The sequence below is a fragment of the Aythya fuligula genome, chromosome 2 (genome assembly GCF_009819795.1).
Source record: "Aythya fuligula isolate bAytFul2 chromosome 2, bAytFul2.pri, whole genome shotgun sequence".
NCBI classification, from domain to species: domain Eukaryota; kingdom Metazoa; phylum Chordata; class Aves; order Anseriformes; family Anatidae; genus Aythya; species Aythya fuligula.
In genome coordinates, this window is record NC_045560.1 from 110,304,415 (window position 1) to 110,448,593 (window position 144,179).

General features: G+C 42.3%; 1 protein-coding gene across 2 annotated transcripts; it reads left to right on the forward strand.

Annotated features, from left to right (window-relative positions):
* The first annotated feature begins 326 nt into the window (after positions 1–326).
* Positions 327–73,276, forward strand: MIB1 (mindbomb E3 ubiquitin protein ligase 1). 2 transcript variants are annotated; one of them, XM_032183455.1, is made up of 21 exons: positions 327–684; positions 9,191–9,362; positions 12,119–12,248; positions 13,887–13,991; positions 21,168–21,234; positions 25,526–25,730; positions 28,898–29,081; positions 29,396–29,540; positions 30,442–30,575; positions 31,625–31,732; positions 33,961–34,158; positions 36,672–36,823; positions 50,615–50,747; positions 51,124–51,210; positions 54,140–54,301; positions 58,699–58,880; positions 60,655–60,847; positions 62,351–62,429; positions 63,942–64,055; positions 65,174–65,274; positions 70,456–73,276. In XM_032183455.1, exons 1-21 carry the CDS (start codon positions 456–458, stop codon positions 70,594–70,596), a joined length of 3,021 nt encoding a protein of 1,006 aa, XP_032039346.1. In that variant the 5' UTR covers positions 327–455; the 3' UTR covers positions 70,597–73,276. The 2 variants fall into 2 exon arrangements, with proteins under 2 accessions (XP_032039346.1, XP_032039347.1); XM_032183456.1 differs by having other exon boundaries at positions 54,140–54,268.
* Positions 73,277–144,179: the final 70,903 nt, after the last annotated feature.

The following is a 144,179-nucleotide window of genomic DNA, read 5'->3' on the forward strand; positions in this document are numbered from 1 at the left end:
AGCGGCTGGAAGACCGTGTTTTGAGCGCAGGGGATTTGTGTGGGATTACAGACGATGTGTGGAGTTAATGGAAGTGCTGCTGAAAGCGTGTGCGGGGTTAACTCTGATAGCAACCCGAAAGCGCTTGTGGGGTTAACAACACCAGGAGGAGGCGGAGGGACGCTGGGGAACCTCGTTCCCAGCGGGGCCGCCTCCCAAACCACCTCAGCGCCTGGCGGCCGCCATTCCGCGGCCGCCTCCCCTCAGGGCCCCGCAGGCGGCGCCATGGCTGCGGGACGGCGGCAGCGCATGTGCGGGGCGCCGAGGCGGGGCCGGGGGCTGGCGGCCGCCGCCGGGCTCGGCGGGGCCCGGATGCAGCAGCGGGGCCCGTAGTGAAGGGAGAGAGGGAGAGCGGCGGGGCCCCGGAGGTGCCCCCGGAGGAACTGGGGGGGGTCTCTCCCCGCTTCTCCGCCGGGATGAGCAGCTCGCGGAACAACCGCGTGATGGTGGAAGGCGTCGGCGCCCGGGTGGTGCGGGGCCCCGACTGGAAGTGGGGGAAGCAGGACGGCGGCGAGGGCCACGTGGGCACGGTGCGCAGCTTCGAGAGCCCCGAGGAGGTGGTGGTGGTGTGGGACAACGGCACGGCCGCCAACTACCGCTGCTCCGGGGCGTACGACCTCCGCATCCTGGACAGCGCGCCCACCGGTGAGGGTGGGGGGGGTTTGTGCCGTGCTCGGCCTGCTGGAGCCACAGCTGCTGGGGAAGGAAGGGATAAAGCTCGCGTTTGCTTCCTGCATCAACACCCCGGCTGCTGGGTGTTGATGCCGTGAGCGCGGCCGGCTTGGACAATGGGCTGGGAGCCGCACTGGCGTGATGCGGCAGCGGGAGGCTGGCAGGGGAACGGCCCTCCCAGCACCTGCTGCCACAGCGAAAACAGAAAAATAAGGTCGTTTTGGCCTCCCAGAAATAGGTTCAGGTGGTATCGGGCCCAGACAGCTTTCCTCAATAACGAGGTGCTTGGTTGGGTTTGTTGGGGTGCTTGAATGCTCTGCTTTTGCAACATATCTTTCATCTAAAGTATGATGGAGAGGAGAGACCATCTTTGAGCCAGCTGCCTGTTGTCTTACAGGTTAGGAGATCATAGCGACGGATGGGAGCTAACAGACTCCTGAGGAGATGAGGATCGTAGGATTAATTGTAATTAACTACACAAATGTTGCTAATCAAAAAAAAAAAAAAACAACACATGTTGATTTTAACAATGCGCCTTTCCAGATGGATCTAATTTTTCTGTGGCTGGTCCTCGCCCCTGCCTTCCTGGTTGGTTTTGCTGTTGTTTTGGGAGTGTAGACGCTGTTAAAACTTGAGCTGAAAAGCTTTTGGAAACGGCTTTTTGGATGGGAAGCGAAGAGCAGTCCTTCGGGTTGTGGATCCGTGTCTTGCAGGTGTTTATGCTTTGAAACTTTCCCTGCATTTGATGTCCTGTAGAAACCAGTGGGACTGCTTTTGCTTAAATGCATAAATGTTGAATTTATGAGCCTTGCGTGCTCATTATTCCAGCCCAGCTTCACTGCCTTGCAAGCTGATGGTATAGCCAGCTGCATCTGGAAATGGATGCTTAACACTTATTTTGACACCTTGGTTTTTTTGCTTCTTTATTCCTTCCGTGGTTTTTTTTGGTTGTGTTTATACTTTAGCATTAGAATTGTAGCTTCTGCTTCAGGTAGCACAATGTATATTGCTTTGGGGGTAGGTCATAAATGTTGCTGTTTTCAGGCTTCGCAACTGGTATTTCTCCAGGTTTTTGGCCGGAGGGTGGATCATCCTCGCAGAACTACGTGGAGCTACCTGGGGTTGCTTTTTGCTACAGGGAGTTACTGTTCAGGTCACAGTTCCCTTGGGAGCAGAAGAGTACAAATCTATAAAGTACAAGTAACAAAAAGCGGAAAGGAAGCACTGTAGACTAGTGCAAAAAGCACAGGGTTATGATGCTGTCCGTTTGGACTGAAATCTTGGTTTTACCACGGGATTCACTTTGTTTTCTTAGGCAAATCTCTTCCCTTCTTTACTTTTCAGCCTTTTAGTATTTACTTTTCTCCACAATGGTGGCTATCAGTTGTTTAGTTTAAGGGCCCCTGACTTTGGATGATCATTTGATGGCATTGCTAGGGTCGTTTGGGTTGTTTTGATCCAAGAAATAACAGGAAAAGTGGGTGGCAGGAGTTTATAACTGTAGCATTGCTCATGATGCTGTTGAGCAAGGAAATGTTATAAACTATGGCATGTTCTTAGTTTGCATGGTGTTAAATCAAACCTGGCTCTTATAGTTTAACACTGGGAACAAGAAATCGACCCTGCTTTAGCATCATAACATGGGTTCAGGTTTGTACTTGGGGAAAAAAATACATCAGGAGAAAGCAAAATGAGATTGTTTATTGTTGGGAATTCTTATTATTATATATTCAAAACCAGGCTTGATTATAGGCTCCTAAAAGCAGTCCTTGCAGCCAGAGTTGCTGCTTTGGTGAGTTTGAGGCACGTGCGGTCAGGATGATGCATCAGGAACCCAGTGTCTTGCAGAAGCAATGGATGAAGCTCATTTTAATAATAATTGAATAATAATAAAAATTCAAAACCAAACAAAAATCAATTTTCATACACATATATGTATACACATGAACATTTGGTTTGGTGCCAGGATGTTTCCAGACTCAGAAAGCAAGAACAGTAGGAAATCGCTAGTGTTTTTTATTACCAGGCTGTTAGCAGTATTGCAAGACTATGTTAACTTCTTATGATACTCAAGTAGTGTTAGGGCAAACACTTTAGGACTGTTTTCCTTAAAATAAAGTCTCATTGGTGGTTTATGTGAAGTATCTCTTAGCTGTTTGCTCCAGGTGTGTTTGTTTGGGTGGCAAACGATTGCTGGTAGGAGGTTTGGTTTTGGTTTTCAGGGAGCTGTATTAGTACTGGTGATCGTATTTACATTGCCCAGCATTTCTTTAGCGGGGTTGTTATTTAATCCCTCTCAGTTGCTCTAAGAACCTGAAAAGAAAGGAAATTTCAGTTAGATCCTGCGTGGTGGGCTCCGAAATGGAGTAAATGGTGGGATGCAGTACAGTGTGGTTGTCCTGATACTTGTGCAATAAATCCTGGTGGTTTTGGAAGGAAGCCTGTTGCCAGGATCTAAAGAGAGATCCGGGGGAGTCTTGAGAGCCCCCGCTTCCTGAGAGTGTTGTGGAAGAAGAAAAGGATTATTTTTCTGGGTTGTTGAACAGAAGCTATATCTGTCTCAAATTGAAAGGATTAAATATGAGCAAGTTGTGTATTTAGAAGGGAAGGCTGTACAGCAGCAGGTTTGCAAAGAGCACCTCCGACCACATTCACATAATCCTCGTGGTCATTACAGAAACCTTGTGCTTATTTCTGAGGATTTGTTTTCTGCAAAGCTGAGGCAAACGTTTGTCTGGCATCCGTTTCCTCTTACATGTTTGGTTCGAAGTAGCAATGTCACTTCCCTGCGTAAAATATTTACCCACTAGTGCTTGAATAAGGGGAGGTGGTGGAGGAGCTGGGGTCAGGAAATGAAATACTGACGTGAGATTATCGTGTGAGCGAGTGTGCTGCAGCTCGGGGAAACTGTGCTGTACTCTGCCAGGGTTAAAAAGGTAGGTGTTACCTGCTGAAGGTCTCGGGGGCTTTCTGTGCTTGTATTTCTGTGCTTCTGTTCTGCTGTAACCTGAAGAGTTACACAGATCATCATGCAATCACAAATGTCAGAGCATTTTAAAGGGCAGAGCACCTTGGATAATTCATCCCAACTATTTATTTCTGTCTTTTAGCACATCAGGTGTAAATTGGGGCACTTAAATTGGGTCTCGGTCAAGATTTTGCTTGGTGGCTGTTGGTTAATACTCACAGAACCCCTCACAGCTAAAAATCCGATAGTTTGGGCAGGGGAACGTGTGAAGCCTGTTTGATACGAACGTGTCCTTTGTTCTTCCTGCCCTTCCCCCATGTCTCCTGCACAATAACCCTCTCCCTCCTCGCCTATCTTGTGATATGGGACTCACGTTATGGTAAGCCTGGCATCGCCTGCGTGTGAGGATTGGCCAGCTAGCTGCTGCCAACCACGAGAATTAACAGATGAGTTGTGTTGGTGGGGGCACCGATTGGGGTTTTCACACAATTTGGCTGAATTTGGCTGATGTCTAAGAATCCTTTGTTTTCAGTTTGCCCGAAGTCTCGCCACAGTGTCAAAATTATCTGGAGTGGAAGGATGAGAGGAATAAAGCACTCCTACAGCTTTGTAAATTGGGGTGTAAATTAATTTTATAAGGAGTTTATGGCATCTCTTGCCTGCTGGTAGCATTGCCATTATGTGAAAGGATTTGGGCTTGAGTTCTGTAGAGAATGGTGAGTCCATTGGGTTTTGTTGGTTTTGAAAACTAATTTAAATCACCACTGACTTCTGTGCATAGCAGTGAGTGGTATGGAGATGTTAAAATGTTCTTTGGGTGGATAGTTGTGTATTGCCACCTTTGAAAATGTCTTTGGTACAAAGGTGAGATTCCTAAGAAATTCAAGGAGCAAGCCGAACAACAAAGCTTCTGTTACATTTTATAGCTTTAAGAGCAACCCTGGGTTTTAAAAGCACGTGTATGTATGTAAAGGCTGCAAAATTGCTATATTAAGAAGTGCTGGCAGGAATTGTGGCCTAGGTAACCCGAAGAAGATGACTGTGGCAGAGGCACAAAGGCAGGAAACTGATTTGAAATGCAAATAGTGAAAATGTTGTTGCTAAGTTGAGATAAGGAATACTGGGTTTTATGGTGCCCTAACTCTGGAGGGACATTAGGAAACGCCAGGTGTTTAAAAGTAGGTGGGCATGGTGAAAGTGCCCTTCTCGTACTCAGTTCTTTCTTTTTTTGGTGTGCTATGAAGGATGATAGGAAACATTTGAAATATTTTGCTCTTAAACTTGGAAGAATATTTGGAGGTTTGATTTTTGCATTATCTCATTTTACAGAGCTAAAATGCTCTTCTAGCTCGTAGCGGACCAGCTGTAGTGCTGGCGTTTGAAACCTGAAGTCTTCATGGCTTTAACATATTCCAGTAATTTAATTAAAGCATTTTTTTCTGAATGTAAGCTTTGCAAAGCTTGTGTTTCACAGCCTTTCTTGATCAGCCTTCCTTTGAGGAGCAGGAGCAGTCCGTGATGGATCCAGCTTGCATTTAGGCCAGAGTTCCAGCTTGGCTTCAGATCCTATGCATGATCCAGTCTGCTGGTTGTTCCTGCTGAGCTGTGCTTTGTTACACCTCCCAGGGAAGTTGCAGAGCATGCAAACAGGTTTATTTTTTGATGAAATTGGACTGAGAGATGTGATCCTGGTGCTGGTTGAGCATTCAGTCCGTTGGGCTATACCAGAGTGAGTCTGAAGGAGTGCCTCTCTCCTTCCCTCCTCTGAAATATGTGTAGTGCCAGCATCAGCTCCTAAGTTTTGGCAAATAGATTGATTTATGTTTCGTCACATTTGCTGAATTGTGAAGGGAGAGGCGTGAGGAGGAAGGGGCAGCAGAGGGGAGCAGAGGGTGGAGGAGGGAGTGAAGGCATGAGGCTGAGCCTGGCGAAGTGGGGGACGTGGGGACAAGGTGTTCCTGGCCTTGTTTCTCACTGTACTGCTCTGTTTTTCATTGGCAATAAATGAAATTTTCCCCAAGTCGAGACTGTTTTTCCCTTGCTGGTGCTTGGTTGGTGACCTCCCTGCCTGTGCCTCCACCCGTGAGCTTTTTCACCTTGCTTTCTTTCCCTGACCTGCTGGAGAGGGGGAGTGAGAGCGTGGCTGGGTGGGCGTATGGCAGCCAGCCAAGGTCAGCCCACCACGCTCACATACCTCTTTGCTGCCTGGTTCAAGTTAAATCAGTCTTTCAACTTTATTTAAAATGTATTATTGATTTAAGTAGTGCATTTTCTTTGTATTAGAGATACGAGTAAGAGTTTAGCTATCACATTTTATGGCCTAGTAGCAGCACAGTGTTTCAATTTATTTTTTTAGTGGATGAAGTTTAAAACTACAGCTTAGTTCACTGTCACCAGAGGCCTTCAAACCTGCTTCTCTCTCTGGATCACTAAATGCAGTGGTCAGATTTATCAGTATCAGGGAAAGGGGGAAGAAAGGCTGAGCACACCTGTCTGGGTGCTCTTTAGGGGTCTGTGACATTAAATGTGTGACCCTTTCAGTCAGAGACTCCAAATACAGATACACACTGATCTCTTTTAAGTCCCGGGCACTATAGCCAAGTGACTTTTGAATCAAATGTCTTTGTATATTTTTTTTCTTGATCTTTCTTAAGGAATCCAACTTTTGCCTGAGTGGTTTGAAATGTTTACTTTCTATTTAAGTTCGCTGCAGGACAGTCTAGTTCTGTGTTACAGGACTCCTCATCATACTTCTTTGTTGCCTCCCTTCTCGGTGCTTGGACAAATTTAAGAATCATGCAGGCACCCAATTCCTCAGTTCTTTTACATCCAGAATAAATGCGATCCTTGGCAAATTGTCTTCCCTGAAGTTCAGCAACTGTTATTTTTTTTTCCAAATATGCACAATTGCTCTGTATTTGAAATACTGATTGACTCAGCAATCCATTTTTTTTTAAACAAAAGCAGGTGCTACCACTCAACCCCACCACCCCAAGCATCATAGCTAGATAGGCCCCTGAACCAGGGCAACAAAGTAGTAACCTCACTTTCATGCATCTGCTCTTGAAGACTGCCAAAAAATGGTGTGATGGTCCAATAGAAGTCATAACAGTGAGGCAGCCATCCCAAGATCATAGTTAATGCTATTTTTTTGACTGCTGCAGATGTCAGCAGATAGCAGACATCAAAGTCTCAGTGTACTGAACAGGAAAGATAGCTTCCTCCATGTGGGGAGCGAGGTCATCGATGGTGTTAGGGAGGGAGAACGTGCACGGGTGACTTCGAAGATTGTTCTTTTGTAGAAAAATTTACATTTTTAGATGTTGTTATGAGGCAGCAAGTATTCTTTAAATATAAAAGAAGAGCTGAAATGAACAGGTATGGTATACAAAGTGTGTTGTCCGGCAGCTGGAGTCAGCAAGTAACATTACGGGTTATAGAAACTGTGTCAGACTTTCAAAATTTCACCACAGAATTTGTGGTCAAGGAGTGGATGCTGCCTGAGTCATGAGCTGCTCCAGCAATTACAGCTATCGTTTAGCATAACATCAGCAGTTTCAGGGTTTTTTGTTGTCACCGAAGGCTATCTTCAGCTGCCCTGAAATGCTGCTCGGATCTCTGTGGTGCGCTGTGCAGCTTTTGCTCCAAGTGTGTTGGCTTTTCCAGCCCTACTCTTTTATTGCAATGTTCATGCATCAGGAGAGTCTGTAATCATGCGGCCCTTTATAATCGAGGCTGGAAGCAGATGGAGTGAGAAGCTCTTTTGGTTAAGAGAAATGGTGAGCGAGGTACACCAGATGATCGTGCTGTTGTTTAGAGGGGCCTGGCCGGGCTGGAGAAATGGGCTGGCTGGAGTCTCGTGGAATCCAGTGAAGAGAAATTCCCAATCCTGCACCTATGGAGGAATAATCCCTGCACCAGTACTGGCTGGAGAGCAGCTTTGCAGGACCCCCGAGGGTCCTGGTGGACAGCAAAGTGACCAGGAGCTGGCAGCGTGCCATGAAGGCTGAAGGCAACATGGCTGCGTTAGGCCAAGTGCTGCCGGCGGCCTGAGGGAGTTGCTGAGGCCACCCCTGGAGAGCTGGGTCTGGTCCTGAGCTCCCCAGCACCACAGGGATGTGTGGGCACACCGCCTGGGTCATGGGAAGGGCCACAGCAGTGTTTGAGGTGATCTTGGGGCCTCGGAGATGAGGAGAGGCATGGGGACCCGGTGGTGGTTGGACTGGAGAAGAGAGGGCTTAGGGGGTTCTGTCAGCGTGTGTGGGTACCTGACAGAGGTCATGAAGAAGTCGGGGACATTCTCTGTGGTGTAAAGTGACAGGGCAAGAGGCACGGGGCACAAACTGAAATGCAGCAATTTCCACTGAAGCATGAGAAGAAACACATTTGCTATAGGGATGATCACACGCTAGCACAGGTTGTCCTTGGAGATGCTCAAAACCTGAGTCGGCATGGTCCTCGGTCAGTGGGTCTGATTTACCCTGCTTTGAGCAGTGGAGGTTGGATTAGAGGATCTCCAGAGGTTAATTCTAGCCTCAGACATTGCATGAGTCTGTGAAACAGTCAGTTCAGAAGGCATTTCCTCCAGTTTTGCCTCTCCAGCTGTTGATTTTTCTTCAGTGCCGATGCTTCAGCTGTTGGGCACAAATGACTAATAGGTTTGTAGTGAATTTGGCCATCATTTCCTCAAGCATCCCTTCTGGAGGGGATAAAAACCACTTTCTATACTCATTAATTTCAGAGCATTTTTTTTTTTATGGATGAGTAATTGGAATAATGGCATACTACTCCAAACCTTTAGTGCTCAGTTTTGTCTTGTGCTAGGTACTGCGTACCAGTGCTTGTCCCTTCTGTTGCTCAAGTTCTTACAAAGGAGCAGAATTGATTTAAAAAAAATATATATATATATATATATATATATATATATATAAAAATCATGGCTTTTCATTGTATTCAGGATGCATGGACTGAAAGTGTCTGTGGCTGATCGCTTTCAGGGCTGGTGGAGCTTGGCAATTCTGCGAGAGTTACAAACCTGAGAACCTGGCTTTTGTGGGAGGCTGGGAAGGACACACTCCAGTGCCTTACACCTGGTGTGCCTTTGGCAGATTCCTTTTGAAAAAATCAACATATAGAACAGGAAAAACTTCAAAAATGGTAACAGATTTCCATAAATATAATGACATCTATCTAATAGAGCCTGTTTTTTGTCTTATAGGCAGAAGCGTAGAGATGACCGCTTAGTTTTTCCACTGTACGAAGTAAAACCAAGCATAGCTCATAAAATTTGAGAGATGAGGAAAAGAAGATAGAATATTAAATACAAAGTCAGTGATCTTTTTCACTGATTCATATGTGAATGAATCATATGGACTGACATGGTGTTGCTGTCAGGCTTTCTTTATTGGTCACTTTCTAGTCTATGTCTTCAGATTATCATTGTTCGCAACAGAGATCTGTGTAACCAGGTACCAGTGTTTTTTTTTTATTTATTTTTCCTGTTTTTAACAGGTATCAAGCATGATGGGACTATGTGTGATACTTGTCGACAGCAACCTATCATTGGCATCCGATGGAAATGTGCAGAATGCACAAATTATGACTTGTGCACGGTTTGTTATCATGGGGACAAACATCACTTGAGGCATCGTTTTTACAGAATTACCACACCGGGAAGTGAAAGGTAATTTTTTTTCCCCCTAAAACTAAGTAGGGTACATCTCATTGTGGGTAACTTCTGCAGGCTTGGTTATTGAAACTTAGATCGGGTAAGGTATTATCTTGACGTATAGACTCAGTTACTGGTTCTGTCTCTTTGTGAGGTACCTCAGATAGGACAGATCTTTTGAGTTTGGAAAACAAGAAAATTTAGAAAGAATGGAGTAGAGAGAGAAGTTAGGATTTGATTATTCAGTTTCTTTTTAAACTCATTGCATGCTTCTTAATTCTTGTGTTATTATATAGCAGGTTTAAAACAAAGAGACAAGTATCTTTACACAATGTATAATTACAACATTATTTATCAGCAAATTCCTGAACGTGCAAGTTGAATTAGGTTCAAAAATGTCATAGACAAATCAAGAATTTCCTTATTGTGGACTGTGAAGAACATAGGGGTCTGGAGACAAAATCACCAAATTGAACTTGCTGTTCATTACCGAAAGCAGAGGAAAAGATGCTGTGAAGGGTCATTCTACCCTTGATTTTAATGTTTATTTTCTTGAGCATCTGGTACTTTAGTCTCCTAGAGAAGAAACATGGGGAAAAAAATGGCTTTAGTTAGTTCTCACCTAGCCTTCTTATGTTCTCTGACTTTGAATAACTTTAAATTCAGAGCCCCTTCCTATCATGATCTATTGACTGGCTGAGTGAGAACAGTGATGCTTGCCTGTAACTAAATACTTCAAGAGCTGCATGAAAATACTATGTAAGGGCTACGTGGTGTGGTATCACCTGTGTGGTAACTCCCTAAAGTACTCTTATTATATCATTGGAAGCCTCTTTTATATACATGTGATATGCAGTTGAATGTGACACGTGAGACAGAACATTGTTTTTCTTCTCGGTGAAGTAAGGTTTACGATGAAGTTGTAATTTAATAGTGTGCTTTTATCAGCACTTTTACAGTTGAGAGGAGTGGCTGGAGCACAAGGACTGGATTCTCATTTATTTTCTTGTAGGGACTGTTTATTGTCTCAGATGTTTGCTTTTGAGTTTTAACTATGGCAAAAACGCCCATGTCCGTGGTTTAATCAAAAAGTAACTTCTGTTCCTTTGAGATTCGTGCCAGTAGTTACCAAATAGATAGCATAAGCTTAGTATCTGAGTCACAAAGTTCTAATGCAGAACAAGACATAGATGTCTGATCCTCAAGTAGAAAATTCTGGCTTAGGGTGATGAATAAGGACTAGGTAGTAAAATACAGGTCTGTTTTACTGCCTTTTTTTTTTTTTAAATAAAAAAATAAATAAAAATCTCATTGCTTCTGAGAATGCTTTCCAGACTTTTTCATTTCCTTTTTAGCTGAAGTTTCCTCTGTAGTTTTATGTGGTCTCCTATGGTGTGTAAAGAATAATTTTGGAGATAGATTGTATGCGGTGTATGGAATTGCCAGAAATCTTTTGCATGTTGTTGCTTTCTCTCTGTCTTTGTTTACTCCCATTGATATCAGTCTTGCAACTCTTATGTAGAAGGTAGCTTTATCTGCCGAGGAGCTGTTTCTATTGGGTAAAACTTAGATGAGAAGAAAATTGATTAGGTTAACTTAATCAGGGAGGAGAAGAGGGCAAAAAGGGAGGAGAAAAGGGCAAAGCAGTACTAGGGAATTTGAGGGATAGCTCATATGAAGACGCATCTCATCATTTTTCCTACGTACAGATGAAGGAAAGCATGAGGTCCACCTATTTTATTCTTAAATCTGGAATACCACGGACTGCATACTAAAGTAATATATGCTGTTTTTTGTCTCAGTGTTTTTAGATGTTGAGATATTTCTAAAATGCTACTATAAACAACATATCTTTGTGTTTTCTATCACCCTTTTATATTAGATAAAAATTACTAATATTTTCATATGCTCTTTGCATTGGTTTTAACAGTTTAACTTTTTCCTTGTCTGCCATCTGCTGGATCTTTAAAGTTGAGCAGGAGGGTGTTATACTTCCCAGAGAGGTCAGGAAAGGTTCAGAATTTCAGCTGAATACTTTTGTCTGGCAACGTTCTCGTGGCATGAAATAAGAAGTCAGTCCGATTGCATATGGGTGGCTTTTGACATGACCAAAAATGCAAGAAAATGTTTCTATTTCTATTTGTAAGTCCCCACTAGCAGTCCCGCTTGGGCTTATCTACGTCACTTCTGACTTAAGTCTGAAGAAAAGAAGAGTTTTGCTTTAGGCAAATAGCGTGTTATGACAAAAATAAGATCAACAAAATAAATGCTGATGTATTGAATGAAATTTGTCAAGATTTGCAACTGTAGAAAACATACGAGACACAAAGGGGAAAAAGATGTAGTTGCTCTACTTAATAGCATAATTCCAAATAAAAATGGAGTTGCAGAAAAGTAATTTTGGCGTAGGGTGCATCTGAGAGAAACAAGAATATGTTATGAGAGTCTGTATGTTCCTTTACTGATTTTAATAATATTTAAATAATATGAGTACAAATCTATATGTAGATAGTTGCAGGTTGTTGTTGGTAGTAGGAAGTCTGGGGAATAAATTATTAGAATTAAAAGCTAATTCTAAATATATAATAAAAACAGACTTGTGCTCTGCTGTTCAAGTTGAGAATTTAATGGAAGTGATGAAATGTGCATTTATGCAGTTACTCCTATTTCAAGATGGTTACCTTCTTTTCTACCCTGAAGGGTTCTTGGACTTTCTTTATTATCTTGACATTTTTGGGTGGTTGTTTGTTTTTTTTTTTTAATAACTTCAGGGTATTGCTGGAGTCTCGCCGTAAATCAAAGAAAATTACAGCAAGAGGAATCTTTGCAGGTGCCAGGGTGGTGAGAGGAGTTGACTGGCAATGGGAAGATCAAGACGGTGGCAATGGCCGTAGGGGAAAGGTAAAATAAAAAAATAAATAGTTAAAATAAAAAGATGCATTTCTGCATGTTCATGTAATGATCTCAATGACCTTTCTTACTGAGGAGAAGATAGATCACCATAAAAGTCAGTACCTGAGTTCCTTAGTCATTTCTGAATCTTGCTCTGTAATGCTCAAGCACTTAGGAGGGGGTGTACAGTATGCGAAGTTCACTTAAATTTACTTTTTTACAATTTTCTTTAGAAACCTATCTTGGTTGTCCTAGGGCAACCTTATAACATCAAGATCTGGAGTATATTTCAGTGTTACTGGAGAGATGATGTCAAAACAGTTCTTGAGCATAGCCCTTTCTGGTCGCTCCTGCATTCTGTGGTCTGATTGCTTGTGGCTCACCACATTTGTTAATCTCTTGGTTTTGGCTTTTAAGAGCTTGAACCCTGAGTTTTTGTTTTTCATCTAATAGTCTATAGAGAGAGACTTTGCTGATGTAAAAGGAAAGCTTTGCAAGTGTCTGTTGTGGATGTTATATTACTGGCTTATTTAGGACAGCACGAGCTTTTGGTACAGTTGTGTGATAAATAATTTGCTTTATGAAAAATTGGATTGCATGGAAAGACACGGAAAACTGCTAAGATTATGATTAGCAACAACACAGCCCTTCTGTCTGGGTGAACTGATGTTTTTGTTTATGTTTAGTATCCTTAAGCAGCCTTTCAAATAAAGTGAGAAGTTCTGAATAAAATAGTCTATTTCATATCCTAGATGTTTATAGAAGCTTTAGGACCTCTGAGGATATCATTTTCAATTTTATTGAGAGGAAATAATAGAAATCTCTTAAAGCAAAGGGTATTCAGATGTATCTTTCTTCTCATCTTGATTGGTTTACCCCTTGCTATGAATTTTGCAGGATGGTTTGAAATCTCTGAAACCTTGCAAAATGAGTCTTAGCCTGTGTTTATTTAATGTACTAAACTAGAATTAGTGGGATATTTTGCAATCTGAAGGTGTGTATAAATGCATATAAAGTGTCTTCATGATGGATATAAAGTAGGAAAAGCAAAAAGCAGAAACAGCTTTCAAATAAATAAAGGTAAGAATAAAGGCAAATTCTGAAGTTGATTCTTTGAGTAATAGAAGTGGTCTAAGAATTTGCTGCGTAGCCTCATGATTTCAGAAATGTGAGGGAAAGTCCTTTTCACTTCCTTTCTTTTGTCCTGCTGTTAAACAAATTGGCTCAGGAAATAAAACCTTGTCTCTGCTACTGCCACCAGGCTAACGCAGGTTATACAGACAAATTGGAGCAATTAAAACGGTTTTCATCCTGTTTTTCTTAGTGCAACAGTAATTTTAGTAAGAACATGTCAAAGCATCATAAAATAAATGTTTATGGTGCTGATTTTGTTTTGTACTTATGTAGCTAGATTATCTACCAAATATATGGAAGAAAGATCTACAAAGTACATACTTAGGCTTATTAAGACACCTAGGGAATGTTTGTATCAACAGATATGAAGCTTATTAAGATTTTTTTATTAAATTCAGTAAAATTGATGGTATTGTGAACTTGCCTGAAGGGGTGAATAAGATTTTAAGTTCACATCGTGTTTCTGACTGTTATTTTTTTTGTTACATAAACACTTTTCTTATTTGTAAATAGGTAACTGAAATCCAAGATTGGAGTGCGTCAAGTCCACATAGTGCAGCATACGTTCTTTGGGACAATGGTGCTAAAAACCTTTACAGAGTTGGCTTTGAGGGCATGGTAAGTATAAAAGAACATAAAGGGTAAAATGCTCGGAGGGGGAAGGGCGGTAAGAATAACGTGTGCTATTCTGCTGCTTTTGTAATATCCTTTGTCAGTGCGCTGCTATTAGTCAGGTCATTGTGAATACAGCTGTATGGATCATGCATATGCATTAGGAGGAAAGTCTGATCTGGGAATAAAACACAGGAGTGATTTAAAGTTAAGAGCTCCTTTTTGCCTGAGTATCGTAAATATTTACGTTGCATACATAATTATCTTATTGTGCTAATACTGTGCTTAAACTGAAATTCAGAAAAGAAAAAAGTTTAATTGTAAACTTTTTAAAGACCCTGTTTTTTTTCTTCAAGTTCACTTCAAATTTTGGTGTGATTACTGCAAGATTTGCAGTTTTTAAGTTATCAGAAACCCAGTACCCTCTTGCGACCAATGCAGGGGGAAGGTATGCAATTATGTTTCAACCTTAATTCGCTTTAGCACTAAGGTTTTTGCTTCCTAGCTTCTACGGCTATTACAGCTTTAGAGAGAAAATAGGTCAGACTCTAGCCTAAGTGCCTTCTGTTGCTCGGTTTTCTTATCCTAATGTGGGTCAGGGAAAGGTTACTTCGATTATCAACTGCTTATAACATCTTAATTAGCATTTTCTTTGCATGATTTTTTGTTTGATACTGCAGAGGAAAACCATGTTAACTTAACATTGAGGCGTCATCTTGTCAGATGTGTGTTAGCAAAAAGATCTCAAACAATGACTAGTTGACTCTTCAGAAAGCAAAATTATTTACTTGCTAGCCTCACTTGGAGTAAAATACTTCCAGAATAAAAAAGAAAATACATTTACAGCAAAAGTGGTATTCAGTATTATTTTATTATCAGGTTTAGAATGAATAAGTGCAGGCCAGCTTTTCTGGTGTATATTTTGGAAAGTTTGTTATTTCTTCAGCCTGAAACAGGAAGATGCTAAGGGTAAAATACAAGTCACTATTGAATGGCATCCTTCCTGGTCTCTTCAGTTCTAAAGAATATTTCTTAAATGCTGACAAAAGCGGGGGTGGTGGTGGTGGTGTTAAAGTATTTCATAGTATAATATTGTGAGACCAATGGTTCATGCCTTCTCCCTAATATTTGATTGTGACACATGGAAAAGGAGCACAGTTACCGAAGTTTAGACAGAATGAGTTCAACTGGTTTTTGTGTTGCAATTTTAGTTATATTGAAATTTATGGACTGTCTAATAGGAGATAAAATGTTCTGGAATCACTAAATATTACTATTGACTCCACAACTACTACATGAAGATAAGCCATACTCTGTGAAACAGTTATTCCCTTAATAATAAAAATATATTTATTATTTGTAAACAAACTATTCTTTTGCCCAACTATTGCTACATAAGGAAGTGTTAAATATTTCTAAAATACTTCATTAACTACATCAGCTGCAAGCTGATGCTGGAGAAGTAAAGGGCAGCTCTCCCCAGAAGATGTGTACAAATAGAAATATTTGGTCAGTCAATAATTAACAAAAAAGAACTGTTAAACTACTTATGAAATTAGATATGTATAACATGTAATGGATAATATATACATACTATAGGTAGACGCATACATAAAGGATAATTTGAGGCCATATATGTAGTGCGTAACTAATTGTAATCCATTTCTATCAATTTCTGCATTCTTTTTTACCTTTTTCAAACCCTTTTATCAAATGCAGTTTTGACTTTAGACTTTGTGTATCCCTGACAGTCATTTGCATGTAAAGGTAGATTTTATAACTGATCATGTTATATGTGTCAATTAGTATGTTTCGTTATGATTATTTGCTGGTATTTATGTACTGTTACAAGAAGCAGGCTAATAGACTGTCCAAGTCCATATAAAATCGGGACAAACTTGTCTGGGGACTTAAGAATTGATTAAGAATGTCCAGAGAGTGTGGAAACAATACTCAGAGTGTTTGCCCATGTAAATACAGCTGGGAAGAGACCCGTACTTGCAAATGAGTAACACTTGACTCAGACACAAATGGAGCTGATTAAAGAAACACAGCTTATTATCGTAAGTCAGGGTTGCTTATTTGATAGCTGACAGGCTGCATCTGGTCCTCAAAATGAATCTATCCAGCCTGCCAGCTTTTCTGTGGGAGAGACAAGGATTGGCTGGTAGGGCAGCAGGTGCTGGCTGAAAACTTCCATTTTTTTTGTGATCAGATCCTTTGAGTTTTTAATCGAGTTTGCTGTTGTGGTCGAGGGGTGCATCCTGTCTTTCTTTATGAAGTCTAGCATCTAAGTCTGGGTGTTTCTTCTGCTGTGCTGATGCAGGCCACAAATCCCCAAACTGAAATCTGATTTTATGGTACTGTTAGGTTGAATAACGTGTTTGTTACATCCATGGTAGGAATCAAGTACAGTTGGCTAGTATGGTTATCAGCAGTGCTTGCATTTCATACCTATATGTGTATTCAGATTCTAGAGCCAGCCAAGCTGTTAACTGTGTTACCTACTTGTGAATACAGCCTTTTCTTACAGTGTAATCTGTTTATTGAAAATTAGAGAATTGAATGAGAAGATTGAGATTTAGCTTTTTGGACTTAGAGTTTTAATTTCTTCGTATCAAGCACACGAAGATGTAACGTCTATTGGTTTTCAATAAGCATTATAATTCTACTACTTACTGGTAGAATGATTTTGCTATAAAAACTGAAGACAATGGTTCCTCTAGCAGGAATGTCCTAAATCTGTTTCAGTATTTAGGAATTATTTCTGTGCTATTAAATTTCTTTGCGTTATACCACTTGCCTTTTCTGCTGTGATTAACCTCCTCCTCTTGTTTTTCATTATGGAGGATCTTCCTTTCATCTGTGTAGCCTCTGAAAGAAGTAACTGTAGTTATCATCCATCATTGTCACAGTAATCTGTAAGCCATCTGTGTTTGTGTACTTTTTTTTTCCCCACAAAAGTCTGAATAGTTGAGTGCATGAGGGAGGCTAATAAGATTCCTGGCCCTTATATTTTTGATGTTATTTTTAAACTTTTTCTGATCCTGGCTGATACCCAATTTCTATTCATCAGTATTTATTGGGTTATGTTTAAAGGATAGTCCTTTAAATTACTCCAGAGGATTTTAAGAGTGGTTTGTTAGCACACATTTTTAAATTAATAGCAAGGCAAACCTCTTGTCACATGAGGCATTGCAGGTGAGAGTTATAAAATATGTAGAAATACTCTTTCTGCTGCAGTTGCAACACAAAATGCAAGTCAAGTCTCCTATACCTTGTCTCCTATACCTCAAAAATGAGGAGTGTAGGAAGAATCCAAGAAACAAGAATTCAGTTCACAAGCAGCCGTGGAATTGCTCAAAGAGGCAATTTTATCTTAATCCACAAATTTATCTGGAACGTTGCTGGAAGCATAGAGTTGTTGATTCCTGTTATTATTAATACAATGGCTTCATTTTCCATATTGGCAAGCTGTGACTTCAGTATCATTTAGGAAGTAGGGGTAGTTGTTTTTAAATTGAGAGAGGAGTGAGATGTTTATGTATACGTATATACCTTGTATATTTATTTACATTTGTCAGCTGGCTTTGTTTTGCTGTTCTTCACATGGCTTTATTTCTGTTCATTCTCCTGTAGTCCCAACCAAGCAGCTTTTCATCTCTCCATAAGTGAGTTGCTTAGAAACATACCTCCCTTAAACAGAAATGCATTTTACATTTTTTTAATTATCATATAAACCTCTAAGGATGACAGTCGTGAATTTTAAATGATCTTCTCTAGAAACAAAAAGTTACATGTGAAAAGTTTTAATAAGTACTTATAATCAATAGACCCTTACCATTCAGTCCATTCAGTAAACCATTTAGGTAGGATTTGTCTGTGTTCTGATTTTCCTCTGTAAGAAGCTGTTGCTGTTGTTTTTACAGCTCATACCTCTTTAACATTTCAGTTATTTTTCTAATCTAATTTCTCCTTATATTGCTTTCATTCTTCTCAGCTCCTTGAAACTGAAAAAGATTTCAGTTCACTTAGTCTGAAATGCTGCATTTCTTAAAATTTTGAGCTAGAGCTTATGGATTTGTCCAGTCCCTCATTGTTGTAACCCAGTGACAAAGCTGCATGCCCTGGCTTTCCTCATTTGCCCTGTGAGGGCATGTTTCCTTGCCAAAAGCATTTCTCAGTTTTGAGACTTAAAATGACCTTTAGGGGGTGTGTTCCCTCCTACCTCAAACACCTGCAGCTGTGGCATGGTTCTGGCTGGTTTAACTGTCAGATCAGTATTAATTTCTGTCCTGGTATTTACTGCTGATGTAGGTGCTATTTCACAAACATTCTTCTTTTTCTTAGCACACCTGGTCTCCTTATTACGTCTGCAAACTTACCTCCCTGGTTTGGGTGGCTGGCCTTTTGTGCTGATGGGAATAACTCAGCTATCCCAATAGGCAGCTGCTCCTTCGGCACTGTTTTACTCTCCAAGGTCAGAGATGATGGCCCTTTTTACACCATCTGCTGACACTGCTGTAATACGCTTTTTTTATTCCTGAAGTTTTTATGATGATGAAATGGCTGGGTTTTCATTGATATAATTGGATAGTAAGTCAAAGCCAGCTGTTACATCTTCTGTATTTCCCATTTGGCTGAGAAGATCATGATCTTCATGTAATCCAGTCACATACTGCTGAAAAGCAGAGAGTTTTTCAGCAAAGTCAGTAAGTAGATGGTAAAAGAATGAAGATTGATGTAGGCAGAAACTGTCATTACCCACTGAGTTGAGTTTTCATTTTAGTGATTTTCTGCTTAACTGGGGTTCCCGTCTCTTCTCTAAGCATACAAAAATTCCACAAAATCTACAGCTTGCTTTTCTGTTTCTTTTCTCAGAAGAGAGTCATCTTCTGGGTTCATTGAATGATTTCTACATCCAGTTAATGTATGAAAGCTTATATTTTGTTTTCATCTTTGAATTAATTTTTTTCATCTTGAATTAAATGACTTGGGCAGAAGAAAGCATGTTTTCACGTTCTCCATTTTTGATAAAACTGGTATCTGGTTTGCTGCAAGTACAATTCTAGTTGCTCAATCAGCTTTCATGGTTCTGAAGTACAGATAAGAAGTTTCCTGTCATGAAACTCCTGTGTGTTTTTCTTTAGTGTTGGTTATGTTGTGTTTTATTTTTAAGGCCTATATTATGTTGATGTTACTTTTGTTGGTAGTGCTGTCCACAAAGTTGTCAAAGGAACTCTTTGTAAATACAGTATATATGAGTTTTACTGCCTTCATCTCTGTCAGTGCCTCATCTTTCTGTGCATTTTGAGTCCTCTCCAATTTTTTGGTGAAGACACACGTGTTAAAAATGAACACGTTACTTTGCTTTTCTGTGATAGATCACACTCTTTTCCTCCGTAGTAATTTAGCATTGACTCCACCATGTTGCTGGAAGGAAGATGAGTGTGAAGCTGATGCTGGACATCAAGCTACAGCTTAGTTTTGCACCCAAGTATATCATTATACTCCAGAAATAACCTGCGTGGTGCAGGCTGGCTAGTAAGAGAGAGCAGATTTGGAGGGTTTTACGTCACTCTGTAAAAATCAAGGTATCCCAACCTGCTTCCTGAGAATTTCTGCTGCAAGATATTCAGTAAAAGGCTAATTACTATGTTATTTCTGCAGTTAGCTTTTAGCCATCCTTGCGTCGTGCGCGAGCGTCACCTGGCTGCAAGGAGAAGTATGTAGGGCCCTCCTGCACTCTGTGCTCGATGCTGTGAAGAAAGAAAACCAACTCTAGTGCCTGTGATTGTCGCCTGGCCCAGGAGGCTGTGTCCAGGGGATGGGACCGAGTGCTTCCAGGCCCGTTATGGGTCTGTGGGTGTCCCTCAGCTCGCCATCTGGGGCCCTCAGCGCAGCCCTTTTGTCCCCGGCCGACTCGAAGCCAGGGCCTGCCCACCGGGTGGCAGCAGGCTGTTGTACACGGCTGTTCCCTGCCCAGCTGACTCCTCCTTTCTCCTATTTTGCAGAACAGCTATATCTCATTATTTCAATCCGGCAGTTTCTGCTGTTTTTTTCAGAAAGTGATGGCGCCTTCTTTGTAGGTCTCGGTCACCGGGGGAAGCCTGGTGTCATCAGTGCCTCCCTCAGTGGCTTGGAAGTCTCAAAGAGTTTATTTTAATCCTTTTGCAGGAGTACAGTCTGTCAATAAAAAGTAGATATGGAAAAAATATTTATTAAAAAAACATTTGCTTAGTTTGGGTTGATTAGATCCCAGCTGCCTGTCATCTTTATTTCTTCCCCCATTCCCTTAGAATATTCTGCCACATGTACAGACAGCTCCCAATCTCCTTCCCAGCTCATCATGCACACAAAATGCCCTTTGTTTAGTGAGGATTGTTCCCCGTAAGGAGCAATGCCAGATGGTAGCCCTTTGGCTTAAAGGGTTACGCAGAGAAAGAACTAGAGGAAGGGAGAATCACAGGAGCCTCCCCTGGCTTCCTGAATAGGAGCTGGTTATCACACTTGAAACTTCTGTGCCTCACGTAGTATAAAATGATCTTTCTGCAGGCATATGCTTTTGAACTTCTGTCTTTAAATGATCACGTTTAGTTCAGCTTAATTTAAACCTGCATCTTTGTATTCTGTATGTTTTTCGTAGGAAACTGTTCAGTTTTTAGAATTCAGGTGCTAGGTTTTATTCTCTGAATTTTTAATATATGTATATATATGTGAGAAAAATGTTTGGGAAGAGGGGACAGCACTGGTGAGCCTGAAATAATACTGTACAGGAAAGGCTGTGGCCTCAAGCACTGTCTGTAGTTACTTCTTTCTTCTTTGCTTGTATTCATATGCTTTTTTTAAACAACAACTATATAGAACAACGCCAAGGAGATGTGTTATTTTACTACCTTTTTGGGTTAAAAAATTGTTAACTTTTATAGCCTTTTGTATTGGTAAGTGTTAGTCAAATCTTGAGAATGTCAGGGCTGACAGCTTCGAAACTATTTGAGCTTATTTGCATCAGTGACTTTCATGGAAGATATAATTTTCATATAATTATAATTTTCATTTTTGCTTAATTGCATAATTTTCATTTTTGCTTAATTGAGTGTATTTAAATTCTAGTTTCACCGATTTATGTTAACTGGAGATGTGTTCAGCAAGGACTAATGTTGCCTTAATCTCTTTCCCTAGTCTGACCTGAAATGTGTCCAAGATGCAAAAGGAGGCTCTTTCTACAGGGACCATTGTCCTGTGTTAGGTGAGTTGAAGACAGTGTAAATTTGTTTTGATCCATCTTAATTATACATGTGGGTTTCTTTTCAAATGTAATCTAAAATGACTGTCCTTCCTGGTGAACTGTAAATGGTAGCATTTCTGTGCATTAATAACGAACTGTAACTCCTTCCTCAATATTATTTGGTATCAGTGTGCCAGACTGATGGCAAGGGAGCTGTTAAATGTTGAACGAGTAATAAATAGTCACATGTTGTGCGGTGTATTTCTAAGGAGCTAAATATCAATGCATTCTTCTAGGAGTTTTTGGTATTCAGAAATGTTTAACAAGTAGCATATACTCGGCCATAAACAAACCTATTTGAACACATAATTTAGCATATTATTTTGTGCTAATACTAGTATATGCTGTGAAATCTTCGTTGTGGTTTCCCGTATCTGCTATTGCACTGACACATTCCTCTTGTGTCTTAGCTGGGCTACAAATAGGTGCGGAGTAAATAATAAAAATAATTGCCCAATATTCTGTTTTTTTTGAAATACAGTCAAGTTGGAATAAAGCTTATGAATTCCTAGGCACAAATGTCTCTGTTATCTAACACAGAATGTTAGGGATTGGAAGAGACCTTGAAAAGAGACCTTGAAAGATCATCATGTCCAATCCTCCAGCTGGAGCAGGAACACCTAGATCAGGTCACACAGGAATGTGTCCAGGCGGGTTTTGAATGTCTCCAGAGAAGGAGACTCCACATCCCCCCAGTAGCCTGTTGCAGTGCTCTGCCACCCTCACTGTGAAGAAATTTCTTCTCATATTTAAGCAGAACCTCCCATGTTCCAGCTTGCACCCATTGCCCCTTGTTTTAATGTGTATTTCCTTTGTGAAACATCTGGTCATAAAATGGGATACTACAGAAAATTCTGCTTTTTGACAGCAATAGTAAAAAGGTGAAAACAGTAAAGGTTTGACTTTATTTATTTATATTAATAAAAAAAAATGTTGTCCACAAGGCTATGTACTGTTATGTAGAGGAATTGTTTGGAAGTAAAAATGCAAGTTATTCTGATCTTTGTATCTTGCTTGTGTACTTGAAGTGAGTTTTGTCACTTGAGTCTGACATGAGTGCGAATGTAAAAGTGGGAATAGGTTCTTTGTTACACACAAGTAAACCTAGGTCCTCGTGCATACCCTGCATTTATTTCAGTTCATGTTTTAAAAGTACAGGTCTATGCTTTCTACATGTAGCTTGCTTTTGGGTAATACTGTGTTTGAGTGCATCAGTGTTAATCACTGAAGTTAGTAGGAGACTGTTTAAATTCTTTCTCTTCTACGTTATCAAGTTGCTCTTAATGGATGACAACGAACTTAGTTCATCATTCTAACCACGTTATGCTCCATCTTCTCAATCTCACTCTTTGATAGAACATCTGTCCCTTTCATTTGCATTCTAAACATAGTTCACAGATAAGTTCATGCTGTGAATTTAAATCTATGCTTGCACTAAAAGCTAGAAAGTTATATTTGAAGCTTTGTGTTATTTAGAGTAGAGTACTAATAACAGTTCAGCAGGGGCCTAATTAAAAGAGTAGTCAGGACAAAGTACTGAGGCTAATTTTGTTCAGTACCTCCTCAGTGACCTTTATGATGAGGCAAATCCAGTCCCAGAAAATCTGCAGGTGACAGCAAATTGGCTGAACAGTGTAGTGGAAAGTAAAGCTTTATTCAGAAAAATCTTGAGAAAGTGAAGAATTTGGTGAGTGGAGACCTCACGGACTTCAACCAGAAGTGGTTAGAATGGTTAAAATAACACTATGTACCAGGACAGACGTGGAATTGTGCATTCCTAAGTGAGGAGCCTTGCCGAGGAAGACACGGGTGTTGCAGTGAATACCAACTATGACGGCAGTATGCCATTATTTAAAACAAAGCAAACTGGATAGTGGGCTGGCTATATGACAGTCACTCAGATTGGAAAAGATCTTTAAGATCATCTAGGCCAACCTATAACCTATTACTGACACGTCCACCACTAAACCATGCTACTAAGTTCTACATCTACACATTTCTTGAAGACCTCCAGGGATGGTAACTCAACCACTTCCCTGGGCAGCCTATTCCGATGCCTAACAACCCTTTCAATAAAGAATTTTCTCTTAATACCCAACCTAAACCTCCTGGGGCAACTTGAGGCCATTTCTTCTCAATGGTGAAGAGGCTGTGTCCAGTTTGTGTTGACACTTTCACCCTCCACACTTTCAGTTCAAAAAAGTTTTTTTTTAGAAACTCTACAGGTTCTGTCTGATGTTGGTTTGCCAAAGTGGTTAAGGGACTCTGAGGACATGATTTACAAGGAGAAATAGCTGGGCTTGTTCAGTCTGGCAAGGAAGAGGTGAAGATGTAATCTACCATCTACTGCTAATTGAAGGGTGACTGAAAATGCTCATACTATTGTAGAATGGCTTGAGTTGGAAGGGACCTTGAAGATCATGTAGTTACAAGCTCCCGTGCCGTGGAGGGGGAATGCCACCCTCTAGACCATGTTGCCCAGGGCCTTATCTAACCTGACATTGAACAATTCCAGGGATGGGGCATCCACAGCCACTCTGTGCAACCTGTTCCACTGCCTCACCACCTCTGAGAGAAGAATTTCCTCCTAACATCTAAAATGAATCTTCCCTCTTGTAGTTTAAAACCATTCCCCCTTATCCTGCCATTGTCTGCCTGAGCATAAAGTTGTTCTCTGTCTCTTTTAAAAGCCTCCTTTAAGTAGTGAAAAGTTGCAGTAAGGTTTTCCTGAAGCCTTCTCCTCTCCAGGCTGAACATCTCCAGCTCTCTCAGCCTTTCTTCATAGGAGAGGTGCTCCAGCCCTCTGCTCAACTTCACTTTCAGAACTGAGGTAGACAAAGCCGTAGCTGACCTCAGATGGTCATTGCTAGCTCAGCTTTGTGTGGAATATCAGACCAGATAACCTTCAGACACCCCTTTCTCCAGTTAACACTTCTATAAATTTTGCTCTTTCTTCCCTGTCTAATCATAGCTGTCTCTGGAACGTTTGTCTTCAGATGATCAGTTTTCTCTCTAGTGAGTTTTTTATTGGTAGCTTTTCTGTAGAAATATTTTTTGACTTTGTCTGTGCAGGATTGGCTGTTCCCATGTTGTGAGTGTTTTGTTGCAAAGGTAAAGGGTGCGGACTCAAAATAGCGTTCTGTCTATAGGTCCTTTAAACAAAGACCAGGATGGAGAGAAATCACTCTGACAATGTGGGTGGTCATAGAAGTCAACGTCCATTGAACGTGAGCATCCACTCATGGCCGTGTTTCCTCTCTCAGCAGTTTCTTCTAAAGCAGCATTGTAGTCTCTTCTTGACCATTAAGTCCTTTGCAGACATTGCTGCAACATCTGGTGTGGATTTTGGTCTCTGGAATTGGTCTCCCTCCAAAGAATGTCATTGTCTCTCTGCATCAAACTAAGCATTTCTGCTCACTACAATGTGAGGACCCCTCCTCCATTATTGCCTCTTGCTTGGAAGAGGAAAAACACTTTTTTTCCCTTTAAGGCAGCAGTGTTATTAAAGGCTCACCCTCTCCTTTGCCACTGACGTTGCTGTTGAACTCCATCTATGTGAGTTCTGCAGTTGTCACTGCAGTTATCCAGTGGACAGTACCAAATACCATCCTCTTGTTCTGTCAGCGAGCAGATATACAAGTTCATTCTCAGCAGTTAACACAGCTTGATGTACATGGATGTATGCTGCTTTCTCCCAACTTTTGACTTTTCACTATGAAGTGTCTCTTGAAATCAGGCATTGTCTGGAGAAGGTTTTTGCACAAAAATTCGCAGTATTTTTCTTTTTTGCCAATGTTTTCTCCACATTCAGGAACTGACCCAATTAAAAAACAAAACAAAACAAAAAACAAACCATTTTCTGTGGGCATTCTGCTTATCTTTCAGCCTCTGAGGGGGTACACAGCACTTTGTATATGATGCCTCAAAACTATCAGAGATAATTTTGATGTCTAGCACCATAGCTGTTACCATCCCTGTTAGAGGTCATACTGGAGCCTGTCACAAGTATTTATCATTTACTGCTTTCTCTTTTTGCCATGTAAACTCAATGAGAAATAGATAATTCCATACCCAGGGACTCAGGGTTCTTTTTAACCTGTTCACCTCCCTTTCAGCTCTTGGCCACTCCAGTTTCATAGATACGGAGAGGTTTTGTGGGTATCAGTTCTGTGTCGGAAATGAATTTGTGTTGTTTAGATTGCTTGGAAAATTAATGTGGTCATGCGAACATTTTCTTCTCTTTCCATTTCAGGTGAGCAAAACGGTAACAGAAATCCTGGTGGGCTGCAGATTGGTGACCTTGTAAACATTGACCTTGATTTGGAAATTGTACAGTCTTTGCAGCATGGTCATGGAGGATGGACTGATGGCATGTTTGAAACCTTAACAACAACTGGAACAGTTTGTGGCATTGATGAGGATCATGACATTGTAGTACAATATCCAAGTGGCAACAGGTTTGTTATGTAGCCTTCTGTCACTGATCTCACAGACTGCCTTTGCCTTCTGCACTTGTGATCACTTGCTGCCAGAAACATTCTGTTCTCCTTTTCTGTATATTAAGATTTCCCTGAGAATTTTTATATTGCTTTTGCAATGTGTTAACGAAGACTTTGATAGTGCAGCTCTCAGATCTTTAAAGATTTAAAGCTTTAGGGAGAAAAGTTTGCTCCCTCTCATACTTAGTGATAGTTTGAGTCCAAAATAATAAAGCTATGGAGTATCTTATTTCTAAGACAGTGTTTTATACAGTATTTTATTTTTTAAAATTACAACGTATCCCATGGCTTTAAGGGGGAATGGTAATGGTAGTGTGTTGTGGGGTTTCAGGAAAAGGGGTTAAGATGTGAGCTTCTTAAATTGAGGATCTCATCTAATCATAGACTCTTCAAGCTTGGAAAAGACCTCCAAGATCATCTAGTCCAACCATCCCACTACTACCACTATCTACCCCCTAAATCATGTCCATGAGTACCACATCCAAACATACCTTAAACACTGCCAGGGACGGTGACTCCACCACCTCCCTGGGCAACCTGTTCCAATGCCTGACTGCTCTTTCTGAGGAGAAATTTGTCCTAACTTACAACATAAACCTCCCCTGGCACAACTTGAGGTCATTCCCTCTAGTCCTATCACTAGTTATCTGCAAGAAGAGGTTGACCCCCAGCTCCCCACACCTTCCTTTCAGGTGGCTGATAGAGAGCAGTGAGGTCTCCCCTGAGCCTCCTCTTCTCCAGACCAAACACCCCCAGCTCCCTCAACTGCTCCTCACTGGACGTGTTCTCCAGACCCCTCACCAGCTCCGTAGCCCTTCTCTGGACACACTCCAGGGCCTCGATGTCCTTCTTGCAGTGAGGGGCCCAAAACTGAACACAGTACTAGAGGTGCGGCCTCACCAGAGCTGAGTACAGGGGGACGATCACCTCCCTGTCCCTGCTGGCCACACTACTCCTGATAGAAGCCAGGATGCTGTTGGCCATCTCAGCCACCTGGGCACACTGCTGGCTCATGGTCAGGCAAGCATCAACCAACACCCTCAAGCCCTTTTCCTCTTCACAGATTTCCAGCCCCTGTGCCCCAGGCCTGTATTGCTGAATGGGGTTGTTGTGACCAAAGTGCAGGACCCGGCACTCAGACATGTTGAACTTCATCCTATTGGCCTCTACCCACTGACCCATCCTGTCCAGGTCTCTCTGCCCAGCCTTCCTACCTTCTGGCAGATCAACATTTCCCCTCAGCTTGGTGTCGCCTGCAAACTTGCTGAGGGTGCACTCAATTCCCTCATCCAAATCATCAATGGATGGTCCCCAACACCGACCCCTGAGGAATACCACTCATGCCAGCTAGGTTCAACTCCATTCACCACTACTCTCTGGCCCGGCCATCCAGCCAGTTTTTAACCCAGCACAGAGTGTACCTGTCCGAGCCATGGGCTGCCAGCTTCTCCAGGAGAATACTGAGGGAGACCATGTCAAAGGCTTTGCTGAGATCTTGGTAGACTAATCAACAGTCATTCCCTTGTCCACCAGGTGGGTCACCTGGTCATAGAAGGAGATGAGGTTGGCCAGGCATGACTTGCCTTTCACGAACCCATGCTGGGGTGGATCCGATCTGGCCCTATAGGATTGTGACAGTGGAGGTGGAGTGGCAGGTCTCTTACTGTTTCCACCTGACTCTCGGGGGGATGACTCTATTCCCTGTTCCAGACTTCCAGGTCAGGAGGCTGAGTACCTGAGGATAAGTGGTATGACTATTAAAGACTTAAAAAAAAAAAAAAAAAAAAAAAAAATGCATTGAGAATCACAGCCTTTTCCTTATCCATAGTAGTCATGTTCTCTACTGCATCCAGTAAAGGATGGAGGTCCTCCTTGGCCCTTCTCTTACTGTTAATGTATTTGTAAAAAAACCTTTTTGTTCTTTTAGCACAGTGGCCTGGTTGAGCTCATGCCTTTCTGATTTCTTCCCTGCATAAGCTAGCAACTTTCTAGTCCTCTCCCTTCTTCCACTAGACATAAACTCTTTTTTTTTTTCTTCAGAGCAATTTTATGCTTGATGCACCCTAGAGTACGGTTGGCCCTGCTGGCTGCCAGGGCTCACTGCTGGCTCACATTCATCTTGTCATCAACCAAACCTCCCCAGATCCATTTCTGCAGGGCTGCTCTCCAGCCTCTCATCCCCTAGTTTGTACCTAGAGCCAGGGTTGCCCTGTCCCAGGTGCAGAATCCAGCACTTGCTCTGGTTGAACTTTGTGCAGTGCTGATTGCTCAGCAGTTTAATCTGTCAACATCAACATCACCTTATACATTCCAGTGTTCCCTCTGGATATCGTTTGTTTGTTTTGTATTACTTCGTAATGTTAAGCTATTTTCCTAGCTAATGCGAGCTGAAGGGGTGCAGGTACCATTATTTCTGAATGTCTGCAGAGCCAGTCAGGGGAGGTAATCTGTTCTGTGGTTTCTTTCCTAACTTTGTCCTTTATAGAGATCATCTGATGCTTCTCAGTGAGATCAGACAGTTGAGTGCAAGTCAACCCCAGACCAAATGATATAAAGGACACACCACCGTATTAGATACTATAATAAAATGCAGCATAAAAACAGCTGAGTGTCTGTAAACCAATAAAACTTACAGTACAAACAGGGATAGCTTGGTTAAAAATGGAGGTGCATCTAGGCCACGCATTTGATGGAGAACATTTTTAAAACTGACTGTTGCATCTTCTTACTTGGGAAGAGGCAAAGTCATGCATTCTTTCTTTGTTGTTCTCTTACAGTACAATCCTTTGTGAGATGATTTGAATCTTTCCAAACAGACTGACTTGCCTTCTTCTCGCCCTGAAAAAATAAATGAGTTGTATAGCTACTTTCAGGACTATTACGTTGTTGTGAGCTTGCTTCTCGTTTCCCTGGGAGGATATTTCTTCAGAAGCGTACATCTCTGAGGGTTACTTGGCAGTATTAAACTAAAGAGCCATAGATGTGTATAGGCAAAAAAAAATGGTTAGCAGGATATATGATGTGATATCAAATTGTAGAGAGCTTTAGGTATACAAGGAGATTATTTTAAGCATTCTTTCACTTCCTAAGTTTATAGACTCTGCTTTAAATGATTCATTGTCTAGGTGGACGTTTAATCCAGCTGTTCTCACCAAAGCCAATGTTGTCCGAAGTGGAGATGCCGCTCAAGGTGCAGAAGGAGGCACCTCTCAATTTCAAGTGGGTGACCTTGTTCAAGTCTGCTATGACTTGGAGCGAATCAAGCTTCTTCAAAGAGGTCATGGAGAGTGGGCTGAAGCAATGCTTCCTGTAAGTACTTGTATGTTTGGACTATTAGGATCGTACAACTCATACAATTTTTCTGATTGTGATTATTAAAGTACCTGGAGGTTATGGGAGTCAGTTGTGACTTTGTTCTAAGTCGGAGAAAGTACATTTCACTAAGCAGGGTAATACTTGCTCAGCTATTGTAAGCTGCCTAGCCTGATGAAACTTAGTTAAAGGGATTAGTGACTGTACTATTATACAACAGACTTCATAAGATCTGTGTTTCATTATAACTTTCATATTTCTCAACATTTTATTTTTAGTATTATTTACATTTGATGTTTTCTTCAATGCAGACTTTGGGTAAAGTTGGTCGCGTCCAGCAGATCTATTCAGATAGTGACTTAAAGGTGGAGGTCTGTGGGACATCGTGGACGTATAATCCAGCAGCTGTCTCAAAGGTGGCATCAGCAGGATCCGCTATAAGTAACGCATCTGGAGGTAAGTTTGAAGAATAACCTGTAACGTCTGTATGATGAGTAGTGGTGTTAATCACAAAATTGTTAAGTACTGGTATATCATTTGTATATATGAGTTAATATATGTATATATGAGTTAATATTTGTATATCTGAGTTAATAAAACTCAGACTCAGGGTTCAGCTAATCCAATGTTAACTTCCCAGAGAGACACAAGAATAAGCTTGCAGTGGGTATGGAGATGTTACTCGATCTTCTCTTGATAAGATGCAAAAACTCCAAATTTGTGTTTCTGTTTGGCTACAGTACAAGTATAGTGCAAGCTTGGAGGGCTTTAAAACGGCGCAGCTCTAAGGGCTTTAAAATTGAAGTGATTAGAAGGGATGTTAGATTGGAATAGGCTCTGAGGCGTGAAGAGTGTGCCACTGGGTGTAGCAAGCAGTTCCTTGTTTAAAAGGTGTTGGGGGATAACAAGCATAAGGGAGGAATTTGTTGCAAGCAGCTACTCAGGATAATATTCTTTCCTTAAATGTGTTGTCTTAAACTTAATTAGACAATCTTTAACTAATTGCAGTGGAAGATTATTTTTTTTTTAGTCTAACATAAAGTTAAGCTAGAAGACTAAAAAAGCCTGGTGTGTAACATGTATTTTTACACCCCCCCTGCCCTTTTTTATTTCATAGTAGACAAACTATTTGTGGTTAAATCAACTTTGTTATGAAATATGTGATGTGATGGCCTCTACTATGTAAAGGATACTGGGGTGCAGTGTTTCCTCGAAACTGAATAGTAAATTAAAGCTGCCATTTTATGTTGGTTTGTGTATTACTATGTACATGTCGTTAGGAACAAATTTGACACGTTTTTCTGTTCTTGTGTGACTAAAATCGTAATCTTAACTGTGCTTTGTTTAATAATTGCAGAGAGATTGTCCCAGCTATTGAAGAAACTATTTGAAACCCAAGAATCTGGAGATCTCAATGAAGAATTGGTTAAAGCTGCTGCCAACGGAGATGTTGCTAAAGTGGAAGATCTGCTAAAGAGACCAGATGTGGATGTGAGTGTTCAGTTCTGGAGGGGGCTTGTTCTGGGCACCTGTAATACTGAAAGAAGTTGTCCTAGATAACCCTTGCCAGACAGTACTGTGTCTGTTTAGAGGTAATACAACTGGTTCTAGTGTCTCTGCTATTTGTTGTCCTACGAAACGTGCTGGGGAACATATAAAAATGCTTAGTACCTTTTTTCACTGGTCAAGTTTTGTGTTACGTTGTCTGCTGTGAATTAAAATACCTTTAGGCATGTGTTTTCCAGAGTCAGGGCAGAGAGACAAACGCTTGCAATTAGCAAAGGGTCTTGAACTTCTTTTGTTTTGAGATAAAGGGAAGGAGGATTGATTTGGGTGGGTTTTGTGTGTGCTGGTTTTGTTTTATTTTTTTCTTTTTCTAATTCATGAGGTAAACCACCTAATGTGCTTTGTCAGGTACTTTTTACCAAACTGTCTAATCACATAACAGTGAAAAATCTAAAGTAAAATGTTTAAGAATTATAGGACTTCCTTCAGGGAACATGTTTTGAAATCATGAGATGTTTTTCTCACTACAATGAAGATTAAACTCCAGTAATTCTGAGGGGTAATCTGTAGCTCAAGATTGTACAAAGCATGGTATTTTGTTCAGATTGACTGCTGTTCTTGACACAAATTAGAAAATGATAATGAGAGGGAGAGAGAGTTGTCATCATTCTGAGAACAGAGAACTGGCATCGTTCTGAGACCTGTTCTCAAAATCTTGCCTTTACAGTAGCCCAAAGGTGGTTGTTTTTTTTTTTTTAATCCATTTGTCATTAAGGTCTTGATGTTTGAAGTAAATCCCTTTGGTGAGTCTTTCCTTCAATCCAGATAATTCTATAAAAATGATAAGGAGATCTTCTCCTAGGAGATCCTAACGTATGTCAGAAATACAGCTGTCTAAAAATAGTTCTGATAGCTTTATGTGCTGTGATATGCTGTTGCTTTAAGTTTTCTAAGACACTTGCATGTATACTGTGTCTCACAGGTGTGCATGTGTGTATCTTGCAGATGATCTCAAAGTATTAATATGCTTCCAGGTAAATGGACAATGTGCTGGACACACAGCTATGCAAGCAGCTAGTCAGAATGGCCACGTTGACATTTTGAAGTTGCTTCTGAAACAGAATGTGGACGTAGAAGCAGAGGTAAGTTAAATATTATTAAAATATGCTCTTTTTGTCCCTTTAAGTTTTAAACTTTGCTGTGTACAGAAATACAAAGTGTGCCTGGTGACAGGCAAACTGCTTTTCTTGTTGGTAGCTAACTATTGAAAAAATTGCAGTGTAATTGGGCGTGTAGGGAAATAAGGTTTTAAAACGGTATATAGCCAGGGTGCAAGGAAATGAATAGGACTATATTTTATACAAATTGCCTTTCTTGGACAGGGTCTTACAAAGTGTCATGTGTTTAGTACAAGATGTGTAGCTTTGTATTTAAAAGCTGCCATTCAGTGTGTGCATTTCTGTTGTTTTTTTTTGGGGGGGGCGTGAATGGGATGTGGGAGAGATGTGAGATTACTTTTCAGTTTCCTAGTGGCTATGACTTCTACAGCGCACAGGACTCTGACCTTCAGGATATTGATTCTGTGTCTCACTGATACCTTGTGTACACCTGTCCCTTTTGTTCCTCTTTGTTAGCTATTGGGAAATTAATTGCGTTTTTTGCTGCCTATGATCAGTATTTGTAAGGCACCAAAATCTTTTAGGAAAAAATGTTTCCCAGTTACTAGAACTGATTCCTTATTATATCACTATCTGCCTTTTTTAAGTAGGCAAAATGGATCTTAGATTGTTCTAATTTTCACCTGAGGGTTAAATTTTGGCTTCATGGGGAGACAACATCACTTTCATTTAAGTAGTAGTTCACTTAATCTTTTCTTGATAGTTTGCACTATCTGTAATGGCTCTATTAATGCTCTGTTAATTCTTCGGAATTACACAGAACTTATTTTGGCTTTCTTGCATTAGATGAACAGTAAGTTGCAACTGCATTTATTTTAAGAAAATAGCAGCCTATTTGATAGCATTATATCTTCTGATAAATGTTTTTTTTAATAATTTTTATTTTTTTATTTTCTCCATTGGGGAAAAATACGGGAAACATAACTAAGTACATACAGCCTTCTGTAATGTTTTTATCTAGATGTAGTTATTGCGGAGATGGTTTTTAAAACAATTTGATCTTGAATTTGCTCTAAGTAATGGGGAATTGCATACATTATTTCTTTTTTTTTCCTGTTTGGATCCTTTTTCTGCTTCCCTGCCTTGCACTGTTCACTGTGTGGGTCAGATAATTCTTTTAAATGTCACAGTGAGTGGAAACCCTCTTTTCTTACCATAATTACATTCTCAAACTAGCCTTCTGCTGACAGTATTACAAAGGTTGAATACCCAGTTCTTTAACACCTTTAATTATGTGAAATATAACCTGCATATAGAACTGTGTAAAGCTAGTATGGGGTTCTAGTGGATGAAGCACCTTCTTAATTTCCTTTATTTCATTTCAGTAGTAGAGTGCAATAGGCCAGCATGCTGCTTGTGGCATTCAGAGGAGGATACTGTCAGGTGCTGCATCTCCAACGTCAGATACTTACCCTGTTCCTTATATACAGTGTTCACTTAAAAGAAAGTTTGAGGAGAGAGTAATACAACTGCCAACTCTCAGTTTAAAATGGAAGGATTTCTTGTTTATTTTTTATTTTTATTTTTTAGAATGATTGTTCCTGGGAGAATTTTCTACCAGCAGATTGTAATATTTGTATTTTTAATTGATTTTTACCTCTTTTATACTTAGACGTAATACATTGGTGGTGTAGCCTTTGTTCATTTTGTGGAGCACAAGAAGGATCCGTCAAATTTGTCTTTCTCAGAATATAAATTAAAGTTTAATAGAGTGCTCAGAAACTAACAGTGGGCCCAGTCATTGTTTGGGTAACAGAAAAACACCTTTCTATGCTTGGGCTCTTAGCATTATATTAACATATATTTTAGGCCTTAGAAGATGCTGCAGAGCCGCTCCATTAAGCACAGAGCAAAACTTTGGGCTGTTTACTTCACTGTCTGTGGCATGGAAGCAATGGATAAAAATCCTTGCTTTGCCTTCTTTGCAAAGCGTATTTATTCATGGTGACATTTTCTGGGGATGTCCTGATACTGCTAGATAGAATGTGTATATTGTTATACAGAGATTCTTTGTTCTCTATTGTTTGCATTTTGATCATTTTTGTAATTATTTCAGCATTTGAAAAGCATTGAGGTTATTTAATTTTCTTTCTTTGAAGAAATTGCGAATGTGTAATGGTTCAGTGTAAATTCATCATCTTGTTGAAAGGAAATGTGGAGCACAGTGGATCAAAATAATGTTTCTGCTTTAGGACAAAGACGGAGACAGGGCTGTCCATCACGCAGCCTTTGGTGACGAGGGTGCTGTGATCGAGGTTTTGCATCGAGGCAGTGCGGATTTGAACGCTCGCAACAAACGGAGGCAGACTCCACTTCATATTGCGGTCAACAAAGGTCATCTACAAGTTGTGAAGACTCTGTTGGACTTTGGCTGCCATCCTAGTCTCCAGGTAATGTAAATGTTGACATGGATTCACTTCTTGGGTATTTAATTTTGATTCGCTTTGTGTGGATGCTATGTATAGGTGATAGAAAAATTATAGAAAATAGGATTGAAAGGAACAGATCTTGTGAAGCTATCTGTCCCAGCATCTCCCCTAACATGATGAACTGCAATAAAAATAATCCTATATTTATGTATTTTCTTGACACCTAGATATAGGCACCTGACTTATTCAAACCAGTTTGTGTTAACTGGTATTTTCACAGCCTGTAGTTATCTGTAAATGTTAACTTTTTCTCCTGTTTAATTCCTCCTTTATTGAATCTGCAGCTGTTTGCTCCTTCTGCAAGCCACAGCTTTGCATTTTTTTAGCTGGTGATGCTGTGGAATGTTTCATTAAAAAAACAAAACAAAACTTTCTTTAAGAATTGACCTATCATTGTTAAAACTGTTGGGCCAAATTCCCTTTTAAATTCAGGCTTTTATCTAAAAAGCTGTGATGCATAGGGCCTCCAGTACCAGAATTTCACAGGGAGTGAGTTTTATCCATAATTAATGTGGCGGAAGCTGCGGCATATGAGTGCAGCCTCCTGTTGAGAAGGTAGAGGAGAAACCAGCTGTCAAATAAGCAGGCATCCACGTTCTGCAGGAGCTGAACGCAGCCGCCTTGTGAATGCAGTGCATTAGTAGAAGAAATCAGAAAGGTGGAGTTTGAAGAGGTTTGCAACAGAAAGAAAAAACTGTAATGTCCCAGGAAAATCAAGATATATTGTAACGACATGTTAATTCTCTTGTTTTGCCATAATGTCAAAAAGGATTTTTGAAACTGTATATCCACATAACAAAAGATGAGCAAATGTTCTTAAAATTAGCAAATACAGTGATTGTCCATCTGCTTTCACCAGGCTTTGCAGGCACTTGCTTGATCTGGCTGAGGGATGAGCGGTGTCAGCTATCCAGCCCCTGTTTAGTATTTGTTGAACATCAGATCAATAAGGAGTCTGTTGGGTTGAGTCCTGTAAAGGGTGGCTGTTTCAATCACATAATGATGGATGAGGTACGGATAGCCAATGTGGGTATCTTGAGTTTGAATTATAGAGGTGTGTTTGGTCTGAAAAGCTCAGTAGAATGGTGCTGTGAAACTCCACCTGGAAAATACAGTTGTCACTGAAAATACTGAACTTTCAGATCCTGCCTGCATTCAAAGGAACTCTCATGTGCAGCTGTGAGCTGGTGATTGATTTTGGTGGATCAGAGCACAGGAGGGGCAGACTGAAGCATGACTGGAATTTAACCGGCCAGCTCTCTACTATTTAACCCAATTCACTGCGTAAACAAAAATGTATATTAGCCTACAAACAGTAAATTCAGGAAATAGGATCAATTGAAGTGAATAAAAGCCGCGTGGTTTAATTTTGGCAAACTGGTTGACACTGGTTCAAGTGTTTCTATTATTTGGCACTTTTTGTTTGGCAGCTGGTGATTCTCACTGTAAAGTTGGTAAAGATTTGCTTTCATACTGCAGTGTATTGCTAAAATGTTCAGTTCCTGTGTTTATCAGTTACCAGCTGAGTCAGTGTCAGTGACAAAAGCCTTCCTGACTTATATGGCATTAGAATTTTACTGGAAGCATAAATCTGGAGAGTTTGCCTATAGAAGCAAATAAGCATAAATGGATGTGTTCCCTCACTGTTAGTCATGGGGCATTCCTTTTCAGTTCTACCATTCGAGTCCTTGAATAAATAATGCACAAATTACTTCTAGGAATAAAAAGCATTTTCCCTTATTTGGGATATTAGAAAAATACAATGACAAGCTAAAAATATGAGTTCTTTGCCTTCAATTATGCAGTGAAATACTTTCACGTACCTTGTGTAATGTAATCTGGTATTTGCCATAACAAGTTTAAAAGCTTAATATTGCTCGTGACATTGGCTTTTGCTTCGTGGAAAATGATGTGCTTCAGTTAAAACAGCAGACGTGCCTAAGTTTCTTACTTGGACTACGTTTTGGTTTCTGTTCTGCTTATGCTTTTATTTCGTAGTGTCTTTTTTCGTATCTCCATTTCTGTGGTTAATTGCTAGTTTGATCTTGGCCATCATCCCTCAAAATTCCCAGCCTTCCCCCGCCTGCCTAGTCTCCTCTGTTGGGTTAGTCTTTGTTGCTGTTACTCAGAAATTGTAACTTGGGCATCAGTTCAATCGGGATGTGAGGCATGGGGAAGCTGATGCCTACACCGGTGTCCTCAGTTCTGTCAGATGGACGGCATGCTCGAACTCTGGAGCACTGGGAGCTGGGTAACCACAGAAGACTGGGATTACTGGGATTACCTACTCAAGGGTTTGCAAAACCGGAGCAGGATCAGAAGCATCTTGCTCTGAACTTGGCAATACAGCTCCACTTTTAGGCGTGAAGAGCTGTTGTGTGTTTCTGTAGTCGGTTTTCCTAGTGATATCTAAATGTCTCTTCTCTTTAATGTGGATGCATGCAAAAACTGATCTGAGTTGTTTCTGGCTTCAGGATTCTGAAGGCGACACTCCCCTTCACGATGCGATAAGTAAGAAGCGGGATGACATCCTGGCCGTGCTGCTAGAGGCTGGAGCAGACGTTACCATCACCAACAACAACGGGTTTAATGCTCTGCACCACGCCGCGCTGCGAGGAAACCCCAGGTAAAGATCTGGTTTTAAAGATTATTTTGTCATCGCTCGTGAAAGGAAGGCAAGTGCATGGGAGTGTAGAATCATGGTGTTCTTTCAGCAGGTCCTGAAGCCTGCATATAGTTGTATTTCTTAGATGTTGATGTTGCTTAGGTAGGAATTCTTTCTAATAGTTGAATAGCCATGATTAGAATGAAACTGATTGTCTTAGGTCTTGAAAAGGCGTTTAGATGTAGAGCTTAGTGATACGGTTTAGTGGAGGACTGGTTAGTGTTAGGTCAGAGGTTGGACTTGGTGATCTTGGAGGTCTCTTCCAACCTAGATGATTCTGTGATTCTGCGTGCTCATCCGCTCAGTTTAGCGCTGTGAAGTGTCTCCAGATGTGTGGGAAACTGCACGTGGTGGCTGTAGAATTTTGCAAATAAGAGTTTGGACAAGTGAAAAGCTCTTAAGTAGGATCTTAAGAAAGCATTTGTAAAAATGTTCTTCTCAAATACTGGAATTGGGAAAGGGATTTGAGTTTTTAGAAATACCTGAGTAATTTTTAAAGACACCGTGTGGTTATAAAGTCATCTTAGGGTTCTTGTATTAAATTGCATTTGACAGTATAAGACACATTTAATTTTGTTTCATTGAAAGCACCTACAGAAGGAATTTCTTATTTCAGGTTTTATATAGCTTCTCATTCTAAAAAAGTTAGTTTCAAGGCATAATTAGTTTTGTGCTAGCTGCATGCTGTACCTCTACATTGAATCTTCAGTTAAGGTAGTTTTCAAAAATGATTACGTAAACTTTGTGGAAAAATTGCTGTCACATTGTGGATAAATATTTTTTTTCAAGGCTGTCATTCTGAAAAGAGTTCAGTAATATGTTGTTGTATGGTGGAGAATTGGGTGTGCTTTGCATGAAGAAAGGTGTATGTTTACTTGTTTAACTTCACTGTATTCTGCTGTTTTGCCTTTGAGTGAAGATGGAGAAATAGGAGGTGTTTATCTTAGATGGGAATGAAATCTGGGTTAGTCTCTTAGTATGTAACTGTCAAGACTGATGGCTAAAAAATAAATGCAAGTATTTATGTGTGTATAGGAATGGAATCGCACTTCAAGTTAAAAGCAGTGGTTGGAGTTTTTGATTGGAACAATAAATGTATTTACAGTTTCCTCTAGGGTCTGTAAAAGGTCTATAAGAGATCATTTAAAGGATGTGGTTAAGGGAGCATGGGTTTGGTGTTCAGAAGGTGGTTCTTTCAAGTCTGAACTGATAACTTCCTTGTTTAATGTGAATTCTCCATATTTATGTAACAGCCTTAACCAGGAGTGCTGGTTGCTGTCTCCAGTTACCTAGATGGAGTATTCTTTAGTTTTCTGTTTTGTGTTGCCTTCCCTAGGCTCCTGTAACAGTTGGCTTGTGTGAAAGTACCAATACGAGATGCAGGGAAAGCGTATAAAAAAGCATTTCTTTAGAGGGATGCTGCAAATTTTTCTGTGGGTGAATGTTTTAGAGGCTGCGGGCTTTCTCTTTGATGAAAGGATCGAAATTGTGGTTTGAATCAGTTCAGTTGGACAGCTGGCAGAATGTGAGGCATGGCACAGTTTTTCCCCAAATCCTCTCTCCTTTACAAAAGTTTATACTGGAACAATAAGAAAATGGTTCCAGTATTAGTGCTTTGAACCCTGTGTAGGTAACTCCCATACGTGGGTTTTCACTAGCATCTGGACAGGTTAAACAGTTAGGTATCTACTTCTTTGGTTGCAGCTGTATCTGAGCACTTCTGAAACAGGTAAAACAGAGAGAATTTTATCCCCATTGTGGAAGGTGCTGTTTCTTTTGTTCACAGAATTAGATGTTTTACACATCAGCCTGGGAAGAAATGAATGGAAATAAAAATGAAAGAAACAGATTGTGGAAAATTTTCACTGTCTTGTGCTTCCTTCCCCTCCCCCAAATCATTACTTGATTCCTTTTATTTACAAGTTAAGCTCCGTTTCCTTTCAGACTTTAATGATGGCCATTTATCTCATTATGTTGATTATGTAGTTCTCCCACTGGCCTCTTTCTGAATGAAAACAAACACGTTTTTTTATATTTGCCACCTTGTCTTTCTGATCTGATACAGGATGATAGATGCTGCCAATCTGTTAAATGCACTGGGCACGGAATGTTTAAAGCACTGTTAAAAATAACACTCTGAAGTTTAGTTTGTAACTGGCATGGGTCACAAGCAGAACATATTATATTCTGCTCGAAACCTTACTTAAGGACCTGTTTTCCCTAAACTAAGCTTTCTTACTCCACCTACGCTGGAGTTTCTTTGTGGCTTCAGGCTGTGGTGCCTTATATGGAATGCACTGCACTAAATTCCCCTTAAGGTCAAATATATAAATATATAAATAATTGTTATTCGTATGAAAATTAAACATATATTCATGCATTTATATGTGCATATGCATTATATACATTCACAAAAACAATATACTTAATGTGTATGTAAGCATTGATAAAGTCCACATTCATATTCCTGGTTATTGATAATAAAGTGTGTGTGTGAGTGCTTGAACTCACACACACACTGAAGTGAAATAAATTTCTACAGATTTTTTTACAGTCGATATCATGTAGCTATTTGGGACCAATTCCATCTTCAGAGCAAAACCTATTTTAGTTCTTGAGCTCTGAACTGTGCTGACAGTAGGGAGATAAGCCTCCAAGCAGGAAAAAAAAAAAATAAACTGTTGAGGAGAGCACTTGAAAATTTCTCATTTTGCAGGTGAAAATACTTACATTCTATTTTTTAACATTTGAATAGCAGACAAATATTAAGAGAAAAATAGCATTCTTTTTTTTCAAAATGCCTTTTTTTTTTTTTTCTCAGCAGTTAATCCACAATAGTTTTGTAGTGTTTTCCAACACTAAATGTATAGTGTGTTTTGGAGAACCCCCTATTCTAAGCGGAATATTTCTCCTTTCAATGATTCGCTGCTGTCCATACCTTTTGAATTGGTACAGAAACTTCTTTTTTTGTGGTGATGTATGATGATGAAAGTATAATTCAGGTTATGCTCTAGGTAGATCTGAACTTGTTCATGGAGATAGAGATAAAAACAGATTTGAACTGACATAGAGGGAAGTTAAAATTTTATTTCATACATAATTTTTAACCGAATCAGTCATATTAAAAGTGCATTTATTTTGGACCTTTTTCAAAGTACTGTGAACCTCAAAGCTTGTCAGACTGCCTCTTCAGTGTTAATGAGATTTTTCAGACAGAAAAGAGGAGAGGAAAATCTGAGAATGATGTACAGATTGGGTATATTTCCCATGTTTTCAACTTCAGGATATGTTTGATCTATTCACATACCTGTGACTGCAGAATTTTCATCTGAAGACACGACTGTGAAGCGTGGGCATATTTTCTATCCGTTGCCCCAGTTAGCTGTAGATTTGCATTGTATCTTGTGAAGAGAGCTTTATTCACACTGCACTTAGCATCTGAAATAGTGGCTGCTTTTTGAGCTGACCCCAGTTTGCACATATCTGCCACTAGTTCTTCAGACCATGTTGCGTTTTGCTACATTTTAGGTCAAAAAAATTAAAATATTGGGGTAAGATGCAGACTTACAGTGCTGTTCAGTAGCAAGGAGTATGTGTATCACATTTAAGTTCATAAACTTTAATAAGCAAATAGGAGGTGGTGTTTCAAAATGGAATTACATTTTTCCCTATGGCTGTTGAATTACTTCTCATAGATCTGTCCTTGGTTTTAGACTTGCAGATGGTTTGAACTGGTTGGCAGTGGGATTTTTTTGACTGCAGTGATCTGTGAGAGATGGGATGTGTCAGCTGTTGTAAGAGTGTCTCAGGGCTTCTGTGCACTATAGCCATGGAAGTCCTCAAAGAGACAAGTTCTGAGGTAATCGAAGAGCTGTTAAATTCTTTTCTAAAACAGTAAAAGTGATCTTTGATTTCATAGTTGCTCTTCAGAAAGTAAGTGAAGTTTAGTTGAAGCTGAATGTTTTTTAAAAAAAAAAAAAAAAAAGGAAAGCATGCTCTTAAAACCTCTTACTGAAGCATTATGTCAGAAATGCTTTGAAAGAAAACTTTTGTTCAGATTGGTTTAGAGAAGGAATATAATCTCCATGGGCAGACCTATAATTAGATAGCACATTAGCCTGTAGCTGTTGAGGTCAGTGACAAATTTGTTATCTTTAAATAGTAAATAATGTGCCCAGCATGTACAAGATGACAAATACAGCTCCTACCCTGAGGAGTTTCTTCCCTTGTATGATTTAAAAAACAAACAAAAAAACACAACTCCAGAAAGTAGTAGGCCTGCTGTATACTACAAATACTGCCCATATTTTCATAATTTTTTTGGTCAGTTCTGTTAAAATGGCAACAGACTTGAGAAAAAATACAGGAGACAATAAATCATTGGAAAATCTGTTTATTTTGCTGTTTGCCTATCTTCATAAAAGTTATGAGATCAATTTTCACTGAATATGGACAGGATATTAAAGACCAGTAGCTGTTTATTTATAGACACCACCTTGAAATCATGGAATACAGAACTTACTATGCTTTTTGTTACCTTCTGTCTTCAAAGTACCAGGAATAATCGAACTCCTCTGCAGAGAGGGCTGCATAATTGCTCTGAAGAGGCTTAGTGTCCGGGTTTAAAAACACGAAAAGTCCTGTAGTGATCAATGCATAGCTACAGCTGGTTGAAGGGGACCAAATCCATTGAAGAGGTGATTTGGTTCCATTTTACCAGCTTTAGCAAAGCATTGGAGTGCAGGAAAGTTATAATTCAACACAACATTTCTAAGGCCCTTTCTCTAGACAGACTGCTTACGAAGAACATGGGGCTTTCTCCTGCGTTATGTTTTGTTTCTAGCCACTGCAAATTTAAATTCTGTGATTAATTTGGAGAGGGCAACATGGTAAGCTATGTACCAGCAAGGACTGTACGGTACATGACTGTGTTTATTTCTCGAGGCTCTTTTGGAGGAGTCTCAAGTCAAATTACACTTGCAGTTTAAGCTGTTTTCCATCTCCAGTGACTAAACTCGAGAGCACTGACCAGAAGCAGCGTGCTTACAGGCTCTGCTCCTGTAGGCTTCCTTTGCCTCTCGATGTTAAACTGTACTGGAGAGGAGGTTTTGTTTTCCCACCTCCCTACCCCCTTTGGTTTTCTGGCAGGTTACCTTTTGCAGCTGCTCCAGGGCTGTGGCTGGTTAGCACAAGTGTAAATGTCAAGTGCTTTCAATTCCACCACTATATCTCTGGTTAGTATTAACTTTTTAGGAATGATTATATAATATAGCAGGGCAGATTTTTTTTTTTTTAACTGTTGATCAAATACGTAAGCATGTTTAATGCCAGCAAAACGCAGTTTTTAAAAGAATTATCTGGCACTGCGTCTGATTTTTGCCCAGCTAAGGCTCCTGCATACATTTGTGCATGCTTACATAGCTTTTTTTTTTTTTTTTTCTTTTTACGTTGTGTGCCGAGTTCTTTATGAGCTTTGACTGCAGTGGGAAATAGGAGGCAACATGAGTTCAAGCTATTCCCTAATGACTATATCAAGTATAGTCTGCATCTGCTTGTTGCAGAGCCCGATACTGGTGAGAAGATTTATGTAAATGTATTCCCCACACCATGGATCCTAATAGAAGCATAGCAGGTGTGGTGCTTGGACTTAAGCATTAAAGACGGCTATAAAATGAGTTTCTATTTTTACCAGTTATACAGGAACTGTTTTACAGATACAGCTGCTCAAGTGCACTTTTGGATGGCAATACAGTTGCATGTACTGGCCATATCGGGACAAAAAACGGCCCTGGAAAAAAAGCCGTGTAGCATTTGATAATGTCAGCATCTGTTATCCCTGTCAGTCACACAGTTGAAATGTTTGAGTTACAACTGTGTCAGCAGATGCCCAAAGTTCAGCGTGTGCTCGGTTAAAATTGAACAGCTGATCTAAGTGATGGATGTGACATTTCAGAGCGACTGGGTATGTATTCTTAGAGACATGCTAACGTGGACCAGCAGGAAGCAATGTGGATGTGTAATTTTAACTTCTGTAGCGCTGGGAACTGTCATTTTGTTTCGGAATTGCATTGCGATGGTACACAAAGCAGCAGCGAAAGAACACAACATGACGACTTGTTACCAAAAACTTGTCAAAATAAATTGAAGCTGTTAAAAAGTTGGATTGCATAGCGGAGGCCAAATCAATTGGTGGCGAGGACAGGAACTCCTCAGCAAAATGCGTAAATGCTTAGCAGTTAACCTCTCTGTAAAGCTGCTGGTAATAGCAAATTGCTTCTAGGAGCCTGGTCGAGTTCAGTAGCATCACTGCACTTAGAGAAGACACTACAGTTTGATTTGTTTCCCACTGTAACCCAGTTTTTAATTTAGATGTTAAGACGCCATTGCCTTTGTGCCAAAATATCTGCTTATAAAAGAAATAGCTTTCAAAGAAATTTAACATTTTACTTAGGCAAATGGTTCTGATAAGAGAATGTTTGTTCTTGTGTACGTGTTATTCTGTAGTTTCAGGTAACAAAAATAGCAGGCTATGTATAATAGCTATTTGAGAATTTATGTGAGTATTTAAAAATAAGGTTCTCCATCTAAAAATGGCGCCTATTTCTTTTTTTTTTTTTTTCTGTTATTTTTCCTCCTCCCGGACTTTTCAGTAAGCACATGGGTAGAGTTAGGACATTTAATCTGGGACAAACGTGTCTACTTTGCATGCATGTATCATGTAACTGTTTTTAGAAGGCTGCTATTATGAATAGGAATTGCTGGACTGATGAGCTGGGAGCTTTCCTCATATTTTCCTTACTTCTGAATTTTATAATGAGCATCATAGGGATGGTATGTTTAAATTAATACTGCTTTTGGAGCTCGAAACTGCTGTAGGACTTTTTCCCAATGCTTTGATATTTCTCACAGAGGTCTTACAATTTCCTAGGTGCTGTAAAATCATATTTCCTTGGCCAATTTTCTTATATCTAGCGTTACAGTAAATTCAGTTCATTTGAAAACAGTATTCAAGGGAACTTAACTTCTAAGTGGTAGTTGTCATATGTGTTTTCATTTAGGAATCTGTCAATAGCTTTAATCTGCTGACTGGGAACTGTGGCCTAGAAATCTCTGTATTGTCACTTTCTGTGCATAAACCTGACAGAGCAGTTTGTGTCGCAGAGCTCGGTGAGCATGCTGAATGCTGCTTTGGAGAAAATTCTAACTTAAGTGTCACGTATTAAATGGCAGATGCTAGCATACTCGGTAATTCTGATGATGATCCTTTTCTCGAAATCACAGGATGAATTTCATAGCTGGTTCTGCTTGTGTCCTAATTGCAGCCTGTAGGTGAAATGCCCTGTGGCTGATGTAAATTTAAAGCCTGCTGTCTTAAGCACACAGAACTTGCTGTGATTAACCAAATAATGGCTTGTTGTGATTACCGAAATAATATATTTTGATGACCAAAATAATATATTTCGGTAATCATTTTGGCTTTTAAGGTTTACTTAGGGTCTTTTGAATGAGGTGTACTGGTAATCGTAATTTTCGCTGCTATGCTGCGATCTTAATTAGTCTGTTTTAATTGTTTCCAGCTTCCTTTTGAGTTTTTGTGTGTACAGCTAATGTTCTGCTTATAATCCACAAGCAACTTTTCCTACCCACGTTTGCAGTCACTTAATTTAAGGCTTTGTGATGTGGTACTAACAAGTCCGTGTTATTTTGGCAATACCAGCTGACCCCTTAGCGAGTTAATTTGTCACATGAATGTCATTCAAACAAGGGGGAAGCCTGTTTCTTCCAACAGCTGTTTAGTTTCCTCTTACGGGTTGTTCCGTGCCTGCCAAAAATACATACTTCTTTACATTCCATAGCATTGTATGTTCATATGGGTACATAAAGAAGTATGTGCTCCGAGCAGGTACACGCAGGGGTGCTCAACTACCCCTCAGATGAACCTGGAAAGCATTTTGCTTCCTACTAGTGCTGTCATTAGGTAAAATTCAGGCTGGTACTTCTTTGAAAGAACAATGTTACGAGTAACTGAGGGTAGAAATCCAAACTTAATACTCTAACTGAACTTGACAATGCAATTTACCTGCACAGAGGCTTAAAGCTGGTTAGAGTTCATTGCTCTGTGGTGGCACGGGCAGTAGGAGTGCTTATCCAGAGTTTTGCAGCCTCTCGATGTTCGTTCTGAGCGACCAAGTCTGAATGGAGAGTTGGATCTCTGGTAGCTTTGCAAAGTGTTTTCTTGGGATTCATAGTTGTATTCCACCATAAAAACTGCTTTCCTCTGAGGTCTTCTCGCAGACTCCCGTGCTGGTGTCCTAAAGGGAAGTACAGACTCATTTAATACAGGAATTATGAACTTTCTTAGCCTCCCCAGCCCCATTTCCATGCATTTATACATCCCATACAGTATTCTGCAAACTCTTTGCAGGCTTCTGCTTATTTCCGTTGTAGTTCAGAGTGGTTTTTAAGGCGTAATTGCACGTGCCAGTGGCGATCCTGCTTATCGCAAAGATGATGACATTGAATTAAGAAAACAACCTCTAGCTGCTGTGACAGGATTTGGATTGTTGGGCCAAAGGTCAGATGTGAAAGCCAATATCTACTCAACACTTCTGCAGACAGTTTTCTGCATTTTTTTCCCTAAATTGGCACTCACCTGCTTCAGTTAAAATCTTGTCCACACTTAAAATATTTATGAAAATTAAAAATCCTACGAAAAAAACCAAACCACACAAACTAACGAAACCCAAATTTGTGCCTGTTGTGTCAGCCTGCGTGCTGTGGTTTGGAATGATAGTTAACTCTTTGATGTGTGGTGGGGGTTTGACTTCTAAAGGGCTGTCACACACAGCTTGTGGTTGCTTAATTTCCGTTTCAGGAGTTTGTTGGGGTGACAGTAAAGATTAAGCTTTGTCTGTGCAGCTTCAGAAGGTAAATTTAGAGCGAGCTTTTCGATTAGTAAACGTGGTAGTCGTGAGGCAAGATGAGAGCAGGGGAAGGAGGAATTTCTGCAGCTCCTGACAAAAACCTAGTGCAGCTGATGGAGAGCAAATCAGCGTGTAGCAGGAGCCAGCCCAGCACTACAAGGAGAAACAGCAATGCAGCATCGGAGTTACAGCGCTCGCCTTCTGGGGCTTTAAGTAGGTTGTCTCCACGTACATCTCAGATAAAGCACCTTGACATTTTTCCTTAGATCTCCTACAGCACTCAGCATTGCCCTACCATGCTGTTAGCTTTTTTCTTTTTCTTTTGGTACAGTTGATAACCCTTTAGTTGTGTCCTGCGTAGGAAAATAATGCATCTCAGTGAAGCTAGCTAGCGGTCACTGTTTATGAAGCAGTTAATGGCATCGCAGTGCTTGAGGTTATCTTCTTCTGCAAGAATTCTGCCCGTCGGACGAGTTGGGCTTTTTCTGCTACGGATTTTGGACTAACGTTGCTTTCTTTCAGCCTGCTCTTCACACTACAAACGCTTGATACTCCACCATACTCAAACTGCTCCCAGCGCGGAGGGATTATTAATGCAACAATTACAAAAAAAAAAAAAAAAAGACCGAAAACGTTCTAGCAGCGAAGTTAGACATGCAGCAAGTCACAGGCATCCTGGCAACGTGCAGAGCAATGCAGGTCTGCTGAGGGCTGTGTGATTTACCTGAGAGCTTAGTGTCTGGCATGCGGCGCTGGCAGAGAGGCAGCGGGTGGGTGACCTAGCGGCACACCGGCAGCCGCCATCTGGTCCCAGTGCCTCATCTCATCTGGTCCCAGTGCCTCATCTGGTCCCAGTGCCTCATCTGGTCCCAGTGCCTCATCTCGCCTGGTCCCAGTGCCACCACCACCACCTCGCCTGGTCCTGAGGCGCTGACTCAGCTCTTGGTGAGAGGGCAGGGGGCGAGTTTTGGGGCGGGTGCTGCCTCATCGCCTTAAATGCATAAAACTTACCCCCCCCCCAAACCCCTCCCAAAATCGTAATTAAGGGGAAATAAGGGTGTGGAGGCACCTGCTTGGGGTGTCTGAGGCGGAGGCTGCCGTCCCGAGGTGATACCTGAGGTCTGCGGGGCTGAGGGCTTTAAGAGTCCGGTGCTGGGAAGCCGGGGGGGAGGTGAGACTTGAGGAGGGGAATCGCAGGCAAAGGAGGGAAAAAAAAAAAAAAAAAAGGAAAAAAAAAAAGGGAAAAAAAAATAAAAGGAAAAAAAAAGGGAAAAAATAAAGGGAAAAAAGTGGAAAAAAAAAGGGAAAAAAAGGAAAAAAAAGAAAAAAAAGGAAAAAAAAAGGGGGGGGGAAAGAAAAACAAGGGGAAAAAAAGGGGAAAAAAAAAAAAAGGAAGAAATAAGAGAAGCCCCAGAAGTTGGGAGTTACTTGAGGAAAAAAAAAAAAAAGAAAATAAATAAAAAAAATAAAAAATACGAAGCGCCTCCCTCCCTCGCCCCCCCCCCCCCTCCCCGGCGGGTCCCCGCGGCCCCTCAGCCCCGCGGGCCTTTATAGGCGGGCGGGCGGGCAGCGGGACCCCGCGCGGCCGGGCCGGCGGCTGCCCGCGGCCGGCTCTTCCCTGACCATATTTAGTCAACCCGCGCCGAGGTGCGCCGGGCCCCGCCGCGCTCGGCCGATCGATTGAGCGGCCTGGCGGGGCGCACGCGGGGACGGGGGGGTGACCGTTACGGACGGTACATTTCAAATCCCCCTCACGGACGGGGCGGCCGTTGCGTCCTGCTAACCCCCCCCCCCCCCCCTCCCCAAAGTTTACCTTTTGTAAAAATAAATAAATAAATAAATAAATAAATAAATAAATAAATAAATAAATAAAGACGTAGTTGGCACACGTTGACATAAAGCCCTGTTAAAGCACCAAGTTTTACACACATTGTCAATAACCTCTGAAGCAACTTCCAATTAGCCGTGTAATCTCTAACAGCTGAATAAACCGCAAAATGATTATCCGGAGTTCTCTCCAGCTCATTTCATGGTTGCCATTAGATTTGCTGATTTCTTTTTAGCGCAATTACGGCGAAAGAAGTCTGTTTTCTGTTTTAAGGCAAGTTTTCGGGACCCATGTCAGAGCGGCACGGTTCGGCTTCGTCATGAGTGCCGTGTGGGGAATCGTGAATTAAGAGTGGCTGTGTAATGGGCATGTAGCACTGATTCACTGACATGGCTTTTTATGGTACAGTGCATGCTTCGTTCAGTGAGAACTGTTCTGAATGATAGCCGCTCAGCCAAGCTGTCAACGTTTTGGCAGCAGCTCCTGAAAATCCTGCAAAACTGGATAGCAGTAGCAGGGAAGCCTGAAATGAAGAAACGCAGTCGTGTGTGTTGAAGGAAGCTGCCTCTGAGCTGGTGGGAAGGAGGCTGCAGCCACGGAACATCTCACAAGAATTTCCCATTGGAGGCATGTGAATGCCTTGCTGCATTTTAAGGTGTCTTGTCCACAAGACCATCCTTCCATCCCGCTGTCCAGTAAGTTAGCGAGGTCTGGGAGAGAGGGAGGCGTGATCTCTGACTTGCACAGGCAGAAGAAACTCAGTATTAGTTACCAGCCCTCTGATGCTTCACGGAGAGAAGTAATACAAGTTTCTGTTTTGCATAGAGGTTGGTTGTTTTGTTGGTCCTACTTGATTCCCAGTAGGAATAAAGCGTTTTAAAAGCATCCAGAAACATACCAGGCATCTCATTTATACAAGATACTGTCTGAGCCCCCAAATATTTTACAGATGAGCTTCAGAAGAAAGCCTTGCTGGTGTTTGACAGCAAATGAAGTGGGAAAAGATTTGAAAACAGAACTGCTGAGGCTAAGTGCTCTTGCAAATATTAGGATGAGTGCTATTTTTCATAGCATATAAAATTACTGCATTAATTTCTTTATTTTCTCTTAGAGATGAGGTGTTAAAGAAATAGCAACAGTAATGTTTCTGAAGCATACTCACTTCCCGATGCATCTGTTAAAGTATGTGAATGTATGTTAGGTATTATTTTAGTTTGGTTTAGAGCAGTGGAGTTGGCAGTGTCCTTATTTCCTTATGGAAGGCAAGGACGTAAAATGTAAGCTGGGTTGGCTAAGGCTGTTCCCTGTTCAGTGACCAGAACCACTTTGGAGACAGGCTGGCTATATTTAGAGCGGGGCCTGGGGCCAGAAGATGCAGTTATACTTTGTGGTGGTGACTTTGTACACTCTGAATTAGGGGAGAAAAGTGACCAATTTGGTGTGAAGAGGGTGAAACTGAGGCTTTACCTAGTGTGCTCTGCAGGATTGGGAGAATACAAGGAGATGCTTCAGAAGTCAACATTATTAGTCCCAGTAGTGCAGAGGAAGGAATGCATGTTCTTACTGACACAGTAGACTACCTCAGGGACTCTTATTTCTGTTAATTGGAGTGAACCATGCCGCAACCGCAGCTTTTTGCTTGTTTTATAGGGAACTCGTTGGCTTATGCTAGGACAGAGCTCAGGAATGAATTGCGTTTATGCCACGTGGATGTGCAAGGTAACCAGTCAGTGGAATGAATTAGGAGCTAAGTTACTGCTTACCAGGGCAGATGGCTTATTGTTATCCGCTGCAAATATTTTTTGAGTAAAAGGTTCGCTTTGTGAGAATGTTTATTGAAACTCTGCCTTTTGAATATCAGGTGGCTAATGAAGAACCGTTGGATTCAGTTATGGTACCTACATTGCAAGGCAGTTTGTAATTCCGTGCTTCCACTTGTGTTGGCTAGTATTGGATTTTAAAGCTTGAATTTTGTGAAGAACCCCTTTTTCTCCTGTGAATCACACCTTGCTTCAACAGAAGGGAAAGATCAGGTTGATAGCAGAGGTTTTCTAGAACAAGATCATAGCGGTTTCTGGTTTTTTTGCTCTTTGAGCAACTGCCTTAAGGGAGCTACGTGTACTGTCCACACATATGAAATGATAAGGGAATCAAGTTTGGTTACCTGCCTATTCCAAAAGCTAGATGAAGACAGGTGAGCTTTGAGAAAAGTGTGTTTCTGTGAGAATACAAGATAGACCAGTTTGTTCATCTAGCGCTGCGTTATTAATGCCCTTATCACTGCCTTCTTTGCACTTTGTGGATTTTAGCCTGCTTTAATACTACAGTAATCAAGTTGCTTTTTGCCACCCTTGAATTTGAAGTGTAAGATAATAAATCCACTTCCCTTGGTAGGTGTCTTGGTAAGCACATGGAGAAGTGGGCTAGAGTACTGGACACTGCCATGGTTTCTTAAACTCAGCTGCTCTCTGTTACTGAAATTCCCGTATTCCACTAATCTCACTTTACACTTGCAGCATTCATTTCTTCTGTTCCTAAAAGGACTTACTCCAATTTTATCTCAGAAGTAGAAAGTCTTAACTGATAGGGACAATAGCATCAGTTTATGAAGTAGTGGTTCTCAAGAAACCCAACATGTAGTAAAACTTGTTTCTTAAATATTTAAGTAAAGTTTGCTACAGAGATTTTCAGATAGAAGCATTTCTGTCTTCTGTGTTTCAGAATCTTTGTGAGTAATATTTAGGGTACGTTTTGGTGCCGGGTGATTGGCTGGTTTGTTTGCATACTTCTACTGGAAGGAATTGAACATGAAATTTTTAGACTTTGGAACCGCCGATACAACTTTTCACCCACTTTCTGTTTTTGGAGAAATGGCTAATGTTATTTCTGTCACTACTGCTTTGTAGTTCTGCAAATGAATGTTGCTTTTACTCTTGTCCTGTTATCATTCAGCAAATACTTCACAAATGCCCTTATGCCATCTCTGCCTATTTATTTCAGTGCGATGCGCGTATTGCTGTCCAAGTTGCCGCGACCGTGGATTGTTGATGAGAAAAAAGATGATGGATACACCGCCTTGCATCTGGCAGCTCTCAATAACCACGTGGAAGTGGCTGAACTTCTGGTGCATCAGGTAGGGCTCTTCTCTCAGGAGGATTTAAGTGGCATGCTTTGATTAGCCATCTGATGTGAGAATAGGTTGCTGCTGCCGCCTGCAATCGCAGCGCAGAGGCAGTGGAGCAGGGAAGGCCGCGTGGTAAAGGTCAAACTTGCTTTTGAGATCATTACAATGGCCTTAAGAGTGCAGAGGGACTGGACAGTTTGATAACTGGTTTGATTCAACAGATCAACATCTCAACAGAGAGCAATTAAAGTAGTTATTCACTTCTGCTCTCAAGTATTCAAAGTGGGAATCATACTGAGCGTTTTATTTGGGGCTTTAATCGACTGCCTTGCCTGTAGACGAATTGCTGGGATGGTAATGGTCTAATGCTTTGAATATCTCGCAGGGCAATGCTAACCTGGATATCCAGAATGTAAACCAGCAAACTGCTCTGCACCTTGCCGTTGAACGACAGCACACACAAATTGTTAGGGTAAGTATCTTGTTGCAATCAGCCATCAGATGAATGGTGCTTTATTTGAGCTGAGTAAAGCTGTTAAGAAAGAGATGCTTCATGAACTTTAAAAAAAAAAATGTTTTAGCAACATGTTACAGCTACTGAATTCTTGTATGATTAATTCTGATAAATTTGGAAACCCACCAGCTAGTACAGAAGGTCAGTAGGCAATACGAAGGAAATTTCGGGAATGCTAAATTTTTGTGTATGTGTATTATGGTTTCCTCTCTGCGGCTGCTAATTCCGGCGTCCCTTCTTGTTGAGTGAAGGGGACCTTCTGTGTGTTCTTCTATAATTTGTCTTGAGTCTTATGGTCCTGTAACAGACCTCAAAATAGCATTTTTGATGAGTAATTATTTTTGCTCGTGGCTTTCGCAAGCTAACTAGGTGAAATATCATTTTTATCAGTTTCACTCCTGACTGTATAGTTTGCTGTTCTTAGCTTGGGAAAGCTATAAGCAGTAATAAAATCAGCAGTGAAAGTAATGCACTTTCTGTTCTTGCTCACATGATTGCAAAAGTTTAATACTTTTTACAAAAAAAAAAAAAAAATTAACAAAGCTGTGCTGATGGCATAGGAAACTGTGGTCTAGCACAGCTTACCCACAGCTGGCATGGATTGCTAGTGTGGGCTGTTGAGGCTTGGAGAGAGTGCACAGTGCTGTAGGAAATGTTTGCTACAAGTGAATTCATCGGCCTGGCCTGCGACCTCTGTGTAGTTTTTGTCTTAGTGTTGTGAGAATCATCCTATATTAAAAAATGACTTTTACTCAGGCTCACAGAGAATTGTGCCCCTGGTGCAGAGCTGTGTCGGTGCCTCTGTCTGGCGTTATTTTGCTGTAAGGCTTCTCCATCTCCACGGGTTGATGGACGTGATCCCATTACAGTGAAACATGTGATACGGCCCTATATCTGGAACCACTTGCTACCAAAGAATGGTTTCGGAGAGTCACTTGCATTCTGCAAGCCTTTCTGCAGCTATATTTAATTGGTGAGCTCCTGTGCCCTTCGGGAACTGACAGGGCACCTGGGAACACAATACCAACGTAGCGGGTGACAGGAAGGTAGGCACGTTGGAGCACGAGTACGTGGCTTGGGTTGACACGCTTACATCCAAGAATGTTTACGTGAACGACCCTATAGAGTAGCCGTACTTCAGAGCTGGATTAGCGTTGAGAAGTCCTAAAATAACTCATGCAGCCATGCAGAGAACATGTTGGCTCCTATATTTCAAATTTAATTCCTATTGGGTACTTTCCAGGGTTGGGTTGTACCCTCAGGCATCTGTGGAATAGTGGTCAAAGGTAGCAGGGCTCTTTTAAAAGCTCCGCAGTCATGACAAAGGGAGATTTTTTATTTTATATCTTTTTGCCCTTTTATTATTATTATTATTATTATTATTATTATTATTATTATTATTATTATTATTATTATTATTATTATTATTATTATTATTTAGCTTCTGCAAGGGCTTTGAATTTCCCATGGTAGACAAGGATTCCAGGTTGCTCTGAAAAGAGTTTTCTCGTAGAGTTTTCTTCAGAGGGATTACTAGAAACCCGTAGCAGTGACAGGGAAATTTCCATAACATGCTACTGTTTCCAGGAGAAACTCTGAAACAGAACATGGCTAGTGGCAGGCAGGATGTGAGTGTAAGAGAGAAAACTTGGGTCAGAGTAAGTCCATTTAGAGGGTATAAGATGTCCAGAGGACTGCTGAGAGTTTTAGCTTTTTTCTTTCTTTTCATTCAGTTGTGGAAGGGTTTGGGGAAATGATAAGCTGCAATCAATTACAGGCAGGTATTTCCTTGACACATGAGTTCTGAATTCCTTTTGAGGTATTTTCATTTTAGCCGTTCCTAAAGTCTGAGATTCTTCAATTCTGAGGCTAAAATCCTTGCAAGCAAGCTTTTTCTAAAGAGGGAGATTACCCTTTGTATATCCCTGTTTCTAGGCCATGCTTTTTGTCTCCACTGCAATTCAGAGTTCTGCAGAGTAGCAAAAGTTCAAAACTAAAGTTAAAACATCAGCTGCTTCTATCTGTGGGTTTCTGAATAGCACCAACGAGTTTTTTTTTTTTTTTTTTTTTAAGGGCATTGTTATTTTTCAGCATGTGTTGGCTGTTTTGTGTAACAGCATATTTAAGAAAGTTCTGGTGCATCAAATCAGGGGAGAGCTGGGTGCAAGTGCAGCATGAATGGGAAGGCCTTCATATCATAGGAACTGGAACATATGTCGTAGGGGGCATGGCTAATTTTAGTCTTCAAGATGAGTCTTACTGTTCATTACTTTGCAAAGTGTTCGAAGATAGTGGGTAATAGTGGTTTTGTTGTCTTCTGCTGCATAAGGATAAACCTAAATATGTGCTTTAACTATTTTGTTAGCTGAGGATACTGTACGTTAACAGGTTATTTATACATTAAGTTGTAAAGCTCAGCATGGTGTGAAGGTGGTGATCTTTGAGGTCATTGAAACCTATTATTACGGAATATACACATACCTAAAGTTTTGTCCACTTTGTTCTGTTTCTGATATGTTACCCTAATAGATTGCATTGTAGGCTCTCTTGTAAGAGTTAAAGATAGGAAGAATCCTGTAAAATGCATCTGTCTCTCACTCAGCCACGCACGAGGCTTCTGCTGAAATAAAGTTGATGTTTGAAAGAGGTAAATGCCTCAGTTGGAGGCTGAGCTTGAAGCAAGAGAAATAAATTTAAATAAACTCAACTGTGAAATGTAGCAAGGTGTATAACACGTAACATGTATATATATATATAAAACCCTTTTGGACCCTATGTGCTTATAACCCTTTGGTGCATCCCAAACCACAGCTTCATTGAAATTACTTTTTAAATGGAATAAGTAGCTGGTTTTTGGTTTCTAAAATGGAGTTCTCTCTCTTTTCAGCTCTTAGTCCGTGCAGGTGCTAAGCTGGATATTCAGGATAAAGATGGGGATACTCCCCTGCATGAAGCCCTGAGGCACCACACCCTGTCACAGCTTCGCCAACTCCAAGACATGCAAGATGTGGGCAAGGTAGATACTGCTTGGGAGCCATCAAAGAACACAGTAAATAAAATGCATTTATTTATTCCTTTTTTTTCTATGCGTTTATCTCTTTATTATTGTAGCTTATCTAGTTTCTGTACTGTTGAACTGTTTTTTGGCAGCATAAGTTAAAATATATTCCACATTACATTGGAGCGTAGGCAGATTTTTTTTTTATGGAGTTCTTAACATTTAGTCTCTGCCTTTGTTAAAGAAAAATATGGGTTCAAAATAGTTCTGCAACACTCTTTAATAGCAAATATATGGCTGCCAAAAATCAAAAGTACAGTAATACAGTACAGAATAAGACTAAAATTATGTTTTCTGTGGTTTGACATCTTGCATGACTTTGTAGCTTTAATTGTTTAGCCGCTTCTCTAACCCTCTGAAAGCTTTTTCTGTTAGAACAAAGCATTCTTAGTCTTTGCATGATGACTTGTTAAGTATCTTTCCGACAGAGTTAATTTCAGAAATGGCAATGTGGTAAGGAAATAGTCAAAACTCCCTTTAATAAAGGTCAAAATCTTTTTACTAAAAAAAAAATGCTTACACCTGAGAAGCTGTGTGAACTTTAAAGATGAATTTTATAGTTTTGCTGATAGGAAAAGGAAAATTATGGAGTGACTTGAATTGTGGAAAGCAAACAGCATTTTTTCTGTAAATAGTGAAGATGTGCAGCATGACAGGGAATCAGATTTGCTGAGTCATTTGTTACCAATATCATAATACTTTTTTCTAATTTTAACTGTATGTGATAGTTACAGCATTTCATTCCAAAACAACTTGATTTAAAAGTCTTTGTTCAAAATAATAATTCCATTGTACAACAAATATTTTTCAAATTGGCTACTTCATTTCACTGAAATACACCGGCCTAGTTATGGCTCGCATATACAAAAAATGCTTGTGTCCTTTTAAGGGACAGGAAGAAACCAGTTACAGCTAAGTTGTGTTTCCATGATCTGAAATGGACTCTGTGAAATTGGTCAAAATCCTTTGTGTGCATGCATTTAATTTTGAAATGAATGAGCAGGAAGCGAGTGCTCTTTCTCAGATTCAGCATTTCATATGTCAGTCATTTCATATGTCAGTTGCCTATCTTAGTGATATCCACGACGAAACTGGATGAGTTGTGTTTGGAGTTTTTTAGATGTGTATTTTTTCACCTTTTAAAATTTATTTTTGAGTTTTATGTTTCAGAGAAAAAAATGGTTTTGTTTTTGTTTTCTTCTCTATACTGTTTTCTTGTAGTTTCATTTGAGCTGTATTGGTTTTAAAAAAATTTATACTTTTGGCTTCATTTTGGTTGGTATCTTAAATAGAGCAATTTTGGGCTTTTGTCTTTGAGATATCAACCTGCTGAGCCCTAGGGTGCATCTTTGTAATATAACACTTCAACAATTATTCTTTTTCAGTATTTTCAACTGGAATAAAATTTCACTTGCAGGATGTTATATTTTGGATTTTTATTTCATTTATTGGTAAGCTGTTTCATGTTAAACAGCAACATCATTGAAAATCTACCCTTTGTTACTTTTTCCTTCAAGCACAGCTTAAAATATAAAACACACTTCACTGACACTGGGAACTTACTTCATAAGTGGAATTTTATGGAATGAATTCTTTAGTATTGATTTTAGTAGTTCCTTGTGAATGTCAGTATTAAGCCGTTGTAATAACTGAAGCAATTTTTGTCAGTTTTGTTCAGTTGCTTTTTTAATATGACAGACTATTTAAAATGCATGTTGTCAACAGTCATGACAGCCCTACCAATTTTAGGCATCAATATGAAAAACAAGTGTATTTTATTAATATACTCATTATGAAGATTGTACAGTTGGGAGGAGGAGAACTTTTCTGAAGTCCAATCCCCACCAGGACAAAAAAAAGTCATTTTGGCTTCTTTATTACAGATGCAGTGTTCCTTAGCCTATGACACTTTTTATTCTAAAGAAACATAATTCCACAGGTTTATAGGATGTCGTGTATTTTAATACAGGCATCTTCTGGACTCTTAGCACACTTCTAAGATCTAAAATGTAGCCACTGCGGAGATGCTAGTTTAAGCTAAAGGAGCTCTGATGGAAGTTAGTTAGGTCACTTACTGGTTCAGGGGTCAGTAGTTAAAATAACTCAGACAATAACTAGTGTTTGTGTGGATTATGCCCCAAAGAGACTTCTCTCCTGCAGGTGGATGGGCTGGGACTGGTTTGTGCTGATACATTTTCGATCCAGCCTCCTGCAGAGGGGACTTGCTGCCCCTATACTGGCCCTAAGACATAGTGTCTTTTTTGCTTGTGTTGTTTTTTTTCTCCATTCTGTGTGCCTGAAATGTTGCAGACTACCAAATGTCGTGTGTTGTGATACCGTCTTGATGATTTTAAAGCATACAGCATGCAGAGGTATTTTAGGACTCGAGATTTTCTTGAATAATGTTGGTGACTGTTCCAGGTGGAGGAGCCAGTCTTGGCATAGTGTGTGCCCATACCGAGTGAAGGAAAATATCCTGGTAACTGTGTTTGATTTTCCTCTTGGAGAAACAGTAGTTGTTTCATTCTGGAACAGCTCAGAGCCCATGAGGTGCAAATGTGGATGGTAAGAGAACTCGTGTCCCAGGAACTGAGAGAGGACTAGAGCAAATTGGTTGCAGGCATGCCTTCAAAGAACGTCTGCTCTGCCAGCCTCAGAGCAAATCAGCTTTCACTGGGTGTTGTGCTGCCACAGCTGGATCACTGACAGGACCCAAGGTAGACAGATAAAGTCTGTGCTTCACTTCAGCTACTGCTGTAACTGAAGTGCAGAGAAACGGGCTGAATTTCTAAACAAAACTGGTTTTGTGATCTAAACGCCACAGAACAACTTCTCTCTGTAACTTACTGCTTGTCTTGTTAAGAAATCTTCCAAGCTATGCAGTTTTTATTTGGTCATAGGAAAGTGTGCTGGACCACGAGTATCCGTGAACTCATGAAGCAACCTTCAAGAGTATTGTAGCATCTCAGTAACATGTATTTATATAAAAACTTCCAACTAGGAGGAACTGTAGACTGAGGTTTTTAAATTTAAAAAAAAAAAAGCTTTCCTAAAACTGGATGGCTGTGTGATGACAAAGGTATCTTGCAGATAATCAAGGCAGGGGAGAGAATTCTGAGACATACTTCACATGCTGCAAGGTATGGGCCCAAACCCAGCTTTGTTCTTCACAAGTCACCTCTGAGGGCTGGGAGACGTAACTAGAGAGGTTTTGAAAACTATTTTCATCGTGGTTCAGACTCAGAGGTATGCAACCTTTGGATATGGGACAGATATATGGTATTTGAAATTTATTCCTATGTGCTGCAGCATCTAAAATAGCGCACCCTAGTTCTTTAATCACAAAAGATCGTTTTGTCTGGGGTAATAATCATTAATTTTTTTAAGGGTGGTACTTAACACCCAGCTTTTAGAAGAAGAGGTACAGGGATAGGCTGCACAAAACAGAAGTGGGATAGAATAATGTAAATCAGTGAAGTTGGGTGCTGAAATTAGATATTGGGAGCAAGGTGTGTAGAAAATCCTGCCTCTCTCCCAGTGTTGAAGCCTTCGTGACTCCGGAATTCAGCACTTAAAACTCCTTGAATTGAATCTGTGCCAGCTGTGCTCAGGCTGCTCCTTTGAATAACAGTCTTGTGTGGTTTGCTGGGGGACTCTTAGCAGTGCCAGCAGTTTCACATGACATGTGGTCTGCATTACACTTCTACATTTTATCTCATCAAGCTTTAGTACAAAAAGGTGCTGGGAGAAGGTCCAGAATACTCCAGAGTAGGTGAACCCTGTCATTGTGGGGCTGAGGGAGTGAGCCTTCTCTCTTTGTTTTCCTGGCTGGCCCTGCGGGTCATGCAGAAAATACACAGATACAGACGTAGCTGTGAAAGGGTGTTACATGATTAGGACAGGTAGGTGAGTTTAAATCCCTCCATGCTGAGAAGACAACTAAAATTAAGTCTGTCTTGGGCAAGTGCGTTGCTCACTAGGCTACTAAAAGTGTGCGTTCATTCTCTGCCCAGCTGTGTTTTCCGTCCATGTGCAGTGGTGGTAGCATCTCATGTGAGCTCGGCAATTTTAGTGTGCTCTGGCTGTATTTTGAGTAGAGACCCAGTGGGACTATGCCCTTTAATGTTCGTGTAGAAGGACAGCCCCTTGACAAGTGTGTAGGAGATGGAGTGCTTCAGCAGGAGAACTACTTGCAGAACTGCAGTTCTTTAAAGGAAAATCGAGTACAGAATTAAGCAGCCATACAATAGCTTTGGTTTTAGTTCTAGAGTCACTTCCTTGGGCTTGCAGATTTGTGTGTGTGTGTGTGTGCTCATGCTTTCCTTTGGCCAGCCTGCTTGTAACTGTAGAGAGTCTCTCAAGTTGCTTACGTATTTGTTGTCTTTCAGTTAATAATGGGACTTGGCACTCAGGGAGCAGAGAAGAAGAGCGCAGCATCCATTGCCTGCTTCCTGGCAGCCAACGGAGCTGACCTCAGCATCCGTAATAAGAAGGGGCAGTCTCCTCTCGATCTCTGCCCTGATCCTAGCCTCTGCAAAGCACTGGCTAAATGCCACAAAGAAAAAGTCAGGTATGTATGTTAATAAAATAGCCCAGTTTTCTGTAGAATAACTGATGCATTTAAAACACCATGCTTCTACTACCTATAGTGTTAAAACATACAAGCTTTTTCTTGACTTCTATTCATCTTTTTGGTATTCTGTGATACAATGAATACTGTCTACACATACATTCCTTGAAACATCTGCAAATCTTACAAGAGTTTCACACTCTGAAGTTTGAACTGTGCATCATTCCCAGGCCTTGCTCCTCCTCTGGCTGGTACCAGCCTCCTGTCTTGTAGCTGGGTCTGAGTAGGGCTTGCTTACCATTCTCGCCCACCTCCTGTGCTGAGGATTTGCTGCAGGCATTATACCTGTCTGATGGCCTGACTGTGCTTCTGTTTGGAAGTGCTGAGGTTTGTAGTAAAGGAAAACCAGCTATCTGACCAGGCTGTGAGGAATTTTACTGGGAGGGAGGGATACTGAATAGATTTGGGGTTTGGTTGCTTTGAAGTGGCTCTTTCTAAGCAGGAATGGGTTGTAGCAATTTTAGAGAATTGGACTAGATGTCACCAGAGTGGTTTTATTTTTTTTATTATTATTTTTTTTTTTTTTCTGAAGCTTGGTTTGCAAGGATTTTGATGAGTTGGGAAGTAAACAACACTGGTTATTACATTCAGGCAGGGTGGAGATTGCATTACCAGGGCCTAGAAGCACAGCACAAAGCTTGTTCATATGGGAAGGGGGGGGAATGGGAAGGTGGCAAAATGCAGCTGCAGGTTGGTAAAACTCCAACTCCAGAAAAGAGGTGGGGGGACATCACTGAAAGGATAACTGAGCCCTGGGACTGGTTGCCCACAGAGGCTGTGAAATCTATCTGGGCAAATTTTGAAGACTGGAATGGAGAAAAACCCTGAATAGTGTGATTTCAGGGCTGACCCTGCTTTGCATGGAGCACCTTTTGAGTACCTGTCAGGCTGAATGACTGCATGACTTTGCAATAAGAAAAACAGGGGTTAGGCCTGGCACCTCAGAAGCACTTCTTTGGGAATTACAATTTCACCAAAATGTCATCAAGTGCACTTAGTATGGGAAGTTGTCCTAGTTATATTGCTGTCACTGGCTTACATGATTCTTATCCTTAATTCCTGCTCAGAAGTCAGTGCATGGAAATGAAAAACGTACTTGCAAAATGTCACGAAGAGAGACTGTTCTTGTTGATGTTGCCCTAGCACGTAAGGTGCTTAATTTTCTGCAGAGACTTTTTGTCTGTCTCAGCCTCATCACTGTGGCTGTTCTTCCTTCTCGCCACCTTTTATGGGCTTGTGAGCGTTGTAGGACTGAGCTGTTTACATTTAACCCATGCTCCCTCTGCTGGGTGAGCTGCAGCATAGGACACAGATGCAGGGTGAGGTCACTTCAGGAGTTCGGGGCTTCTTTTACAAGTCTGCCATTTGGAAAGTAATACAAGTATATTCAGGCTTTCCAGGTGGCAAGATGTGCACTTCTGAATGTATACGTTATTATTACTCTGTTAAAAACTAAACTCATGAGATGGGAGGGTAGGGGTTTTTTGCATTTACAAGATGCTATTCCAATTTCTGTGGGCTGTTTCTATAGAATGCCTTATCTGAGTGTGAGACCTCACACTTGTGTCAACAGTACACGTGGGAATATACAGTTGGGATTGTGTTAAGATACACACTGATCCTTGAATGTATAGGAACATACAGATAAGCAGCGAATTGATGTGCAGTATGAGTTTAAAAAAAAAAAAAGCCTGACTGCAGGGTTTCTTTGTAGTGGCCAGGTTGGTTCCCGAAGCCCGTCTATGATCAACAATGACTCTGAAACCTTAGAAGAATGTATGGTGTGTTCAGACATGAAGAGAGACACTCTGTTTGGCCCGTGTGGACATATTGCCACGTGTTCTCTGTGCTCACCACGGGTGAAAAAATGCCTCATCTGTAAAGAGCAAGTTCAGTCTAGGACAAAGGTAAACATTTCCAAAGCTTTCTGTTTCTCTTTCTATTTTTAATGGAAAAGTAAAAAAGAGGTCAAGGAAAAGTGTATATTTTAAGCTGTATTTAGCCTTACAGGCATTTCACTGGATGGAATTGTCAATCTTTTTGATATCTTGTCCCAACATTGTGTGTTAATCTTGTCTGTTTGCCTGTACTCGTGTCCTATCTGCTCCTCATTCTCCCCCTCCATGTCAATGTCTTTTTTTTTTTTTTTTTTTGCTCTGGTCATCAGACTTCATAATACAGCAACCTGAAGTTGTTTTATTTTTTTCCTGGTATTTTTTTCCCATGTTAAGATAAATCGCTGTTTCTCCTGAAATACAATTTCCTCAGTTATACTGAGTTCTTTTATTCCTTAGGGCTGCTTGGAAAGATTATTCATCTGTAAACTGAGTTAGTTTTGTACTAGTTTTTATTCAGTATTCTTTTCATCTTTCATTTTCTTTCTTTATTTTTTTTTTTTGAATTATGAATTTTATTACACTTTCTTCTTCAGAGTATCAACCAGCTGTGCCCTATTTCAGGGACCTAATCCCAGAAAGTTCCTCATGTTTCTCAAATGGTTGCTCCCGGGTATTTGTGACTACACTGGGTGCATCCCCATTGCTTTTCTGTTTGAGTATTCCTTTTTTCTTAGTAATCAACAGGCCTTGTCCTTCTTGTTGCTTTTTGGCCATTAAAAAATAAATAAATAAATAAATATATATATATATATATACACACATATATATGTATATAAAAATCTCATATTCCACTTACAAGTTTTCTGATCTACAGAAAACCCATTCTGTTTTTTTATCTCTATCCAAACACCTTTGGCTAATCAGCTTCTGTGTTTCTTATCTGTCTCAGAGTAAATATGCAACTTGCAAATGTACATTTGTACTGTTTTTACTGTTCACTATTTTATTCTTCTTACACTGTTCACTCATTCTGCCATGCATATTTTCAAAGGCGAAATGTTAACATAGTGTGAGCTCCTTTTCTGTAGACTTTCCTTATAGTCAGTGGAAAGGTTCTGCCACAGTGGTTCAGAGCAGCAAAGTAAGTCTGCTGCCCCCTCATCCATCTGAAGAAGACGGTCTGCGGAAATCAGCTTTCCTAGGTGAAAGCTAACCTTTGTGGATAACCTTCCTTGGATTTCTTTTGCTAATTTGGAGAGTATCTATTCAATACCATCTATTTGATAGTTTTCTAATGTTCTGTATAAATACTTAGGGTAATATCTGCAGTGCTAAGGCTGTCAGTAATAGTGCTAATATCTGTCAGTGTACTGAACATTTAAATACTGCCAGCAAATATGTCTTTAGTGTGATAATTCCTTTAAATTGAATTTTGAGGTGATGAATTAGTAAATATAGCTTAGATGGAACTTCTTAAAGTCCACAAGCCTTTCCAAAGAGAATGAAAAAGCAAATTGATGTCGACAGTAGGAGATAAACTGTTCTCATATCTATGTTTATTGCACTTTACAGATTGAAGAATGTGTGGTGTGTTCAGACAAAAAGGCAGCAGTGCTTTTCCAGCCTTGTGGTCATATGTGTGCTTGTGAGAGTAAGTAGACTTGACAGGATGTTCTTTTTGAAATAGTCCTGAAACAGAACATTTTTAATAAAAGATTGCTGAAAGCTCATTAATGATCTGGCTTTGAGTACAACTTGATAGTTTGGTGTGATAATCAGAAGGTTGGCATTACTTGGCAAGCTGCTAATGAAATATTTAGAGGACAAAGTGGATATTTCCAGAAATTTAGAGAGCAGCTGCTTCTCTCTGAATTATTTAATAGTGAGTAGGTTTGCTCAGATTATAGTAGCCTGCTGTTCATTCATTGTTTAGTTACAGTTTTCTGTGCATGTTCAGATGTGCAAATCATGTTTTTAAAAAAACTGTAAGTAAATATTTTAATATGCTTCCTTAGTGATCTGCAGATTTGCACAAGGGCTCTAGTTTTTCTATAGCAGATACATCATGTATCTTGCAAAAAGACATAGGAGATCTCCAGAAGTTTTCTATCTTGAGAATAATTGGATGAGAATACAGCCACCACCTTGTCACCAGACATTTCAAGGCTTTGTTGAAGGGTCATTTGCCTAGAGAAGAGCAGTGCTTGCTGCTGACGTACTATAGGAGGGGGAAGGTAGTCTTTTCCAATAAGTAATTGCTTGTTTGGTCTTGTTAAAGAAATCTGGTTTCTTTCTCTCTTCTGGCTGAGAGACCTGACATTGCATCACTAACTTTACTGTTCCTGATCCTGATCCCAGTCCTGATCTGGGCTCTTTCGCTGTCTGCAGTTGAAAGATGATGAGAGAAGTTTTTTAATTAGTTTCTCAGTAAAAAGATTAATCGCTGTGGTGAAGGATTTCAGCAGTGAAATACTCATTGCCAAGTCAAAACTGTAACAGTGACAGCAAATGGCTCTACAAATGCAAAAGGTTTCTTTCCAGATTATTTTCTGTAGATCCTTTGTAAGCATGATGAGAAAGAGTCCTCAAATTTGTATACTTCATAGGAAGTATGCTCTGTTGATTCACAGTAACCTTTGGCAATTTTGAGGCATTGTCACTTGCCTTTTGCAGAATAATGCTAGCTTTCTTTCTAGGATGGTATCAAAACATATGGGTTTACTCTTTTGAGGGCAAGGAACCACCTCTGTTTGCCCCTGGCATGTTAGTACAATATATGAGGTCCTTGGTTATGGAAGAAAAAGCAGGTAATCAAGACATTCTTGGAAGTTCTGGTCTCAAATGGGTGTGATTTTACTTTTTTAACTTCAGTAAGTCTTGTGGAATAGATATTTGGTTGGAAAAAGAGGAACCTGCTCACCAGAAATAATGTTAAAAGAAAATAAATAGAACAAGTTTGCTTTGAATCCCAAATGAGATTGTTTATGGGTGTGATTTACAGAAAATGAAGTGAAAACAAACACAAGTAAATATTTGTATTGTAAACCTTTGTTATGGTATTGGTATATCGTTACTGTGAAAAGAATAAACACGCTCATGTTAAGAGAGAAGAACAGTGAGAATAGCAGGATTTATTTCTTAATTTATTTCTCTGTCCTCTCAGATTGTGCAAGCTTGATGAAGAAATGCGTACAATGTCGGGCAGTGGTAGAGCGAAGAGTGCCTTTCATAATGTGCTGCGGAGGGAAAGGTACAGAAGATACCACTGATGATATTTGTGAGTGACTCCAAGACCCATACTCTTTCCCTTCCCTCCAACAACTTCTTATTTCCTTTCTTATTCTTTGAAAAGACCTAAATCTTTCCTTTTCATTTTGAAGAAAAGTTTAATAGCCATGTATCAGTTACCTGTTTATGCTGCCTCCTTCTGTATTGCTATCAATCCTATGATAGCACCAACCATTTCTCTAAAGGACTGCCTACATTGTCCAGAGTAGAAGCGGAAACATACATGACTTCTTGGCAACTTATTAATGACCTACAAAGAAAAAGCTGAAGATTGACTGTGATTGTGCATGAGAGTCCATGCATGTATTATTTTTATTTCTGGAACTGTCTGACTAATAAAGAAATAGTAACTGTTTAGCATCTAGATATAAGCAATTTCCATGACATCGTTCAGTTTTACATTACCTGCTTTGATTTTCTAAAACTTTTTGTGACTTTTTTGAGTAATTTCTATGAATTATTTTTATGGACTACACGTGTGGTATGCAGTGTTTGAATTTAATTTTATCTGAATTGGAATGTTAAGTCATTCTTTTCACACTATTCATAAATGGAGAAGTATAATCCTTAAAATCAGGCTTTTAATATGTTGTAAATTTGAAATTTGTCATATGAAGTACTTCTCGATTTTTTGGTTTTATATAGCAACATCGCTTCCTGGATCAATCAAAGACAAAACATAACCTGAGTTGCTTTAGAATTTAACCAAACTATTTCCATGATACTTGTGTATAGATTTGATCACCAAATAGGATCAGCTATGTGGATAAAAAGGGTTTTTCAGAGTGAAAGGGCTCTGCTTGATTTTATTTTTTTTTAAACTTCACTGGAGGAGCATCACTGACAAATAACTCTGAAAACACTGAGGTGCTTAGAGTCATTTTGAGCATTATTATTGAGGAAATATTTGCCAACTTTGTTGCTACAAAACTCAAAAGTTCTTCAGGAATTGAGCTGCAGTGAAGTTATAGTGAATTAAATTAGATGATCAAATCTATTTGAATGACATTATTTTAGATAATTGAAAAATTATAGCTAGTGTTCTGGAAATAATTATTCCTGTTTCATTAGACGTAATCACATATCTTTATTTTCTCTAAATTACAGCAAGTGGAAACATTCCAGTTATGCAGAAAGACAAAGACAACACTAATGTCAATGCAGATGTACAGAAGCTGCAGCAACAGTTACAAGACATCAAGGAACAGGTAAAAGTGCTAGATAAAAATTTTATGGACCACTAAGGTAACTTAAGCCAATTAAAAAGCCGATACATCTTCTGTTATTTAAAACAAAATAACACATTGAAGTTACTCAGTTCTTAAATCTTAGTTAACCAATAATTTTTATGATGTATGTTTGTCGTCTGTGTACAGATTTAAAAATAAAAACAAAAAACAAGTGTCCCATGCTTGTTGAGCTGACTGAATGTACTAGCTACAGCAGTTGTTGTTCTCACAGAACACTGATGAAAGTAGATATTTTTCACTGCTCTATATCGAGCCGAACCTTAACTTGTCTGTTCACGAGGTGCCTTTGAGCAGTGGCTGGCATTTAGCTGTAGTATCTAGTTTATGTACTGTTAAAACAATTTGTGTCTGGTTGCAAAATGAAATCCATGGGGTGTAAGTACATAATTTGAATATTTAGAATGTAAATGAGAGTTTTTTTCTTTTGTAATTATGCATCATATTTGCAGGTGGAAATCTATTTATATTGGCTATAGATAGTGATAATTCATTGGTTAATTAAGTTGCATGCCATTTAGAAACCTAATAAAAACAAAACACCTCAAAATTAATGTTTCAGAGAATTGAGAGCCATCTGTTTAGATTTGTTATGCCTCTAAGTCTAGTTTCATGAGAATTATTGAAATACTATTGAAGTGCTGTCTACATGCGGGACTTTTCCTGTGGTAAATCACTACATGGTTTCATTGCTTTTAGAATCATGTAGAATCCTAGAATCGGTTAGGTAAGAAAAGACCTGTAAGATCATCTAGTCCAACCTTTAAACCTTTTCCATCTGAACAAATGAAAATTTGATATTTTTCAGCAGTAAAAGACTTGGGTATTGGACTACAGTATGAACTTACTGTCTTAGAAGAGAACCCTGATATGTGATTTTTGACTTCCATATAACATAATTAGAAAAAAAAAAAAATTAATGAGTATAAGAGACAAAGAAACCTTCTTGTTACACTACTTTCCTCTTCTTCTTGGAGGCTTAAAGCAGTCTGCAGTACTTCATCCCATCTAGCTGAGATGGTTGTTACTCTCAGCTGTTCATGTGCATGAAAGTTAAGACTGAAGTTTTGGGTCACTAGTTCTAGGACCCATACCTAAATGCCTTATATTTGAGAGCTGATATACTGTCGAATTTTTATCTTGGTGACATGTCGGTGAAAACCTGCTCCTGTCATATGAGAGCTGTCCAAGACCCTAGCAGCAGTAAAGTTCTAATATCTGATTAAAAGCATACTCTTTCATAGTTTGTGTCTGCAAAAGAACATGCAGATTAAAAATTGTCATTTGAGAAATGCATGTCTTCCTCAACGGTAACATCTGGAGCTAGTGCAGATCTGTGACTTCTTAGATCTGCTGTTTTATTTCAGTTTTACTTTTTATAACGTCGTTGGATGAAAAAAGTAACTTTGTTGATAATAAGGTTACTGCTTTGGCATTTAAAATGATAGATCCAAACATGCAGATGAATGCTCTAATCCAAGTAATCTGTTTTCTTCAGATGTATTTTTTTTTTCTGGTTACTTTATTTTATGAGTTTATAAATGATCTGAGTTCTGTTTGGATATGGTAATATTTTTTTAATGGAGGGATGCAAAAGAAAAACTACTTCATTTTACAGTTTTTCTCCTTGATTAGACGTGATCTCAGTTGTGGGTTTTTCAGTCCTCGTAAGGTGCTCTTTTATTCATAATAATTTTGTCTTACCCTAGGGAATTGCTATAGCAAGGAGCTAATATCAGAAAGTTATGTTGTATTAGGGAGAAAAGAATAATTATTTTATACATGTTATTCTCTACTTGTATTTTCTGGTTTTCATATTTGCAGTAGTAAGAAAGATTTAATACTGGAATGCTTTGAGAATTGAGGGCCATTCCTTCACTTTGAAATGCCCTTTCGTCCATTAATATTTATTTATTTATTTTTAAAATAAGTATCAAACAGGTGATTATTCAATACCTGTTTGACCAGAAAGAGATGGTTCTGGTCATTCTTGTGCAGATTTTGGCTTGAGAGCTTTCTTGTTTGCTTACTGTCTTTTCAGCTTATTTGAGTGAGGAGGCAAGTTTTGTGTCACACTTAAGAGTAGCAAGTAGGATGTGATTACAGTCAGTCATCTGATCTTTTAACTTTGTGCCTGAATTGATGCATAGCATTCGACTTCAGTCATGTATTCTTTTGCTTTGTGCTTTAACAGTTCGCTCTTTTGGTTACAATGATAGTTTTGTACTTAAAATTAATTTGTTCTCTTTCAGCAGGTATAAACCTGTTTCAACTCATACCTTCAATGATAATCTAATATGTTAGTGCAGCAAGCTTTTAAAACCATTTCTCGTGCCAAGCAGAAGTGATGCCTGATGTCAGCTGAATCTCCCACATCTGACGACCACACCATTCTTCAGGGATTCCCTGAATGTGAACCCTTTTGACTGTAATTGTGATACCTTCACCCCATTTCATACATAATCATCATCATCTGTCTAATACCTTGTGTATGTTCCTTCACCATACTTACATCACTTTCTTTCTATTTAAAAATCAATTTATTTTGTCACTGTGCCACCTGTATATTGTTGGAGAAAATGTTTTTAGTAATAAGGAAATATTTCAAACAGTTTAAAACATCTTGTTAGTGGTAAAAAATTGGTTTATTTGAATTACCAGGCCAAGTTATAATTATAGGTGTGATGAATACTTTTTCAGACCTACTTTTACTATCTGTAGAAGTTATTTTTACATATAACAGATATAGTGCCTTTTTATACCATTTGTTTTCCTTCAGGAGACGGTAGTCAAATGATTCACACATGTAAAAGATGTTAAATGTGATTTCATACAGAGAACACTCTAGCAAACTATTGGAAATAGATTCTGCTTATTTCCTGCTGCTGTGGCACAAATTGGCTGTAAGGCATATAATGAACTTTATTCCCCTGTAAAAGTGCATATGAGCAGGTAGTTAAGCAATGAAGGCTACTAATAATTTTCCTACTTCGTGAAGTAGCATAAATGTTGAAGTAGTATCATATTAAGAAATAAAACAATTCATATATTTTAAATATTCCATGTTTGTAGTGAGCAGGAGAAACTGGGCAATTTGCTAATACTGCGTATGCAATTGAGGAAGAGATCTAGAAGATGAAGCTGTTAGTATTTCTGTGTTTGACTGAATTAATTCATCAGAAGCAACAGTGTTTGAAAAGATATTTTTTGTATCCCTTGATGGGTGTTTTCATTTTTCAAATGTTCATGTAGCATTTTGGAGAAAAACAGGTAATTTAATTTCAGTAATTCTAACATTGTATTTAGACACAAGGGCAAATAATTAAGCTAAGAATGTAGAATAAGGGCTGTGTTTTTTATTTTTCTCCAGTGGTAAGATTTGGGTTGCTTTTCAATCCTTTATCAAAGGACATCAGGTTAATGGTATTAGATTCTGGATACTTGTCACAGGACAACTGCATATTCATTGGAAACTGATAGCTGTTTCATTCATACTGAAGACGGTAGGTTACTGACTAATTTTTCCATTGGGAAGTGTAGATGATGACATGGTGTGAATGGGAAGATAAGCTGGACTGGCAGACAGTCAATCTGCATATTTTTAGTTTTGGAGACTGTTTTGGTGTGATAGTTTAGAAATTCTGGCAAAACTGGAGCATGGTGTTTGTTTAATTTTTTTTTTTTGTATCCTTTTTTGTATAACAAAGTGACATGAGGTTTTATCTGGCAGTTTGACGTATCTACTAGCACATTATATTGATATCCTGGAAATCAAAATAGGCATGTGGCCAAATTCCATGCAAATTTCAGCTCTATTTATATATGTATTTATTTTTATTTTTATTTTTTATTTTTGTCTTCATCTAAGCAATCAACATTAGAAAGTAATATCTATTAATTCCATAGAAACTATATTTTAAGATTATACTGGACAGGGTTCCTAGTATGGCCTATATTTCTCAAAAATGAACAAACTGAAGTAAACTCCCGGCAGTTAGTATAGAAACAAGTCACAAGTGCAAGGCAGTGATAAAATGAGTTTGTGGTTGAAGTCTTGTACCTGTTAGCATTTCATATTATATATAAAATATACATTGTGTTAGTGTGTCTCAGTTCTGAGCACATCATAGATGTGATTTGTTGGACTGTAGAACAATATTAACAATTATCATATGTTAAATATCTATTCATTTACTAACCTTTGATAAACCTCTTAAGATGAAATCCTAATATAAGATACGCTACAATATACTTATGGTGAAGGAACATGCCTTACAAAAACTTCAATTTCTACATATGACAGGTGAAGGACATTGTTCCTTATTTATTCAATACAAAATAAACTTTGCTGTTGAAGAGCTTTAGATCTTTTTGGGCATTGGCTGTCACTTTAATATTCATCAATTAAAAAGGCTTTTAAAAGTTTGCTGTGCTATTGTTATGACTGAAGGTCACTGATTTATTAATTGCTCTTCATATACAACTTGGTATTCTTTTTGTAGAAAATGTAGATTATTTCCATTAGTAAAGACTGCAATTATCAGAATTGAATCTTTACATGTAATATTGATTATGCAGCATTTTTATTGTTTTTTGCATATGTTTAGTGCGTCTTCTGTAAAGGTAAGTACCTGATTAGCTAGGGAGCCTGAGAATGAATTGGTAAATCATTTACCTGAGCGTTGCATGACATAAAATTTTATGCTTTTTGTTCCCTGAGAGATTACGTCATGTAAAAGGGAATGTTGCTGAATAGTGTCTTAATTTTGCAAATTTAGGTGATGATAATGAAAATTTGGTATCAACCTACTACTTGGTTGCCTTAGTTGGAGATCACATCTGAGGAAAAAAAAACAAACAAAAAAAAACAAGAACAGAAAGCAGACAAAGCAACAAAAAGCACAAGCTTTGTGTCATGAAAAGCCCCAAAACCTTAGATCAATGTGATGTAAAAATGTATGTTTTAAAAAAATAATAATAAGGTTTTGGAATATATGCTCAGTCACTGGGTTATGCTATGCCAATGATCTGTTACACTTAAGATGGCATATTTATTGTTAATTTTCAGTAATTTATCTATTGCATTCTCAAAACTGCATCAGTGCTGTCATTGACTATGTAACCTGTCAAAATCTTTTACAGACCATGTGTCCTGTCTGTTTGGACCGTCTGAAGAATATGATCTTTCTCTGTGGCCATGGAACGTGTCAGCTTTGTGGAGACCGAATGAGCGAATGCCCGATATGCCGCAAGGCAATTGAACGAAGGATCCTTTTGTATTAAACAGTGGAACGAACCAGTGATAGTTCATGAATAATAAGGACATCTGAATGATTTACATCTCTGCAAGTCTGAAAGGCAGTAAAAGGTTCTAAAGAAAACATTTCTAATACTGTAGCACAGGTTCATTACATGGTAATTCTTTAAAGACTGTGAACACACCAAATAATAGAACAGTATTTGAACAGTCAGCTTTTAACTTTACTCTTAAAACTAAGATCTGAGCCTGAAGCTAATTTACAGCAGTCTTTTTTTAGTTTTCTTTCTGTTGTTTTCTTCCCCTTAAAATGTAAAGGGACAATCTTGTTTTGGTTTATTTCGTGTTTTGTAATGTATGTATAAGGTGTCAAGCAATGTACTTTTTTGCCCCTTTTTTAATATATTGTCAGTTATTATTGAATATAAATATGTAGTGCTTTTTTGTTTAACGCTTTTCTGGAGAACGTTCAGATTTCCTGTGACAGTTACGATTCACAAGAATTGTTATCTTGAAATACACAATAACGCAAAGTCAATACAAAGTGCGTAAACAGTAATAATAAATATCCTACTATTTCACTAAGACCAGGCCTCAAAATACAATGTTAAGCTAATTTAAACTTTAATATGCCCTTTCTGAGGATGGGTTGGGAAAAAAAACAGGAAAAAAGAAACAAAGTAGTTTGGAGATGTTGCATTCCTCAAACTGCACTTTAGTGTAACAGGTTCAAGGTAACGTAACTAGTGAACTTCTTGGGTCTGCTAGCCACACAGTTACGTATGGAACTGCTTTTAACTTGGTTGGATAGTAAAACATAGGAGCAGTGGGTTGGTTGATCTGTCTTGGATGAGTGAATTTGGTCAGTTGTGGGGGAACAAATATATACGTAGGGCCATTTAAATATTCTGGGTCTACAAATTAGAAAAAACAGATGAAGTTTGCAAAAGTTAACCTTTAATGTTGTATCTTATGACGTATGAAGCAAGCTACATATTATTTTCCTCTCTTAAATTAGTTGCGTTGTCTCCAGGCGAAGGGTATCAAGAGCAAAAGCAAAGATTTAATACAGCTTATTCATCTGTGCTGGGTGTTATACCAGAACATTAGTGACAAACTATTAATAGGTAATATTGCAGTTCAGAATATTGCTGGAAGAGCAGTTAATTTTGAGCCATGCCTAGGTGAGCTGAAGTCAGCTGAGGGAGATAGCTGTCACTGATGTGACTGAGACGTATTCATGGACCTGAAAGTACTACTGTGAGGGCTTCAAACTTAACATTTTGATAACAAGTACCTCCTTCTGTCTTTTTGGGTGGAAGGAAGTATACTAATTTAAAGGTTGCTTGCAGCTAACAGGAATGTGGGCTTTACTCCTAAGAGATTCAGCAGATTATTTAACTGAGTGCAGTTTATGTAGCCCTTTGCCATTGTGCTGGCTTTGTTTGAATGCAGAACAACAAAGAAATATAACCTGGAGTCATTCAGGTGCCTCCCTTGCAGCTAAGATGAATTTCTTATTCCGTTCTGATTGCATATGGCAAAAATATGGCAAAAGGGGTAGTTCAGGGGAAGATTCAAGTAAGCATAAAGAATAAAACTGATCTCCTTTTTAAAAATTAAAAATTAATCTCAGTCTTTTGATGACACAATCATTATCTGGAATCAGCATAACATCCTGTTTAATTTTGTATACTAGTAGTCATTTGTTCTTAAATAATCTATGTATTTGTCATCTTGACCAAATTGAACAGCCCTCCCTTTTCTTGCTTGGGTCCCTGTTCTAAAATACCAAGATTTCAAGGAGCTTTGGAAAATTTTTGATAAAAGGCTTTTTTTCACTTCATTATTTCACTATCTCCACTTAGGCTCTGATTGCACACAAGTGTCCAGTGCTGGTTTTGTTTGGACAATGTGTATGTCACTAACACTGATTTTTTTTTTTTTTTGGTAGTGTTTGGCAACTGAACTGTCTACAGTAGGCTTCAGCTTCTGTCAGTGTTCCTCCAAACATGATACGGTCATAAGACATGCCATTTGTCCATCCATTCTGAGTTTTGTCCTGGAGTGCCTCGGATCTGTACCTCAGTTTCCTCTAGTTCTGGCAGACACATTTTGAATGTTCTCTCTTATTTACCCTTTAAGGAAACCTCTCTATATGGTCAGCACAAAGGCAGGGTGGATTTCTTAATGATAATGCAGCTCAAAATTGAAACCTCAATAGCAGCTGACATTTTCCTAATTCTTTCTCACTGGAAGAAGTCAGAATTACTTGAAAGTAGTTCAACTTCATATTAAAAATTAAATAATTCACCTGAGCGAGAACTGATCTAAAGCATCCTGTGTGGAAAACTGGAGTTGAATGTTAAACACTCGGGGTCTGCAGGAGGCACAGATGGTAGCATGAGTGGGTAATGTTGTTAGGCTTGTACTTTACGACAGAAGCTGTAAGTTACTTTATAACACTCTTAATATTTGCCTGTCATCACAGTCATATGGATGTATGCACAGTGACTGAAGGTATCGCTGTAGGAGCATTTCCAGGCTTCTGTGCTGCAGTCACACCAGGTGTATGTGACTGCATAAAAGTTAGTAACTGGACCCATTGGACGGTGTAGTGTGGCAGATGAAATTAAAATATCTCAGTGTTGGGGATTTAACTCAATGCTATCAAGATATTAAGAGAAATAGCTCAATTAGAAAAAACAAAAACAAAAACAAAACAAAACAAGGTAAACTAACTAACATACTTGCTTACTAACTACGCTACTTGCCTTTCAAAAGACTTCAGAAAAATACTTGCAAATCCAGTGTGACTTAGGACAGACCTGTAGATTCACACACCATCCTTGGATTCTGACTGCCCAAGGTGACCTGGTGTTGCTGAGGCAGCTAGCGAGCTCATCCACTGCCCTGAGTCTTGGCTCACCTGGGCAACGTGCACAGGGTGCAAATGTTCAATTGGGTAACACTTAAACACAGAGGATGAAAAACAGAAGCTTGATTGGAAAGCCAAAGAGGATCATAGGTAGCAAACAGGAAAGTTGAGGGTATGTTATCGTGCATCTGTCTTCAGCAGGAGATGAAAGCATAGATCTCGTTATTATCATTAATATTGGGGAGCAAAGTGAAAATTAGATGAAAAACTGGTAAGGCATTTGCCTCTGATACACTGAAATTTAAGGGTTGCAGGCTTTGTTTCTTAAGATTGTCCCCTAATATTTAATAGCAGTTTTGAAATCAAATCGGATATAATATCTCCACTTGTTTCCCAAGCAAATCAAGAAGACACCTGATAATAAATATTGTTCAGATGTGAGTTACGCACAGATGGTTACAGCACTTCTTTCAATTTAGTGAAATACATAAATGGTCACATCAGTGCACGGTGATTTAAGGGTATGGAGACAACCTAAAAGGCTAATACAACATGCTAAATAGTTGTAGCTTGTTAACTTTTGTGTGGTTATTGTTTTTTTTTTCCCAACCTACTGTGTATCATTTGCTGTACCCAAGCTCCTGTTGAACCGATTTGGCACTTTTTTTAGAATTGGGGCTATTGGTCCATGCCTTGCATTTGTTGAAATACTCTCTGCTGGTATGTTAAGATTTGGAGGAATCCGATTTTCAGCATACTGAAAAAATAGGCAGGAGAATAAAGAAGTTACTTTGTAAATAAGAAAGATGGATTAGGAACTATTGCTCTTAACTTGAATTGAGTAAGGATCTAGCAGATTTGCACAAGTACTTGTGCCTTGTTAGCATAGTCTTACAATCAGTATTTTAGCTTCTTCTAAAGACGTGAAATGGTCTTTTAAAATAATATAAGTCTTTATCGTGTAGCTATTTTCTAGAGATGAAGTTTTATGTATGCGTACTTATTTCTAGCAGTATTGCAGTGTTCGTAAACACTACATTGTTTGAAGAAGTTGCTTTGGGCTAGTGATCTGTCTAAGCTTCTTCTGTAATACTGCACATTACGTGTCAGAAACTTAATTTTACTCTTCCAGTAGCAGCTGATGAACCGAAAAGCCTATACTGTTCTTTGTGCTACATAAGTTTTCACTTAAAATATCACTCCATCCTAACTTTTAGTAAGGCTACCTCCTTTCTGTCAAAGTATTGAATTCTTTGCTGGTTATTCTTTGTCTTTGGGAAAGGATGGGGAACATTTCAGTTTTATTTTGCTTCATCAGTTTCCATGTCTGAATTCATTGCGAATGGTTTTTACTGACTGTATAAATTACATACAACTGAGCTGTATGATTTGCCACAGTGTACATTGTATATTATTCTTGCAGAAGTTGCTGGAATCTGTACTCTTGTCTTTTTATGCATTTCGTACCTTGTTTGTGCTGACAAAACAAAACTTATCACAGAAGTTTTAGAATTAAAAAAAAAAAAAGAGTTTAGAGGTTTTATAGCTGAGCCTGTGGTTAAAAACAAACAAAGAAAAAAAAAAAGTTCTGACTCAGGGCTTTTTAACAACTTAAAGAAATTCACAATATTCTTCAGCACAGCGTGGGGAATACTGTGGATGCAGTGACTGTACAGTGCCTTGGTAGAACTAAGTGATGGGCAGCAGCTGTCGAGTCCTTACAGAGTGCAAGTATCAAGTATCTTTGGAGGAGTTTCTGTTCATAGAACTGAAATGCCCCTGCCATGGATTTATATGCTTGTACGTGTTTTCTGTAAAGGAAATTGGCAATATTAGGTTTTGCTAAACTTCCTGTGAGTTGTGTCATTGTTGCACCAGTCCTGGGGCTCTGAAGGGCATAGTATACGAATGTACAGAAGCAGCGTTTGTGGGAAAGAGAGCTGACAAAATGTTCTGTAGGGGGTGTCTTTGGTGTCAAGGGAGAGGTTGTTGTATAAACCAACGTGTAAAAATGCCTGCTTTATTCTGGCCCAGTAAGTTGTTGTGTTTTTTTTTTTGTTGTTGTTGTTTTTTGTTTTCTTTTAAGAAAGAGAATCAGCAACAAGTCTCTTATGTTTGCATGCCATTTCATGTTATCAAAAATGTCTCGTTTTGAGCTTCTAGGAAATACTTTTTGTCCCAAGCCTCATGTCTTCAGGAATGCAAATTATTCATATTACAAAACAGGTTTTACTGAACCACAGGAACATTTTTGCTTCTGTTAAAACCAACTTTGTATTTTCAGTAAATTGTAGCTTTTGACATGACTGTTTATTGGAGAAATTTAAGGTTGTCTGTGTGAATGTAGTGGGTTTCTGTATGCAGATAGCATTATATAATTGCTTTCATTAAAACTGCTTAGCAAGGTCTAAGCTTTTCAAGAGAAATGCTAATGTACTGTATGGTTAATAAAACTTGTTATATAAGATACACGCTGGCTTTCAATAGCTTTGATTTGAAGATGTAATGAGACAGAATTAATACTGATTTCTGTGCACACATCATTGGGAAGGGTGTTTTTTTAGCTCGTTTAATTTGATTCTACTTGTAATGAAGTTAGATGTTGCCACAGAAGTAGAAAATTGTATACCTGAACAAATGTCCGGTAACTGTGAGTTCTTGGCAGGTAATCTTTAAAGACACCAGACCTTATCTAGTGAGGGAGATTGTAATCCAAAGCTCAAAACATTCTGGTTCTTTAGAATATACCACTGAAGAGTGAGTTTACAGCAACATCAGAAATGCTGAGTGCCTTTGAATTTTCCAGATACTCAAATATTTCTTAAATAACACAGCAGAAGTATGAAGGCAGATTATGTTGTAACAACAAAAAGTTTGACCTTAAGCTTTTTTTTTTTTTGTGCAAATTTTTGTATCTGTACACAATTCATTATACTAATTAGAGTTGCTGTTAAATTTGTGTTAGATTCCATCTTGTTAGTGAACAACCTGTATGGATCTGGCTATATGAATGGGATCACTTAAAAATCTCCTGCCAGATATAGTAGCTCACGTTCTCTGAGACAGCATTTACTGCACCAAAGTTTGTGCTTTTAGGATTCAATTTAATGGATACATTCAAAATATATCTATTTAACTAAAGGTAACAAAATCAGTCAGTCTCAGCAAAACAGCACTGGTCCCAGGACAGACCCCTGAGGGACACCACTCATCCCTGGCCTCCACCTGGACATGGAGCCATTGACCGCAACTCTCTGGGTGCAGCCTTCAAGCCAATTCCTTATCCACTGAATGAGCCACCCTTCAAATCCATCTCTCTCCAATTTGGAGACCAGGATGTCACGTGGGACTGTGTCAAAGGCCTTACAGAAGTGCAGGCAGATGACATTGGTCAGTCTTCCCTTGTCAGCTGATGCAGTCACTCCATCATCGTTAGAGGGCCACCAGACTGGTCAGCACAATTTGCCCTTGGTGAAGCCATGCTGGCTGTCTCGGATCACCTTTGTCCTGCATATGCCTTGACATTGCTTCCAGGAGGATCTGCTCCATGAGCTTTCTAAGTACAGAGGTGAGGCTCACCGGTAGGTAGTTCCCCAAATCCTCCATCCTACCCTTTCAAAAAATGGGAGTGATATTTCTCTTTTCCAGTCACCGCATGGCCTGACGGCCAGGACTTCTCAGATATGATGGGGAGAGGCTTGGCAACTCCCTCAGCCAGTTCCCTCAGGCCCCTGGGGTGTATGGCATCAGGCCCCATAGACTTGTACTTGTTCAGTGTCACCAGGTGGGAGGGACCTTTCTCTGCCAGCCCTCATCTTCATGTTTAGGGAAATGAGAGATGCCTACTGCATCTCAGGTATACTGCATCAAGTGATGGCAACAGCTTTAGTATAGGCTTTAGGATGTGGTCTCTGTGGTCTCTAGGGTTTTAGCCCCTAATGTTGGTCACGGTGGGTGTGGCTGGTGTTAGAGATTGATGTTTGTAGATTTTGAGAAGGCTTCTTCCACACTGAGAAGGGTGGTGGACCCAAAAGAAAGGGCAGTTTACAAACACACCGCTCTGTATCTTAATGCACCTTGCACTCCTAATTAATTCAAGCTGTTTCCAATATGCAGCATGTTTAAGGCAGGAAAAATATGGCTGTGGAGATTTCCTTCAGATTTGACGTTTCATAAATGCTGAGGGTGGTTCTTCATGAGTGTACTTCATCTTATTCAGGGGAGAAATGTTAGCAGCAGTATCTGATTTAAAAAAGAGAGGTTTCCTTAACAGACTTTGTCCTCCACAATATGGAAAGGTAATTTCAGTCAGGAATGATACTGTTGAAGATCTAATTTTCATGCTTCATGCAGCCTATTTCAAGTTAATACAGCAGCATGCACTGGAAACCTTTTTTTTTGACTTTTTTTTTTTTTTGAAAGAATGAAGCCTATCAATGCTGTTACTGGTGTTTATGAAAAGCTTTTGTCTGGAAGTTACCTGAGGGATTTAAACACTTCGTTCCCTTTGCAGTGAAGGAGGAGTATGGCCAGGCTTGCCAGGAGATACTCAGAAATTCTTCTAAAAAGCAGTCTCTAGAGGGCAATGCTGTGATGTGCTGAAATAGGTTTAATCATATTAGGAACCAAGAAATGTGTCAGCTGATAATGTAAAACTTTTGTTCTGCTATAATTCAAAACAAAGTTGTAGGAAATTTAGTGTAAAATCTACTTCTTAAAATTATGGTTTGCTTAAGCTTGCTTGGCTGCCCTGGAGAAGTTAATACAAAATTTAGCTCCCTGCAAAACAGCATGAGGTCAGGAAAATACCCTTGTGAGGTTATACTGACCCCTCTCAAAACTATGACACCGTTTCACTAAATTTTCTTTAGCAATAAACCCGTGGGAGTTCAGTATACGAACTTAAATCTGAGCTGGTTTAGGCAGTGACACTCGTGCACCCTAAAACGTCGGAGTATTTCTCCCACAAGGGGTCAGTAGCATCCTCCGTTTGGGACAAGGTTTTTTTTTTTTTTTTTTTTTTTGCAATATAAGCGCAGAGCAAACAAGGGATAAGGATAATGATGATTGCATTAATATGTGGGTGGACCAGACCTCACTTGTCCCCTTCTTCAAGCAGGCTAAGTATAATTAGCTTATTTGCTGACTGCAGTAAGCACCATATTCTATCCTCTGACTCTCATGTGACATGAACATTGCTACTATTGATTAGGGCAAAGTTCCAATGGAGTGTTTACCTTTAGCTCTAGTTGAAAGTACTCATTTAGTCTAGCTTTTTTTCCTTTTTTTTTTTTTTTTTTTCTTTTCAAAAGCATGCAGTTGGGGTAGATAAACTCTAGGAGAGAACTTGTCCAGTGAGCAGGGGAAAAAAAAAAATTCTTGCATGAGTGTCCCACATATTCTTCGTGATAACCACAGTCTCTCTAGATGACTAGAGTTGATTAATATTTTCCACCCAGTTGCAGCACAGCTCATGGTTAAATATGCTTTGAACCCTATCAGTCTGCTCAGTGGAAGGAATGTCCAAGTTCTTAAGTCTTCCCAGAGCATGCAAGCAGCTTGGAGACACAGATTTCAAGCAACTCAGTATCTTTCTACCAAGAAGCTGAACAGACCAGACAGCTATTCCCTAGACAAAATTTTCCAATCCTTTTACCAAAGTTGTATTTCACAAATAGGAACCTAACTACGATCAGTGTCTCTCAGGTTGGCACAGTTTCTCACTTGCACTCAGTGAAGTAACAAGGGACTTTCCTTACCTTTGTGTTTGTAACTCTTGTTCTTCTCTGTTTTCTATCTCTTAGGGTTTTTGCATTTCATGTCTGCACTGATTCTGTCTCCCACTGCTCAAGTCCTCCACTTTGATTATTTCTGTAAGCCTGTTTCTGATAGCAGAACCGTGTCCCATCCTTCTCAGTGCAGTTCTTTCCTAGACCCTTTAAAATTAATCTCCATTACACTGAGGTTAGCACAGTGCCTTGGCATTAGTACAGAAGGACCCTATTCTTGTGTTTGACTCCACTCTTAATTGCATATACAGACAGGAGGAATTCCTGAATTCAGTCTTAGCAAAAATTCACGTTACATTATCAATAACCCTTGTTTCTTCATATTGGCAGTATAAGAAAGAGCTTGTGGCTGCCACCTGAGGAAAGGGAATGGGTGCTGCTTTTGTCAAAACTGTTCTCACCCATATGAAGAAAATAGAGAACAAGTCGCTGATTCAGGTGTTACCCCCCCGCCCCCGCCCCCTTTTTTTTCCCTATAGGCTGCCTCAAATTTCCATTGTTACCTTATCTCAGATCCAGTTTTTGGTGACACCCTTAGGTACTTCCCAGAGTAACTCATTCTGGACAGAGGTTACTGTCTCTTAGTCCTGTGTATTTTGCCCACTTAAGTTGACCAGAAGTCATCTGCTCACGACAGTGGGATCCCTTGTATGAGCATGGGTTGCCTGCAAAAAGAAGGGTTCTGTTATTGGGCTTTTTGCTGCCTCCATGGAGTAGCATGAAAACATTCTGCCTCTTTGAATAAGAGTAAATCTGAAACCACATACCAAATAATACTCTTCCTACTAAGCTTTCATAATCCTTACTGTTTATGTGATCATACGGTGACTTGTGATACTCTGTATGAAAGCTATATAAAATAAACAGCAGTTATACAGCATGTAGTTCCCAAAGGACATGTTATATGGTTTGTTGGCTTTGAAACACAATGCTGTCATTCTTCCTCTCTTCTTCCTCCTTCGTGGTGAGACCTGTAAATAAAGACTACTTCAGATCTGTGTAGGCAAGGCTGATTTTCTGAACACAAAGGGCTTAGTTAAGCTGTTTCTAGTATAGCCTTACAATTCAAAACATCAAGCCCAAGGTTTAATTGCATTTCTCTGATCTATAGCACAGGGCACTTAGATCACTTAATTCGTATTGTTCTTGGTTTTTCGTCAGGTGATTCTTATTCTGTATAAGGCTGAAGGAACCTTCATGTAACTCTTGTTCTCTGAAACTGTGTTCTCCCACTACATACGGAGGATGTAAAGTCTGGAAGCCCTTTATGCATTCTTGATGGCGCAGAAAAGTGTGTTAGGACAAAGGCAGTGGGGAACCTAAAACTATACTCCAGCCATAGGCCTAAGTCTAAGGAATCTGGGAGATGAGAAACTCAAATGGCAAATTTGATTGTGAAACTCTTGAAGAGTTTTAATGTGTTCAGTTTGGACTCCTGAGAGCTTTTATCATGGACCCATTGAGTCCTGCTGCAACCCTGTCATCTCCTTTGTCTTGCATGCCCTGCTATTCCTCATAGGTCCTTCCACACCAGTTCTACCCATTTTAGTAAGTCCTGGATTTACACTGGAACTAGAACATGTGGAGAAGGAAGGTGTGCAAGTTGCAAGCCAGTCCTTGTAGATTTACTGTGCTGCCTCATACAATTAATTCCCATGACACACACACCAGGATGTAACGAGGTAAATGATGTTGGATTAGATTTACTGTGAACAGTGGGTGCCTGCAAATAGGCAGTGGCATAAAAAGCTACTGCAGGTCAACGGCTGAGTAATTACCTGCGTGAGGTGCTTGCCCTGCAGCAGGCAGGGGCAAAGTGTTACAACCAAGCAGAGTTGAGTGGGCCAAGCCCTCGAGGCATTTATATGTCCTGAGCTGACATTGCTTCCTCAGTAAGTAGCATGTAAATGAGTTAGATAAGAAAAACATATCTTCAGGAGCAAGACTGGGACACCAGACATTTAATTTTAGACTTCATCTGCTGTGCTGAGTCAAAATGTGACACCCAGATTTGGCAGGCCACTCTTCCTTATCTGTTCCCCACTACCAGCCTACCTATCCCTGCAACGTCATTCCACAGGGTGTGAGGATGCACTCGTGGGTCTACAGGACAGCTAGTGGTATCCTGCGTAACTTTCCAGGACAAGGAAAGGACTTTATTCTCTAATGTTTTTTTATTTGATATGGCCTTTTTCTTTCTGTTCGTGTTCAGTTACCAAATAGGACTGCCTTACTTTTACAGATGATATGTAATTTTGAGAGAAAATCAATGTAGGTATTACAGTTGTGCCTGGAATTCTTGGATTTATCCCATCCTTTCCCACAAAATTAGCCCTGACCATTTTACCAGATACAGGTGTTCAACCATTAAGCTAAACAGCTTGAATGCTTTTAAGGTTATTCATAGTGGTGGCCTGCAGCTGTCTTTTTTTTTTTTTTTTTTTTTTTTTTTTTTTTTTTTTTTTCTAGAGAAGGCAGGTAAGGACTTGACACATCCTAGGTTATGCTCTTCCCTGTCATGGCCGAATGCTGACTTGGGCAGTGCTATGGTAAAGCTGCAGCATTACGCCTTTGCTTGAATGGTAGGGATTGCTTGAGACATCTTCATGGCATGATAACCTGTCAGTGGTAACTAGCAGTGAGGGTAGCATTGCAGTATGGCCATGATAACATAATATTCTTCATGAATTAATACATTGGCTTTTGCCAAAGGGTAGCTATCTGAGACGAGGTCGGTAGTACCGCAGCTGTTTCTGTCACCTTGCCTAGGAAGCTTCGAGGCACACCACCACGTTGTGCCTGGTAGTTTTACCCCTAAATGCTTTAGAAGGTTGCTGAGAAGTTGTCTGTATCCTTGGATGAGCTGCCAATGGATTAGAAACAAAGGCACCTGAAAGGCACAGACTTTCAATGCTTGAGTGAAAGTATCCCACCATGTTCTCTTTTTTTTTATTATTATTTTTTATTTCCTCCTGGTACAGGAGGAACATCTGAGGGAAGAAGGGGAAGCTAGCAAGCCTAGCTTATTTTGCTGTAAAGTGTGTACATGCAGCAGTGGAGAACACTGCAGATATCTGTGAGTCTGGACAGGTTAAAAAAAATAAAAAAGAAAGGGGAGGGGAGGGTTAATGAACTGTTAGGTGACTGATGGCATTTCTAACCCGAAGGAGAGCTGGCCGCCTCAGAGCTGAGGTTGGTGGTGTTACCCACAGTAACTGCTAGCTCGTGTTTGTGTGTAGTTCATTTTTATTTTATTGTTCGGGTCAAAGATAAGCCAGTGGCTCTGTTAAGTGTGGTGAATATCTGGGAATAGCAGCGTGGTTCTGCTGAGCACCGCTGCCAAGACTAGAGCAAGCCAAGGGAGAGCGATCCTTTTGTCAGGGACAGAAATGTGGTCTGACACAACTTTCTTATCAGAGGGAAAGATTTTTCACTTCAGGAGGAAGTTTGGCTGGGAATGCATTGGATAACATTTCTCATTTTTTCAGGTCTGCGGGAAGTCCTGTATAAATGAATTTTCCATTAGCATAATAGCTGTGTTACTGTCCCTCCTCTCTAGAGAATGTGGGAAATAACACAAAGAAGACTAAAATGCTCTTAATCTATGTGAGTCAGCAAACACACCTTGCATGTTCACAGCCAGGAGCCATTTGCCCTTGGCTTATGCCAGAATAGGCAAAAAGCGGTTCTCTCTCTCTCTCTTTTTTTTTTTTTTTTTTTTCTATTTTTTCATTCCAGGAATTTCTGAAGTTTCCAAGCCATCAGGCTGTAGTTAAATTAAAACCTGGTCTTTCCTTTTGGTGAATACTTCGTGTAATTGGCAGTATTTGTGTGGGTCCCAGCCTCAACTTGGATCACTTTGTTTAAACGTTGGGAGCCTACATGTATTATAGAGAACCTGCATTAATGAAGTTGAAGAGATGTGTCTTCTAATTGCAGCCATGAGACTGGGATTTGTTAGATTTGATTTTTGAGAGTTTTCTGGGAGTCTTCACCTAAACCACTTAATTTGTGTTTCCTCTCATTCCTGTGTGTAAAATGAGGAAAAAATAATACTTGATGGTACTAGAAGAGATCAGCTAGTGTATGCGAAAAAGCCTAAAAATAAATAAATGAGCTCCTGAGCAGCTAACATGCCTCCCCTGCCAGCTCCTTGCATGGTGGTATACCAGCTATGTAGTGGTGTCAGACCTTTTTCTGGTGGAAAACTAAAATCCAGCTCTAGTGCTAGTTCACAGGCCTGCCAAAGACTAAACAGGCACAAAATGGACTATTGTCTTCCACCTCCCAAGCAGTGGGAATTATTAACTTATTAATTAACTAGTAATCACATACAAATATATATTTTATTATAGTTAACAAGTAACAGTTGTTACATTTTAAAGCAACTGGTGGAAGAAATCCACATTGGATAAAGGCATTGAGCTGCAATATCAAGGAAGGGTGACGAAGTGCCAGCTCTGGACGTCCTTGGGTTTCGGCCTCGTGGTGCTGCGGTGTTGGGTGAGCTGCCAGAGGGTGTCACTGCACGCGTTACGGAGAGGGAAGGATGAGGTGGGGAAAAGGAATAAAAGTTCAAGTGTAAATTTCAGTTTCATTGTTAAGCTAGAGATAAATACAGAAACATCGATGAATCAAATCCTCGCTTTCCTGGAGATTACAAGCATTTCCTGGAGATGCTTAATTATATTGAAATGCTTAATTATATTTATGTATTTATTTATATGTTTTTTTTGTTTGTTTGTTTGTTTTTTGTTTTTCAAATAAATATCCCAGCTGTTCAGGACCAGATCTTCTGATATAAAAAGTCACATTACTGCTGACTTCCATACCCATTCTGTCCCTGAGTTGTTTCCTACTGCTGAGTGTTATGCATGGCGTGGATAACGCTTGTTTAAAAAAAAAACAAACAAACAAAAACAAAAAACAAGAGAGAGAGTAAAAAGAAAACCAGAGCAGGCTTTCCTCAAGCCCTTCAAAACCTCCTGTATGAAACTGTTGGTGTTTGCAGACCTCAGTGCCGAAGGTCGCTCTGGCTGAGGGCGCCCATCTTCCCCCGCCAACTCGCCGGCCCCATGAGCAGGCTGGCTGTGGAGTTAGGCCCCCACAGGCCGCTGCCACCAGAAGATGCCCGTGTGCACGCTCAGCCAGCCCGAAATACACCAGCCTTGCCGGCTCTGGGCTGTTTACGTGATGTACATTACTACCTCGCGGTGCCTGCACTTTCGGAGAGGCCTCTTCCCCGCAGCCCGTTGCCAAGGCCCGCGCTGTCTCCGTGCGTGTTATCGCGAGGATGACAGTTTAAACAGGGCTTATCGCTGTGTATTCAATCAAGGTTTATGAGGGCTGATAAAGATGTCACCTAGTTGCTTTGTGTGTTCATTAAAACGCTATTCCTCGGTAGGACTTTGCTGTATTATGTTGTGTTTTTTTTTTTTTTTCCTTTTCTTCACTGATTTTAGCTATCTTCTGAGGAGAGGTGTACGTGTATGAAGGGGAGGTGCCGGGCTTGCTTTAGCACCAATATTTCTGCAGGGAAGAATTAAGAAAAGAAAAAAAAAAAAAGTAATTTGGTTGACCCAACCCTATCTGCATTTAATATCTCGTGTTATCAGAATTGCTTATTTAATAATTCAGTACACTTTTCCTAGGTTTAGCTTGCCTGTGGCAGTAAAGCGATATGTGTGTGCTTTATCTGCTGTGCTGTGCTGTGGCTGCAGCTCGGGGGGGTGCTGCTTGTCCCCAGGGATGCTCGGACGTTCCTCACCGCTCACTGCACGCAGATCCACTCCTCTCTTTTCCCGATGCATGGGAATGGTGTACTTGTGACACAGAAATGTAAACCTGCTTGGTGAATTGCTTCAGTTGCAAGTCAAAGCTTGAGGAATGATTGCTAGAAACAAATAGATACTTATATAAAATGTATTGATAATTTTCACCTTATCCAGATATGATGAACAGTAATAGGAAATGGACAAAATATATTTTATTTTCTTGTGTTCTAAACTTCATTTCTTTTCCCTTCTTTCCTTATTATTTTTTTTTCCCCTTGATCCATATCCTTTTCCCAGCTATAGTTTAGAATAAGCACACTGGCCTAATTGTATCTGGTAACACTTCCAGAGTTCTGCCGATCTTCAGAAAATCTCATTTTTACAGTAAGCAGAAGTTGTTCTGTTGCATTTTTGTTGTTTGAGTAAAATTTGTTGTAAAACAAAGCAGATACACAAAACCATAATGAAAAATGATTAGTTGCAGCTGTTTGCTGTGTTATATAAGAAGGGAATGTCTAAGGGATCTATTGGCTAAAAAAAAAAAAGTTGAAAATATCTAACAGACTCAGGACTCTAGCTCAGTCAGAAATCAGTTGAAATTAAGCCCGCGTGTTTAATCTTTTTTTTTTTTTTTTTTTTTTGTTTTTTTTTAAAAAATGGGAAGAAACTGAATATCCAGTTTCTTGTTGTTTATGCTGCAGCATATTGTATGCAGCCCTCTCTGTATCCTACAAACTTTGTGAATACTGATAGCTGTCAGCATTTCGCAAATGATTCTTTCACTTTTGTTTACAATTGCTGCTGGCAGGCACTGGGCTATCTAAGGCTTTAATGCTGTGCATGTGCTTTCATAATAAAATGTTATTCTATGAGGATAATAACACTTACTAGAGATCAGTATTAAAATTAAAAACAGAGCCTCTCCACCATCACTTGTTAACACTTCTAATGATTGTTTGCTTATTAACACAAATTTGTTATACGCTTCCATTTTAGCTCTGTGCTGTCTGGTCTAAGCAAGAGGCACTTCTGTGTATAATAATTATGAATAGCCAGGCTGATCTCTGTAATAAAAGTTACTGTAGCGTGATCTGGTCTGCTTTCTGTGAAATGTTTTATATTGGAACCAATTGTTGACCCCTGCCTTATCAATTCACTCTATCTGTTTGTCTTTAAACAGGAGTCACGGTAGTCTCTGGAATATTTCCCTGGGATGAAGCTATTTTAGCTGCTGCACTGGTGTCCATTTAGCCTTGGTCGTGGAATACTCGCTGGTCATCCAACAGTACGGTACTTTCTGAAGCAGCATTGCTATTGTTTGTGAGTGGAATCTATGGAACATAGCTGAGTGGAGATCCCTAGGTCTTACTACTTGATGCTTTATGAACACAGTACTGTGCTTTTTACATTCTGCTCTTTATTATCACTGCAAAGCCTCCGTGGGCTCCAGAAGGGAATTAAGAGACCACTTTATTAATGAATTGTGCAAAAACATAACAAAAATACAGGTTTCACTAGACACTGTGTGCAGCAATACCATCTACCTGCCTGTTTATATGTGGAAAGCATTTTCAGATTACTCTATCATCTTCTGATCTGGATAGCTCTAAGAAAGCTTTATTCATTTTTAAGATTTTATATATTTTTCTCTGTTTTGTTTCGTTTAACAGTCTCTCTCTTTTCCTACCTTAAAAATAAACAAATGCAAAAAAAGGTTGTCAACTTCTTGTTTTTCTTAAAGGATTCTACCATGGGTAGTCTAAAAGCATAACTGATTTGCCTTTTGGTATTTTTTGGAGTTAAAATAGAAAGTACCTTGATTCCAGCTTGCTAATGGGTTCAGAAAGGCTTATTCACACAGTAAGCCATTTTGTCAGGGTGTGGAAAGGGGATCTGAAGCAGGGCAATAAAATATGCTTTTGGAAAGATTTCCAGTTTCTGTGCAGAGGTCCCATCCCAGATGCATTTACTTACACAAATTCTGCTAAATCACCAGAACATGACTGCCATCCAAAAGCTCACCTGTCTTTGAATGTATATTGATTTCTATTTCCTCGTTTAAATCCAGAATGTTTATGTGAGCAGAGTACTGATGGGGCTGAAAATCTGGCAATAATTCGGTATATTAAAAAAGTAAACGGTCTTAAATATTAACAACACCAAGAGATCACTGATCTGTTTCTACCTAGCTGAATGGGAAGGCATTATCAGTGCAGAATAATTAACAATTCCCTTCTGTTCTTCATTGGGTCAAACAATATATTCACCTGTGTTCTTACAGCTCTCATTTTGGCCACGCCTGGTAGTTGTTCCACCTACAGTATCAAACCTTCAATGTGTAGTTGGGCAGAAACTACACTTCATTACAGCTCTTGGCATTGGCAGTTGTCTTCACAGTGGGATCTTAGGCTGCTATCACCTTTCCTTGGAGGAGTGTCAAGAGGTCTTGAAGGCTTGTAGTCACTTCTCCCCTTCCATGTTGAGAGGGGGACCTTGGCAAACGGGAAAGAAGAGGCGCCCTGTTATGGGAAAAGCTCCAAACAGTTGTGTGTGCCAACCCAGCTACCTCCCCTGAGCAGGCTGCTGCCTCGTGCAGGGAGGTGTGTGCGGTGCAGATAAAAGCACCGTGGCGGCGCTGGTGGTGCCATTGCTTTGCTGCAGTGTGTTGCGTTGTAGCCATGGCATCTGGTGATTTATGAATGTGTGTAGACTGTTGCTATGTTGAGGTGTGATTAGGTATTCATTGATAACAGCCATGCTGTTTCTGCCTAAAAGAAGACTGAGGCCTATACAGATCTGTTGAGAAGGCTCACTTCCAAGTTTGCATATGTAGGCTGGGGTTTATGGGCACTGAAGGCACAATAATGGCCAGCCTCATTAACCCAGACCCTATAGAGAGGTTAGTAGCTCCAGCCATTGCCTATGAGGCTGTGGCAATCGATTTTCTCAGCTGAGAAAGAAGAGGAACAAACCTTTCTCCATCTGCTCTTTTAGCACAATATTGCAAGATTTGTTCTCTCCTGGTCACTCAAAATGCTCAGGGATATATAGTGAATGTAATCTTAAATAATAGGCTTGTTTCTTCTTAAGATACCTTCCACATCCTTTAAAGCAAACCTCAAGGACTGTTGATTTAATACCATTACACTAGAAAGCATACGAGCTAAATACAGTCAGAGGCTTTAACCCACAGGGATTTGTGTGCTCCCTCAAATTTATGGAAATTTCCATGGCACTGTATAGCAACTACAAACACTTCATTATTTTTTTTTTTTTCCTAATTAGTGGAGTTACACTGCAGGCCGGTCAAAGTGTTGTTGTTGTAATCCTTATCCGCCTTCCCTGAAATGTTACTGCTACTTGTGCTAATCTAAATGTAAATTGTAAGCTCTGTGGGACAGTCTGTCCCTTGCATTTGAAACATCACTCTTCGTTCTTTTTGTGTGTGTGTGTTTTATTCAGTGTGTGTGCACGATCCTCAGAGCAGAATGCCTATCGCTTGCCTTATATGCTCCTTGACAATTCTTAAATTCATGTCCCTAATCGAGACCACTCGTGGTCTCCCCTTCCGACCATGAATCAGGGTATCTGCAATAATCCAGCAGCATGGAATGTATTTTAAGGTATCTACAGCATGTCCCACCAGAGCTTCCTCATTTCCCCAGTGACCAGGAAAAATGAATTGCCTGTGCAAGATGCCTGACAATCAACAAACCAGAATTGTTTGGGAAAAAGGAAAATAAATGTGTGGGCGGAGGGAGTTACAAAGAGCCGGAGAACACCCTGCAGTTGCCTCTCCCCCTCTTGTGAACTGAGGTCCTGCTCCGGTGCAGCTGCGGCAGTAGAGCCTAGGCTGGGAGAAGACTTTTGGATGTGTAGGCTCCAGGCCATAGAGGGGTTTTACGGGTCAAAGCCAATACCTGTATGTTACTCCACGTAAATAAATCATATGCCTGTAAAATACATGCTAAATTTTGCTGCTGGGTCCTGTGGGAGTAGGAAAATAATTTAACACAGCTGGATGCTCGTTCATCTTCTAAACTGTTTTTATGGTTTAAAAGAATAGCTTCCTAAATTGAAGTCCTATGAAAAAACAGGGAGTAGGGCTGCACCAGAGTGCAATGCACTGGTGTCACCGTAATTAAAGGATCTGCTCTCCCACTTACCTTCCACAACATCCCCGTTCCCTCTAATGAAGGAATTTGTACCTAATCTGCCTGAGCAGCTGTTGTCTGCCAAATGGCCGGGCTGTGCTCCTGGTGGAGTTAGCTCCGGCAAGAGGAGTTCTCTGGTTCCCATGCTCTTCCCTCAACTTGAACTCAAGCGAGGAGTCCCTGCGGTGCGTGGATAGTGAACTAGTAGTTGCAACAATAAATACTCATTTGCAAGGCTCCCAAAGACCCTGCAAGCACCCAGCGCCACCCAACCTGAGTCCTGAGGGGAGATGCTGGAGGGAGGTTGGGATGACAAGAATTGCTGTGTAGCTGCTAGCCTCAGAGCTTAACCAGCCATGTCATTTCTTCACCGCTTCCCTCGCCAGTGAAAAAGCCAAGATTTTGTAAGGCTGGTGTGAGCTGTGTGAATAATTTGAGGGACTTTGAAGCCCACAGGTGTGGAGTTAGTGATAAGCACAGCTCCATTGCTCAGGTACCCTTGATTCAGGTAAGGGAGTGACCTGCCCAGGCCCAGGTGCTACAGCAAGCGTGCTTAGAAGCTATGGTGGATCTGCTGGAAAAGTCAACTCGGCTCTTTGAGGAAAAGTGGGAAACCAGTTCTCATACTTGATCTATGCAGCTAGCAGCAAACAGGCAGTTGCTTTCAGCTGGAAGACTGGTGAACGCCAGGCAGGCCAACAAAACCTTACGGTGTAAGCAGCAGCGATCCTAAAGGCCTCTTGGTTTCTCCTCCATTTCTGGTCTGCTAAAGGCACTCTGGTAGGTTCTGGCAGTGGGGAGTTGGAAGAAAGCTGTGTGGCCATGGGTACATGGAGAATGTAGGCCCTTGTCGGCTCCATGCTCCCTTTTAAAAATGCAAATTGATAAATAAACACTGAAACAATAGGGCTCCACTAATCCTTTTACAAAGGGCAAATTGCTAATCTAACTCCCCAGCCAGGATGGCTGCTTTGCCTTAACAATAGCTGCATTTATACCTTATGTTTTACTTGCAAACTGACATGTAGTGAATTGGAAAGGGTTTGGGCTCACCTGCTCGGTGGGGCGGGCGGCTAATCCTTTTATGCTCCCAGCGCTCAGTGAGCAGTGCTGCCATTTGATCGCGCTGGAGGGAAGGAGGCCAGCGCGCCTCTGCCAAATTTTCAGCCACGTTAGACTTGGTTGTGCTTTAACAATGCCACCAGTGTCTCCAGCACAAGGAGGGAGAAAGATCTATTCATGTCTTCATCCGCAGGACAACCGGCCTGCACACCCAGTGCCTGATCTTCAGAGGCACTGGGCACCCCATGAAAAGGTGCTGAGCTAGCTGACTTTTCCACTTTTCCTGTTTTTTTATCATTTTGCAAGTGTGATGAGTCCTTGCGGGTGAATATTGGCATCAGGGAGCCCAACCAAGGCATGAGTATGCATGTCTCTGACATCCTGGGCCTGGCTGGGCCTGTGCGAGGCCATGGTAGAAAACCAGCAGTGGTGGAGAAGGGGCTGAGCGTCCTTGTCCACCAAGCTCCCCAGGCTGGGAACCCCAAGTCTGTTTGGTGGCCTACCGAAGGTGAATCGGTGCCAATGGATAGGTTGTACCAGCCTTTGCCTTGCCTAACACTCGTTATTTTATCCTATCAGTTTAATAGATGTGCTTGTGGTACCTCTGTCCTAACTAATTATTTTTGTTGTTACTTGGTCTTGTAATTCCAGCACTAGATCTGGTTCAAAGAGATGGAAATAAGATTCTTTCTCAGTCGTTTTTGTAAGCAAAATGTCTCCCATAGAAATCCATGAGCCTCTTCGGAAATTAAGGAAGTGATCCATAGCTGTAGGAGTCACAAATTGAGGGCAACTTGCTGCAAGGCAAGGATTGAAGGCGAGCATCTCAATAGGCAGCAGATCTGTGGGTCCCTTCTTCCATGTAGCAAGCTTTATATGAGGTTAGTAGAGGAAAATCAGGACGTTTTCCTACTTTTATATTTATTTATTGTCCTTGGAGAGATTATATTTGTAATCTCCCAGTGTCATGGGAAAATAACATCAACCTGCATGTCTCAAAGGAGAAATTGCAACTTGCATCAGGCAAAGAAATTCATGCCACCTGTTTTTAAAGGATTCATTGGAAAGAGATGCAGGAGCAGTCATGGGCCATATGTGCCAGACAGACTGAAATCCACACAGCTAGCAGCAACGCTGCACTTGCTCTCAGTCAAAAGATTCACAGATGCCAGACAGCCCAACAAAATGTTGGAGGGTCTTGTTAGACATTGCTGGTCTGCGGTCTTCTCTTCACTACTATGAGGGAACTGTTGGTGCAGCATCAGCTCAAAATAAAATATAGCCAAGTAAAGGACATATATATATATTTTAATCTGTTAGCAGAGTGAATTACAGACTGTGTGAAGTGGATTATTAGAATTTAAAACCTACTAGGTCATAAAGAACAATGATTTTTGTTTTGTTTTTAACAAGGATTTTTGCTTCAGCTAGCTCAAATTAAGAATTCTTCTTCCCTTTGCTTAATAAAGGCATGTAACACCCATAAAAGAGTTATAGAAAGAAGCTGTTTCATCTCCTTTTCCATCTCACAGTACTAAGGAAAACTTACATGTGAAATACAAGTAATGCACATGAAATACATGTCATGATTTTTATTAGAATTTTTGTTTCTAACTATCAAATTTGGGAATGATAACGCATGGTTGATGAACAGCAAATAAGTACCTATATTTTAGAAGACAGTGTTATGGGATTTTAATACTTAACCCCCTTGTCAATCCAACCTCCAATACTAAGTAATAATAATAATAATAATAATGACAGAATTTAGTTGAAATAATTAAATACATGCAGGCAAACATTCAAGAGAAGAAAATAAACTAGCAAAAACTGGTCATGATGGACTAGCAGGATTGCTTTATTTTATAATGTAACTGTATTCATTGATAAGAAAATACAAATATTTTCCATCATTCACATCTTTATTAAGCATTTCTAATATTTCAGATTCTAGTCTGAAAATATTTGAATTCTGCTAAAAGTATTATTCAAGTCAAATGAGAGTATTTATAATAGAACTGTAATATAGGTAAGGAACTGGCTAATAGTGCAACAGCAGTGACTTACATGGGAAAAAAAATAATAGATTCAAGGGAGTTTTCTTGGCAGAGTTTCATAAAAATAAATCTGCTGACCAAAGTGCATTAATATTTTCACTGAGCATCAATGTAGGATCATGCTGATGACCTGAAGCTGGGAAACATAATCCATAAAGAGCAGGATTTGGATCTCTACAAGGAGAATGAAGTAATCACAGTAGCAGTATGCAATGTAATGCTACAGAAGATGAGATCTTGAAGCATTTAGGAAGAAATGCAGGACCAATGCAACCATTTCAGGGAAAAGGGGAGCTTTGTGTTGTTCATAGCACCAAGCCAGGTGCCTCATATGAAATGCTGTGTATGGCTCTGATCAGCTGTGCTCTTAGAAAGAATTCAAGAAAAAAATAATCTGCACTGAAAAGAGGTGGAGTGTAGGCCTAGCAGAACAACCAGGGGGCTGGAAAACCCGTAGTATAAGAGAGGCTGAGCCAGCTTCACCCATGCTCAGAAACTACAGAAGGGGAAAGATGGAAAGGAAAAGTGGCAGGAACTGAAGGTCAGCGAGTATAGGAAAAAAATATTATCAGTGAATATAAAGAGTATACATGAGCCATGAATAGGCTGTACATATAGGAGGAAATTTCTGCCATTGGAGCATTGAGGTTCTGGATGAGCTTTCCAAGAGAACCTGATGAAGGTTTAAAACATTTAGTATGCATTTACTAATATGTCTTTGTCATATTGGCAAAGACAGCAGGCAACCAAACTGGCAGTGGGCAGGGCAACATTCATTGTAACACTGGCTTATGTTGGAGGAGCCTGCAGTTCCCAGAAATGTTGTCTCAAGATCTGCAAAACACCTTGCCTTTTTTGTAGGCATCCTCGCTTGCAGTAGGCAAGAGCGAGAATGAGCTCTTCAGTTCACGAGGGCAGCAGCCCTTGTGCTGCCTGCTGGGAGGTGTTAATCCCCACATGGAGCAGGATGAGAACCAAGCACTGCCTGAGCCCATGCTTGAATCTTAGAAACTTGCAGTCTGCCCAGCTAAGTTGACTTTCTGGTTGGGAGCACCACTGTGTGGAAACCTTCTTGTAAGACTCACAAGACTCTTGCTCAAAGAGCAGCTGAACAAAGGTCAAACCCAGAAGGATGAAGAAGAAAAAAAAAAAAAAAAAGAAACCGAACAAGAAACTATAAAACCTGTGGGAACAATCATGGAAGGAGAGGAAGGAAGAATGTTTCCTGGAAAATAACGAACCTTGATGAACTTCAGGTCTAGCCCAGACACCCCGAGTCAGCCCTGTTATGTTAGAAAAGCTTGATCCAGCAAAAATGGGCAAGAAAAAGAAAATAAATTAAAATGTTGGAAAAGTGAGTGATAACTATTTGCACTCGTGTCATGCTCCTTCACATCCCTACCATGCTGCATGCCACAGAAGGATGCTGCATGCAGCAACCTCTGTGACCTTGCTTGTGGCTTTGCTTGTAGATAGAGAAGAGGGGAGAAATAAGTGTGGGAGGCTGAAGAGTCTTGATTTGGATCATCAGGAGAAGAAGAAAGTAACTCCAGACAGGCAGCTGGAGCTGGCCTGCAAAATGCAGCCACTTGGCTGCACAGGAGAAGCCCTACGCCGCAGCCCTAAGCATACTCAGTGCGCAAAAGTTAAAAGCAATTGAAAGAGAACCTTAATGCCATATTAAATGTTGATTCATACGTGGCTGGAGCCACTGTGACCCGGAGGGCTGGTGTTTGATCCAGGTCTAAAGTGACAAATTGATCTGTAAATTATGCCAGTTCCCATGAATGGCAAAAGTCATCAGATAGAGACCGGCCCTGAAGGGTGTGACTTGGGGCTGGAGCCACGTCCTCCTGGTGTGCGAGTGCACGGCGGGCAGCGTGAGTCACTAATTGCCCTTGGGAATAGCCCTCTGCAAAGGAGTGTTATCAGCACCTCTCCGGGCCCGAATTGTTCCCCACGGACCCGGGTCTCATCGCTGGTCACTAACAGCCGGGAGTTACGTGCATGGGTTCAGTTTCTTCTGCCTGGGAAAGGGGCAGCTTTAGCAAAGAATTGCTCCCGATCTGGCCCACACCAATGGTAAACAGCTTTTGCTTCATGAATGGAAGCCACAAGGACCATCCTGACACCATTTCTTATTGTTGTAGCTTGTTTTCGGTCACTCAAAAAATAAGGAATATTTTTTAGGAAATAGATGGGATTTTAAATGTATATCAGATGTTTAGGCCAGACGCTTATTGAGCCAATGAATCACTTGCAATTGAGAAATATTTGCTTTGTCCACATGTTACTGCCATTAGGAGTGCTTTTGTCATGGAGCAGATGGAGGAACAAGTCACTCTCTGAGCAGCAGAGTGAATTGAATTGGATTTTCATCAGCTTTCTCCACAGTGGATTCTTCGACCTTCAGCTTTTCCATGAGTGGAACCGCGCTGGTCTCTCTTGGTCTTTCTGTCCCCTGCCCTTCCTCTCTCCCTTATTCCTTCCTTTTATGCAGCTGTGTATTTTTCTCAGACTGTAAAACTTAACATCTCGCAGTTTGGTTTGTCAAATATGGTAAAAACTGTGGCCGACAGGACTGTACAAGTTTTAGTCCCTTACAATGCTGAGCTAAATACAAAATGGTGTAGGCTTTGCAGCTAATTTCTGATCAGTACCATAAATAAGAGGAATTATCTTAAAGTCACTGATCACTAATGAGTATTAAGAGATCAGTGTCATCTAACCGAAATGAGTTCTCATTAATAACCAGTAAGTGCTGTCTGCCTTGTTTTCCTATACCTCTGAATTGAGGACAATATTTACAAAATGTCAGAGGTGCTGAATTTAAAGTCCACGCATGTTTATAAAATGTTTACAGGCAGACCACTGTACTTCATAAGTGTGTTATTATTATCCCAGCTAGGTCTGCAGAGAAAAAGAAAGTTTTCTGAAGCACCCAAGTAGCAGTCTTTATCCCAAATTAAAGCTGGATATCAAGAAGGTAAAAAAAAAGATATTAATGATCTTCAGCTGTGAGTAGTTTAATGTTTTTTCCATGTAGATTCAAAATGACATCATTCTTCTAGGAAGCAAATATGCTCACATGCTCTTACATAGGTGAAATTCCATTATATATATATATATATATATATATTTATTTATTTATTTCTGATGTTTTTATTTCTGCTGGTGGGCTTTGGGTGGCAGTAGGGCCACTTCTCTTCTGTGACACCTGCTTAATCAGAACTGGCTGTAATATACTGGCTGAAATTTGTGTCTGGGTTATCAAGACCGTAACAGCTTTAAGGATTCTGGCAACAAGCAGAGTAACAAGTGTCACATTTAATCTAGCTTAATTATTTAGTTCTGTGGATAGTTCATTGATGCCATTTCAGCAGTAGGTCATGTAACCATTTCCCCAAAGCTATCTGCACAACAGGAAATCATGAAAGCTTTAGACGTGTGCCAGCTGAAAAATTCCCCGCTGAAGTGCCGTGGGGTTTTGCTTTATTTTTGCAGTAGGTGCTTTTCCCTGAGCTCGTGGATGAAGAAACCTCCCAGTCATCATTCCTGGACTGGAACTGGACCAGAAAGGAGAAGCTAGACAATGCAGCAAAGTTGACGTTTTGAAACTACTTCCAGTTATTTAAACAAATCTATTACCTGTTTGAATACCGGGAAGTACTCCAGGACTTCAACAGTTTATAATTTTCTCTTGACTAGCTCCCCTGGTTTATTTTCCCAGGCCTTGTAGCTGCCATCTTGAAATGTTCCTGTTAAGGCAGATGGGTCCCCATTTTTGCTCTGTCTTCAACCCTGCGATATGAGGGCTGGTATGACAGCCCTGCTGTGTTATGCATCCATCCTAAAAGCCTCTTATTCAAGGTTCAGGTCTGCAAAATGGGTAAAAAAGAAGCTGCAGGGTGGTGGTGAGCAGTGGTAGCCATCCTTGCTATGAGGAGAGGTGATAAAATTTGGCATTCAGTGACCACAGCGGGAGATGGCGGGAGCCAAGCTGCCTTGCTAGGACAGGGAAATGTGCAGTGCTCTGAGGGATCTTGCTCAGGACCTTTAGGAAGGGTGAAGTTGAGCCCTTGTGGATGGGCACATTATTGCTTTGGTCGCAGTGGGAAATCGCTGAGACGTGCTGTTTTAGAAGAAGGATTTAAGAGCAGCTTGATACATACACACAAGTGCTCTGTGGCATAAGCAGCTGTATTCATCTAACAAGTTAAGTTAAATAAAAAAAAGCGTTGTGAGGCTTGACAACTCTCTTTCCTTTGGGCTAAAAACCAATTTCTCATTGCACCTTTAATTCCCCTCCTCTCTCAATAATAAAACGATCCAGTTGGCCAGGTGCAATGTCAGAAAGTGGTCCGTGTCAAGCAGCAGCATTGGCCGGTGTCCACGGGGCTTTATTAAATAATGGAGTACCACGGCAAAATGTGACACAAGCCCAATGTGACTGACCGCGAATAAATAAAACACTGCTCTTTGACCACAGGGAAAAACTTGAGCTATTTTGCACACAAATCTCTGGCCCAGACATTCCCTCTGGGGGAAGGGAAATTTTGCTCCTTTAATAATATTAACCAGACCCGTGTCCTAGGCAGCACCGTGCTTGCCATTTCGTCTTTTAGCAGCGTTTTTTCTGAAGGAATGATCTTGTACCTGCCCCTGGTACAAGGTAAGGCTTGGGGCAGTAATCCAGCTGCAGAGGTCTTGTCTGCACCTGAGTGTGGCCAGCAAGGCTTCCCTTCCAGCCCTACTACTGGGGGGTTCTTCTGCTCTGCCTTTTGCTCCTTTGCAGCCTACCCTTCATGTGCTGGTAGGGCAAAGCTTAGCATTAGAGTCCTCTGTGCTGTCCTCTCCTACCTGTCTGGATTAATAACACAACTTCTGACTGGTTTCCCTCCTCAAGTCATTTTACTAGCAGTGTATCTCATCTTCTACCAGGATTTAGCAGTTTTGGTTTTCCTGTTGCTTTTTTTTTGTTGTTGTTGTTTTGTTTTTTGAAGAAGGAAGAAAGTGTGGATGGGGACAATTGTTTCCAAAGAAGCCAGCTGCTTGGAGTAGCTCTTTGCTGAGATGCCAAGATGGGCATTTTGCAGTAGATCATTCAGCTGCTTAGATGGTTGGGGACAGAGGTGTTTCAGTACGGACTCTGATGCAATTAAGAACTCATGACTTTTAAATATTTGATCTAAGACCTCTAAAGAATGACTGAATTGTACTGTCAGAAGTCCTGATCACCACTTCCAGCTCCACTTCAGTCTTATTTCCAGTGTTTTTGCACTTCTGAATATTCTGTGATTTGTGTTCTTGAGTTTGCAATTTGCAGTCACAAGGGAAGTCCCCTGTGTGCCTGAAGGGCCCTTTCCTATTGCATTTTAGCTTGACAATCCTCACCTCAGCCTGTTCCTTCATTCAGTTTCTGTGAACGAGGAGACATTCCTGCTGAGAAACATCTTCCTCCACAGCATGAGCCATGGCTGGGAGAAGGACACCTACCTCTCAGCTTGAACACAGCTCCAGCCAGGTGGTAGAGGCAGGCCAATACAGTTATTTCCTTTCTATTTCTGTAGCTTATAGCTGTGTCTCATGATACAGTGCTATGAGCCCCATCCTGCTCGTGCTTCTGATTTGCTTGCCTGCCCTGCTTCAAGCAGTTCCTGGCAATATTAAAGTTTGGTTTTCCTCTTTTTTTTTTTTTTTTTTTTAAACTTCATTCCCTTTCCTTTCCAGGCCACTTGGCTATGGCTCTTGATCTTCTCTTTCTGACCAGCCACTGTTGAGCTTCTAAAGTTTTGCAGAGGCCACACTGGAAAAGAAAACCTGTTCTGTTTGAAAGCCGCTTTTATTTGCATTTTCCTTTACATGGTATGTAGAAAATTAGTCAGTCATGTGTGAGGAGAAAAGCTAACATCCCTTGTAACCAAGCAGTTGAATGCTCTATATACCTGGGCAAACAGGTTGTAGAAGCTGCAATTAACCACCTCTGACTGTATAGTAACTTCAAGTTTCCAACTTTCATGGCCACTCATTGGTGTTTGCAGAGCATTCCTAGAGCATATGGTAACCTTTAGCCCAGCACTAACCTTCAGGAATAAGTGCAGGATCTCTGTCAATCCCCTATGAGGCATATGGTTAATATTACACCCTAGCCAAGCTCTTTTTTGTTTGTTTGTTTGTTTGTTTTTGCTCTAAGTACGTCTGAGTCCACCAGCTCTCATTCAGTATTGGCTCTAGGGCTGCCAGAAGAGCTACGTTGATAGTGAAATACAAAGCCCCTTGACTGCAAGACCGTCACACATAGGGTTCTCATTATGCCGAGTGCTTTGCAGACACTTAAAAAGAAGCAGTTCCTGCCCCACGACGTGCTCGCCATCTGAAGAAGTGCCTCAGAACAAGGGGAGGAAGCAGCGGCAGAGAGCAGTCCTGCGGGCACTTGTGTGCGATGACACAGCCGACGGCCAGGCTTAGGACCCAGAAGTCCTCGGCCGAGCTGCCTCCCTCAGCCGCTATGTTCCCAGGGTTGGTTGTTATTTTAAATGTTTGTGAAACATCTGCATGTATGAAAGAACAAATCATAAACCAGTTGCAGTTTTCGGCCTTTCTGTTCTGTCATAAGCATTGTTTTAGGACCAAGGAAGAGGGACAGAAAGATCTGTTAAGCAATATCCCACGAGCAATATAAATCTCCTGAGAAAATAATGTGGCTTCTTCATCCTATCTGACTCCTGAAAGGCCTCCGTCCCTCGCAGGATGGTACACGCTCGGTGTCCCAACACCGCTGTGCCGGGCAGGCGGCGGAGCCCAGCTGTGATCCTGGCAGGGCTCTGGAGAGGGGACGGGAGGCAGCGGGTGTCCTTGCCTCCTTGCTAGCCTTTGGACTCTGTCACTTCTTTTGCTGCAGTTTAAAGCAGACAAGGGCGGCTGTATGGAAATTAAATCTCCCTCCTAAGCATTGAAGAAGGGTGTAGTTATGCCTGTGCCTCCTTATTTCAGTTGTTGCCACATTATGTTTTACCTTCGTGCCTGCCAAGTGTTTATTTTGCTCTTCTGCTCCCATTAAACAGAACATGTGGGTGCTCAGAAGCCTGACGCTGTGAATGAACCAAACCAGGCAGCACCTTTCATCCAAACTCATGACACAGGACAGTCGCAGGAAGGCTGGCAACAGGGCATGCACCGAGGACTTGTACCTACAGAGGTGGCCAAAGTGGTCAACAGCATCCACATCCCCGCTTCCCCGAGGTGCCTTTGGAGTTGCTGTCTGTCTGCAAAATTGCCTTGATAAGACCTTCTATCTGCAGGTTTCTCAGCTCTGCAAGCACCAGTGCTCCCCACGGCGTCCCCAGCGACCAAATGAATTTTGTCCCCATCTAGCACAAGTCTAGGCTCTGGGTGCCTCAGAGAGCCAAGCCATGGACTTTCAAAATTAAGCACCCCAATAGAAGATGACCCAAATCTAAAGGACTTTTTTGAAAATCTGAATTCTAGCAACTTTCCCTGAAGCTACAGTGACTTGGCGTGAAACAAAACCTATTTCCCAGTGCATAGAGACAGGCAGCTAAATGTGTCAGTGCTCTCCCCACCTGATTATCTCAGCACTGAAAAACTGCTGCTTTTGGAAAACGTGGGTCCAAGCTCTCTGAAGCATGGCTGGGAGAGGAACTGCAAGACCCAGTTGGGTGTCCTTCCCTGCCCTCCCCCCGGCTGGCCATCTAGATTAGGATAAGAGCTGAGTGGGTTACTTTTCCCATGGCTTTTTTTTTTTTTTTTTCATACCTCTGCCATGGAAGCAGGGTAACTGATGGAAAAGTAAGTGACCTGAGCAGTTGCTGAAGGGACTGAGGTGTGGGGAAGTGAAGGAAGACAAACTGTCGGAGAGTAATGATTTTTGCTCAGTTTCTAAGTCAGTCTCCCTGATCGTGACTGTGCGCTAATTTAAAACATCAAGAGCTTAAAAAATGGCTGCCTAAACCTAAAGCCCTTCAATGTATAGATAAGCATCTAAGTAGAGGGCCTGTGTCAGTATGTGGCAGGAGACGCATTCACTGCAGTGGGTTTGGGCTGGATTTCTGAAAAAGCCCCGAGCGTCCACCAGCTCCCATTGAAGTCTCTGTTAAAAGTATTTTTCCATTTCCTGAAGTGCTGAATTATGGACTTTAAACCCCAACTTCAGGCATCAGTTTGTCTGTGTGAATGATCTTGTAACAAGTATAATAAAATAAATTGTACTAATATGATTTATGGTGTTTTTAATTTCTTCTAGAGAATAGATTGAAAAAATCATTAAAAAAAAATATATATTTTTTTTGATATTTCTCAGCCAGCAGGGATTGTACTGGGGGTAGTGCTAGCAGCTCTGGCCTCCCAAGCTCTCCTCTGAACCAGGCTGATGTCCCCAGGCCCACATAAGAGTAGGGTCCTGCAGTTGGTGCTTTGTGCCAGTAGGAAGTGGTGATGAGCCATCCCTGTCCTCCCAGATGAAAGATGTGTCGAGGAAACCTTTGAAATCTCCCTCCTCACGTCCTCCTCTTTCCAAAGATAAATCTTTCCCATGCAAACCCTGCCCTCAGTGCTCCACTCTGCCCACTGTGCGTGCCAGAGAAGATGTCTTTGAGAAAAAAAGACAAAAATGCACCCAAAAAAGCCCCTGGCCACAGCAGATCTGTTGAAACCCTGCTGCATCTTTGCTGTTGCAGCTTCAGCCTCTGGCTGGAGGGCCACATTTCGTTATTCCTAATTAATAGCATCTCGTGGGGCAGCCGGGCAGCACCACAGGCCCCGTACCAAGCACTCCCTCCCACCGTGCCCCCCGTCCCCGCTCTCTGCTGCCTGCCACTTTGTTATACCTTTTGTCGCCATCTGTACCTGGTTAGCCGGAGAATGTTTATTATATAATTTAGTTAACTCTCGACTCGCGAGTCTGCCTGTTTGATGTGCCCTCCTGTTAATGCAAAGCACACCATTACTAGTTAATGATCATGAACTGTCATCGCAGTCACTTTGAAAAGGTGACAGTGACGAATGGAGCCAGCGGCTCCCAGGGAGGTTGATCACTGAATGGACAGTAAAGTTTATTTAAGCCCAGGCCTGATAATGGCTCTGCATATTTCAGATGGGTTGTTTCCAGCCCCTTCTGGGATAGCAGACATTCCCCAAAGCGATGCGGCCTGCTGCCCCCCCCGGCCCCCTGCCCTGGGCTCCTGCCTGGGGTAAGACAAGAAATCGCCCTGGGTTTCTGCATCTGCTGGCCAAACAAGGGGAAATCCCTGGGCAAAGTTTCCTCAGAGCTTGGCAAAGAAAGGCAAAGCCCCTCACGGGGTTGTTTCCAAAGCCTGACGGCTCCACAGTCTGGGGACTGGGCCCAGCTTTAATGTACCAGGTCTCGTTGGCTGAGCTGGGGGCTCTTCCCTAATATAAGCAGATCAAAGCCATGCTTTCTTTTCTCTAGGACAGACATTTATCCCACAGTGCTCTAACCAGGAATCTGGTTTCTGCCTTAAGCAACGCAGGTACTTCTGCATTTTGGGCCTATCCCGAGATTTTCACTAGGACCAAGCGCTGCACGGGAGAACATCAGCCTCAATAAGGGCTGATAAGCTCAGCTCTGCGTCGGCTCTCCGTGCCCAATTTTGGCCCAGGCCTGAAGGAAAGGGGCTAAAAACAAGCCCCGGGCCTTGCTGTGCCTTTCTCAGAAAAAGCGGCGCTCTGGGGCTGGGAGCCTCGAGGTCCCAAGATAAACAAATCTGCCGGTGAGAGTGACCAGCGCTGGGTCAGGCGAAGGGTCGCTCGAAGGTCAAGCCGCCCCGCAGCCTGCATGTTTCGGTTGTGTATTTGCCTTCCCAAAAGGCAGGCTGTGCTGGAACGACCCCCAGCATCAAGGACACCCCCGGGGACACCCCTCCCCGGGGAAAGACCCCCGGCAGAGCGGGGTCTTGGTGGCACTGTGGGGAGAGGGAGGTGGCCTTTGCGCCAACATGGGCAGATCTGGGGGCAGATCAAGGGGCAAGGGGCGATTTATGTGGACGGACCCCCCTGGCTTTCATTTTAATGCATGCTGAATGGGAGATGCTGGTGGTGAACGCCAGGCAGGATTTCTCAAGCTGTGTAAAATCCGGAGCCTCAGCACCTGAGAGGAGCTGGTTAGACCCAGCCAGGCTGCCAGGTTGCACTGCCAGAGCATCACACGTGGGGAAATCAGATCTGGCTGGAAGAGCTGGAGGTTGCTGAATACCCGACAAAACAGAGAAAATACGAGACACTCCTCACTGTTTTCTTTCTGACCTCTGAGTCTTTAGAAGATCTCTCTTTCGAGCTTTCCTGTGCAGCCAGGAAGGCTTAGATGGCCTCTTCCATTTTCTGAGGCATGCAAGTAGAGACATTTGGTGGGAGGACCTCAATAAAAACATCAGGGATGGCATACCTATGCCCACAAAGGTTGCACAGCTGTATCACTGAGAAACCCAGCGGTACCTGCCCTCACCCAGGGTGCACCAAGTTTTTCTTGTCACACTGGTCAGGGCATGCTGGCTACAAACAAGCCAGTGATTTCTGCAGTTATTATCATACAACAAAAAATTAACAGCAAATAGATACTCTGGGGCTAATCTTCACCTTAGCTAAAAGTACTCTTGCCTTTCTGTAGCAGTTCTCATCCACATATCTCTGGCTGAGCCTGATGGAGATGCTGGCTGAACCCAACGTGAAGAAGGAGCTTTTCCATCTGCTTGCTCTGCTCTCTAAGACCTATTATTCATTGCTGCAAACCAATTTCATGGTGGTTTTGTGCTTTGCCTCAGTAAGCACAGTCCTGTGAATGCCTGGATGTCCAGCTTGCTCTCATGGCTCTTCTGGGATGGTCCTCCCCAACCCCATATAGCCTCATGGATACACTCACAGGAAGGCTGACAGGGTGAGGTGAAAAAGGGACATCCATCTGCACAGGACAGGTAGACCTTGAAGCTTTAATAAAAGTGCCCAGATGAGAAGAGGGCAGAAACTGGGGGACACAAAAAGGCTGTGGCAGGGACAAGAATGACTGTTTGTTGCAGCCTGGGTAGAGCCACAGCCTGGAGGGAAATGGTTGGAGTATTTCTAGAGACACACATAAATGTCTGAAACAATTACACCAAGAACACTTATTGCTACATAATTTGTGTTCACTTCTCCATCGTGGTCACAGGATCCATGACAATATTTTGGGGCTTCATCCACATTAGGGGGATGGGAGGGAATTTGTTGTCCAACAGCAGCTTCTGGACGATCTGCTGATACCTGGTACTTGTACGGCGTGATCAAAACTGGAAGGTGCTAGGTCCTAGCTGCACGAGAAAACCGTGTCAATGAAAGCAAGCAATGATTTGTCTTGAGTTTAAACAATATCAAGCATTGCTTTCAAAGCAAAATAAGGACACTGCCACAAGGGAGGCACATTAAGTAGCCCATTTATAAACCGACATGGCTTTTTCTGGTAGACAAGCCTATAAACCACTCTCTGGTATCTCAAATGGCAAGTTATCATGCACATTTAAGCGGTAACAATGGGCTTTTAGGAAAAATAAATCAATGAGTGGAATTAATGATCGCTTTCATTGTCAAAACAAATGTTTTAAGTGAGCCACGGGGAGGGAGGTGAATTATTCTCATGCAGCCCTGAGGTTTGGGGGCGATGCCAGAGAGCTGCTGGCTGCCGAGGGCTGTGGCGCCCAGGCAGTGCTGGCGTTGGCAGCAGCATTTCAAAGTGAAGCCACGTCCTTCGCATCACCTCCCGAGGTGCCTTCATCCAACAGGGCTGAAGGTGGCCGACCTCATCCCCCAGCTGCTCTGCCAGCCCTGTGCACCGAGGGCAGGCGGGGAGGCAGCTGTCCTCTTAAATTTGGGCTGAGACATTTTGCCCAAGTGTCTGCAAACATTTAGACACAGAACTGCTGCTGCTAACTGCCAGCCCATTGTCTGCGAGTGACAGTTTTCTCTGAAAGTTACTTACCAGGGGGCGAATGTTGATTGAGCAAATGAACACAAAGCGGGCCGAAGCCGCTGGCTGTGAATTGTGCTGCTGTTAGTTTAAACAGCTTGGAGAGAATTGCCTTTATTCGGGGAAACGGGGGAGGAATATTCACGGAGGGCAAAATTTGCCGGCAGTGACTAGCACGGGGGCGAGATGGATGGATTGTTCTGCCGTGATTGAGATGTGACCCTGGCCGTGCTTATTGTGCAGGCTGTCCCTCCTTTCCCGTGTGATTTAACCCAGGGTTTCTCCCTCCCCCATCGTGGTCTTCATCCTTCTGCAGTGCTGAACCTATGCTCGTCCCTCCTGCAGGCACAGCGCCATCAAACCAGTGGTTTCCTCCGGCCAGGTGGTTTCCTCCAGCTCAGATGCGCTCAGGAGGCTCCCAAAGGTCTGCACTGGTGTGCTAACACCCGAGTAAGCACCCTGGAGGTGGGGATCAAAGGGTCTCTGCTCCACGCAAATGCACACTGAGTCCCCCTGGCTGATGCACGTGCCATGGCTTGGCCACTGCCAGCTTTGCTGTGCATGTGTGGGAATGGTAGCACAGGTAAGAGGAGTTTCCACGGTCTGACACACATCACTGCTAGTGTTAGAGGCTTTGTCCAAGAGTGGCTTCGCCGTAGTTGTGCTTGTCACAGCCTTATCCTGAGACCTTTTTTCGCCTCTGCCACCACGCTCGCTGTGCCTAGGTGCCTAGCGTGAGATGAACAACTTGGCCTACAAAGAAGAAGGTGGAGAGGAGTGAAATCCCGGGGCATTCAAGGGGGTGGGGAAACCAGGACCCAAAGTGGACAACGTCTGATCAAATGAAGGCAAGAAGAACATTTAATAGAGATAAAACACCTGATAAATTGACAGCTGCATTAAACGGGATCTGGGCTGATTCCACTGGGTAATTTGTTGGTGTGAGACATTGTGGCTGCAGACAGACACGAGCAGAGAGAGTTATTTATTTTATCACATGAGTTTGCTCAGAATAGGGGGGATCTTCCTGCCTTGTGGCCTCTGGGGGGTGGCAGAGTTGGTGCTCTCCATCTGAGTTTCCCGGGGAGCAGGATATGAGATTACAGGAGACAGGAGCTTGCAGCTGATGGCATTACGGCTGTTTTCCCAAGCTGGTGTGAATGCAGTAAAGCAAATCTTGGACAAAAGGGCAAGCCTTGTGTGCTGCCTACCTGGAGGGCACACCGTTTTGGCTTGCTGCAAGAGGAATGTGACATCCCACAGCTCAGAGCTCTGCACTGGCAGTAGTGGGAGCCAAAAAGCTCCTTGTGGAGGCAAAATGATTTATCTCATGCATGGTGAGGTCTAGCCACCAAGACAGTCAAGCTGTGGTTTGTGTTAAGGATGTGGAGCTGGTGGTGTCCCTGTCCTCCTCTCCGCAGGTGCCGTCTGACAGCCTGACCCTCTGTGCAGAGCACGTCTGCTCACCTGGTGTTGGGGAGGAGGAACAGGACGAGGGGTGGCACCGGCGACACCTCTTGGTGTCCCCGAGGGATGTGGGGTGGCTGCCATTTGGTCCATCAACATAGCCATGGGGCTCAGCCCCTGGGGTAAAGTATGGCTGCTGGTTAACAGCCTTCTGCCAAAACAGGAGGTTGCCAGCCTGCCCTTCGGCTTGCTCTGAGCTGGGAAAATGCACCTGGAGCCAGGGTCAGGGCAGTGCCCGGTGTTGAGAGGCAGGAGAGTTATCTGCACGGCTATGCACTGCCAGGGATGTTCACCTCCAGAGCTGTAAGCATCTCCGGGCCTGCTGCTGGGCTCCCTGCAGGGCAGGAGGTATTTTGGGGCAGGGCACACCTGGCATGACAGAGACATCGCTCCGGAGCCACCACGCTGGGTGATGCAAAGCGAGCTTAATGCTGTTTTCACTGCCAGACCTTCATTTGCACCTCAGCCGGCACCGGCCTCGCTTTTAATCCTTTTACTCCGTGTGCTCACCCGGGGGATGCTCGGCGTGCGGTGAAGCATCCTCGGGCACAGGGAGAGGGCTGGGCATATGCAGGCTGTGCATAGCTCTGGTCCCGGACAAAGAGAGCCTGTAAGGCTGCTGGGATTTGCCTTTATCAGCGGCCGGGGCAGGAAACGTCCCACACCACAATAACCTGAACTCCACCTTATGTCAGCAAGCCCTACAAACAGAAGGACCCGGCCGTGGGCTTTTGCACCGCCTGGTACTGTACACCGTAGCCTGCTCACATGGTGAGCGGACGGAAAAACAACACGGCTGGCCTGTGCTGATGGCAAGCAGATAACCGCTCGCTCCGCTCAGACGGGTATTGTTTCCTTCCCACCGGCCTTCTTTCTGCCTCCACCGAGCGCACGATAAAGCCCTGGCTTTTTATAGGGCTTCTGTTTGAGTTTGTGCTGATTTCAATGCAGTCATTCAAAACTAACACGCTCGGTGAATTGTTAATTCAAGCTCCCTGGAACACGGCAGCTCGGGAAAAATGTAAAGATTATTCTTAACCAGTTAGCGCCGGGTGGGAATTCCCACCGCTGCTGGCGCTGGGGTTGAAGCTGCCTGGGCTCTCTGTGGTTAGGGATTTTGGAGCCAGGGCTGGAAAGGAAGGAAGGGATTATGAGTGGATGTAAGGAGCGGCATTTTGGGTTCTGGGCCATTATTTTGGTCAAACTCTGCTGATGTTGCTGTTTTACATCCATGTGCAGCTAGAGATAGCAAAGACCGAAGGGACTGTTCAGAGCTCCTTGTGCTGGCTATTCCCTGAAGTGCTGACAGTGATTTTAGATGTTTTGCTGAGTTCTCAGTGCGTTACAGCAGCTTCCTGGGCCACCTGCTAATAACCTCTCCTCCCTCACTGCAGCACCCGAATGGCAATAGCTCATTTGGGAGAGGTAAAACGCCCGGCACGCTGGGGCACGAGTTTGGGTTTGTAGCGTGATGGTGCCACAACACGGCCCTTTGGAGACTGTGTAGTGCAGGTACTGCTGATGGCCCATCTCCTTTCAGTGCAGGGATGTGGGCGTTTGCCTTCATCAGTGCTTCCTACACTATTTCCAAGCTGAACACTCCTCCAGGGAAAATAAATGGATCACGAGAGCTTGGCAGCGCAAGCTATCAAATGCTTCTCTCTCATATACAGCTCAACTGCAGCCCCGTTCCTTGGCAGGTCCTCCACGCTCTCTTCTCTCCCACCCAGGTGGATCTCTGCAGCAGCTCTGTATTTTGCCCTGGATTATCTGCAGCAGCTTTTTGTGTTTCCCATGTCTGTGAATGGGTTTGTTTCTGCTCTGCTCCCCCTTGCCGCATTTGCTGCGCTCGCTGCACCTCGCAGCACGCTGTCTCTCTGCCTCCCGTGAAGAGGTTAATTTTGGTTGCCTGAAATATGCGGTGGGGACATGGGAGAATCTCCCGTCCTTGTAGTCATGTGCTTCTGCTCTTTTCCAAAGCCAAACAACACAATACAATTGCAAAAAGACACAACAGCCCGGGCTCCAGTGCAGTACAAAGTCACCGCTCCGTCAACACGGGCAGCAGCACTACTTGTCAACATCGAGCGTGCCCAAAGGTTTGGTTTGGTGCTGCTGCTGCTGCTCGGATTGTGGAAACAACCACAAAATGGCTTTGCCACCCTGGTAATATGCAAAGCTTGAGTGAGAAGCAGCCTCTGGCCCGAGGAGCTGCAGTCCTGTTAGACACGACATACGCAGGCAGGGAGAAGAGGCACGGAGAAAACAGTGGCAGGGCGAGGAATAATTAATCCCAGGTTTCTGCTCATGGAAGGCTCTCCACGGCCCTGGGTTGCCCACCAGACCAGGCACCAACTCTAAAGAGCTTTTTGTAGCCATTTTTTTCTTGATCAGTGAATGTTTAAGGCAGTATTTTGATGTCCCTGCGCTGATTTTACTCTGATTTCTGACAAGTTATTTTCCTGCAGCAGCAGCTGACTAAACAAGCAGCTCCAAGCTGATCTGGTGCCTCCTGGCTTGAGGGTCCTTTTTGGAGATGCTGTGATCCACCTGAGGGAGGGCTTTACCCTGGTGTGCGTTGAGACTCTCTGGGTGGCATACGCAGCTTGTGAAAGGTGCTGAGAGTCTTGCCTAAGAGCCTAATGAAATTAAGCACTGTGACAATTACTGTGGTCGGAGCAACATCTGCTTCCTCTGAAAAATTGCAGGCATGGAACATAACAGGCCAGAAAGGGCAGGAGAAGGAAAAAAAAAAAAAAAAAAAAAAAAAAAAACCACCACCACCACCAACAACAAAAACACCAAAATATTATAAATTTTTTTAAAAAAATTAAAAGTCCTCCAGCACCTACAGAGCATTTGTGGTACATGCTGGCACCCACACCTCCTGCCCTTGTCATGGTGTGGGGCTGATGGGGCAGGAGCAGGGTAGTGCATTACAGGGCACTACTGCTCCTCATGTCTCCTGTCCTCCCTTGTCATACAAACCCAAAGCACGGGGACTGGGACCAGCAGCATGTAAAACTGGGAGGCTTTTAACATGCACATGGATGTTTTAATGCCCATGTGCATGCAGACTTCAGCCTCGGGTTAGATTAGTTCTGTGCAATGCAGTCAGGTCCTCTGGTTATTTCCACCTATTGCTCTCCCATTGCCTTCACAGAAGGTCTGCAGTGACTCTTCTTGCACCTGAATCCTCCCCTCCACGACAGAAAAGAAATGTTTGGAAAAGTTTTCAGCTTGCTGCTCCTCCTCCTCCTTGTTAAATTTAGCGCAATCTTGTAAAGCACCGTCAGGAACAGCAATTAGAGAGCCGCATGTTTTGGTTCATGGTTATCTGCAAGGTCAGCGAGAAGAACAGTTTGTGTTGGTGAAGGTTCCTTGGTTCTCCTGCAATTTAAACAGGGAGGCAGCACGTTGAAAATAAAAAGCAAAGCAAAATGTGTTAGCCTGTCGTGACTCTCGCAAACTGAACTCCCCTTTGTAGATCCCAGAAATTATTCTTTTCCTTTGTAATATTGATGATATTTAATTTGTTGTGTTTGATTTAGGGTAGCTTTGATGAAGGCCAGGAAAGTCGATAAACCACCTGCCGTCATGCAGGGGTCCCAAAATATGCCCCAGGCTGCCTCCACCTAAGTGGGGAGACCTCCAAGCTAATGGCATCCCACTAGACAGCAGATGAAGCCGGAGGATTTTCATGCTACGAGAATTTCATCCTCCTTTTTTTTTTTCTTCCTTTTTGTCCTCTTTTTCTTCTTATCTTCCCTCTTCCGTGGTGCTGGTGGTGGCAGGACACGTAGCAGGCGTGGTGGAAACGAGCAGGCTTTGCAGCACGAGGAGGGAAGGGGAGCAGGGCGGTGTGCCAGCGGCTGTGCCCATCACCCTGGGGACGTGCGACACCTCCACCCCCTGGCACCCCTTCGACGGGTGGGCAGCGCTCCAGCCCGCGTCCCATCCCACCCCTCCGTGTCTCCCCCTCTCCCTCCCCCGGCCTCGCTTCACGTAATTCCCATTGTGGCCAGAACACGCTCTCTCTTTCTTTTCTTTAATGGACCCCGGCTGCAATGTGCCTTACGGTATTTTTAGCCGAAAGCTTGGCAGCCTGGCAGCCCCTGGGCGTTTTGCCACCTCCAGCAAAAAATGTGCGTCGGCCCGATAAGGATTACAATGAGGTGCTTGGGGGGCCTGCGCACGGGGAGAGCGGTGCCGGCTGCCTACCTGCTCTGGGGGGCCCATCCCTCGCCCCTTGCACGTGTCTAGAGGTATAGCAGGAGGCTTTCCTGGGGAAACCATCCGAGCAAAATGGCAGAAAGCTGTCATATGGCTGGAACAATTCTTTATTTTTACTGGGGCGAGGTGAACGCAGCAGCACGCCCCAAAAGCTGCCTCGACACGAAGAAGATGGGAAGGAGACCTGCACAGACAGGGACAGCGCCGGGCGCTGGTGGCATTTGCAGCAGTACCAGGCACGGCCAGCCTCGGGCTGCTGGCCCCTGACGTGTCAAGCAAGGTGTTTGCATGTAGGGATGGCCTGAAGTGCTGCCTTCCAGGCCCAATCCATGAGGCGCTGTTGTGGGGTTTTCATTTGAAAAACAAATATCACTTTCAGGAGGATGTTTTTTTGCTATCTAATTTCCCTCTTACTGTTCCAGGTTCTACATTGCATTGAAGAAATGACTGCAATGAAATTACATGTCTTGGGAAATGGATGCAGGAATGCTGCTTTTGCTAAACAGGGCATTTTGGGGATGAACCTTATGAACCATGAGGTGAAGCTTATGAACCCAGTAATCTTATCTAGCTTCCTGATCACCCTGGCTAACCCCATAGTCAATGAAGGGAGAGAAACTCCCTCAGGAAATATTTTCAGGGGTAACACAGATGCTCTAAATAGTCTTCAAATAGGCCTATCTTCTCTATCGATGCTCTGGGGAGAGTAAGTGGCTGGCTGTGCTGGGGCCAGCAGCTGTGCCGACCTTTTCCAATCCACACTGCTCCGACCAGACCCACCAGGACGGGCCAGACAAGCGTAATCCCTGCCTCTGGACAAATGGCTCCATCACTGCTCTGTGAAAAATGGAATAATTTCAAGGGAAGCTGTGGTGGTGAGGATGGTTATTTGGTGCTGGGTGGCTGATGGCGTGTGTGCATGCATGTGGCAGGGGGTTTCCGTGTCTGTAGGCACAGAAAAAGACAAGAGGGTTGGAAGAGGCCTCCAAAAGACATCTCCTTGCCCAAGAAGTGACCAACTGTGCATGCACCATATCTGAAAGATGTTCTTACACTTCTGTTAAGGACTCCCCTTTACCATCAGAAAGGTTTTCTTTGACTTATTTCCCTCTTCATCTGAGAGCTGTCTTACGTAGCTGAAGATCATTGCTATGTCCTCACCAATCTTTTTGACCTAAACTGTTTTTTCAGCCTGCCTTAGCAGGTCGCATTCCCCAGACCTCTGCTTATTCCCGTGGTCTCTGCAAGGAGTCCAGCTCTCTCCTGAAATGCATTGCCCCAAACTGGACACCACATCGGCAGCCATAGCAGGACTGCTCTGAACAAAAGGAAAATTTCTTCTGTTGTATCAGCAATGATGACCTTTTTTCCTTCCAACATTTTTTTTAATCTTTTGCTTTTTTGTTTTTGTTTTTGCTAATAGTGTGACTCAGCCATTTATACAGAACTGATGTCTGAATGGCCATTTCCACCTGGTATTTGTTCAGCTGATTATTCCTGCCTAATTGTAAATTCTTGCACAGCTCCCCACCGAGTTTCTTCATATCACTTCTGTAATTCGATGAAACAATGTCTCTTTTTTCCTTTCTTTTCTTCTTCTTCTTTTTATTTTAAATATTTATTTATTTATTCTTAACCTGTACACCAAATACCTGTTTCTGCCAGGTTTGTGGCCACAGACTAAGTTGCCTCTTGCTGTGGCAAAGGAGACACAGGGAGAGCTGGGCAGTGGCCCCGTGTCCTTAGTGACTCTCCCCATGACAATGAACCTCCACCAGCTGCTCCATGGACTGGGTTATCCAACCAGATTTGCACTGGAATTGTGTTTTCCTGTTTTGCTTAAAGATATGTGAGACAGCACCAACCCTACCTCCAGGCAAGATGGCTGCAAGGACACCTTGGCACAAAACCCCATATGGTTTAGATGTTTTGCCTCTCAGCTTGGTACATCCCAGGTGGCTGAAGGGCTCGGTGGCATCTGGGCAGAGAAGTGGGGCTCCCAACTTTCATTCTTTTGTGCCTCTGGGACCTTTAAGGGTTTATTTAGGTACCTGTGCCTGTTGCTGACTCTTGCAGTGCAGCTCTCCTGGCTAGGCCAAAGGGCACAAATTCACAACAAACAGAAATGTTGCTTTCAACCGAGTTCACCTGCTTGGAGATGTAATTTTATAAGTAAAAGGCTCTAGACTGATTTTTTTTTTTTTTTTGGAAAACTTTTATGTCCAGGAAAACACCTAATAATGGGAAACATTATTCTAGTTTACCAAAGTGAACAACGATCCAGCTACCGGAGAGTGCTGCAGCCTGCGAGATCCCGACTGCCGAGCAGCTGCTGGATTTTCGGTTACCATTAATGGCTTGTACTAAAGGCCAGCAGGTTGCTCCACAAGCCAGGATTTTGAGTTACCATGAAACCTGCACCTCACCTTCCCCTCACCCCTCCCTGGTATTAAAACCTTGAAGAGCTGCAGCACCCAGAACAAAGGAGAAAGCAATAGCAGAGCGGCAAGGTCACACATCTGCTGCTTTCCACACTTTCTTATCTCTGACATCACGGGCCTGAAGGTCTTTCTTCTCATTAAAACAGCTGAATAACTGCAAACTGTACACAAACTGACTAAACCTGTGGCCTTCTGCCTTAGTCATAATATGGGCTGTCTCGCCAGGAAGATGTTTCTTGGCTCGGCTGGGCAGAGGGGCTGAAGGAATGAGCTGACAGGCCACAGGACACCCCACTAGGGTGGCCTGGTGCCATCCACGGTGCTACTGGACACACAGGGATGTGGCCCCATCTTGCCCTGGGGAAAAGCAGGGCCAGAGGTGTGCTTTGTTAGCGTTGGAGGAATAAGCCAGGGATGGGATGGGGAACTATGGATGGGGAGAACTGGGGAAGAACAGAAGACAAGGCATAGTAGGGGTGAGGATGCATTAGAAAAGAAAAGAAGATAGGAGGGTCAAGTGCCCTGAATCAACAATTCCTATATACAGCTTGGATTTATTCAAGAGATGCCAGCCTCAGCTGGTCCCACACCCCTCTGTCTCTTGCATCTGGTTGTGTCTCTGCCTTTTGGACAATCCCTTCTCAGGACTGGTCAATGCACACACCTCTGCTGGCATCTCGTGGCTGCCATACCTCAAACAGCTGCCAGTGGGATTTCTGAAAAACACCTGCGACCACCACCCACTAGTCCTGGTGAAATTCATTAATGGCAAACCATTTGTCATGACTTAAAGTAGGATGTATAGGATCTGTTTCTGGTGGTTGTGTGCATCCCCCCCCCCCCCCCTTAGTGATTTGTGTTTAGCATCTGGAAATCCGATGATCTGGGAGAGCTGGGGGCACAGCAAGTGGATGGGGGTGGTCCAGGCTGTGAAAAATTATATGTGCACTGTTACATTATATGTAAGTGGATAAAGATGCTTATGCAATTCCAAGGCTTTTCCTGCAGGAATACAAAGGATTGCTAAAGATGAAAATTGGGAAGAAAAAAAAAAGGTGTAAGAGGGGGCTCCTGGCAGCAGTAGTGAAACACAAACATTAGTAGTTTTAGTCCTTCCCATGTTACTTGTGAGCAGTTGGGAGGGGCTGGTAGGACAGCGCTGTGGGACTCCTGCTTAACACCAACCTCACAGCTCCCCCCTGGACTTCATCCCTGTATCGGTATCAAAAGCAGCTTGCTTTTGGCTGAAACACACCTGCCAGCAAGGCTGTGGCCCTTGGCTGGCATGCTCTTCATCCTCACTGGTAAAAATACTGTTCTGAGTTCTCACAAAGAATTTTTTAATCTGTCTTCAACTTCCAGCTATTCTTATTGTGGCTTTCTCTGCCAAAACCAGGAGGCTTTTGCTATGTGACATTGTCTGCTTGTGAATGAATTTGTACCATCATCAAGCCAACTCAGCCTCTATTTAAAAAGCTGAGATGATGCCTTTGATCTGTAATTTCCTGCACAGCCTCCAATTTTTTGGTGTTTTTTTGGAGGCGTGGACACCCTGATCAAGAACCAGTAACCCACCAGAGCTGTCCCCACTACAAGCAGATCCCTGCCCCTACTTGGTGGGACCCCATAACACCATGAACAACATACCAGAAGCAGTGCGGGCAGAGGAAGAGCTGTTTCCCATCAAAAGAAAGCACAGTTCTGCAGGTGCATTACAGTTTTATTTTTCTCAGCCTTCTTTCTTTAAACACTGAGTCTTGACTTCTGCTGGAAACAGATTGCCAAAGTTTTGAGCAGCTTGGATTTTCCTTGGAAGTATATTATCTAGCAAAGTTTCTCTTTTTTTGACAGGTTCTTAGATCAACGTGCTGCTTATCTGATGGAACATTTATCACAGACAGCTTGTGGCGTGTTGCCACAGTCTCGTGGCGCAGTTCCTGTGTCTTTGCTCAGTTGCTTGAAGACAAAAGAAGGCGACACCGCAAACAGTAAACAGCAAATACTGCCAACGTGCAGGTATCATTCAGGTATCACTCCCTAGTTTGAAGAAAACCCTGCTCAAATATGGACTGTAAAATGAGCGAAAGATGGCAGGGCTGAGCAGTCATCTGGAATAATGATGTTCTCACCAGTCAGAGCTGCAGGACTGCAGCAAAACTTGTGGCTTCTCTTAGACAGAGATTGTTTACTCACAGATTACTAAATCTTTTAAGTGATCTGTCTCTGGGCTCTGATCCTGGGGTGTTAGTACCTGTGGACTGATGCCCACATGCAGCGGAAAATGAGAAGAATAAGAAATACGCAAACCAGCAACAGCTAATAAACACGGTGACGCCTGGCGTAACTGCAGGATATAGTAAAGCCTGGGTGGAACAATTTTTCCCTTTGAAAATTCTAAACATTGCATGGAAAATTTCCAGTCCTGGTGGCACTGGATATGTTGAAACAAATCATTATGTCTGCATTTCATGTGGAGGCTGAAGTTGAAATCTGCTATTTCAGCCTTTTGCTCCAAGTAGCTGTAGGTTCTGCTTAACTCTTGCATTGCCTTTGGCAAAGTGAAGTTTCCTGGAATTGTCCCAGAAAAGCCCTCCATAATATCCATTCTGAGATTTAAAATAACAATTCAGGTTTTTACTTTGGTGCCAAAATGGTGCAAACACTTCTAATGGTAAAATAATCTGCAGAATAGAAATAATATTTTCTAAACACCATTAATGAGAAATAACGGTGATCCAGGTCTGTCAGAGCTGTTACACATGGAATATCCCCTAGATAAGCCTATGGTTGGTGCATATCTCTAGATCTGGGTACAGGCACATCTCTTTCACATTTCCACACTGACGCGAAGGGCTGTTGCTCGCTCCAAGGCTGACCAGGTCTGGCTCTCAGGGTGTATTGCAGCAGACACCAAAATGGACAAAGCACAAAATTCTGTTTCTATTTTACAATGCAGACAGGTAACAGAGCAGACTTGAGATATTTGGCATCAAGTCTATGGGTATGCTGGAAGCCAATGGCTGCCCATGCAGTGCTGCGACTGGTGGAGGCCAATAAAATGCTTTTGGTTCAGCTTTGGTTCAATAAAATGCTTTTTGGTTCAGCTTCTCCTAAACGCCTCCATTTCTCTCCTCCTCATGCTCCACTAAGCTCAGAAGCCAGAAAAATACATCTGGAGCAAGCATAAGAGTGTCAGGGATAAAAGACCCCAGGAGAACCATCTCACTGGTAGGTCTTTGCTGATGACCAAGGTGGGACTCCCATGAAGATTTGAAAGGTGTCCCCCCGTGCTCTGGCCTTTCAGGTTCAACAGCATTTCCTCAGCCTTTGGCTTGAAGCTCTCAGCCTGAGCATACTGTCCGTCCACCCCCAAACATTTCTTCCCCACCAACAAAGGATTATCAGCATTTATTACAATGTCATCTGTAATGGATTAGAGCTGCCCAGGACCCAGGGAGTCATGACTTCACAGCCTCTCACCCCCCCTCCTGTTAGGATCAGTCATGCTGCTGCAACACGTTGAGATGTGGGGTTCTGCTGGCCTCTAGGATGCTTGTTACTTAGATACCGTAGGGTACAGTCAGATGAGCTCATGTGAGATCCTCATGGCAGGTCAGATAAAGAGGTGAGGGACAGGACCTGAGTTTCCAGACTCCCACCCCAGCGCCTGAGACATTGGTCTCAGCTTTCCCAACACCCACACATGATCTGGAGCAACAGGCACTGCTCCTGGAAGATGTTGTCTCTTGTTTGTTTGTTTGTTTTCTCCCCTCCTCTGACAGTGGTTTTCAGATCTTCAGCCTCTTGGCATCTACCTGAGATGCTTATACCTGGAGTCTTCCCTCAGGAAGCACCAAGCACCACTGTGCCTGCAGATCTCATACTCACCTTCTGCCCAGCGTCCCTCCACCTCCCCGCTCCCCCCACAGTGGGAGCACTTCCAACCTCATCCCTTCTCCAGATACTTGCCGGAAAGCAGTGCAGCAAGGAGGATGTCCTGCTAAAGATAACATTACTCATATAACCCACTACTGATTATCTCACCTGTGAACACTTAATGAGGTTTTGCAGGCTGTATCTTGCCCCAGAGGAGGCTCTTCCTCCTGTTCAGAAGCTGTAATGATGTGGAGCTGGCTGTCATCCAGAGCCTACAGGAACGTGTGGCCTGAGCAGGATTAATCCCATGCAACCATCCATTTGTGATGCTTCCCTGCACAGCACCAATATCTAAGTTAGTCCCAAGTTGGGGCCTCAGGCTGCAAGAACATGGCTTTCCTTGCCTACATGGCCCAGTCCTGCAACCAGAAGATGGAAGAGGTGAGAAGAAAGGCAGCCTGACTGGAAACAGGGAACACTGGAGGTCCTGAGGGAACGGGTTCAGCTCCTGTGGGAACATCATGAGGACATGGGCAGGAAATGGAGTGGGATGGAGGGAGAGGTGACAAGCGTGGCCAGAATAAGGTCATGCAGGTCCCACCTGCCTGCACGTGCTGGGTTTAACCTCCTGACGCCAGGCAGCTGGGGACTGGGCAGGGCCCTGGGGAGGCCTGTTAGCACTGCTGCGTGCAGATGGGTCTTGCAAAAGGGAAGCAGTTGCTGGAGGTGGAGGGAAAAGTCTCTCTGCATGAAGATGGGGAGGGAAAGAAGATCGGCTGTGGCTGAGTAATAGGCCAGGAAAATGCAAACCAGGAGGACAAGGCCTGCATGTAAAGTTAAGTTTCTGGAGACATGCAATAGAGAATACTTGAGGTGAAGTACTTCAGTAGTCCAGATCTCTGCTTTTTTAACAAAACCTGGGGACTGAACCCCGTCAAAGACTACCCTACCCTTCTTCTTCCACTGCAACAATCTCTGTTCTGTTATCAAAAGCCACCTATCACTCAGACCAGGCACTCCAGGTAGCTACTGAGTTCAGGAGGACGGTGGTGAGGATGGTTTACTGCTGAAGATTTAAGACTTAGCTGGGCTACAGCTGTGATCCAAAAGTATGTATTCTTTACTGGAGCAGCAGCTCCATGCTTTGTTTCAGCAGGTGCAGGATAAAATACAAGAAATGACTGATGGTTATAATATCATCTGTAGGAGCAGATCCTGTAGTAGGTTTCTGGAATGGAAAATGCAGAAAAGCTGCTCTTTGCAGAAGCTCTGTAATGGAATTAGAGAACGGGAATGAAGAAAAGTGTAAGACCCCTCCCTGAAAAATAAGAGGCAAAGCAAGACTAAAATATAACATGTGGCCTAAAAACAAAGCTGAAGAAAAAGTCAGAACTGCAGTGAGAATTGTGCATCCTCCTCTGAAGCCAAGTTGCCATGCCACTGTAATCCCAACGCACTGCTTCAGCCTGTAGGCTTGCTGTTGTCTAATCTTTTATTTTTCTTGGGATTCATTGCCTCTGATTAGGCCCTTATTCTGCAGATATTTAGGGATTTGTGTTAAGTGGCAATTACAGAGTGTTTCTTGAGAAAATTGTGTTTTGCCATAGAGCCCGTGACACAGTTCCTGTAAATAAAAAATGTTTGAGGCTAATAATGGTTTTCCAGAAACAAAACAGTTTTGATTCCAGTTAAAAGCAAAGGTGTGGCTCTTTTTTTTTTTTTTTTTTTTTTTTTTTTTTTTTTTTTTCCAAGTCCTTGCAGCATTCTTTTGAGTCATAAATGTTGATTCTCTGTAGGGCAGCTGTGAACAAGTGCAGGAGGACAGATATGTTCCTGATCCCAGGATTTGGCCATGGACTGTGTGGATATCAACTGGTGCAGTATTTATGTGCTCCCACAGAGATCTGGACCCTAATGTGTAACTATAAATATCTGTGATTTGGTGCTTTTTCAACTGGTGCAATTTCTATAAACCATATGCTGAGTTTTGTACTGTTGTTTAATATATTAACTGAGAAAGTATCTCAGGGCATGTCTGGACCACGTGTACCAGCCCAGTCCAGAGCTAGGCACGTTTAGAAAGGCTTGTCACCTTGGACCCAGCGTGGCTTGGACTCCTCCTATAGCCAAGATGGTTCGTGTCAGTCAAGAGCAGGATCTTTGCTCTGCAGGCACTCCTTCAGGGAAAAATCACCTTGCTTAAAGTAGTCTAGATGTGTGGGGGCCTTTCCACAGAGGGAAAATTTTTCACTGTAACATGTTCCTGATGAGCTCCTCATCTTCCAGAGCAGCAGATTCTCTGCCAAAGCTGTGTAATCCACTTCAGACTTGGCTCTGGGGTTTTCTGAGCACAGTGCCTCCTCTGAGAGGAGAATGGCCGCAGAACCTTAATTAAGTGGCTCCTTATTTATTTATGTGTGTATTTATTCAGACTACACATCCATTCACATTGTATTCATTGAGCTTTGGGTCAAATCCTAAGTCATTGTCTGCCTGCACACAAGTATTTATCTAAAGGTATGGGTTTAAACTGATTAACTCAAATCGGTGCAAGCTCCTATGTAGGCACCAATATTGGCTTAATACCTTACACAGAAGTACTCTGAAGTTGGCTAAGGTCTTGTACAGATCCTCTTCTTTGAGAGTAAAGTGTTTGCACAGTGGCAGGACTTAGCTTTACCGGGTTGTACAACGGGTGACTTAAACTGGTACTGTGCTGAGGCGCATGAAGTCCCTGCGTCTGGGGGAGCTTGAGATGAAGGACCTTGTGAAGTGAGTGGGAAACTGCCTTCTTGGTAGTGGAGGCTGACTTTGTTCTTTCCAAACGTTCAGCACGATAACACAATTTTGGATCAAGGTGAGCAAAAGCGGCTGGTCCACTCCCGTGTGTCCTTGCCCTGTCAGGGAGCAAACTCATTTGCTTTGCAAAGCACCCGCAGATGCCTGGAAGTGGAAAGGGGGTAGAAAAGCACCCGTTCTGCGCCGGCCCTGCTGCAAACAAAATGCACACACTTTTTTTTTTTTTTTTTTTTTTTTTTTTTTTTTTTTTTGCCTTTGGGGTTGTTTTCCTGCTTGGGTGTATTCAGGCTGCCTCCTGAGTAATTTAATCCTCCTCACCCACGGGAGAGACGGGAGTTGCAGAAGCACCCAGCTTTATCAGCCGCGTTTCTTCCCTCCGCTTATCAACAAACGAACTCCCAGTTGGCTTTGTTTGACTTCTCCGGTTTATTGGATTTGTTGCTTCCCTTCTTCATTTTCATATTAAAGGCTGACGCAGGGCTGTGATCCTGCCACCGCTGCCTCCAGCCCAAGAGCTGATACTCGGGGCTCTAATTGCTCAGCTGCCTGATGTAATCACCAGGAGCTGCAGCGTGTGTGTGTGTGGCTACAGGCACTTCATATTTTCTCCCCAGCCAGATTAAAAAAAAAAAAAAAAAGAGTCAATTGGCTCTGGGTCTGTCAATAGTGACTAATCAGGTGCTGTACAATTAATTATGAAGGGGTGTCATTTTAAAACAATTCTGAGGTGGGAAAGAACAGGCCCGGGCCCTTTACCTGCTGGCACTGTTTGTGTTGCTAAGCCAATCCAGGCTGCGTCCTCTATTTCATTTACCTTTTAAACTATTGCCCCCGCATAAGTAAACACTTTCTATAAAGTGTATGTGCATGCATGTGTGTAAGTGGGTGGAGGGTGATCTGGGAAGCTATCCACCCTAGAAAAGATATTAATAATGGAGGAAGAAAAAAAAAAAAAAAAGAGCATAATTTGGCAGTAATTTCTGAAGAACAGCAGAAGATAACAGGTGGATGAAACAGCAACAGCACAGATGAGGCTGAGTCCCTGTAACCTGAGTTGCTCTTAGATGGGGGGACAGGAGCTATACCCTTAGGGATGGGCGTGCAAATGTGGGACTGGCCCCAGCTCCTCGTGCTGGGCTCTCTTGGTGGCCACAGGCCCCATGTGCTGGGGCAGCATCTCCCTTCCCACCTCAGTGGGCTCTCCCAGCTTCTCTTGGTGGTGGCCAACATCTCCTGCCTGCTTGCCAAGAGACAGGAAGGTGAGGGTGGGATGGTGCTCCTCCTCTCCATCTGGCTGGCAGTCATGAAATGCCCCTTGAAAGCCACACTCCTTCTTCAAGGAGGGTGAAACTGGTGTGGGGAAAAAAAAGAAATGCATCCACAGAAACGACAAAACCTTTTGGTATTAACGCAGAGGCAAGGTGGCGATGTTAAATGGCTGGTGTTGAGCCAGTTCAAGACTTGGGGTGGCAGAAGAGAGAGGCAGGAAAGGCAGAAGGGGAGGTGCCCATTGGGAGCGCCTCCGTGAAGTGCTGACCTCAACAGGCATCTTCTGGGCATGGGTTATGTAGTTTGATATGAGGAATAGGAAGTACCCTCTCAAATTGTTTAGCTTCCTATCCGAAAGCTACAAAATGCCATTTGCTGGAAATCTCTGCCTGGAGTGCTTGCAATTCTGATCATTCATAGGCATGAGAGAAAGGTAAATTCTTGTGTGTGTCTGTGTGTAATTACTAACACCGGTTTTTGCTATAACAAATGTAGAGTTATATGGGACAGTCCGGATAGACAAGTGATTTACTAGAACATAATTTAGGAAGAAAATTGCAAGGCACACCATATTTCGCTTTGAACTTTTCAAAATTAAGCTTGTTGGCTCTTATTTTTATTTTTTCCGAATTCTGTTTCTTTTTCACTTCATCAGCTAACATACTTCAAATGAAAAGACTCATTAAAGATTGAGCAAAACATTCAATTAAAATAGGTGTGTATTTTATTTTGTCAGAAGACTTCTAAAACCTTATTCAAAGCCATTTTTGGAGCTTTGCATCTATCTCGGTGTCATTGCTGACAGCTTCCTTCCTCCCCCAGTCTTCAGAAAAAAATACATCACGTTGGCTTTGCTAATGGTGAAACATTTAGTACACTTAGCCTGAGTTTCTGTTAGCATTTTGATGACAGCAGCTACCGGAGCTCTGCTGCCCTGTTTTTGTGCCATAATAAAATGCTGGGGCTGGAGCTTTTTGCTGGAGGACTTTGCAAGGCAAAGGAGAACTGCCTGCTACAGGAGAAGCTGCGGCAAGTTTTGTGCTGAGCACGTGGGAAATGTATTGCCCAGAGAAAGAGCTTTTATCCAAATCGTCCCAATAATTAAATACGTCCTGGTTGTGTGAGTCTATGCTCCTGCCCAAACCCTCTTTAACCACTAGTGGCGTCATTGTGGCAACTGCAAGGACATCTGCTCCTCTCCGTGCCACCGAAGCCAGTGGCATTTGGTGACAGGGAAGAGCACTGGGTGAGGTAGGGCAGTCCCTGCAGCAGGGAGGCAGTGGCACTGTGCGATGGGTGGGTAACACGGGCTGTGCAGCGAAGTGAAATTAACGGATGTAGAAGTGGAGGTTACAGGGTAAACACGCGCTCAGATACCAGAGTAATGAGCGTAGTATAAATATTTGGATGTGTTCCTACATCTAATTCTTGGCCTCATAATTCTTGTGTCAAATGGTTTACAAAAGGCAAAACTATATTTCAGTTGCAGGCATGGCTTCATAATTCTTAAGGTTAATTAAAGCAGCCAAATGCTCTTCGTGCCTCAGCTTTGTACAAAGCTGCTTATAATTAAAGGCTTTTCCTGTCAGTGGCTGTGACAGCAGTGATTATCAGCACGTATGTAGCTGAGATGTTAGTCTAGGTGACAAGCAGCAGCAAAGCGGGCTGTCCCTGCATCTCATGTAAGCATATTGTTGCCTGTGTAAAAACTGTGTGTCTGAGAAGAATTAATCATGGCTGTTATATTAAAAATTATTATATATTATATATTATATATATTATATAAGTGAGTATATAATTCTCAGAGTATTGCTGCCAAAATGCAGGTAGCACAGAGGTAGTACATGTCTCCGATGCCCAGCCTGTGCCTGTTCCTCCCTGTCTTGTGAAGGGGACAGGGTGAACAACCCTGCCACCCACCGCAGAGGGGACCACAGGGCATCTCCCCGGGGGCTGGGGCTGGGCTGCTTGTGGTGGCCCCAGCGCCTGGGATCAGCCTGGTGCCAGGCAGGGAATCCACCTTTGCCAGGGGAATCCCCAGCTGGCGCTCCACAGCGTTTTTAAGGACAGCGAGGAGCCTTATCGAGCCTCCGCATCTGCCCCAGATGCTTCGCATTCCAGCGATGCGCCGCAGATGTGCCGAGCCCTACAGCACCCCGCTGTCCCCAGGGCCAGCAGCTGACTCCTGGACCCCATCCCAGGCACAGGGGATGGGCATGGCAAGGCTGCCAAGGATGTCCCCGCGGTGTCGAAAGCGGGTGACACAGTCCTGCCCCTCGCCCGTGTCAGGGGGACCGTGTGGCGGTGGGTGCCGCCTGCACAGGGAGGCCGCCCTGCATGCAGCCAAAGTTCAGGCAAACAGAGGGAAGAGGAGGCATGGTTCCAGCCTGGTGGCACCGAGGACACATCGGCCACCATTGGGTTTCACCTTGAACCACCACAGCTGCCAGTGCCTGAGGTCTCTGCAGCAACAAGCTTGCAGTGGGACATGCCCCTAGGGGAGCACCCTGCTCCCAGCAGAGTAAATAATTAGGTAAATTAAGGCTTCTAAGGCATCTTCCCAAGTGCTGGTGTCTGCCAGTCCGGAGCCAGGCCCCTGTGGTTCCCCATCACTTCTACGAACACCTCTTGTGCTCCAATATTTCCCCATCACTCGTGCTCCATCTCTCTATCTTCCATTTTTCAGTGTCGTGCTGTTCTGGGGCTTCTTTCTCTTTAAGAGGAAACTCGGCGGAAGCCGAGCTATTCAATATTGTTTCGTATTATTTGGTTGTGAAACAATTTAATTTGTTTATGGCTCTAAAGGTCAGATTTGACTGTTGCCCAAATTTCTAAAGAATAAAGAATGAATCAGGCTGAAAGGGACTTTGTGGCATGATAAACTGGAGAAAGAGAAGGGGGCTAGTGAGAATATTTAACTGGAACAGCAAGACAAACTTACCTTCAGTTCAGGTTTAAAAGCCTAGTCAATCATTACACATTTTTTATTATTTACCTGGTACAAAATCCCCCCAACAGAAGAAGCAGAAAAACTCACGGGCCACATTCTTTCAAAATTTTAGTAGCTTGGTTGGCAATTATTTTTGTTTCTGTAACTCGGGAAAATTCAAGTGGTATGGATTGCACTGGTGCATTTATAGATTAGAAATAAAGTGGAAGTGCATGGTGGCTGTGACTCCAGGCAGGGGATGTTTGTAACACTGATGAGAGCAGGGCCAGCCGGGGACTTTGAGAAGGAAGGTGATTCTCACACAGTGAGCAGAAGACAAAGGTTGCATTTACACCTGGCCAGAAGGTTTAATCATCTACCATTTCCAAACATTGCAGGCTCACAATCTGTTGTGTCTGAGATCATAAAACATATCACAAACTGGAGACAAGAGAGCTGGGGCTTGATTGACCAGAGCTTATCTTTTCTTTTTTTTCTTCCTTCTTATTTTTCACTCATTTTTCTGCTAAAAAAAAAAAAAAAAAAAAAAAAAAAAAAAAAAAAAAAAAAAAAAAAAAAAGGATGCTTCTTTACTGGTGTAGCAGGAAACATGATGCAAAGCAAAGCAATATAGTGAAAATCCAGGAAGAGTGGGTGATTTCCATTCCTCTCTGCTTCATCACACCAAGCACTTGGGAGACAGATCACCTGGTTGCTCAAACCTTCCTCCCAGGCCTGCAGGGAAAAGAAATTGTGCAAAAAAGGAACAAGAAATGGAGAGGAGTTCTCAAAGAGGAGTAGGGAGAAACCTCTCATAGGTTGGTTTTCCAGGCCCTACCCCAAAAATATCTAACACTGAACCATCTGAAACACTGGGTGTAGGTGACTTTCATCTTTTGGGGGGGTGAGGTTTAAATTATGGCAACATTTAAAAAGGATCCATCTGTGATGGGAGGTGTTTTGGTTTTTTTTGCAACATTAGCAGCATTTTCACACTTCAGATCTGCTGTTGGTTTCTCCTGTTCCTGTAACCCATCGCTGACAGTGAGGTTGGCGAGTTTATTGGGCAAGACCAGTGACTCGTGCTGCTTCCTTCTGAAGGCCTCTGCAGGGTCGTCACCCTTAGCTGTGTGATGGTGGCCAGGCTGTGGAGAGGAGCGGGGACTTAACACATGTGGGATTTCCCCCTGCTATCCGTGATGGGCCCTAGAAGCAAGCGTGGAAGGGCCATGCCCTGTCCACAGCTCCATCATCCCTTGTGAGGGTTGGGCCTGCCATGCTAGGGAGGAGATGTTGCTTTGCACCTCGTTTGGGTGCTTCAGCGCTGATTCATCAAAGTGCTTAGTGCTGGGGGGAGGAACAGGCCTGGTTGGGATGAAGGTTTGCACTACGGACTTCAAAGGAGGCCCAGTTTAACCCTTTGACTTCAGCGGGGTTAGAGCCCCTGTTTGTAGGCAAGCATGTGATAAGCTGGGTTGGGACCACCCTCTCTCTGTTTGGAGGGGGGTGTAAATACCTTGAGTTTTTGAGGTATGATCACCTGTCTGATGATGCCTCTGTGAGTTTTACGCCTACCAGCTCTGTTACCTGCTTAAAAAAAAAAAAAAAAAAAAAAAAAAAGTGGAATAGGAGCAATAAGAGTTTCCCCAGGACAAGCTCATCAATCAAGGCAGGATGGAGGGCCATCTGCCCCTGGCATGGCCAGGTGCCCTCGGGGTGTCCCTAGCACCCTGGGGCTGCCCACGACCTGATAACAAGAGTGGCATCTTTGATGTTGCCTGGGGCAGCAGCCACACAGAATTGCATAATCAAGGTCACTGGAAAATTACACAAAACTTTGCCCACATCTATTGGAAAAATGTGAAACACTTGGAAAAAAAAAAAAAAGAAAAAAGAAAAAAAAAAGCACCTAACCCCACACCACGCTGTGAATGGCACATCACAGTGATGAGATTTCCCTTAATGTACCCTAGAACTATTTATGAAAAAATGTAAGCGGACATAACGGCAATTAAAAATTTTCACTGATAGCCACATGAAATCAACTCTGTGGTTTCCCCTCTCTCTTCTTCAGATAAAGTTTTAATTACATGATAGCATGTGAATATAATAAGTAATCATCTCATACTTTGCATTGCTAAGTTCTGTCTCTCTGAGGAGTTTAAGGGGTGAGTTGGGTTTCACATGCCCTCAGGAGCTGCTAAGCATCTGCATGGCTACTTGCAAAGAAGAAATAGCTAAGCTGACAATATGTAGATGAAAATAAAGAGAAGAAATTTTAGAACTCGTCTTTGGAGAAATGTCTGATACTCTCTCAACATTTTCCTGTGTTAATCAAAATTTACATTAAAAAGCACTTTTTTTTTTCTCCTGTGTTCTTGCCCTTTTTTTTTTTTTAATAATTTTGTTTGTTTGTTTGTTTGTTTGTGAGGAAAAAAAAAAAAAAAAAAAAAAACAAGTCATGGAGGTGGCATAAAGAGGAACAGTTTGCAGCATGAAACAGGCCAGGACTAGAAAGTGAATCAAAAAAGCCCAAACATAAAAGGTTAAACAAAAACACTAAGAAAAAACTTTAAAAGTGAGAACTTCAAAAGTGAGCCTGAGAGGCCTTGTAGGCTGGGGCTTGGTGGAGGGGAGGCCTCAAGGCCAGGCCTGTTTGCCTCTGTGGACTGGTGAGGGCCACATTTCCCAGCTGCACCCAAGGGTTCCTGGCTCCTGTTGATCCAGCAGGATGTCCTGGCATCAGATACAGGATGGGGCTGTCTACAACACCCATCTTTCCTCTCCATACCACTGAATTAGAGAGGATGCCCCACATGCTGCTGGTTTTACATCACCAAAATCCACATGGTACAGAGGTCCAGAAGCTGATGCACAATGTATCATGATACCACTTAGAAACACTTATGCCATTAAGTCTGGGGGCTAAAACATTTGCATTTCTGACTATACCATCTCACAGCCAAGTCCTTTCCCTGTAATTCAAGTGGGTCCCCTTCCACTTTCCAGTCTGCCAAAGCTTTTCTTCTTAAAGCCTCTCCCGCCATCCTGAGAATTGTTCCTTGACTGTTGATATTTCTGGTGGTGAGAATATTGTGGCAGAATCTTTTAGCTTCTCCTTCCAGAGACACATGTAAATTAATATCATCTGCTGTTCTACTGCTTCATAATTTCTCAAGCTTGAAGAAGATGTTAGTAAACATCCCCATTGCTTTCCTGGCCAATATGCCACGCCATCTAAAAGACAGATTGTCCCCCTTAATCACATCCATAAACCAGGTGACTTAATTATGGAACAGGAGTTAAAGTGAGGACACAGTTTACCCCCTTGAGTTTACATTATGCTTTAAACAACAACAACTGCAAAATTTGACACAGTGGATATAAATCCTTATGCTCAGGACACTGAAATTAATGGGGTTGTACCGCTTATGCCATCTCTGATGGGCACTTTATTGTGCCTTGGGATTAAATTTCTGTTGTCTCATTGCATGATACAGTGAAAAAAAACCTCTTTTGTCCAAGCGAGCTCCTAAATGCATGTGAGGGGCTGCCTGAGGATAGAAAATCCTTGAAAAATACTTGACATCAGTTACGAGTGTCTCAGTCATTGAAAAGAGAAACACTTCCCAATTATTTAGGTGCAGCTCCAGTGCCTGAGCTATTCAGGCAGCACCTTGTCCCTATGGCCAAGGGGTAGTTTTGCAGTGGGGAGCTGGGAGCTACCCAGAGGCATCCGAGCCTCTGCTGGAGTGCTCAGGCCAAAGTCAGCTTTTTCACAGAACCACAGAGTGGCTGAGCTGGAAAGGAACATGTGGAGGTCATCTGGGCCAACCCCAGATCAAGCAGGGTCCCCCAGAGCAGGGTGCCCAGGACCCTGTGCAGGCAATGTTTGAAGATCTTCAAGGAGGAGACTCCACAGCCTCTCTGGGCAGCCTGTGCCAGTGTCACCCACCCAGCACAGAAGTGCTGCCTGGTGCTCAGAGGGAGCCTCCTGTGTTCCAGTTTGTGCCCATTGCCTCCTGTCCTGGCACTGGGCACCACTGGAAAGAGCCTGGCTCTGACCTCTTTGCTCCCTCCCTTCAGGTCTTTATACACACTGATCAGATCCCCTTGAGCCTCCTCTTCCTCAGGCTGAACAGTCCCAGCTCTCCCAGCCTCTCCTTGGAGGAGGGATGCTCCAGCCCCTTCATCATCTTGGTGGCCCTTTGCTGAACTCTGTCCATGTCCCTCTTGTACTGGGGGGCCCAGCACTGGACCCAGCACTCCAGGGGTGGCCTCAGCAGGGCTGCCAAGAGGGGAATCAACAGAAATCCAGTGAAACCCGCTCCTGACTCATAGGGGTAGTGGGGCAGCTGCGGGGCCCTGGGCAGGGTTGGGGGGTGGAAAGCCAATAAATTCAGTGACACCTCTTGGCTGCTCTGTGCAGAGATGTAGCGGCACCGGCTGGAGTACGCTGCTCTTCCACATACCACAAGCGGCTCCTGTCACCCGCAGAACATTTCCTGGATCAGCAGAACTGCTCATCAGCTATAATTTTTGTTGAAATATCTTGCTTTAAACCTAGAGAGCACCAATGAAGGCCTCAAATCTGTAAATCAGCTGCACTTTCGAAAACAAATCATTGCGGTGGAGTTTTGCCAAGCTAATATTCTGTGCTCATTCATTATTTGGTTTTCACTTTCTGAGCTGATTTAAACAGACCATGCTCTAACTGTACCAGTTGCATCCAAGATATGAGCCTGATTTACACTTTGAAGATGTGAGCAGCCCTGTGGCTGTGTTTCCAGGATGAAGAAGTGCTACGAAGAGGAGCTCTTGGGCAGCAACTGCAGTTCCTGCAGACAACAGCTTGTATGTCACCTCTGCTTACCTGCTTAAACTAGAAAGGTGTTATTACTGCAAGGAAAGCAGTGATCTTTCCATGTGCTACACCAGAAGTGGTGTCTTCCAGGAGCAAGATTGTAAGACATTTCCAACTGTGATTTCCTAGCAGGACCCTGTGAGAAGATACACTGGGATAAACATCTGTGAAGGTAAAGCAACACCTGGAAAAAGGGTAACAGAGGAGAGGTGATGGAGATGTGACATTAACATCTGCAGTCCGGAAAACAGAAAGGGTAACACCATGGGAAGGTCAGGAAGAAACCAGTGGAAATTAAGTAATTACTTCAGTGGCCAAGCAAAACTGAGCTCAGTGAAGCCAGGCCAACACCCAACATGCCTGCAAGGGGCAGGGATACAGCCCATGTGAGATGTGGTTTCACCAGCACTGAGACAGAATCAGAGGGGACAACAAGGGCTTTTAGCTTCTGTTCTTGGGTTTTGGGGGTTTCTTTGGTTCTGAGGTTTGCTATGGAATAGTGAGACAGATCTGGTTAAAAAAAATAAAACAATTACTTGATTCAAACACTTATCCTGAACCATAAATAAATGCTATTAACCTTAACAATGTATTTAACAGAAGTCAACCTATTAAGAAAACTTTCTTAATTTTCAGCCTTATCAACAGTACTTATTTTTCTCTGGGACCAGAAATACAGGTAAGATCAGATTTCTTTAATTGCCACAGAAGACCAGAGCTTCACCTAAAGTGACCTTGTTCTAGTCAGAAGCAATGAAATATGAAAGTAGAATTGTTGCGATGCAGTGCAGTTTCAATCCTATATTACAATTCCTGTAAGCCTGTGTAATTAGACAGGCTTTGAGATCAATCCTGGATTCCCCTTCTTCATTCAAGTGAAAGCCTCTCAGGGCTTCCTGAAGGTTACCACAATTATGCTATAGTTGCATGTTAAAAAACACCTATCATGTCTAATAACACAGCTATTTACACATCATAAGGCTTTTTTAAAAACAAAGGGTCTTTCTTCAAAGGAAAATAGGCTTCCTTGTTATTATTGCTGCATGCTTGTTTCCCCATCTTGGTATAAAAGCAAAATCAACATGAATGATTTCTGCCTTGTGTACAGAAATATAAAATTCAGGTCTGACATATGTGCATGGCTGAAAAAGAAAGAAAGAAAGAAAAAACCTGGCCTTGTAAAATTATCAGATTTCACACTTGTCATGGCATAGGATTAAGGAGATTTAAAATAGATGAACAGGTTCACATAAGAACAATTGTTATAACTTCCTTCACCGATATCCTCTTTAAATTTATTGTGTTGCCAGAAGCAGAATGAAGAAGCCTTTGTGTAAATCCACATTGGGTCCCCTGTGCAAAGACTGCACAGACCACAAAGTGCTTGGAAGAGCAGCTGCTGGAGTTGATGGAGTTTATTCCAACTTCTGTGGAGTTTCAGGTACATCAGGTACAACAGTAAAGAGCAAGGATAGACCTCTGTGCCTTCAGTATAACAGGGAAAAGCATAGCTCATGTGAGCCTGTGGTTTTGTCTCTCAAATGTCAACTTACAAAATTAGGTTGTAACCACCATTAAGTCTGTTCTTAAACCACAGATTTTTATTTGTTTTTAATATATATATATATATTTCTAACAGGCAGTAGGTCATTGTGGATATCCAGAACTCGTTCATACAGGTATGGTATTTGATGCTAGCTTTTAGGAAAAGACTGAAATGTTCCTTAGTGTGAAGCAATTTTACCTAATTTTTACACATGAACCTCAGTGAGAAATCAAACTTTTATGCAAATTGAGCAAGTACCTGGAATTGGTGACACACAGCAAAATGGGATAGTAGTTAGTAATGATAACCACCCCACCTGGTAATCTGAGTCATCAACCCCTTGGTCCAGCTCTGGTGTTTCAGCTGGTACCACTGTTCTCTTTAATGTCATCAGGAGCACGTGCCCCATTGTCCTCTTTCCGTGGAGATGGTGGCAGTCCTTTGTTTTGGCTATATCCTTGTGGAGCTTCAGGTGGAACCCTTGAGACATTGCTATCTGCACTTCAATGCCTCTCGCCCTGCTGCCGCTGTAAGCTTTTTGAGCCACGTCTTCCTAGCATCTCCCTTGTTCTTAGTGTTTCCAAGAAATCATCCTGATGAGACATCCAGGAATTGAATGTGGTGCCAGCGGCAGTATGGGCTCCCCACGAAGACAAGTGCCTGCATTTTACAAGAGCAGCCTTGTGCAAGGACAGGCAGGACAGATGGCTGAACCTGCAGAACTAGTTTCAGCCATAAATGCTCTGAGCACTGTAAATGTTCGGTGGCTTTTTTTTTTTTTTTTTTTTTTTTAAAGCTGAAATATATTTGGGAAGTACTTGTTCAAACTACAGACCCAGTCAAATATTAACAAGTGGAAACTGAGCAAAAAGAAAAAAAAAAAAGATACTTTGAAGGGCTCAGGCTTGTGTAGGTTCTTGCTGTATTTGCCAAACTACAATCGCTGGGACCACACTTGCGACAGGCTAAAACGTTGCTGTGAATAGAAAGTATATCATAAGGGTTCTCAAATGTGAAAGTGGGGCTGGAACAAAGAGCAGGCACCAGACAGACTTCCCCTGTTGACGACTGCTGGCGTGTCACCCTGGTGCCAGCAGTCTCAGCAGTGCCGGCGGCAGCGGGCGGCAGGATCGCACCCAACGCCACCGGGCTGCTTTGAAACCCTGCCTGCGGCCGCATCGCGGGGCAAGGAGCTTTATCTCTCTCATTTCAAGAGTGTTTGCTTTAAAGATGATTTACCACACTTGACAATTCCCGAATTTCCTAAATTGGGCCTGAGGCATTGTTGTTGTTACCTTGCACTGTGTGGAGTGGTGCCACAGTGCTGCAGATCCAGAAGGTTGCTCTCGATGAGGTTGCTCTCGATGCACGCTGGAGATCCTCCAGCACTGCTTCCTTCTGCTGTCCTGCTGCTCCAGGTGCTGGTGGAGACACGAAAAACTTCTGACTGAAGGGATGAAGCCAAACCACTGCCCTGTCTTGCAGGAGCAGCATCCCACCATTGGGTGAGGACTTCTCTCACTGCTGTTTTCTGAAGAACGTGAGCTGCAGAGTTCATGTAGCAGAGACAAACACACAGATGAAAGTGCACCCAAAAAGTTTTCAAGTCTTCCTTCCTTCCTTCCTTCCTTCCTTCCTTCCTTCCTTCCTTCCTTCCTTCCTTCCTTCCTTCCTTCCTTCCTTCCTTCCTTCCTTCCTTCCTTCCTTCCTTCCTTCCTTCCTTCCTTCCTTCCTTCCTTCCTTCCTTCATCTATATTTGATTCTATTAATCAACAGAGTAACATCTCCAAAACAACACAGACACATCAATAAGAAATGTGATCTATTTGGTGCTGATATGGTTTGCTTTAATGATGTTGTTGCTGACTCAAGTGCTGCATAAATGCTCTTCCTCCACTTGAATAGTAGGCAATACAAAGAGTTATTGTTTCACGTATATTTTGCTGGGAAAACTACCAAAACCTTTATATTAGAACATTGGACGACCGTATCAACAGCATTTCCCTGGACTGCTGCTTAATATATTTTTATTTGTTTTCCATATGTTAGTTCTTTTAATCTGTTCTTATTAAAGTCATCCATATTTCAGTAATATTTTCACCGTGTTTCTTTTGAAGGAGGCAAGTGTGTGTACCAAAAGATTAGATTATCCTGTTTAAAAAAAAAGAAAAAGAGTGAGAGAGAGAGAAAAGGGAGAAATGTCTTCAAAATGAAGTACATCAAAAGTAAAAGTAGGTGACAAATGTTAATATTTGCAAAGTGCTTCTGCTTTGATCCTGCATTTCTATTTTTTTAAGAGCTTGACAAATGTGTCCTGTGGTTTGGCTTCAAACCTCTTTGCCTAGTGCTTTACTTGACCCACAATCCATTTGATCTTCCACTTGTTTTTTCTTCTGTCCAGGAGGCCTCTGGACTCGATAAAAGGATAGTTCTTATCTTCCACTTGCTGCTGTTCAGAGGCATCACTTTTTTATTTTTGGTTGGATTATGTTATTGTGTCTGTTTGCTTAGGCAATTTCTGAAGGGATATTCGTATTGCTGTTACTGTTTGTGATGGTTCCCTTCCCATTTTCATGCCAGTAACAGCTAGATCAGATCAGGATCTGGATCCGTCGACTGATTCTGGCACAGGATGTGAGGAAGAGGCAGGAGTCGCAGGGCAGGATGGCAGGCTGCCACTTGATTTCTATCACATAATTTCCAGGCATGCCGCCTCCGATACCTGAGCGGAGTGGCTTTCTATTATTTAATAACCAGATACCATTAGGAGCTCTGCATCCCACAGCCACCCCCTGTATTAACAATGCCCCCGGCTCCAGGGCACCTCTCCTTGTGCAGTCCTCAGGATGCTTCTGCTCTCTTTAAAGAAATGGAGAATGAACCACAGCCTGCAGCAGATGTGTGCCCACTTCTACGTCAGTCTGGAAAACATCTCCCACGAGTAAATGTGTCCCTGCAGTACTTCAGGTGTGACAGTGAGGTTAGCACTACCTGCGCTGCTACCAGGCTTCAGGACAGCGCTTCTGCCAGAGCTCCCCTCTGCTGTGCCTTCATTTTCTGGTGGCAGGTTTAGGGTATCACTTGCACTGCGGGAACTGGGGCTTCTCTGCATTGCACTCCAATCCAGTCCCCAGGAAAAGATGTTGACACCGGTGAGATTAATTCCACTGACGTAGCAGAGGGTATGTGCGTTTTGAACATGAACGTGAACCTGAACATGAGGAGAGAAGGGGAGCTTGCTTTTAGGAGCAATAGCTACGATGCCTTTCTTAACTGGGGTCATTAGGCAGGGTGTTAGAAATACCTTTGCTGCTGTATTTCTTGTCTTTAATGGGAGTGCGACACCTGTCAGCTTGCTGTCTTGTTCTTTCTCCTGCAGAAAGCATGCTGTGTGAGCGGAGAGGGGAAGATATGCAGCAAAGCTGAGCAGTGTGGAGATTTTTGTGGGTATGATTGCCTGTCATTTAAAAAAAAAAAAAAAAAAAAAAAAGAAACTAAAAATTACAAGAATGAGGAAAACCCTGATGATGGCACTCAGAGATTCAGGGAGAGCCTAGCTAGGTAAACACTTCATCACTGTGCCAGCCTCTTCTGTGTTTGTCTATCCCTTTTCTTTCACTCATTTTTAATTCAGAACTATTTCCTTTTGCTCTTACAAGTACACGAACCCTTCTGCGAGCAGCTTTGTATCTTCTAATACTTTACCCTTAATCAGGCGCTTTGCCTTTCACAGGGTGTCAAAATGCTTTTCTTTTCATTAGAACTATTTTGTTTTCTTTTTAAAAAAATGGCACCGGGGTTTTGCACCTTTTTCATTTCAAGGAATATCTGCAGCCAGATCAGCTCTTACTTTCCAAAGCTGTTTTCACAGACATTTCCTGAAGATGGACTATCAGATAAAATGCTGACTTTAGCCTTTTCTTTATCCTCTGTGTAGGGTATTATTTTATTTCTCGCTTTTGTTTTTGCAGTTTCTTTTTTTCTATGTTTTACTGAGAGCACTTTTGCTGGTAGATCAGGAGACTCAGTGCCAGCAGTGTGTCAGCTCAGGGGCTGTGCTCATCTCTGCTGGATAAGTCCCTGAGCATTCTTTATGATTTATAGCCAAGCTAAGATAAACAATTAATCATAATTAAGGAATGGATTAGACAAAGAAAAGGCAGTCTTTGCAAGGATTTCTCTGCTTGGGGGATTCCTCTGGCGGACAAAGGTTGCAGTAATGTCTCTTATTCAGAATCACAGGGAAATTCAACCTCTCAGCTTGCAGAAGTCCAAGTGAAGAGTGGAAATAATCAATGATCGGTGCTGTGCTGTGGTCCTCTGTGCTGGCTTGACAGCCTCAGGATGCCAGAAGTGTTATCAATCTACTTCTGCACATGTCCAGTGAGTCTGGAAACTTTCGGGGGCGTCTGAGGCTGGAAGGCTGCCAGTTCTCGTCAGTGGTTATCAGCAACCGGGGGCAAGATGTGGTTACTCCTTAAGCACAGTGTTTCTTGGTGAAATAAATAAATAAATAAATTGTTTTGTTTTGTTTTGTTTTAAAGTTTCTCTTCTCCCCTGCAGCCTTCCTTCTCTTACGCCCTCTCCCCATGCAGTTATCTGCCTATACAAATTTCCTGGCATTTCCTGGAGGGACTCAGGGAAGAGCAGGCATGATGCTTGTGTCCTGGACAATGGTGTGCTCAGCAGTAATTGCCTGATTTGCCTGAAGATGGAAAATGCCATTGCTAGAGGTGTGCACACGGGGTGGAGTGGGGGTGCCAAAAAGCAAAGTTTCTCCAAGGAGCAAGCCTCCCCCTTTGGACGAACCAAGCCGCCTACTGCATCGCCTCGCTGGACTCCAAGCAAATGGGAAATGTGTCTTGTAAAAGGCAGGAAATGTTAAGCCACAGCTAAGAAGCTGGGACCCAAGGGATTCACCCCACTTAACTGAAAGTTAGATGGTTAATTTCAGCTAATTGCCCAAGATAATTGCTGGTGAGAGAGATTTAATGGCAGGGATGGATTTAACCTATTTAAGCCTGGACTCCTATACTAGGATGAAACAGGTCACCTTACAGGGTTGCCCGTATGGGATTTCCCCATAAAACAGGCAGCCAGCTTACCTAGGTGCGTAACTTTTACAAGGCTGAGAATCCAGCCTCCAAATATTTCACATTGCTCACACACTGCACGGATTTAACAGGTCCTTCATTCCTTAAACTGCTCTCGCTTTACTGGAAAGAGAGTGCCATGGGATTGTGAAAGCACCGAAGGTACGACTGTGTGCTTTTGCTCCTCCACAGTGGGCAGGAAAAAAGAGGGAGGAATGCCAGCCTTGGCCATGGCAGGAGACCCATGCACAGTGGCTCTTCTCAAAGCTGTGCAACAAGGGGAAAGTCTATCTTTCACTTCTGCATTTGCGGAAGCATGACTGGCTTTTTGCCTTGGCACTAGCAGAGCTGAGAAGCCTCCAGGGAGGATGGAGTAGCCGGAAGAAAAGTACGCACTGCAGCCTGCAGAATGGAATCTTTTATAAGTTGGGGTGGTTTGGTGTTGTTATAACACCTGTCAAGGGTAGGAAATAATACCTTGACCCTTCCCTTGTGCTGCTCAGACAGGTGCTGATACAGTGATGGATGTTACACAGGGATAAGGGAGAGGCAGGAGGAGGGGCTCGTTCATTCCAGAGAATTAAGTATGGGAAAAGGTGTGGATTTAGCAGGTCTGAAAATGCTGGGAAAGAGTGATGAAGGATAAGCATGCCAGAAAGCATGTTAACAGGAGGCAAATGAACATAGCTTAAAAATAAGTGAGTACACAGATTGAATCTGTATGGCCAAACCTGAACCAACCTTACACTGAAATTTGGAGTTTGAATGTGAGTAGATAGCCCACATGAATGATTTTCCTTTTTAAGGAATGGCTTTCATTTCTGGGTCTGATGAGAATAGGCTTGCAAGGTGTAGCATCATCAAATGGTCAGGCAAGATTTGTAGCCCACCTTGAAACGGGAAATACTGGAAATCACATGAGAATTGGTGGTGGATTTTTTTTTCCGTTTTGGAGAGATTTGGTCCTGATCCAGCAAGACAAGTAGTTGTGCCTGACCCTCAATGTGTGAGTAGCTCCTTTATTTCTGTGGGACTATGCAGAGGCTCAATGTTATTACAGATGTAGAAAGATACCCCACAAAATCCTTCCTTCACATAATCTTTCAGGTATCCAGTGTTTTTCGAAACGTCCAAAATGAGGTGAATGTCACCACCTTGCAAAGTTAGCTATCACCGCAGGCTGCCTCCATTCACTCTTTTGCCCCAAAAGATGACACAAATGTGAGTGAAGCAAGTAAAACAAGTAATTTTAGTTTAATACCAGCATCTCTTGGGAAAATGGTCATCATGGCCTTTATTTTGATCATCTGTGTGACTGTGGCTGTATCCAGATCTGCCACAGACCTTTCCCTAGACCTTTCCACTCTGTGCTTGACAGCTCTGGAAGTTTGGCATTCTGCCTTACTTGGCTCTTCCATGGGCTTAAATGACAAAATAACATTTAAAGATAAAAATAAATAAATAAATAAATAAAAATAAAAGAGGATATTTTTTTTCCCAGAATAAATGTATTTGATTAAGTGTGTCTGAAAAATTCCAGGAAGCTATCTCTTTTTCAACCCATCACACCCAGTATTTTACCCATCACACACTCTAGACCCAGTGATTTAGTTCAAACAACAACCAAGGAGGTTTTATTTCTGCTTTGGTTCTCCGTTGCCTTCCCCCACATCTTCCATTTCCCCCTTCTATTATTACCTTAAACAATGCCTTCTTGGAAAGCATACTCTTTCTAAAGGTGCTTTGTTAAAAAGCAAAACAAAACCACAAAAGCAACGGCAAATAACAAACTTCTCCCTAAATCCCCACAGAAACAAATAAGACAACTTTGAAATTTAAAAGCACTGGCACATGGTGCTGCTGAGTTGGATGCTACAGTCCGGGTAAGCCGCAGTTGCCCTCCAGTTGCTCTGTTGACTTATTTTTGCCCTCCACTTGATGCTCTTTCATCGAGCCTCAAGGTTTCCAGGCTTAGTTACCAACAGCCACAGAGACCAGCTAATTGGCAATGAGAGACAGGAGTGTGTAGAAAAATCATGTTCCCTCTGCTTCTTGACTCCATGTCTTTCCATCCCAAAGGTGTTAAGCTAGGCTCTCAAGTAAGGTGGCCATGAGAAGAAAGGCATTGTAGAGACTCTATTTTCATAAGTGTGTAGACAAAGGGAAGCTGAGAAAGACCCTACTGAAAAGGAGCAACTGTCAGGTACCAGAATTATTTTTTTTCCCAAAAACCAGGAGCTGCCATTCTTTCCCCCTCAGCTCTCATGAGCCTCATGGGAAGAAGAAAAGCAGGTGCCCCATATGCATAGTCCTACATGTCCTTAGCTAACCCTTCATCCTTGTTGAAGGCAGAGTACAGACGAGCAATTCTTTTCCAGGCAGGACCCTGAAAATCCCTTTCTTTGCAGCTTGATTCCCAGCTTATCGTAAGGTTGCCACCAGCAAAATGACTATGCCATGGGAAGGTGTAGGCTGCTGCCTTCTTTGCACTCCCCAGTGTTCATGAAGGACAAACAGAAGGGGAAACAAGGGAAAACGCATGCATAATCCTTTCCTATCTCTTTTTAAAACCATACATGGCTTCTAATGTTACAGTCTCACTGAATATTTGGAGGCTATGTTCATTGTCTTACTTTTGGAAGGACCTTAGACCTAGTGGATTTATTATATCATTGTTTGTAGAGGAATTTCTGTACTTTGAGCTATCCTCTGGGCCCGAGGCTGTGTAAAATGCTCAGACATTTTGATAGTACATGGATATATATTAATTGTAACTTTCTGCCACATTTGCGGTGTTGATATCACGGGACTGATTTCTCCTGACAGATACTCCTGGGTGGATCTGAAGTAGCTCATGCAAGGACCATGCAGCATATATGACTTGAGTGCAGGCAATTGTATATGGCCTTCTCTGCATTGTCCTACCAATGACCCCTTCTGTAATCAGGCAGAAATCATGCTCCTGAAGAGTGGGAGGTAATGCTGCTTCCATGCTGGTCTGTTCCTGGGCCCCCGCTGTAGACATTGCCAACAGTAACAAATTGCTCTGAGTTATGTGCAGCGGTTTAGTGATGTGGACCAGTTATTTATTAGAGAGGGAGCTGTGACAACAGCAAAGGGCAAAAGAGGGAATTAAAAACAAAATCCAAATCAAATTAAATGAAGCTGCTTTGTCTAGAAAGCTTCATGCAAAACAAATCTCCCATTTCTCACTTCTGGATCACATTGTGTTTATCTAATGGGGGGTCACAGGCAGAGTTTTGAATGCAAACTCCCTACAAATAAAGAAATATCCCTGTGGCTGTAGATAAAGGTGACAGGACTGTACTAAACTGCATATCCAGGGGTGACAAATTAGTTTTATTGCTTCTTTAGTCATAGTTTCCTAGGCATAAACCTGGCTCTGATGTTGGTTGCCTAGCTCAGAGGCACCTTTCAATTTGGAGAAGTGTGATAAAAATAAGGGACCTCCTCCCTTGCACTTGAAATGAGAAGAGGGGTGAGTGAGGACACTGTCTGGGACAAGCCAGGTCAATGGAGGTCACTGGAGCAATGTTGATTGCCAGGAGCAGAAAGCCAGACCCTGTGTTTGTTTTGACTTGGAAAAGAAACTTCTGCGTTTAGTGCCATGGGTCTATAAGGTGGAGGTTTCAAAAATGAGAGAGGAGCTGTTCATGGTGACCCTTTAATTGCTGTAATGACATACAAAAGCAATGCCATTAGACTACTGCTCTGCAAAGATAACTAAGTTTCACCCTCGTTGATTCAATTCAGTTTGCCCAGAATAGGATTCTTTCTTCCTTTCCTCCCTTCTTAAAGGTCAGTGATATGAACGCTTTTACTTGAGGCAGAAGGCTGAAGGGTTGGAGATGCTCTGGAGATGCTCTGGAGAGGTACTTGTTCAGCAGGAAATTGCCAGCTCCTGGGGCGCAAAGGGCTTCACAGGCAGAACAAGACTTGGAAGCAATGTGTCCCAGTCTGGAGCAGAAGAGGTGAGTGGGAAGAGGTGTTGGTGCAGACTCAGTGGCTACATCTACTTGGGTGAAGCACCGGAGAAGTCAAATGAGAGATTGGCTTGATTCAGGTTGAATCAGCTTCTCCCCAACAAATCACAGTACAAAGACCCTGGGCGTCAGTGAAGCTTTCAGTTAACAGCTACGGATGGGCTGAAAGCTGTATCCACAAGGACTTGCTGCTGAGGCTGAGCCAAGCTATATGTTGTGCCGTGGTTATTCACCTGTATAAAGGCAGGGATCTCCCATGGGCACCACTTTCTGCAGGCAAACACTAGCAGACCACTTGTGAAAAATACACATATATATTAAACAAACAAACAAACAAAAACCGTGAAGCTTTGAAATACTGGTTTATCTTTTCTTTTCCCCTTTCACTTTTTTTTTTTTTCCCCATCCATTATCATATATCACATTTTCCTCTTCATTCCTTTTGCCTCTCCCTGATGTTTCTGCATTTCCTCAGCTTTGGAGGCACACTGACCAGTTAAAACAAAAATAGATGAATCCTGATCACCAGAAAAGAAAAGTCAGTGGAAGAGAGATTAAAACTTTTCAAAGTGTTTCACACATGCAGGTCTCAAAATGATTTGACAAGAAAATCTGGTAAGGACCTGAAAACTGGAAATACTATTGAAAGTCCAACTCAGTCCTGAGATGGCATTTCTGTTATTTGGCCACCATGAGCAGGAAAGTATAGGATGCTTCTCATCACCTTGTGAGGATACAATGAAAATTTATGGGAAGCTGCAGTGTTTCCAGTCCTCTGTAATGGACTTTAATGCATTTTTTATAGACATCAGTAACAATGTGTCTAGATCCACCCAAAACTCCAAAGCCAAATCAGCTTTGGGATAGAATGGAGGAATTTACTTTTTCCTCACTTTCACTGCTGGGACAGACAGCCTTCCTCCCTTATGAGGTAATTTAATTTTCACATTATGCTTTATGGGATATCCTTTATTTACCTAATGCTTTCCTGTCGAGTCTTTTCAGACTATGAATCTTGTATATTTTATATACACAAAGGTGACTTTTCCTTCCTTTAATGACCATGGCTTATCAGTGCAGGCAACCGATACTGGACTCATAAATATGTCACTCTCCGGGCTGCGGCAGCCCCTTCTGCTTCGTAAGGCTGCTCCTTGCTGCTCGCTCCTCCCTTCGCTCCCCGCATCTCTGTGGTCCACTCGTCCCCTCGACTCTGTTCAACTTGCCATTGGCCTCTATAAATAAATCGCTGATTTAAGCTATAGGTGAAAATCATTGTGAAAGGAGCACGCAGAGGAATGTAATACAAGGTCAGTGGAGCCAGCGCCTTCCGACTCCAATTAAATATTTCCTGTAAGCCAGTGCCAATTGTGCATCTTGTAAGAACATTTGAAAGCGGGAGCTTGAACTCCAAGGGACCCTCTCGCCTCAAAACCTGTTTCCTGTTTAACAAGATTTAACAAGCAGAACCAAACATGCGCCATCAGCAACAAAAGTCATTGTAAACGGCTCCAATGTGCAAAGGTGCTGTGTTTCCTCTCTGCCCTGAGCGCCCACCAGCCCCGCCAGCCCAGTACAGGGTGGCTGCAGTGCCATGGGACAGCACAGGTAAGTGTAGGCTGAGTTGCTTTGCTGAGTGAGGTGTAAGAAAAGAGCAAAAAGAGCCTTCTCCAAAGGGGTCAGAGCTCATGAGGTGAAAGCTTCAAAGCTTTGCCCCCCTCTCTGAGCTTTTATGTATAGAGGGTGACTTCTGACTGTCTGTGATAACGTTTGCTATGTGATGTCTACCTCTTCAGCCTTGGTGCTTATGAGATGCCACGTGGACAGGCTGTATCTGGGCTGAGCTCTCTGCCCAGGCAGAAGAAAAAGACCAAAGCAGAAATCAGCCACCACCTGCCTTTTATGTGCAATTAGTCTGGTCGTGATGGCCCAAATATTTAGGAAGTCCATGTGATACCCGTTTCTGGCTGTAGTTGCAAGGGTAACACTGAAACTGTGTTTGCTGTGGCCAAGGACTGGGCACACAGGGATGCTTCTTAGAGGGCTGCACAGTGGTAAGAAACATCCACCCACATACATACATTCATACGTAAAATAAATATGTGTAAACAAATGTGTATGCATTTGCATCTATATATATATAACAGGTACAAATTCCAATGTATTATGATCACTGTACCTCTCCCCCTAAGCCAAAATATTTAGCACTTGGCATAAATCCTCCAAGTGCTCCTGAGATAACCTATATCTGGGGCAACAATCCTATCCATTTGCTGCGAACAGTAGTGGCATTCATACACCAAAACCATACAAATCTGACTGAAGTTTCCATGTGCACAGCCTATGTCTTCTGGAATTAGCTGCTATTCCCACCTGTGACACCCTAATGCCAGCCAACATCCAGGCAAAAGCCTATGAGCAAAGCAGGGATGAGTGTGAAAAAGAACAAGATAAATGCTGTGAAATGGAGTTTAATACAATGAAGGCAGCTCCATCCTCCATAACTGCTCACACACTGCTCAATAACTTTCAGCTGTGGATGTTAACAAGAGGATGCTGTGAGCTTGAGGTACGAGACACGTTAAAGCTGACTGTTCATTGTTAGGGTGGAGTAGAAGCTGAGAAATGGGATGCAGACTCTTCAGCTACATGTTAAATAGGTTGCTTTTTATTTGACATCCCTCATTTATGGATATAGCTCGAGTAGAGCCATCACTAACACAGATGAATAAAAGTAATGTATCCAAACCGAGGGCAGGAAGCTCCCTCACCTCTCCCTCCGTATACACACAGTGAGGTGTTGTCTGAGAACCAGGCTGGGAGAGGAGCTTGGGGCTTCTGAACTTGCATGAAACCACCTGGGCAGACATCAGAGAGGGACAATACTTCTCCAGGCTGCAGTATTAGGGTGTGCTTTTAATTGCTCATAATTGTTCATAACTGTTATTACTGACAGCTGAAACATTAGCACCATGCCTGGGAGTGGGAGAGAAGGTGTGATGGGAGCATCCAAGGCTGCTGTCCTTCCCTGGAAAGCAGGGAATTGAGCAACACAGCTTGAGCTGGGGCTGGTGCCAGCCAGTGGTTTAGTCTGGGGTAGAGCTGGGGTATGGCTGGAAAGGTTTCCGTAATCTAGGTCATGGAAACTAATAATCTAGATAGCATTCATTGCTTGTTATTACTTTGGTGCCCATGTGCTGATGTGGCCAGTTTTATCATCCTAAAGTGACTCCAAAATCATGTGTAGAAAAGGGAAGAAGGATGTATTGGTTTTCCCTTGTGCAGAAGGGAAACTGAGGCACACCGAGACCCTGTGTTTTGACTCGGATTTCTACAAAGTGTCTGGAGCACAGCTGGGTGTTAAAATCAGAAACTGTCTCGTTTCTGTGCTTGGGAGGAGGAAGGGATGGGCAAACTTTTCCAGACAGGCGGTGGGGTGGATTAGCACTAAAGGGGATGCAGACCTCAGTCACTCAGCTGCCAGCAGAAAGGAGGGGGAGTGCAGCGAGGCAGCTGGTGGAGAAACAGGTGCGAAGAAGGTTTCCCGATAGCTCTGCTGTCATCCTGCTTTGAACCCTCGGCTCCTCCGTAAATCTTCCCTTTTGGAAATCTCTCTTCAAAGTTTCGTTTCCTCACGTTCCTAAAATAGTTCTTGATAAGCAACATGTCCTGCTGGTAAAGCCCTTTTGGTTACTTTCCTAGTAATCTATTTTCATGTTTTCTCACTGCTCTTCAGCTGCTTGCATTCCCATTCGGAAAAAAATATTGATGAAAAAAAAAATAAATCCAGCCAAGGCTTAACACAACAAAAAGGGAAAATATTTAGGTTTAGTAGCGCAGCAGGACCTTGTCTGTCAACTGAAATTCCAAGAAATGTCATAGATGTGTGTTGGTGAACCTGTACCTAACCTCTCACTGGAGACACATGGGAGCTGTTCTGGAACAGGGCCTCCTGGGCAGTCCCGGGTGGTTGGGGAAGCAAACTGGCAGAGTATATGGAGACTAACACCACCAAATTGCCTTGAAACCCAGTCCACGTCCCAGTTGTCCCCACCATGTAGGAGAAAAGTGGGGAATCACTGCTATCCCCAGTTAATGAACTTCTGCCAGGACTCCTCCCTCAGCTTTCTGGTGCCTGCAGTGTTGTGTTGTCCCACAGCTCCTGTCTAGAAAAGATTTTGGCATGTAGGCACGTAAGTTTGCCTGGGAGAAAGTTGGCCATCCCTCTTTGTAGGGCAAGAGTTCTCACAGAGACTCGTAACACCATGGGAGTCCAGGACTGCTGCAGGAACGGGGGTGCTGGAGGGAAAAACAAGTGTGCAGGTGAGGGGCACTTGGCTGTTTGTGGTCTCTTCAGGTGAGCTCTCTGCCATTTCTTGTGACAAGTGCAGAGTCTCTGTATAAAAAGCCACAGCAAGAGGTTGAGATCTTATAGAGACGGCACCCAGAAAAGGATGAAAGGCTTTTCTGGAGTGGTTTGGATGCATGGTGTTAGAAGAGTGGGACATCTGGTGAGAGTACCCAGAGAAAAGGGCTCCATCTTATTGCAAAGCTCAGGCATCAGCTTTGCCAGTTCTGAGGACCAGGAAACAAGATATCAGGACTGTTGGCTTCTCTTACGAACAACTTTCTGCTGATTTTGGGTGTCTAGCCACAGATGAAATAATTAGTGCCAGTTCTGAGGCTGTCATTAGAGGCTGTTTCCGTATGATCTGCCAGGGCTGTTCTTTGCTGTAAGAAATGCAGAATGAACATCGTGCTAAAAGTGAGTTGTTCGTGACAACCCTGCTTTTAATTCCTCAGAAGTGTGAGGTAAAACCATAAGCTAAACATGGACAAGGTCTGCCTGTAGCCTTCAGAACAATTTATCCAGCCTGTTCCCTGGCCCTGGTAGCGTTTTCTTCTGGGAACCCCTTGGCAGCCTGGCTGAGCTATGCTGGTATTGCAAACAATCACCTCTTCTTTCAGTGGACCTCTTTCCTCATCGTGCCAAGCCACACATCCATCTGGGGCCGGAGAAAAAACCTTTTCCCTTGGGAACATGGTGGTTGGGAAGACCCCTCAAAGGGCCAAACCCTATCAATGCTCGTTCCCTAACCCCCAGGCATGGCAGGCTGCACCATTTTCCTAAGGCAGCAGGCAAGGGACACGTGTGTGCACACAAGCAGCAGGTAGGGAGCTGCTCGGTGCCTCCAGGAAGGCCAGGACAGACTGTGCCTGTCTGTGTGGGTCCGGTGATTTGATGGGGAAGAGGAGGGAGTCAGCCCCTAGCCCTCAGCTCCTGCTGCAGGAAGATGGAGGGCTCTTCTGCACGGAGAGGTGGAATGAAGCTCTCCACCTTTGACAATATTCCTTAACAGATAGGTCACCACGGTGTAGCTACCCCATGAGCAAACAGCATGT

Excerpts from the sequence above, each read along its gene's own strand:
- MIB1 (XM_032183455.1), top strand. The coding sequence starts at position 456 with ATGAGCAGCTCGCGGAACAACCGCGTGATGGTGGAAGGCGTCGGCGCC. Across the intron at positions 60,848-62,350 it reads AAGTTCAGTCTAGGACAAAG|ATTGAAGAATGTGTGGTGTG; the intron begins GTAAACATTTCC and ends TGCACTTTACAG. Across the intron at positions 65,275-70,455 it reads TACAAGACATCAAGGAACAG|ACCATGTGTCCTGTCTGTTT; the intron begins GTAAAAGTGCTA and ends AATCTTTTACAG.